The 139,566-nt window shown below is 32.5% G+C and overlaps 7 protein-coding genes across 18 annotated transcripts in view; 3 read left to right on the plus strand and 4 right to left on the minus strand.

The window, feature by feature from the left end:
* The window catches only part of LOC137820912 (protein IMPAIRED IN BABA-INDUCED STERILITY 1), an 8,046-nt gene extending 3,574 nt beyond the window's left edge, over positions 1-4,472 (plus strand). The window contains exons 6-10 of the mRNA XM_090295918.1: positions 739-833; positions 1,875-1,962; positions 2,074-2,607; positions 3,565-3,697; positions 3,922-4,472. Of these exons, the coding sequence (XP_090152044.1) occupies positions 739-833; positions 1,875-1,962; positions 2,074-2,607; positions 3,565-3,697; positions 3,922-3,941 (870 nt within the window). The 3' untranslated portion in view covers positions 3,942-4,472. The remainder of the gene's footprint in view (positions 1-738; positions 834-1,874; positions 1,963-2,073; positions 2,608-3,564; positions 3,698-3,921) is intronic.
* A 24,579-nt stretch (positions 4,473-29,051) lies between these two features.
* LOC137821129 (formin-like protein 20) lies at positions 29,052-47,429 on the plus strand. Of its 3 annotated transcripts, none has more exons than XR_016515543.1 (17): positions 29,052-29,391; positions 30,128-30,831; positions 30,948-31,169; positions 31,245-33,040; positions 33,191-33,297; positions 33,805-33,876; positions 34,705-34,803; positions 34,957-34,998; positions 39,759-39,839; positions 39,915-39,965; positions 40,045-40,126; positions 40,331-40,425; positions 40,503-40,574; positions 44,060-44,176; positions 45,954-46,022; positions 46,109-46,170; positions 46,380-47,429. XR_016515543.1 is itself a non-coding variant. In XM_068625574.2 (17 exons), exons 1-17 carry the CDS (start codon positions 29,319-29,321, stop codon positions 46,547-46,549), a joined length of 3,942 nt encoding a protein of 1,313 aa, XP_068481675.2. In that variant the 5' UTR covers positions 29,052-29,318; the 3' UTR covers positions 46,550-47,429. The 3 variants fall into 3 exon arrangements, 2 of the variants coding, with proteins under 2 accessions (XP_068481675.2, XP_068481676.2); XM_068625574.2 differs by having other exon boundaries at positions 33,168-33,297; positions 46,104-46,170; XM_068625575.2 differs by having other exon boundaries at positions 33,168-33,297.
* A 1,074-nt stretch (positions 47,430-48,503) lies between these two features.
* On the minus strand, positions 48,504-50,274 carry LOC137822619 (uncharacterized). The gene has a single exon (XM_068627532.2). It carries the CDS (start codon positions 49,847-49,849, stop codon positions 48,863-48,865), a length of 987 nt encoding a protein of 328 aa, XP_068483633.1. The 5' UTR covers positions 49,850-50,274; the 3' UTR covers positions 48,504-48,862.
* Positions 50,275-56,690: 6,416 nt separating this feature from the next.
* Positions 56,691-65,742, minus strand: LOC137820586 (zinc finger (C3HC4-type RING finger) family protein). 8 transcript variants are annotated; one of them, XR_016515473.1, is made up of 18 exons: positions 65,296-65,742; positions 64,412-64,510; positions 63,895-63,977; positions 63,676-63,760; positions 63,492-63,578; positions 63,166-63,227; positions 62,785-62,978; positions 62,641-62,694; positions 62,080-62,257; positions 60,278-60,316; positions 60,122-60,183; positions 59,952-59,988; positions 58,451-58,500; positions 58,281-58,350; positions 57,659-57,709; positions 57,283-57,362; positions 57,133-57,201; positions 56,691-56,958 (listed from the first exon to the last, which is right to left on the minus strand). XR_016515473.1 is itself a non-coding variant. In XM_068624733.2 (18 exons), exons 1-18 carry the CDS (start codon positions 65,365-65,367, stop codon positions 56,899-56,901), a joined length of 1,464 nt encoding a protein of 487 aa, XP_068480834.2. In that variant the 5' UTR covers positions 65,368-65,742; the 3' UTR covers positions 56,691-56,898. The 8 variants fall into 8 exon arrangements, 2 of the variants coding, with proteins under 2 accessions (XP_068480834.2, XP_090151185.1); XR_016515471.1 differs by having other exon boundaries at positions 57,659-57,734; XR_011082652.2 differs by having other exon boundaries at positions 62,641-62,701.
* Positions 65,743-71,744: 6,002 nt separating this feature from the next.
* Positions 71,745-72,554, minus strand: LOC137822359 (uncharacterized). Its single transcript, XM_068627242.1, has one exon. It carries the CDS (start codon positions 72,552-72,554, stop codon positions 71,745-71,747), a length of 810 nt encoding a protein of 269 aa, XP_068483343.1.
* Positions 72,555-82,235: 9,681 nt separating this feature from the next.
* On the minus strand, positions 82,236-84,812 carry LOC137822361 (uncharacterized). Its single transcript, XM_068627244.2, has one exon. It carries the CDS (start codon positions 84,810-84,812, stop codon positions 82,236-82,238), a length of 2,577 nt encoding a protein of 858 aa, XP_068483345.2.
* Positions 84,813-109,337: 24,525 nt separating this feature from the next.
* On the plus strand, positions 109,338-120,424 carry LOC137820683 (putative phospholipid-transporting ATPase 9). 3 transcript variants are annotated; one of them, XM_090294719.1, is made up of 11 exons: positions 109,338-110,345; positions 111,563-112,926; positions 116,198-116,308; positions 116,403-116,679; positions 116,764-116,852; positions 116,940-117,048; positions 118,084-118,296; positions 118,420-118,545; positions 118,648-118,746; positions 118,854-119,045; positions 119,621-120,424. In XM_090294719.1, the coding sequence occupies exons 1-11, from the start codon at positions 109,944-109,946 to the stop codon at positions 120,143-120,145; spliced, it is 3,507 nt and encodes a 1,168-aa protein (XP_090150845.1). In that variant the 5' UTR covers positions 109,338-109,943; the 3' UTR covers positions 120,146-120,424. The 3 variants fall into 3 exon arrangements, 1 of the variants encoding a protein (XP_090150845.1); XR_016515301.1 differs by having other exon boundaries at positions 109,352-110,345; positions 116,403-116,695; XR_016515302.1 differs by lacking the exons at positions 118,648-118,746; positions 118,854-119,045; positions 119,621-120,424 and having other exon boundaries at positions 109,352-110,345; positions 116,198-116,298.
* Positions 120,425-139,566: the final 19,142 nt, after the last annotated feature.

Raw genomic sequence — 139,566 nt, forward strand, 5'->3', positions numbered from 1 at the left:
AATTAGGAAGTGTTTCCTATTTCATTTCCTTTTAGCTTAGATAATGAAATTCAATACATTTTTGTGGTTAATTGGAAATACTAAGCCTATTTGGTTAGACATGTTTTTTCATATTTCATTTCCTTTTTCCTTTGATATGGGCCAGTTTGTTTGCATTGTTTTAAAAGGTGCTTATTTAATAAAATAGACAAATTTATTCTTTTTTTAATGAGTTTGTTTAATTTGTTTTTTTAAATGAGCAGTTTTCTGCTTATTTTAATAAGCAAATTCTATCTGCATATTAAGTAAGTGATTATTTTAAAAATCACTTGTTTAAAAAAAATATTTAAAGTGCAAACTGACCCAATTACAAAATATCATTTTTTTTTCATTTTTCTTGTCATTTTCAGATATTTGTACACAAGGATTTTGTTTACATTCTTTCCTGTATAAATCTTTGAAATCAAGAAACAAGGTGAAAATAATCCGACATTCTTTTGAATGATTTATGAAAACAGAAAATAAAAATAGATTTTGTTTTTTAAACCAAACAAACCCTGATTCATGTCTAGCATTAATCTTTCTTTGATTGTCTGTTGATTTCTCTTGGCTATATTTTTGGGGGATATCCATCATATGAATTATTTTCTTTTTGACAAACGTCCAAGATACAAAAATTTATGATGATGTGAATCGTTGAAATATGATATGGACTCTTTCTAAAATTCTACTCTGATACAACGGCCTTAACACTTTCAGTATTTCAAAACAAAACCTTATGCGTGTGACCCATCAAGCTTGCCGATATACCCACCTAGCAAGGAAATCGATGCAAAACACAGGGAAGAGTCAAGGTGAGACTGATATTCACTGCACATTTTATGCAGAATTATTCGAAAATAATGCTTTAGTTGTTACATATTCAACTGATGTCTCTGGATTACCTCCTATTTGGCTGGTGAAAATAAGAGAATGCCTGCATGTGCATTTAACCTGGTTGAGTCTAGTGCCATATTTGGATTTCGTTAACCAATCTGCGAGAGAACATTTGTTTTAGTTTGAAAACTTGATCAGGGTCTAGTTTTGGCCTCGGAGAGATTAGGAATGGTTGTTTACTAATACTCCACTGATCATTTGAATGCACATACTTGTGCAGTAAATTTACATTATGCTATCAGAGAACGAAGTAAAAGAAATAGTGATTTTGTTGTCAGAATTACATGAACTCATGAGAGGACTAATGCCTTTTCCAACTTCCAAATGGGAAGGGAATAATCTTTACTGTTTTATAACCTCCATCTTTCTTCTCTTCAACTTCTAGATTTTTCCATGGGTTATTTTATTGAGATATATTTTTGAGGAAGACCTTGGCACCAGAGTAACGGAGCTAGAACATATTTCTTGTGATATCCAAACTTAATTTATGAAAATACAAAAAAAATGAAAACGTAACAATGTTATAGAAGTTCAATTTGTCAATATTGAGCATTCACAAAAAAGAAATTGAAGTCAATAAAATTCCGGGTAGCCAATAAATTTTGTCTTAGGTTGTCAACTATCTTTATCTTAATTAGGCTCAAATGTTTTCTAGAAACGTCATAATTTAGCTCTCTCAGCTGCTTTGTAACTTGGAGAGTTAGAGGTCACGGTTTCAAAAGTTGTCTCTCTGCATGGACGGGGGAAAAGTTACTACTTCTACCATCCCCAAGAGTCCACTAGCTAGGAGCCTAATGCACTAGGTTGCATTTTTTATGTATCTTAAGGATATTTCAGTGAATCAACAGTCTTCGACAAATTAAAACGAACAAAACCTATTTTTCACAAATTCCATTTTCATAAGCATTATTTGTATATTGTTCTTGATTTTTTTTCATGAAATCATAATGGACTTTTAGGAAAAAGGTTAGTGGACGAGTTCGTGGAACTGAAACAAGAAAACCATCCAGAAAGCCACTGGGATTCAGTAAACTAGCCCCAGCAGAGGTCTGTCTTTACTTTCAATTCTGCTTCTTAGCATTTCTTCTTATGTATGCACATTGATTTACAGGATTGGGCTAATTATCGTAAACCAATTATCACTTGTTGCTCTTACAGGATTTGGCAAGTCAAACTCAGACTTCCCAGAAGGTCAATGGTAGATCTTTCCGCAACCATGAAGAAGAGAAGATTAAAATAGGTGACAAAGCACAGAAGTCATCCAGTGGTAAAGCTGAAGATGCTTCCCATATGAAGAATGCTTCTCAAGGAGATATTCCCCTTTCTGGACCATTACAAGTTTCATCATCAAGTGGATTTGCATGGGCAAAAAGCCGAAAAGATGACGCCTCATTTCGATCCCATTGTCGAACTATTTCAAGAGGACATATTTTCAATCCATCAGAACAACCTTCTACATTAAATTCAAGGAATAATTTGGATACCGCAAACCAGGAAAATAAAGAGTTTTGTGGGGGATGCGTCAATTCTAGGGGCCAGCAGCTGCTTGAAATTTCTACGCTTTCAATGCAGAATCAGTGGAGTAAGTTTGATCGCCCAGATTCATTTGATGCTTCGGATGAGTACCATTCACAAGAACTGTCTATGACCCGTTATCACAGAGAAGATTCAGCATCCAAGAGAAATAACCTGGTAAGTTGGCCAGATTTTTTATGTGTTAAACGTGAGATGTCATCTGCTGTGAGATGAAATGTAACTTACTATGAGAAAGTCGGAATTAGGAATTTATATGATGTAGAGAATTAGTTGGAACATTAAAATATGGAAAGAATGACAAATTTTGTTGAAATCTATTCAAAGTTTAATGGATAATTAAAATAAAAAAAATATTAAAAATATATAATATCATATGATAAAAACTAAAACAAAATATAAATTTATAGGTTCTTATCTTTTAAAATATATATAACAGTTTAAATAATATTTTTACATAAATTAAAGATTTAAAAGTTTAAATATATATATATATATATATATATATCAATATTAATTAATAATAACAAATTTATATATAGAATAGAAAAGAAAATTATTATTATTTTTGTTGATTTATACTTTTTAAAGAGAAAAAAAGTTAAATTGTGATTTATTCATTTTAATTGAGCTGTTTTACTGGTTTTGTCCGGTTTTATCGCTTTGATACTGGTTTTAGGCATCATCAATTTTGCACCACCACAATCAAACCAGATAGGGGACCGATTGCTGGTCGAAACGGCCAGTTCGGTCCTGTTTTTAGAACCATGGTTGAAATAATGACACTGTTTAAACTTTTAAGATTTCTGACTTTTTTTCAATTAAGTAATTTTTATTTGTCATTAATTTGGGCCAAAAGCATATAGGCTTGGGACCAATTTCAATCTTGGAAAGCAATATATGTTTTAATATAAAACTGTCTTGTGTATTTGCTATCATATGATCATAAATAGATCAATACATGATAATAGTTCATACTGTTCAGTTTTGTTAAGAAATTTATTTACCTTACTGTGCTTTGCCCTACCTGTATCAAATACTTGGACCAAATGTCAACTATGCAGTAGCCTGTGAGTCCTTGCATTGACATGAGTGTTATTCATTACTATCCTGCAGAGTTTTCAAGATCAAGGAGAAAGGGTTGAATTTTCTGGGCCCCTGCTATCTCAGATGCACACTGTTGATGAGCTCTTGGAAAGGCATGAACGTCACATCCGGCGAACTGTCCGGAGATCATGGTTTCAGAGAGGTATGACGGGCATATCAAGTCAAGCTCATAAGCAATTTGTTGCATTACTGTTATCTCTTTTCTCCCTGACTTTTGTGCCTTAGGCTTGAAATCATTGAAAGAATGTTAAACTTACACCATTCTAAAGTTAATCATAGATTAGCCATTGAGGAATCCCCTCCCCTGTCTCTCGATATGAATGTTGACATGGCATTTCTTGTTAACATGTGATCTTGGGATTGCAGGTAAGAAGTCGAGGAAGTAAATAAAAAAATTGCATGGAGATCATATCAAAATGATACAAGTCCTACGGAGAAAACTCCTTTGACCAAAGAATGAACATCAGACTTATACAATGACACTGTCTAGCGGCTTCATCTGGCACATTGAAGCTGGGAACTCACTCAACAATTTGAGACGAACACCACTCGTCTTTCAATTTACAGAAATCTGTTGACCAATGCAAAGAAAAGAATAAAGGTTTGAGTTCCCCGTTTGGGGCAATTATAGATAATAATTCGTTTTTGTATGATCTAAATTCCTCCCTCTGTTAGCCTTTGCTAATTGTTATCTACATTCAAGTCTCTTCCGGCAATTGTATATATTTCATATGCCGTGACAGACTTCAGAATAGTCTAGTCACCATTATTCAATCATTTTTTAGGTTTTTAATGAATCAGCGTTCGCAATTTATATATCTAACAAGCAATTTTCTGGTAAGGAAAACTGCTTACCATAGAAAGTGTCATTATACAACTTCTGAAGACAATATATATATTTCACTTCTGAATTCTCACTTTTCATTCATATTCATCACTCAATTCAAGGATACAAATCCAATAAAAATGTCGGAGCACTCGTGTGTGTAGGTTTTTATATATAAACTGGGTTAAGTTTTGTACTTAAATTCTAGAACGTTGTTAGATTAGTTCTATTGATTGAAAAGAAATAAAAGTATTTTGAAAGTGTAAATTGATAATCGTATTTATCCAAAATTAAAAGAATATTTAAAAATAAATAAATATTAATGTACATTTAAGAAATAAAATAGTTAATACAAACTTGTATAATTTTATAGAAACTTATGCGACTATTTTTTAGTTACAAGAATTAATGACAATGTTGTTCACTTTCAGATTAAAGTAGTTGTTTTCTCAACAAAAATATGTTGAACTGCCTTTTTCTACTTTCGGGTTATAAGACAAAAAGTACAAATACTTATAAATTACTTTTTATTAATAATATCTTAAAATTGTAATAAAAAATTCACAGTGAAGGGAGTGATGTAATAAAATGAAAAAAAAAAGTTAAAATATAGTAAAGAAAAAAGAAAACAAAAAATGAATGGTGGAAAGAGACTCGCGTAAAATTGTTTTTTCTTTTAAATTTTCTCCTGCTTAATCTCCTTCTAAATAAATCTCAAAATTATTATCTTTCACTCATATTCCATTCGTTTTTTCATAACTTATAAGTTTTTATCGTCACAAAGTTCATTTGTTTCTTTAATAGAAGACTTCAAATTTATATAGTCTTGAATAATATTAAATTTAAACAAAATAACATAAAAATAAATAAATATAAAAAATATTTCCAACAATTAAGTTTTAATTTAATAAAATAAAATAATACAATAAAGATGTGGACACATATGTGCTAATGCATCTATGTTCTCTCACTAGTGATAATAAAAGTGTTCAAATTGTTAGGGAAAACATCAATGGCATTAAATTTGCTGGTATTTCTTCATGCATTCACTGATTTCTTCTACAAGCTTGATTCATTAATAGATTTTTTTAGAAGGTAAAAAGTGCATTCTTCAGAAGTAGATGCCAAAAGTAAATAGAAGGTGAGAGAAGAAAGTAATGAGATGTAAAATGTAGAATCTTAAATTTTGTATGGACCTTCATCAGAGATATTTAGAGAGCAATAAAAGTTTTTATCAAAATAAAATGATATTTTCAAGATACTAAACTTGTTTTTAGTAATATTGAGTTTACTAAATATAAGTATATATTTATCATTTTCATCCTACGTATTAAGAGTATTCAAGTATGATCGAAGTTAAGACTGGTGATAAATACAAGTTAAAGATACAAATACAAATCAAAATATAATGAATTTAATTTCCCAAAGTGAAAAGTTGGAGTTTAAAGGATAGAAGTAATTACAACATTTGAAGAGAAATAAACTATTATGGTTGAGAATGGGTAAACAGAATAAAGTTAAGAGTATTTGTATTTATCTTTTTCACTTCACACCTTGCTTGTATTTCTATATATCAAAATCCAAAAAAGTACCCTTCCATAAACCGAAATTTTGGAAATAATATATTACAAAAATAATAACCACAAAGAAAATAATTTTTTGTTTAAATGGAAAGATATTTTTAGTGTGTTCAATTTGTCCAAAAATAATTTAATCAGATGAGTATTGTATTTGACTAGTTGGAACTAATTAAACCGGTAAATTATTGATTAAACTAATGCCTAACTGATTAAATCTTGTGAGCTATATTATATATTTAACTCAGTTTTATAAAAAATAAAATATCTGTTTTGGTAGGGTGGTTGCAATGCTTTTATTTTAACTTTCAAAAGGAAACATTATTAAAATCACCAAACTTTTTAAAAATTACGTGTATGCAGGTAGATAGCTTTGCTTGACTGTGACTTGTCTACTAATAAAAATTCAAGGTTGACCTAAATTTCTTTTACAAGTTTGAGTTGTCATAATATTTTTAATAATTATTTTGTAATAAAATCTATTAAATAAAACATGTCTCTAACTACTTCAGTTCTAAAACTATAGTAATTTTAAGAAAATAATTTTTTTGAAAAATAATTTTTTTTATAAATTCAATATAATATTTGAAATATTATTCTAATCATATTCATACATTTGGAGAGATGATTAAATATTGATATTTTAGTTTAGAAATGAAATAATTAATGTTTTCATAATAGATGTGGAATATCTAAAACGAGTATAGTTTTGGAAGGGATGGAGTAATAAGTTTATACCAGTATATTAAGCTAATTAGATTAAGCATTTATATAGTATTTTCACAGAAGAGTGTTTAAATAATCTAAAAATTATATGGCTTAAAAATATTAAATTTAAATTTAATACAATAAAAATAACAAAATTGCTACTGATAGTTAAAATATTTCTATAAATCCTACATTTTTTAGGAGTAGCATGAAAGATAAATTTATTTTCAAACATATATTACCTTACTAGTAGGCTTATTTCTGGGTAAACTTCTAGGTAATAATTGAAATTGCATATTCTTTTTAAGTATTTTAAGAAGACATGTTCGTCATATACTCAAAGAAATTATTGATAAACCAGAAATAATGAAATAAATAATTAATTATTTTACTCATTAGCCTAAGTTCAAGACTGTTACCTAATAACGAGATGAGGTTACTATAGTTGTATGATGTATAATTTTGATCTTATAAATTTTTATTTATAAACATGATCATCTAACTTTTCAAATTTAAGTAATTTTGATTCACCATTAAAATATTATCTAATAGAAAATGTTACATAAATGATAATAGGACCGGTTAATAGTAAATTTGAAAATTAACTACATATTATTCTAAATAGCACATACATATATTAACTTCCTTTTCTTATTAACAATATAAAAAAAATAGAGGACTAAATTTATAATAAAAAATTTAAACGAACTAAAGCTATATATTTACGAAACTAGTATTTTAAACCATTTAAAAAAACTAAATTCATTATAATGATCTCTTACTATTCAAAAAGAAATAATATCTACCTATTGATTGGAAGTGAAAAATAAAAGTTATAATATAAAATTACTTTTTTTTCTTAAATAAATTATTATATTCTTTAAATATGGTTAGATTTTTTTTAATCATGATTTTTCTTTTAAAAATTAATTAAATAAACATTTCAGAAATTGTATAAATTTTTAAGTTTAAAAAAATTATCACATATTCACATTTACATAAGTAACCTATCACAACTTAATAATATATGCATAATGAACACATTTTGTTAAATAAACTATTATATAAACAAATATTTGGTTATATTTAAGAGAATTATAAGTGTAAAGGCAGGAACATAAAAGGAAATGCAATAAGATAAAAAAACCTTCACAAAGGAAAAAGATAAATTGAACGTTGATGGAAAACATACACAATGCATTCAATATTTTCAATATTTTGGATAATCATTCTATCCGGGTGTTCTAAAAAATGAGTTTGCAAATATATTTTTGTTAGGAAAATTATACTTTTTCAATATACAATGTTACCCACACTTATTTGAAATTTTAAAAATGGTAGGTTATGTGAATTATTTCTCACTTCTAAGAAAATGTAAAACTCTCATACTTGTGTGATATGTCTTGATTGGAGTCACATAACTCATGTGGTTCAACTTTTACTAATTGTTTCATCAAACATTTTGAATCTCAACTAAATTATCAATCTTGACTTTATCTTATCGAGAAATTTCTATTAAATATTTTGTCATCAATTGAGTCTTCTTTCTCAAGATACACACTATCTCAATATCTATCATTCAATTTTTTTTCTATAACTATATTTTTGAGCTCATCAATATGTAACATTTCTCCTAAGACGTATCGGTGATTTCCTTGATGGAGGAAGACAATCCAATTGGTGGATAAGTTGCTCGGAGTGGTGGAACTTTGAAGGTTTCAAAGTTATAAGAGGAAGAGTGGCAGATTGAAGGCTTCAAATGAAGAAGCTAAGGGAAGTTAGGTTGGCAAGGTAGGTGGCTTGTGGGAAGCTTTCAAGTAGGAGTCTATCCTAGAGTGACTCTTGAACAAGTTGAAAACACATGTTATTACTCATTCAAAGGTGAATTTACAAGAGATAAATGCTCCTATTTATAGAAGTCTTGGCCAAACATTCAAGGAGCAAAAGGGAGGGAAATTCAACCCAAGTGCTCTCTTAAGATCAAACACCTTCTATGGATCTAGCACATAGGTGTAAAATATGCATATATGGCCTACGTGGCATATATGTAGTTTAAAAAGAAAATAAAAGATAATATTAGTTGGTTATGAAATTTGAGAAGGTAATTTCTATATTTTAGGCACATTGATGGGATATGTTGATTATGTGTAGAAAGAAATTTGGTCCTCTTTCAATCCAAGAGTAGAGATCCATTCTTCTCCATTAAAAAGTCTTGTGAAAGTGAGAAAAGGGTCAAGAAGGAGAAAACTAATTTTTTGATTCATCATCCATAATCAATCTATTGAAGAACACATGTCCATGGATCAAGGTATGCTAATTTCAACTTACTATTGAAGAACAAATCTAAGGTATACTCATTTCAACTTATGAGATTGTGAAAATCATATAGTTATAAGATCTTGGCTTAATGTTTATGTAAAATCAGGATTAGACTTGCATAATTAAGAAATTTAAACAATATGGTCACAATTTGCATGCTTTAAAACATTTAACACATGTAAAATGTGAAGCAAGCTCCATGTGTGCCCTAGGGTTTCCATGATTGGCTTATGGTTTCAATTGAGCTTGGATGAGCTCAATGTAAACCCTATCAAGAGTCTTTTAACTATTTATGAATATACCTACACCTCAAATTCCTAAAACCTTAATATACTTTGACCAAATACAAGCCCAGTATCCTAGACTATTTTGCCCAATTTACAACCCTTCTTTTTCCTATTTTATACATTTTATAACATGCTAGGGATGGTCCCTTTTAAGAGTATCTTGGCCTACTAAGGTCAGTAGAGGCCATATCTTGTATGCGTCTAGTCATAGTCCTAGTTGTTGGTCCCTTGGCTTGGGGTCTTCCATCATCCCCTTCATTTTGAGAAGGATTTGACCTCAAATTGGAAGGTTTTTCCTCGTCATCTAGCCCACCTGTAAAAGGTATAAGATCATAAACATTAAAAGTGAGATTTACTTTGTAATCTTTAGGCAAGTCTAACCTGAAAAATTATCATTGATTCTTTTGAGGAATTTGAAGGGACCATCGCCTTAGGGATTTGAGTTTGGACTTATTGTGGTTAGGAAATATATCCTTATGTAGGTGAAGTCAAACCCAATCTCCTTCTTTAAAGTGAGAAAAATAGGAAAATCATAAGAAGGGAGGGTTCAATTGTGATTTGATTACTTCTATTTTTTTTTCACAAATATCATTTGATTTACGATGCAAAGAAAATGTTTTAGTTTGTAAAGCAATCAGACTAAAAATCTTTCATCTAATGTCATATCAAAAACGCACTTTGTCATCCTCTTTGGATTCTGTTTTCTTGTTTAATCTAATTAATGATCAAACTATGATTCTTTCTTCTGACAGACGATACTTCATGCATTTTTGGCCTAAAAAGGTTCATTAAGAAAAATGGACTTAAAGAGATATCTTTTTACAAACACTTTTCTATAGGTTGTGACTAATGAGGCATAAAAAGTTTTTCTTAAAGAAAGCTTATAAAAAATATGACCTGACAAACATGTTCAAAAGCTTATTGTATACATAGCTTCTTTAGTTCAGAAAGGTCATGTCAGATGTAGATTTAACAACTCAACTAAATCACTTGATTAACATATTCTCGTGTTTTCTTTAACAAGTGACTAGTTCATAATTTTAACATCTAACTAACAAATACAAATTTAAAACAAGTAGTTGGCTTGAAAATAATTTTAGTAAAGAATATTTAGTATAAACTCATACATTAGTTCTCCTTCTTGGGTTAGCATAGACAATGACAACAAGCAATATGAATGAGGTAAGGGAGGAAGAAACCACATATAGTAATTTATATCGGTTCATCAGTTGCAACATTCTACATCTAATTCTTGACCAACCAGTCAAGTTCAACTAAGCAGACTCATGTTGCGAAGTACACTTTGAGTATTCTTTGGGCTCAAAGCCACTTTTGGATAATTCCTTGAGTATTATTTCCCTAAGTCACTCTTGGCCAACATTCAGTATTCATTACTCAAGTCACTCCTGGTTGACCCTGAGTATTCTTTGCACCTAGCCTCTCATGGCTAACCGAGTATTCTTTCGGATCACAATCACTCTTGGCTAACCCCTTCAAGTAGTATTCTTGAATCAAGTAACTTCTGATTGAACCTGAGTTTTATTTTCTCTTTAGCCACTCTTGGCTAACATTGGAAAGGTAGAAGGTTAGAATGATTATTTGATCATCTGGCCTGACAAACGAAGAGTGTTTGCATCTTTCGACGAATAAAATGTTTGGGTTTTCTCTCCTAGTTCGGAACATTTTTCATTCTAAGGAGGGGTTAGATCTTTTGATGAATATAGGATGAAGGTTCACTCTCCTAGGGGATTAAAGAGTTTATCCTTTACTCTTGTATTCTTTTTCTTTACAATATTTTAACACAATGTATCATTTACTCTTGTATTCTTCTTCTTGATGGTAGGATTTATATAGATGCTTGAAAAAGTAGCCATTAAGAGGACCTTTATAGTCATTGAACAACTTTAATTCTTCTTTCATGCCTTATTTGATTTTTGACGAGCTTCAACTGTTGCATTTGATGCACCTTATGTAGCTGTAAATGCTCTTCTTTTTTACGCAACATCCTGGATGACTGGTAGTATACATTTGCCTTTGTACCAGACCCTTCACACTGTACAAGGCACCTAACTAGGCCAAAATTTGAAAGTAGCTATATCAAAAGTTGGTGGTCCTTGAAGTTTTAACTCATGTCCCAAGATATATTTGAACATTGATGTTAGCACAAGTCTTCTTGAGGACAAATGTAGGAGAAATATCTATAAAATAAACTCAAGCTTCAGAAATATTTTTTGATCTTGTGTTAGCTTGGAGTTTACATTGAACTTATCATTTTATACTCATTCACTTCTTTATCATATGTTCTGATTGATCTTTGTGATGCTCTTTTCGTGTGACATTCATCCATGCTTATGAGATGAAGTGACATGTCTATTTAATGTTCTTTCTTTCTTATGACAACTTAGATTTTGTGTTGAGCTTATCATCTAATCCTCATTGATTTTTCATCAAACGAACTACTTGATCTTGTATGAGTTTCTTGTCTAGTATTCATCGAAACCCATTAGACATAGTACAAGTCTAACATAGTTCGACTCTTTGTTGGACGAAACTATATCTTTTGTTTGATATGTTCTTCAACATCTATTAGATGTAACTTCATGTTTTATTGTTTTTAAGCTCTTAATCAAAACCCCCTTGTTGAAATTTCACCTTAACAAAAGATAACAACTTTCTTTCCTTTAGTATTGTCTTTGGTGTATCTCTTTGTTTGATGTAGGATCTCAATTTGAACCTTCTCATGTAATTTCTCGAAAAAGTCTGCCTTGGATACCCTTTTCTTATGAAGAAATTCATTAACATCAGGGAGAGGTACTTATTTTAAAGGTAGGAGAGAGTTAAAACCGTATACAACCTCAAAATGAGATATCTTATTAGTCTTATGAACTACTCTATTTTAAACAAACTCAATATACTCATCCAAGATTTGTGATTTCCCTTGAGGATTGCCTTTAACAAGGAGAAAGACCTATTCATTACCTTTATCTATCCATTAGTTTATGGATGATGAGTGGTAGAGAAGGTAAGCTAATTTCCTTGCCTTTCCTAGAGAATTCTCCAAAAATGGCTTATGAACTTAGTATCTCTATCAAACACTATAGTTTTGGATAGCCCATGAAGTCTAACCGCATATCTAAAGAAGAGTTTAGCTATGTTGCTTACATCATCCACTTTGTGACATGGTATAAAATGTGTCATTTTGCTGCAATGGTCCACTACCACAAAGATGGGATCATATTCCTAATGGATTATGAGTAATTGAAGGACACAGTCCATACTAATATCCATCCAGGCTGAAGAAGCAACAGGTAAAGTAATGTAAGTTCCATGAGACATTTCTTTACACTTAGCTTATAAACATGAGATGCATCGATGTCAATGCCTTTGGACATCCTTCCTCACGTGGGGCCAAAAGATTCTTTGTTTAAGAAAACATAGAGTTATCTCAACTCTCAAATGCCCCATAAGATCTCCTTTAGGAGTCCCCTTGGCAAAGAGCTTTCTATGCAAACCTTGAGTAATACAAGTTTTTTCTTCTTTAGAAAAATACTCCTCGGACACATAAAATCCTCATCGTGCCTTTGTTTAACAACTAGCAAAAGTGGAGGAGAAATCATAATCATTAGCATATAGTTCGTGTATGTGATCAAATTCAAGAATTTGGGCACCAAGTGTTGTCAGGCATACCTTATAGACAAGTCATCAACCGCAATGTTTGTTTTTCCCATTTTGCATTTAATCACATATGAAAATTGTTCTAAGAACTTCACCCACTTTGCATGTCACTTATTCAATTTTCCCTGACCCTTAAAATATTTAAGCGACTCATGGTCACTATGAATGACATATTCTTTGGACTCTAGATAGTGTTCCCAAGTTTGAAGAGTCAACAGTAGTTGGGAAAGGCATTATGAATTTTTTTTTATTGAAATAAGCAATTGGGTGCCCTCCCTGCAATAAAACCACACTTATGCCAGCTCCCAATGCATTACATTCTGGCTAAAAGTTTTTAGAGAAATCAGGTAAAGCTAGAATAAATGCATTGGAGAGTGGAGTTTTTTAAGCTTTTGTGATAGAAGCATCTTTAAATAGGGAAAGAAAATTTCAACTCAAGCAAGATTCTTGTAGAAACTCGGAGTTAAGTCTCTCTTTCAAGGAAGGTTCCTTGATAAAGAACCAGGAGAAGACTACTCCCATGTTTGATTTTAAGAACAAGAAGAATTCAATTTTCATTCAATCAAGGTGAGTATTACAAAACCGAAATGGGTCTTATTTATAGATGTCCAAACCCCATGCACCTAATGACATAAAGGATGTGGGAATAAGAAGCTCAAAGTAGGATGTCCCGAGCCTTGCAATCAATGCCCAAATTTGGCCTATTTTTAGCCTCTCCCAAGTAATGTGGGACTTTCATGCTTCAAGCCTTCTTCTCCTATGTTTCTGACTAAATTCTTCTAGGGTTTTTGGCTAATTTTTCAAGTCCAAATCAACATCCAATTGAGGCCTAAAAGAAGCTCACTCATGTCTCTACAAAATCCTACAAAAATACAAAGAGAAAGTACACTTGTACAATTTATACAAGACTAAAAAAAAAAGAAAGAAAATCTTAGTGTTATACTTGAGATCCTATGAACCTTCTAAGGTCTACATTATCATCTTATCATGTTAAGTTCCTAAGTTAATATCCTCTAAAGGTCTTGGAATTCAATTTTTATATGTCCTTGTTTACCACAACTCAAATAAGTAAAGTTTGAAGAACTAGATTCAATTTTTTTGAAATTGTACCCTTTCTATGAAAAATTTTTGTATCTATTATTTTTCAGAGATTTCCCAAATTTCTTGGCCAATGGGTTCGATGTCTTTGAATCACCGCATTCTCACTAGTTTTATTTTTCTTTTAACAGTAGTCCTAACTGCAATTCTCTTAACCTTCTATCACTATTCTCTTGCTCATTTAATTGATTCATTTCCAACTCGTGTTCGCTTAACAAAGAGTGATGTAGAGGTCAAGATTGGCAAATCCTTGGATTATGAAGTTGTAGCAACTTTAGGTTGCTGGCTTTTGTCAAGTCATTTCAAAACTTTAATCTTTAGTTCCTCCTTGTCAAACACCTTCTCTAGACCCATTAGATGATTTACAATGTGTAAATTGTTTTTGCATATTTTCTATAGTCTTTCCTTGTTGCATTCTAAACAACCCGTACTCCTAAATCAATGCCTGTTTCCTAACCCTTCACATAAGAAGTTCATTCATATGTGACTTCTAAAATGTCTCACACCTCATTTGAACTTTCCTGTTCTCAACTTCAGGTCAGACAGAACAAGGATTATCATGTTTAGCACAAAAATTTCATTTATAATTGCATCTCATATCTTTCTATCAATTGATTAAACAAGGATCTTCATTCTAACATTCAGGAATTGATAGTTATCATCTCCAAACACACAATTTTATTCTATAAATTTTTTTCAAATTAACTTTTTATCCAAAATCTTCAAAAGTTGTCTCAACTAAATAATTTAAAATTTAATTCTACTCAAGCAAAACAACAAATTTATCTAAATGATTCGCTAGGATGGAGTTAATTGTAAGAGATTTGAATAGTAATTGGTCTAATTTTCCTCTCTTTAAACCCAATCTTGCATAATGTATAATTTTTCAAAGTTTCAATTTTAAATTTTGTGGAAGTTGATTTTGTTTCTCTTTCATACAAATAGTCATAAAAAAGTTCTTTAAACAGGTTTTTAGTAAGTTTTGTTATTACTTTATTAAGATGTATTTAATTCCAAGTTCTATATTTAAAAGTTTTAACATTTTTTTATGTATTTAACGTGAAATAAAAAAAATGCACTTAAAGGATGTATAACCTAAAATTCGTATTAGATGTCATATCACAAAATTATGATGTAACGTTTATGAGGAAAATAATACATAGAAGGATCGAAAGTTAGTAATAGAAAAACACAATGTGATTGATTATGTCTTCTGAATCCAAGGAGAAAAGTTAGCGAGTATTGGGTTGACAAGGCCCATTTGTCGACTTCTGATTGGATTTAAATCTTTTATCAATGCCCAATACTTCATTGTGAGCTGTAGAAATGAGTGTAGACATGTGAATTAAACCTCGTTTTAATCAAGTTGGGTTAAAAGAAATACAGGTTCTAATCTACAGATAAATCGGGTTCAAGTTAAGTTGGTGGTGACTTGATTCCTAACCCATCAATAATATATTTTTTTTAATATTTTTCAATTATAATTTTTATTACTTCTAATTATATGAATAATTCAATATTTTTTAAAGATTAAATTGATGTTAAATAATGTTTTAATAATTTTATGATTTTTGTTTACTATTTTTTAATAATATTTGGTGAAATATGTGAACACTCTCTCATGGTATTATTATTAAGTTGAGTCAATTTACTTTGATTGGATACAATAATTATATAAAATAAATTAAATAAACAAAATATAATTAAGTAAAATCATTAAATAAAAATTAATTTTAAAAATCAAAATAATTAGTTACTATTTGATTAAATTAGAAACCATTTTATAAACTAAAAAAAAATATTAGATCTAAGTTTTAATCATTAATATTTTAGATTTTAAATTAGTTTTTAAAAGATTAATAAAGACAAATTTAGAATATAAAGTAATAAATAACTAAAACTTTGGTAACTAATGGTTAAATATCAATTCAAAAATTATTTTATAATTTTTTATTAATAATAAAAACTACTTTAGATATCAATAATTTTGTATTTAATTTAGTTAATATAATGACTAATTATTTTTAGTCACTAAATTTGATTATTATTTAATGATTTTTTTTTTGAGTTAATATACCTATCTCACCAATGTATACATCAACATGATCAACATGGATTATAAAATTTTTAAATTACCGAAAAATGAATAAATTAAGTTAACTATTTTTAATTCAATTAATAATAAGTTATCTAGTGTGAGCCAGTCTGAAGACCTTCAAACCCTTGCCCCGAAGCAATTGAAAGATGAGCATTTAAATAAATAAATAAATAACCAAAACACATGAGTGAAAGATTCACAATGTTGATGCTTCCACGTTTGGAACTTGAAATTGAAGGTAACAATTAAAACATATTGAATAGGTCCAGGGAGAAAATATCCCTTTTACACTGAGTTTGAAAAATATGAGTGGTTTTCTTCATTTTACTACGCTTATTTTCTATGTAACAATTAAAACCATTGAATTTGTAATCAATAAGCATGAAACCACCAATTAGGTCATGCAGCATATGAAACCGATTAAATTGAGTTCTTGTTTTCTTTGTTGAGAAGCTTAATGAGATTGAGTTCAACTTCATATCACCACCCATGTAAGGAAGCTTTATTCAACCCTAGTCACATGCTTTGAAGATAAACTAGAGTGCAAGTCACATGCTTGCTTTGAACCTAATTGAATATTTAAATTAAATTGGATCAATAATAGTTTTTACCCTATTTTTTAATTCTTCAATAAAGCTGCTTTGATCTCCTTTTAGAGACAAAAGGAGAGAGGAATACAAAGTTCTTTTCTTTACTTTTGTCCTGCCATCACTTTATCCTAACCTACTAGATCATGTACAAATCTTGTTCAGAGATGAATTTTCACATACAAGATTTCCCAGAGATGTGTGATAAAAAAATTATTTTAAAAAAAGAAGCTGTAAGAGACATATATTATTTTGATGATACCAATTTAAAAAAAATAGAGGACTTTATTAAATTAAATTTCAGATAATAGTAGTAAACTTTAAGAAATATTTACTTCATCTTAAAGAAATACGTGAAGGTGAAGTTGATATATTTAGAGAAGCAGGATATTATAATTATATTATATTATATTGAAAATTATAAACTGATGTTTTTCAATATAATTGTGAAAATAATATTTGTCATGTTAATTTCTGCGGAATTGTTAGAATGAGAAAAACATTACCTCAGTATAATATTGTAGAATCCTTATTATATACATGTGGTTGTGTTTTGAAAATTGAGTTGTTGGTGACAGCAGCATGCCTTTGTTTTAGGGTTGTCTTGAACACTTGGTGATCCAAACAGATGATGCCTGTAGAATGAGTTGCAGGTTCATGATTGTGAATAAAAATGGGGTAGTTAACGAGGCATTGTCAATGGAAGAGGACATTGATTTTGGACAAGTATGCAGTTTGGGATTTGCATGAGATTGTTCGTATGTCGAATACAAAGACAATTGGGTAGTAGCAAAAATTATGAATGATTGTGTTTTCTTTGTGGATGACTTCTAAGATGGGGTATGTGAGCATGATGATGAAAGTGTGGAAGGGACCACTACCACAGGAATTGGAAAACCTAATTAAGAAATTATTATAGCCTCTTCGAGCTCCTATATTTTCTAGGATTCTAGACTTTTGGTGAAAGAGAATTAGTGAACACATTTTAAGTACCAGAGAAACACAGAACATGATCAATAAAGCCATCAAGGTACAAAAATCTGAGGAGCCAACAAGAACAGACACTTATAAATGATCAGATTTAAGACAAATAAAGGACACTGAATACAAGAGAAAGTAAAAGGGGATAATATTTTGATTTTCGATTTTTGATTGCAACATTTGAAAAATAGTGTATTAAAGTTTTCTTATTTTCTTTTTTATAATTTTTTTGTTTTGCCTCTGCATATGAAAGACTGAACTTATTTGGATTGATTAAAGATTATGTGCAATTAATATTTTGTTTAAAAAAAGGAAAAAAATGAAATATAAAAGACATCAAAGAGTTGTTTAATAGTTTCACTTTTAGAATTTAGAATTTTTTTGGAAGAATATTTTTTTCAAAGTTATAAAAAAACTCTATTCAGATATATTAATTTTTCTTAAGAAATTAAGCTCTCTATATATGTGTGTTTTTTCTTCTTATTTGTAAAAGGTTGAGATTCTTATGTTATCATGACAATAACTTTCACTTTTAACTTATTTTTTAATTAAAAATAAATTAGAAGTATTTTAAAGAACTAGACATATTTATAAAAAAAATTATGAGAATAAGATTTTCAGTAATAATAATTCCAAAATTATTATTATTATAGAAATATAATTAAATCCGTAAAATAAACACTTTTAAAAATTTTATAGATCTATTGAACTGTAAAAAAAATTAGAAACTTGCTTTTCTATAAGTATGTTATTGAAGTTATTTTCTTGGATCACTGTAATAATATTTAAAAATTCATTTGGCCAGAACTTTGAAAAAGTGCTAAGTTGTTAAAGAATTTGTCTAAGGTATATAATCAATTTAGAAAAAGCTTTTTAAATAAATTATTTGACAACTAACGTAGAATTGTCGTCTTAATATTACAAAAATGCTATTTTCTCATTTTCTAGATAATTATCTTGAAATAGATCTAACTTGTGGATTTTTATATACAAGTAAACCGCGTAATTTGTTAGGGCTTCGCCTAATTATTACAATTAAAATTTAAAATGTTTTTATCACATCTATTTAATGAAATTTAATAAGTAAAAGTTTCGAAGGTGTATAAGTTTTAGTTAATTATGTGGTTAAGATTAAGATGTTTTTCAAACACTTCACTCTTGTATTGTTGAGCATGAAGATTTAGAGGTTTGGTACAATGAACCTGTTCTTTTGCAACCTTATCATTTATCTTCTAAAAATAATGAGTTATAAATAGTTAATAAATTTGAAAAGGAAAAGTTTGAAATTAGTTTTGTTTTACATTGTTGGACAAAGGAAATGATAGATAGTTGAAGGGAGAATGCACCCTCTCCAAATTCATTTAATTTTCTACCTTCACACAGTTATACTTCTTATCAACTATAAGTCAAAGTTACTATTGCCGATAAAAAAAAAAAAAAAGTCAAAGTTACACATTGTATTATATATATAAGATGAATTTATACTAGTATAATTTTTATTAAATATTATATTATTTAATATCTTTGAAATGAATTGTGTTTTTTTAATGATTGATCGATGTTTACATTTACATACATACACGTAAAGAAAATACTTGCATAGTCACTCTGGCTACACTGGATAAATTAGTATTTAACATAGTAAAAATATCATAATAAAAATATTTGTACCAAGTTACAGTGGATAAATTTATAACTTTGTAACTAATTTGAATCATAATTCTCATCACTGTTCACTAAAATATATTTATGGTGTAAGATTGTATTATAAAATTAATATATTATAAATAATTATTGAAACTGTGATATATTTAAAAAATTATAGTATGAACATTAATAGAAAAATGATATTTTATGACGGTTAAAACATACCTTTTTATGACGATTTTAGACTCGTTATAGATGCAAATAACATAGAAAGTCTTTATTTTCTATGTCATATTTAAAAGAGCTATCATAGAAAATTCACTTTCTATGACTAATTTATTTTTAACCATAGAAAATAACACATTTTATGACGGTTAAAATTACACCTATCATAAAAAATATTACTTTTTATGACACATTGTTTTACCCATCATAAAATATGTTATTTTTTATGATTGATAATATTTTAACCGTCATAAAATATCTTTTTTTAATTATTTTGTGATATATTCATTTTCTTACATGCATAATGTACCCTGTATAATAACCACAATTCCCAAGTAAATATTTTCAAAGATAGTAATATTATTATTAAAAAAATCTTGTGTGTGGGCAAAGAAATAATTAAATAAAAAATATGTATTTCTTATTTATATAAACTCATTTTAAATTCTAGAAACTTTTCAAATGCTCAAAATCTCATCATTTAGGTTGTTTAAGTTATTACTACTGATACATTAAAAAAAAATTGTGAAAAATTATTTTATCTCAAAGTTGTTTGGAATACACAAAAGCAAAAAGTGAAAAAAGTGAAAAAGTGTAAAAAGTGAAAAAGTAGAAAAGTAAATCCGTGAATCCCTACATCTTTGAAAAAATAATCATCTCCGCGCACCATGCCTATTGCACCTTCGCGCTCCTCTATTCTCATCTTTGCGCACTCATGCTACTGCACACTCCTCCCAACACTGCTCCCATTCACTCCTTCTCCTAATTCTTCCATTCCATTATCCTTTTCCCCAACTTCAAATTTATTACATACTAAAAGTTTCTACTAGTATAATATTTTTCAACTAAAAATACCCGTTGAGCACAATGGAAGACACAAGAAGAAGAAATGGAACGAGATTTGCAGTGAAGAAATGAAAAGATACATGTTGAACGCAATGGAAGCATAAACAGAAAAATTTTGACGACACAAACTCGTAAATTTCAAAAAGATGTGTAGACCTTTAATGTCTCTAACACTTTGGAAATCTATTTGAGACATCCACAAACAAAGCACACACGAGAAATTATGAAAAATTGGGTGAAATTGAAATTAAGAAAAGAGAGAGATTCTAGAACCTGAACTTACGTAGAAAGGCAAAGAGAGTAGGAAGATGTGAGAAAAAAAGCATAAGCATGAATATTTGCTGAATAAGGAAACAATGTTAGTGGAGGAATGTAGAAATGAGCTAGTAAAAAGGTAAAACTCTAAAAAATTTACTATGACAGGTGTCATAGTAAAAGATATAAAATATATTTATTATGATGGTTTTTTTGATAAATGATATAATAAGTTCTTTTATAATTACCATTGTGCCACCGCTTCACTTATTATGACAGGTAAAATATAACCGTCATAATAAGCCGTCATTAAATGTATCTTTTGTATTAGTGGGAATTTAAACGTTTTTATAATTTTGTTCCTTTCATTTGTTTTGAATTTTTTACTTCAACACTAAAATATATTTAAAGTGTAATATTGTATTTTTTTTCTATAGTTTTATAAATAAAATCAATTTATTAAGAAAATATTTGTGATGGAAGAAAGATAAAATTACAACAAGAGTGGTGGTTGTGATTTGATTTTGAAAAAATTACTTGTAAATAAAAATTGATTTTAAAAACATTACTTGTAAATAAAAAAAATCTTGAAAGTTTTGACTTTTTAAAAACTTTTATCCTCTTTACCCCACTTTTTATGGCAACTAAAATGTTTGAGATCTTAAACGGTCTATGTTGAAAATAGAAAAAAGAGGTTGAATTGATTTTTAATATCATTTTAATTTTTTTTGTAAGTATAGTTTAATGTTGTGTAGTCAAGCGATAATTTATAAGACAAGTCATCTAAACTTTTCAATAAGGATTGCATTTGATGAAAATACATCAAACACAACTTTAAGTTTAATAAATTCACTTGTTTAGAAACATTTTCAGATATTCTTTTTAGAGAGGTTCTTCTTCTTAAATTAGTGCATAATCCATAATATGCAAAAAAAACATAAGGAGAAATAAAAATACATAAGATATTTTTATACTGGTTTGTCTGACAAAGTAGACTATGTACAATTCTTAATCAATAGATTGAGTTACACCAAGTTGACTAATATTGCAAAGTACAAACGAGTATTTTTTGGATTCGTAATCTTTTCTGGCTAATCCCTTTAAGTATTCTTTGGGAACGAAGCCACAATTGGCGAAACATTTACAATTAAAGATGAAGATTACAAAGATAATTTTGTGTAAAATCATGCCTTGCTATTTAGGGCCTCAATGGTCTTATCCATGAAGCTACATAAAGTGCTCAAAGACAAAGAAGAATACACATCTTACAACAAGCTTTACAATCTACATTACTACAAAAAAGATACAAGTCTCACGAGTGTTAAAGCCCTATTAACTTTTGAGTGTCTATCTTTTAAGTTGTGTGATAAACCTTTGTAAACTCTTCACTTTATGAGGTTATACCCTTTTGAGCTTAAACTTATTCTCTTTGACATTGTTCTTTTTTTCTTTGAGAGTTCCTAGTCTTAGAAGGATATTGAGAAGGATAACCTATAGAGGTTTGTGTACTTGGATAATCTGAATAGGTTTTTGTACTCTTTGTAATCAAGTTTGTTAATTAGTGAAACCTTTTAAGTAGTTTGTTTAAGGGAGATTAGATGTACCAAAATTTTGGGTGAACTAGTATAAAATCTTATGTTTTTTCCTCTACTCTTACTACATGATCTTGCTTGCTTGTCTAAACGATCTATTAGAATGTATGTTGTTTTTCTACTACAAATAGAGTCTTAAGGCTTCATTCAGCCCATATTCTAGAGCCAGTTGTCTCTATAGTGACTATCTGAAGGTGCCATCGCCAATTCTAATGGGGACAAATGATATTGGATTGTCAGGCAACAACCAGTACTCTGTCATCCACAAAGATTGTACATAATCAGGATTCTCAAACTTGGGAAACCACTCTTTTTAAAAGGAAAATGCATAACAGGGCACCTTATTTACACAAAACTTCACCATCATCAAAAGCAGACTCTATGAACACAAAATCCTTTTTTTTTTTGCATTGTCATTGAAGCTTGAAACTTGTTCTGTCGCAGATAAAATAATTATCATCTAAGGATCAATCATCTATATGTCCATGTCACTATAGGACACTATGGATAATGGCTTTGTATAAGTGGCCATGTCTTGTAAGGTCACATCATTTGTCTGAGCTAACATTATGTTCTCTATTAGTTGATGAAGTGGTAATTGCTTATGTTGTGGGAGTGCAAAAGTTGAAGGTTGGGCAGATGGAGGTTGGTCAAATAATCATTAAAAGGGTTTTGTCCTTTTTCTAAATAACTGTACTTGAGGTGGGTAGGGAGAGACTTCAGTTCTAGTGATGGTGGTTGAATGATAGACGATAACAATCTAGTATTGAGAGAGACTTCAGGAACCCACAAAATTGTTGGATTAGATTCATCCATTGTTGAGCTTGTGTATTTTGTTTAAAAAAAAATTGCTTTAATATCAGAACCTGCATCACAATATTTATTGTAGTATATACCATTAAACAATATAAACTCGTCTATCTCTACAGTTAGTTAGATTAGAAAGTTTTCAAAATATCATGCAAAATGTCAAGATGATACACAAAATGATCCTCAACATGATGCTTCATAGTGCCTAGGATGTTGAATTTACTAAAATGTCTCCAAACTCCATAGTAAATGTGTCTACATGCACATCAATCTTCGTCCTAATTATTTTGAGGAAGGGTTTGCCCAAAATAATGGTGGCTACTACTTCAATGGGCATATCTCCTCCTTCCATATTTAGTATATAAAATCTGTAGGAAAAACAAGGTCATTAACTTTAACCAACACATCTTCTTCTAGTCCTACAGAGTGGCCAATGTTCCTATTGGTCAAATGGATTACAAAACTTGTGGTTTTCAAAGGTCTAAGAGACAAAGAAATGAAGATAGTTTAAGGCTTAATATTTATAAATTCTCTTAGATCAAGCATGGCAATATAAAATTGTTATTGCCTAGGATATAGGGAATATTGAAGGTTTCTAGGTCCTTGCATTTTTAGGTATAGTAGCCATAGAGTGTAGGGACATTCCTTCCCATCTTTACCCTCTCATTACCCTTCAGATGCTTCCTAGAGCACATGTCCTTCAAGAATCTAGCATATTTAAAAATCTATTTAACAACTTCTAATGAGGGTATGTTTTCCCATCAAATGAACGAGATTTTGCTTTAGTTAGCCCCTACCATTCCTAATTAACCACCCAAACCGCCTTAGCAATGATGATTTATTTCGATGATGTAAAAAAGGGGGACAAATAAAAGTTTGATGTTTTGGGGAGGATAGGTTTTAGGATAATATGTTGCTTTGGGGAGGAGAAGTTTTAGGATAATATTCCCTTCGTTTATATTTTTTAGTCTATTTTTGGAGCTTTATCTCAATTTGTATTCTCTTTTAACTTCAAGAACATTAATAAAATAAAATAAGTGTTTGATTCATTCTACTTTTGTTTTACAAATATTTTGATATACATTCTCATATATATATATTGATATACTCTAATGAAATATCTAATAAACTCTACAATTTTAACATGATAGACAATCTTATAATGATTAACATGTTAGAAGATCTAACCGTGCAAAATGTGCTCGACGATCTCGCTGTGGTAAACAAGCTAGACAATCTCTTCATGTTAGACTTTCTAGACGGTCTTAGTGGATTTCCTCTTACAAGAGGATCTCTAAACGCAAAAACATTTTAGACGATCTAGTCTTCGTTTTCATGTTAGATGATTTAGTTTTCGTTTTTGAGATAAACATACTATCGTGTCAGAGAGTCTATAATCTCAGTATCCAAGTTTTTAAATTGATTTGTAATGATCCTTGAATATTTTCAAAACTTGTTTGGATATTAACTCATTCGATACAATTTTTTTTTTTTTATCAATGTATTAATTGAATCATTCTAGAAAGTTTTAAAATTCGAATATGAAACAAAGGCTTTCAAAACTTGAAGATATTCTTCTTCTTTATTATGTCTTAATAAAATATATCTTATTTAAGACACTATATGGTTCAATGTTATGAAATTTTACAAAGATAGAAGAATTTCAAAAAATGAAAACGCAATAAAATAGTTTTGAAAACAGAAGAACTTGCTTAATATAGAGATTATTTGATTTTGAGATTATGTTTTGTAAAAAGTAAATCTCAATTCTTAAACATTGACGTACTTCAACGTTCTAAATTTACACAAAGAAGGAAAGTTTTTCAAATATGTTACTAGTAAGTGACTGATATAGAAGGTGTATAAGTGATTCTTATTAGACCAAATTGTTTTAATGTTGATTATTATTATTGTGAATCACATTCAAATTATTTTCATAAATAATCACAACACTTAACACACATAAAATATGTCAAAGCTAAAGTTTTCTTGTAGAGTGTCTAATGGAAAAACAAAGGTGTTACAGTGCAAAATTTTGCAAAGTTTGAGTATAACATATTCAAGCTTCAACGTTCAAATATATACAAGTATGGAAAGTTTTCAAAGTCCAACGTCATCATATAACTGTTCAAAGCGCGAAAGAAATCTTGATAACAGAAGTTTCCTTTTGGAGAATCTAATGCCAAAATGATGAAGTGCAATTTACAAGCTTTAATGGTCATTGTTTATGAGGCTATATAAAGAGCTCGTAGTTGAAGAACAAAATAGCAGAACAACAACAATTCAAATAAAATCATTTTGTACAAAACACAAGATTCACATTGTATATCCTTCACTTTGTGAAGTATACCAATGAACTTTCGTTGTTCTCTCTTTGAGAGTGTTTTTCTTATATCTTGAGAGGTCATAATCTTCGAGGCTCAAGTGATAGGGTGAACCAATATGAATTTATGTATACTTTTCTCTTCTCTTTTGCTTGTTAGACGATTTTTTTGTATTTTCTTCCAATTTGCAATTTGAATTATAGGCTCGATTCAACCCCCTCTCTTCTAGAGCCAATTGTTCTTATAGTTAAGGCTATTGAGTTGCTTCTGGTGCTAAATTGTTGATTGTTGAAAGCCATATTATCAGTTAGTTACCTTGTTGCAGCTGAAGTGTTGTCCACCAAAGCTCCTCCATTGGTTGCGTCCATCATTTGCCTATCCATAGACATCAAACCTTCATAGAAATATTGGATGAGTGTTGCTCATGAACCTAGTGATATGGGCATCTCACACATAGTCTTTTGAATCTCTTCCAGTATTCATACAAAGTTCATTTTATCAATGTTAGAATCAAAATTAAAATCAATAGATGGTGAGAAATATTCAAATTCTAACAATATCAGATGGTGTATTAGTAAACAATTCGTCAATAGAATTATTTAGGATTTTTTATTGTCTAACAAGCCTACTATATGCATTATTAATTTCTAGATTAAAAGGATATAAATCACCGGTATTTGCTCTAGTCAAACATTACATGCACTAGATAAAAGATTTGTGTAAAAAGATAAAAGATTGGTTGAATCTCAAGTTCATTCAGTAGTAAATTCTTCAACATCGAATTAATCAAATATGCATCAATCAATTAAATGGAATCTCATTAATGAAACATGAATCCACTAATTTATTCAGTACCTTACTAGTCTTCATCCATCTACTCATAAAAAAATTGGTTTTTTACCCCTTGAATTACGCAAACAAGAGATTGTTCAGAAAAATACAAACTAAACAAGAATTCCAATTAAAGAATAGAATTGAATCATCAACTAAAAAAAAATTCCAATAACAGAAATTAACTCAAAAAGACTAAATCGTCTAGTGCATCCTGTTACAGACATTAAAGAATAAAACTTTAATTGCACTTAACCTCATAATTCAATATGAAATCCCAAGAGAATCAATCCAAAAGAACTTAGCATTCCATGTGGAGACAGAAAAAAAAAGAATTACAAAAGAAGATAATAAGAAAACTATGATGCTCTCTTTATGAACGTGTTCCCATAAGGAGCTTGATTTTTTTTTCTTTGAAACTTGTATCTTTTTATATGTTTCTTTGCTCCAAGGATCTCATAATTAGATTATGGTTTAGGTATTGTTCACATATTCTTAGTTTCCAACTTTTTATAATATTTGGATTTTGTTTTTGTTGCAAACCTTTTCTTCTTATATTTTCATATTATTTTTCTTTCAAAATTGGTTGAGATATTGTAGATTTTATTCTCAAATTCTTTTACTCAAATTTCATTTCTCATTTTGATTTAGAGAATCAACTTGGACTTTGATTGATCAGACCTACTTGCATTAGTAGACACTTTAGATTTGTGTATCAGTAATAGACACTTTTATTAGACGGGATAGTCTAGGACTTTCACATCCTACTCTTTTTACACCTTCATCTTCATTAAACTTTATGTTGCTAAGGTTCTCTCTTCAGTCACGTCTTACTAGATGAGTTGTTGGACCCTCTACTCCATGTACCACTAGATTGTTTGTTGTAAGACGAATTAGACTGTCTACTATGACTAAAAATTCAAAATTTAACTGTAATAACCGTTAAGGTTCAAATAAATTTAATTAGATCCCATTTAAAATAGTGGATTTATTCATAATTATAATATAAGAAAGCTATGATTAAATGTTCTAAAGATCATTTTTTAAGTTTATATTTTTTAATTTTTTGGATATATTTTAAATTCAGTATATTCAACATTAATGACTTTGAATGAGTAAATTTTAAATATTAAAACAAAGAATTCATTTTGCAGATATAAATATAACTATATATAATGTCAGAGGTGCAAATTCAATATGAAAATAAGATATGTATTAGTGAGCCATGTATAATATGGGTATCATTAATTTATTTATATTAATGAGAATAAGATAATATTAATTTATTTAATATATTTATGTTAAATATATTATGAGTTTATCTTAGTACGAATTTATGTAAAAAAAATTTAAAAAAATCAAAGTATATAAGAAGTAAATATAGAATCATAATAAACAATGGCTTAATTACGCATTGTAAGAGAAAAAAAGTATGATACAATTTTGTTTCCTTTGTCAATAATGTGAAAAAAAGGAGATAGGATTCCTGAAATTTAGAAGGAAACTATAAAAGAAATTACTTGAATAAAAATATATTATTTTTATGTTTTTTAATTTGATATGATTAAGGATAATAATCTATAGAGTTTGAGTAGGATAGTGTAGTGTGTGTCTTTATATATGTATTAAAAAAATTCCGTACTTTGGATTCGTATTCATGTAAAGTTCAATTACAGCTTTATAAAGAAGTTACACCTGACGGAGTCTCACAAGAGTCCACACTTAGAAACGACAAGGAAAATTTATTATAGATATAACTTTTTATAATTCTATATTTATGTGTATAATTCTATACCATTAATTATAGTTGTATATTTATGTGTATAATTCTAAGTAGTAAAAAAGTTAAATAATATATAAGAAAGAAAGATTCATTGTTGAGATTTTTTTTTATGATAGAACAGACTAGAGATAGCTATTATATATCAATATGAATTTTTCGTATAAGATAACATTAATACAATGTTAAACCCAAAGTTGCAAGGTTTTGTATAACACTTAATGGTTTTTATTCACTGAAAACTTTTAACTCATAAGATAAAAAAAATTGAATTAGTTTTTTGAGTTTAATCACTTGCATATAATTCCATTTAATATTACTATTACAAGAAATTTTGCTGCTGTTAAATTTTTATTAAAGTCAAACTATTATTTCCTGTGAAAAATACGTGCAGTTAAAGTTATGACTTTCTAAGAAAGAGAGTACTTACATTTACATTTTTTTATTAAAACGGTACAATTTTTTATTTATTAACAAAATGTGTAAGTTTTTAGAAAATTATGAACATGGTAAGTCATCTAGAATATTCGTTTAGAAAATTCAGAAATCAAAAACCAAGATTCAAAGCTCGATTTTACTTTACTATTATTATTTTATTTTTTTTTAAAAAAACACTTGCTAAAAAACTGTCACAAATTGCTCATAAACTGTGATAAATTTTCTTCATAAGTAAACACAGAGGAAATTCTCCCATGTGGTTAAAGATGTAATTTATGAGAATTGTTTAGCAGTATAAATATTTTAAATTAATCTGTAGAATTTTCGAAATAGTTTCTGTTCAGGGGATTTCTCCATTTCCATATTTTTTTTTACTACTTTATGTGAAAAACATTACACCAGTTTGATAATAATAATAAAAAAAAAGTCTTCGTTGTATCAAATAAATATTTCATGCAAAGAAAAAGTACGTAGATATTATTTGAAAAAAAGAAAGCATTTTTAGCTTAATGAGCTTGTGACATAAAGAGAAGAAGTAGGAACGTATGATGCAGTAGAATTATTATATATATATATATATACAAGCGTGTGTGTGTGCATGGACATAAGCGAAATGGATGAAGATGGTTTTCCGTGAGAAAGACTCAAAGAAGTGATTTGACGTTGATGAATGATACTGTAATGGTGTTGTTGTTGATGATGATGATGATGGATGAGTTTACTTACTATAAAAAAATCCTTCCTTTAATTTAACTATAACTTACCAAAACCAAAAGCAAAGGCGCATGCATGGCCCAGTTCCAACCCAACCAAGTCGAAAGTAACACTTTTTTCATACTCAGAAGTACATTCCATTCCCATGGCTCTCTTCCGAAGGTTCTTTTACCGGAAACCACCAGATCACCTCCTCGAGATCTCCGACAGACTCTATGGTCTCTCTCTCACATTCATTTCCTTTTTCCTTACTTTATCTACTTACTTACACCTTTTTCTTTAACTATGTCTATTTCTATATTTGTTCTTTCTTTTTTGTAATTTGAGTTCTTGGGAATTGAAGCATATCTTTTCTCACTCGTGGCTGAATTTTGACCACGGTTACTGATTTTTTTTTCAAGTGGGTTTATGGTAATGCAGTGACAATGTGGGCTTTCTCTGTTTCTGTTTCTGGGTTTTGTGTTCCATTGAGTTTGGTCTATTCCAGTTGGTCCGTGTTTTTTCAGGGTTGGGTGGGTGTTTGGGTTAGGGGTTATTCAAGGTGTAACAAAAATGCGGAACGAGAGGGTTGGATTTGGAGTAACTGGAATAAAATAGTAATCTTGGTAGTGATTCGTCACTTGAGGATTGTTGGCTGGAAAACCCAGAAAGGAAGGTTGGTTTTGTGTGGAAGATGTGTTTTGAGTGAGACTCTTGTACTCGTCCTCAAGGTTTTATACTGTAGTTGCAGTCACTGTTTAGTCAGAATTCTCGAAAATGTGAAACAGACAAATGTTGTCACCATTGCAGTTGCGTATCGTAAATTGGGTTTGGAGACCCTTTTTTATGACCTTGGTTCTTGTTACTGAGACTATAGTTGTAGTTGTGCCTTGCAATAACAGTTGTTTCTGTTTAGTGTCAGAATGACTTTGTGTGGTGTTTTGGTATTTGTGTAATACTTGACTGTTTATGCAGTTTTTGATTGTTGCTTCTCCAAGAATGTGTTGGAGGAAGAGGAGTACAAGGTTTATATTGGGGGGGTTGTGGCTCAGCTTCAGGATCACTATCCGGATGCTTCTTTCATGGTGTTCAATTTCAGAGAAGGGGATAGGCGCAGTCGAATTTCAGACATAATGTCTCAGTATGAGATGACAGTTATGGAGTACCCTCGGCAATATGAGGGTTGTCCCCTTTTGCCATTGGAGATGATTCACCACTTCCTTCGGTCAAGTGAGAGCTGGTTGTCTTTGGAGGGAAAACAAAACGTGCTTTTGATGCACTGTGAAAGGGGTGGTTGGCCTGTGCTTGCGTTTATGCTAGCTGCTCTTCTGTTGTACAGGAAACAGTACAATGGGGAACACAAGACTCTTGAAATGGTGTACAAGCAAGCACCTAGAGAACTTCTCCACCTTCTATCCCCTTTGAATCCACAACCTTCTCATTTGAGATATCTTCAGTACATTTCCAGGAGGCATTTGGGTTCTCAGTGGCCTCCATCAGAAACACCCTTATATTTGGATTGCATTATTGTGAGGGTCCTTCCACTGTTTGACGGTGGAAAAGGATGCAGACCGCTTGTGCGTGTCTATGGTCCAGACCCTTCAAAACCTTCCAACAGAAGTTCTAAGCTTCTTTCCTCAACTTCAATGGGCCAAAATCAAGTTCGCCACTACTTGCAGGTGACTTAGATTTAAAGTTGTTATTCAGTGAGTTAATTAGACGCAATATCTGTGCTATTTATAATTAATTCCGAATTGATTAGAGAGAATGTCTTCTTAAGAAGTTTTAACCACAGGCAGAATGTAGGCTCGTGAAAATTGACATCCGTTGTCATGTTCAAGGGGATGTGGTTCTTGAGTGCATACATTTAAGTGATGACTTTGTTCGTGAGGAGGTGATGTTCAGAGTCATGTTTCATACTGCGTTTGTAAGGTCAAATATATTGACGCTGAGCCGTGATGAAATTGATATTCAGTGGGATGCAAAGGATCAGTTCCCCAAGGACTTCAAATTTGAGGTGAGTTGTTGTTTTCCTTATGTCAGTTGTTTTCTGAAACAATAGGAGTTGAACAAATAGTTGTATCTGTATCAGGTGCTTTTTTTGGACGCTGATGCTGTTATACCTAATCTAAACACAGAAGATGCAAGTGACACAGAATGTGCTTCACCTGAGGCTGAGGAATTCTATGAAGCAGAAGAGATCTTCAGCAATGTAATTGATGCTATGGAAGGTAAGGGAGATTACGATTTTCCAATGGTTTATGACAGTGTAGTAGATGAGGGAAGTCATAAAGAGGTCTGGAAAGAGTATTCAGATCCTCGTACTTTTCTGGATTCCCTGTTAGATGATGGGATTCACCAACAGGTTGATGATGCGAGGTACAAGCTTGACAAGAGGGTGGTTTTAGATACTCATGCTGTCAAAGATATTGGAGTGGATTATGGGATAACTTTTATGACAAAGGGAGTCACTGTGAATGCTCATGATAAATTGGCAGTTATGCAAAACAAATATGATGAAGATAACAATGAAACAGAAGAAGGGTTGCAGCTGCTTCATATTTCTAGACCAAAATCGGATAAATTACTTCCTACAAACTCAAAGCCCATGGGCGATTCAGTTGTAGCAAACCAAAAGACTAAACACCAAGAACCACATGGTTTTCAGGCAAATCATGCAAAACTCAATGCAACAACTAGGTCGGTTCCTTCTAGTAAGGATTCTTTTCAAGATTCCATGCATGTCTCATATCCACCATCAAGGAACAATAGTTCACCACTTACATTGTCACATGTTACCTCTGAAAAGGACGAAACCATTGATGGCAAAGGAAAATCTACTTCTAGTTCTCATGTCTCTGAAGCAATTGTTTTTATGGACACGATAAATGATTTGAAAAGCTGTGATGGTGATAACTCAAAATCTTCAGACACTGTAACAGAAATAGGCTCAAACTCTCCACTATCATCATTGCTGTCAGTCAAAGAGACATATCTTCAGTTAGCTAATCAAGCACCACAACAGAGCTATGATCAAATGTTACAACTTCCTCCACCTCCACCTCCTCCTCCTCCTCCAATTTTTGGGCAAAATAGAGGGAGCTTTATGACTCCTGCCCATTGGAAATCTGTTGGACAAAATAATGGGGCTTTACCTCCTTCTCCCCCTACTCCTCCCACTGCAAATGGTGTAATTACATCTAAAGTTTCACTACCACCACCACCACCACCTCCTCCTCCTCCCCCTCCTTTGCAGTCTACAAATGGAGCTCCATTCCCTTCTCCCTCAATGTCTCCAACAAAGTTTAAAGCTCCTCCTCCTGCACCACCACCACCACATTATCCTCCACCTCCTTTAAGTAAATCTACACCACTTCCTCCTCCTCCTTCCAGTAATGCTCCACCAGCACCACCACCTCCTCCTCCTTTAAGTACTGCTCCACCACCACCACCTCCTCCTCCTTCTCTATCCAGAGCTTCACCTCCACCACCACTTCTTCCACCATCAAGTGGAGCACCACCTCCACCACCATCTTCTTCACTGTCCAGAGCTCCACCTCCCCCACCTCCACCAAATCGTGGACCACCACCAACAACAATGCCTGGAGGCACAACTCCTCCACCACCTCCAGGTGGTCGAGGCCCACCTCCTACTGGAATGCGGGCTCCTCTTTCTCATTCTCCTCATGGACCTCTAGGTGGTGCTCATTTTCCTTCACCAATTGGAACTGATACAAGAGGGAGAGGCCGAGGACTTGGACGTCCTACAGGGGCTGGTGCCATGGCAACTCGGAAATCCTCCTTAAAGCCTCTGCATTGGAGTAAGGTAACAAGGGCATTGCAAGGAAGTTTATGGGATGAACTACAAAGACGTGGAGAACTTCAAATGTAATTTAACTTGCTTATTAACGAAAGATTTTTTTTGATTCATTTCAATTCTCTAAAATTATACACTTAATTACTGCCTGCTTTCAATCCTTCATGTTTTAATGATTGCTTTTACATTCTATCTTAGAACACAAGAGTTTGACGTTTCAGAGATAGAGAAGCTTTTTTCTGCAAATGTTGCAAAACCTGCTGATTCAGATGGTAAATCTGGTGGGCGGCGCAAATCCGTTGGATCCAAAACTGACAAAATCCAATTGGTATTCTTCTATATGAATGTTCTTGATTTTTTTTTTTTGAAATAAACCTTGTCTAAGTTAGTCTTTCCTTTGTACTTCACAACAAAGGTTGCTGATGTTCATGGATTCATTAAATTAAATTTGGAATTTAGTTCCATTGTTTTGTATGCTCAGTAATTTGTTCACAAAGAAGTCGTTTTCATTCTGGTCTGACTTTGAGTCATTAGGTAATTGCTCCTTACCTGTGAAGGAAACAAATACATACTTTACTATAGTTTTGTTATGTCAGGAAAAATATCAAACATACCTTGGTGCATAAAGTATTATGAATGGATGACTATCTTCGCAATATTACTGTAATGTTGTTATCATTGTCTATCCATTTTCTGGAAATTCAAATTCAAAATACTGCACAAGTGCAGTGTGCATTCTTTGGCTGTTAAATGATTTATTCAAAATCATTGGTATAATGTTCATTTAGTATTTTCCTAGTATCTTACTAATAAGTTATTCTGTGATTAATTGTAGATTGACCTAAGGAGGGCCAATAATACTGAAATTATGCTCACAAAGGTTAAGATGCCTCTTCCTGATATGATGGTAAGTTGATAGTCTGAAATTTCTAAATTCATGCGAGCAATTTTAAAGTGTAATTATGGAAGCTAAGATTTTACATTAAAGCATATCATAGTGAACATTGGTATTCTTTTTTCATGAAACATAAAATATAATTTTTTGAATGCAAGTTCAGCAAGACACGTGGCAGCTTTGTGCATGAAATTGATAAATGCTTCTAGTGTTATTGATGATTATAAAAGCTCTTTCTCAAACTCAAGAAAATATTACTATATCTATCCTAAAGACTGACCATGTCTTGTGGTACAGAATGTTGGACAATAAAGTGTCAAAAAAATTGTAAGCCAACTCTTGTAGAGATGAGAATCTTGTAGTGGATGAGAGAAGAGGACAAACAAGAAAAGATAAGATGATGACTGAATTTGCTAGAGATAAAGTAGAGCAGCACTTGATCATAAGGAAAAGATTATAGAATCTCACATAATTGGAGCCCTAAGAAGAGTGATTAAATGGAGGATAACCCAATAAATAAAGGTAAAGACAGAGAAAATCTTAAGAGAAGTCATTAAAAAAGACTTAGATGTTTGATGTCTTTTGATCCATGGAGGAGACCTCACCTAGTGGGAAATTTCTTTTGTTGTAGTTGTTATAGTTGCATTTGAATTAAGATAATTCTTAAAGTATTTTTTGATGTTTGTGTAGTTATTGGTTAAGACTAACAGCTTTTGATAATAAATGTTCTTTGGAACAGTTTCCTGCCTTATCATATATCTGCAAAAAAGTATCAAACTAAATCTCTTGACTGTAACTTATTCAATTTACTGTGTGTAACATGACGAAATTCATACCCAGGCTGCAGTACTGGCTATGGATGATTCAGTGCTAGATGTTGATCAGGTGGAAAATCTCATTAAATTTTGTCCAACCAAAGAGGAGATAGAGCTTTTAAAGGTGAAGCTTAAAAAATTTATACGTGGTTCTTGAATCCTGATTGACAATTAAGAGGTTTTCATTTCTAGAAAATTCTCTTACTATGAGTTGCTACCTTTTATTATAATGTTCTTGCTTTTCTAATTTTCATTCATCTTGGTTATGACTAAATAGGGATACACCGGTGATAAGGAGAATTTGGGGAAGTGTGAAAAGGTTTGTGAATGATTTATTTTAGCCATAATATTATATAGTACTTGAGAAAAGTATAATGTGAGCTCGGAAAATCATGCGGGATTTCTATTTTGGCATATCCATACCTGATATTTGTGTTGGTGTCTTCAAGTTTGCTTGACGCAGATAGACTGGTTTTATCTTAAGCAAAGGTTGCTGTAAAAATAGCCAATATTATTGATGATGTTCTCCAGGGAAACGTTCCCACAGAGATGAAAGAACAAGAGTCAGAAGTACAAAGAAAGAAAAAAGAGTACAATATCAATAGGATTTCGAGATCCTAGTCTCTCCCAACCAATATCTCCACTGATCCCATCCCATTGCCCCCACTTTCCTTCTATTTCTCTATGTATTAATTACATAGGTTCTTAGCTATAGGTTCCAGCCTAATTGTACTATTGGGCTTCCTCCTACTATAGGTCCACTTAATGGGAGGTCTATGACTAACAATGCCTCCCCCCTTCCAACAGTTTCACCTTGTCCTCGAGGTGAAAATTGAAAACTGCTCTTCAATTACATCTGCTCATTACCACGTGGCTTCAAAGTTTGGAAGATCTTGCAATGAATCAATTCTTCTGCTGTTCCAGAGGCACTGTTTATGGCTTCCACCACTGATGCTGGTTGAACTTGTAGCTCCAGGTCTACTGCTAACTTGCTAGGCAGTGGTTGTGGAGTAACTGAATGAACTAATGCTTTCTTCAAGAGAGATACATGAAAGACTGGATGGATCTTGCTATCCGGGGTTAGTTTTAACTGGTATGCCACTGGCCCCAATATCTTCACCACCTGATAAGGACCATAAAACGTTGGATTCAATTCATTCTTCTTTTTAGCTAATGATTCAACTTGTTGGCTGTAATTTAAGATAAACCCAATCACCAGCTGTATAGTTCATGTCTCTTGTTGGAGATCTCACATCAAATAGAGATAAGGACATGTCATAGTATATAAGTAAATGCAAACCTCACCTTAGGAGTTGGTTTTATAAGGTTTAGTTAGGCTTAAAGTCCACTTCTTAGTATCTTTTCTCTTCTTATTAGCACAGCTCAATAACTTAGGCCACTGTCTTGGCTTAGACCCAGTCAAACATCGCAAATATGTCTTGAGGCACCTATTAACAACCTCAGTTTGGTCATCAGACTGTGGGTGATAGGTAGAACTAAGTTTGAGTTTCATACCGGCCACACTGAATAATTCTGTCGCTGTGAAAAGATGACTAATGGAAATGAAGTGAGCATATTTAGTAAGTGTCACTACAACCATTAGTGGTTGGAGAAGACCTGCTGGGGGGATAATGTTTTTTTTTTTTGATCAGCAAAGAATGAAATTAAATTAAGAGGGATACAAAAGGGGTATCCCAACCCTTTTACATAAACCAAATCACATTAAGAATCTCCAAGAATAAAGAGATGAACAAACACCCCAAAGCAATAGATAGATAATATTTGCTGCATAAGCTAGACATCCTATTCCAGCTAGCACCGTGCTCGTATTGGAATGTTATAAACACTGCAAACTGCAGCTACAAAACCATCAAAATACACCAAAATATTGGTTATCTCCACCACCTCATTGACATTCCTTCTACCCAGCTTGCATTGGCACGATTGTAGCACTTGTCACAGAATTAATCACTTCAATGCAGCAACTTCCATACACTCCTTTTTGGACTTTGGCTTCCCCCTGTTTGCTCCTTTTAAGCTCACTTTTATCAGAAACCAACTTCCTACTTGCCAAGGTCCATCTCGCACTTAGATTGGTTGGAGTTTACAACTTCGACTTACATCCGCCAACATGTCTAAATCCCCACCCCAACCTCTACTGCTACCATCCACATGTGAGACCACTAGTTGAACAACAAACACACTTAGGGATTTCCACAACAACCAAAATACCACATAAAAAACATAGTTTTTGTTTCCTGCAAAAAGAACCCTGAACCAGCATACACCCTGCTTCTATTGGTCTGTTATAAGACACATCAAAACAGAATCCTCCATCATGTCCTTAACATTCCTTTTGACTATAATGTTTGATACTTATTTTGTTGACAGACTTCATGAGTAGCTACAAACTGTTGAATGTCTTTCCTCATGCCTTCCCAATACACTAAGGCGGATGTCCTTTTATAGGGTTCTGAAATACCAGAGTGACTTTCTATTGCAGAATTTTAAAATTTCTTTAATAATAGAAGAATTTTCTTAGATCTTCTTGGTAATACTAATATTGCTTAGTTAGTACATCAATTCTGTTTTGAAAGAGAACCCCAGGTGGGTAGTGGAATCTTATCAAATATTGGATAGTAGTCTTCAATTTACTATGTGATTGTGCTTCTTCCCATTCTTCTAACTCTGAAAATTGAACTACTGATAAGGCTACATAAGCCATTCGCCTTGATATCGCATCTGCAGTCATATTTTCGCGCTCAGATTTATACCTGATTTCTATGTCCAGACCCATTGGCTTAGAAGTCCATTTAAATTGGTCTTCACCCAGTACCCTTTGATCAGTAAAAAATATGAGGCTTCTTCGGTCTGTATGAATGATGAAATGCCTTCTCATCAATTAACATATCCACTTCTGTACTACCATGACAATGGCCATAAGTTCTCTCTCATAAACTGACTTCCTGCTAGCTCTTTCCGATAATGCTTGGCTGAGAAAAGCTACCAATCTTCAATCTTGTAACAGGACTGCACCCAAATCTTTACTAGAAGCATTTGTTTCATCAATGAATGTTTGAAAAGTCTGGAACTGTTAAGATGAGTAACTCTGCCATTGTTTTCTTGAGTGAATCAAATGCAACTTGAGCTTGTTGCTGCCAATAAATACTGTCCTTCTTCAGCAACTGAGAGGGTTTGCAATTTTCCCATAATCTTTTACATAGCTTCTAGAATTCCCCGTGAGGCCTAGAAATCCTCTCAAAGCTTTAATGTCCTTAGGCACCGGCCAAATAATCATGATTTTTAACTTTCTCGGGTCTGCTGCTACCCCTTGACCAGATATGACATGCCCAAGATATTCTATTCGCTCCTGCCTGAAAGTGCACTTCTTTTTATTGACAAACAATTGATGAATAGTTTGCAAATGGATATTATGTTCCTCTGTGATCTTACTAGAAACTAGTATATCATCAAAGAAAGCTAAGTCCATTTCCTTAAATATGGCCTTAACTTAACACCTCATTCATTAATGGTTGGAAAGTAGAAGGTGCATTTGTGAGACATTACCACAAGCTCATAATGTCCCTCATGAGTCCTAAAAGCAGTTTTAGGAGTGTTATTTCCCTTCATCCTGTTTTGGTGGTACCCAAATTTCATATCTAACTTAGAAAATATAGCAGCACCCCAAGTCATCCAACAACTCATCAATAACAATGTAGGGAATTTATCCGGTATAGTTATTTTATTCAATGACCTGTAATCAACACCAAACCGCCACCCTCCATCTTTTTTCTTAACCAAAATAATTCGGCTTGAATAGGAACTCAGACTTAATAACTCTAGATCTCAACATTATCACCAAATACACTATATTTTTTATTTTTTTGGCAGTGGAGGGGGATACCTCTAGGCTCTAATATTTGGTACTTCAGCCTCTTCTTTCAATACAGTGGCATCATCATGTATTCTAAATGGGGGTAAGTCTGAAGGTTCTTGAAAAACTACTGAAAATTCATTCAATATCCCTGCAGCCCACTCAAATACAATTGTTGAAGGGTCTATCTCACCCAACAATGCTTGATTACTGACTTAAAGGAGACAGATGTTTTAGACATGGCTGTTAGTTATGACTGAAGTACAAAAGGAGAATCCAAATAAAATAAAAAGACTAGTCCATTAGGTGGGAAAGCCTCAAGGCTTAAGCACTACATCAAGTAGCTCATCCTACTCAATGTTGAAATCCTAACATGCCACCCGTTTTAAGGCCAAGGTTCATGACGACTTCACTCTATCCATACTGACCCAGTGATAGCCCTCTTCTCATTGAGATGACTTCATTCATCTATCATCTTACTTAGTGGTAGTCATTTTCTCCTTAAGACGACTTCATTTATCAATATTCCGTCTGTAGCCCTTTCCTTAACTCAATTCTCAATGATAACACCAATTGTTAGGACTTAAGCACAAGGGAGAGTCAAACCTAAAAGACTACTCCATTAGGTGGGAGGGAGAGCCTTAAAGCTTAAGTATCACATCATGTAGCTCATCCTACTAAATGTGAGATTCCTAATAGAAGCATGATTGGGAAGTCTTGAAAGTACAGCTTTCCTAGTGTAGTAATATAATGACAGGATAAGCTACTTATATTCCGATTTGATTGGAGGAAAATTAAAAGTAATAAAGATGAAACTATCTGGTGCTGTTTGTAATTTGTTTGGAAGTTCTTATATTAAAATTTAGAAGTAAGGTGAAAAGTGAAGAAACTGAGTACCCAAACTATCATAACAAGAGAAGCAGGTTTATTTTAAGGAAACAATTGATGGAATGCGAATTTATGAAAATAAATAATGGCAGAACACTGCTCATAAATAGTCACCCCTACTCTGAGGTTTGTGACATTCTTTGGGTTATGGGTGCAAACCCTGTATTTTATCTTCTTAAGTCTGTGGCACCACATAGTGGGCACATTCCTCTACTGTTGAGACATGGATTATAAACAAATACTTTTGTCTTTGTTAATTCAACAACCTGTGTATGTGTAATTATATTCTCTTATACATTGGTTATGTTATATTTCAGTATTTCTTGGAGCTGATGAAAGTGCCAAGAGTGGAGTCAAAACTTAGAGTATTCTCTTTCAAAATTCAGTTTGGGACTCAGGTTTGCTGTTCTCTGCAATGATTTTCTGGTTTTGTTGTGGATTTGGTTTCTTGAGTATCTCATTTCAATCTGCAGATTACAGAGTTTAAGAAGAGCTTACACACAGTAAACTCTGCTTGTGAAGAGGTAATTTGCTTATGAATCTAATTGACGAAAGTGGCTTGTATTTTTTAAAACCATGTGCTTTTTTTTATCTTGGCCTTAGGTTCGAAACTCATTCAAACTAAAGGAGATCATGAAGAAAATTCTTTATTTGGGTAATACATTGAACCAAGGAACAGCAAGGGGTATGTCTTCTTTTAGTAACAGAAATGTTTTTATTATCATTCTCTTCTCTTCTGATTAGGGGAAATATATATGGCGTACTTCTCTGTATTTTTAAAATTAGATAATAATTGGTCCTTAATATAATATGTTACTAAATAATTTTTATTTGTTTTTTTATATCTGTTATCATAGAACTTGAGTGTGAGTTTTTCAACTTTGTACAGGATCTGCTGTTGGATTCAAGTTAGATAGTCTCTTAAAACTAACCGACACTCGTGCTTCAAATAGTAAAATGACACTCATGCATTTTCTTTGCAAGGTAATTGTCTCACTTGATTTAGATGAAGATATTATTTTGGTGGTTTAACTTTCTGTTTTCTTCTATTTGAATTCCAGGTCCTAGCTGAAAGGTTTCCTGGACTCCTTGATTTTCACCTTGACCTTGTTAGCTTGGAAGCAGCCACTAAGGTCACAATTTAGTTTTTGGTTATTTATTTACAGAAGAACAAAGCTTTGCCTTACCTTGTTACCCTGATTTCTTGGTCCAATTTCACTAAAAAAACACATTCCTTCCTTTTTCAATTACTTTTTGCAATGCACCCTCTTGAAATATGGGTGTAAATACTGCAGATTGACTGTACGGTAAATATAGAATGATTGGATGATAAATCTATATTTGTTTGTAAGAAATACTAAAATTAGGGAATTGGGATGAAGAATTTATTTGGTAGATTTGCTCCAGATTTAAAGTCTTTATATCTGGAGATTTATTTCCTTTATTTAAGGAGATTTATTACACATTTTTTTCACTTGGTATTAGATTTCTAGCCCTTGTCTCTGTTTTTACCACTTATGACCTTCATTGTCATTTTATCTTCAAGAGGGTGCAACCTTAATTGTTGCACTTATTGTAACAGCCTTTATTGTTGTTTTCTTTTCTTTGTAAATCACCTATTAGACAGCCAGTTGCTGATTTGCATTGGAAATGTCTGATCCAAAATCAATAGAGGTAGGATTCAATATTGAGGAGATAAAAAGACTGAAAAACCTAATGGGAACACTTGAGAATCCTAAAAAATATTTCCCTCACTTCAAGATCCCAAATGGCCTCATTCCTAGAATATTTGGGTGCGACACTTTTGTACATATCCACAATCCAAATAAAGACAAACTTGATCCCAGGTTGCTAGATTTATTGGTTATTCAGCAACTCAAAAAGGTTACTAGTGTTATAGGCTTATAGCCCTTCATCTAAAAATTGGTATATCTCCATTGATGTCACCTTTGAAATTAAATCTTTTTTTCTCCAAGGCTGGCGGCTCCTAAGTTCTTTTATAAAATTGCGATGACCACCTTGAACCCTTTCTTTTGTCGTATGCTCCAACTAAAGCCTCCAAGAATGAACTTACAGTTAAGATAATTAATTTTGGGGCAGAATTAGAAACTGAAACTAATAATATCATCGAGGCTACTAAACTACAATCAGAAAACACTGGAATAGTTAGAGATTCAGCCCCAAGAGTTAGTACCTATGATTTTCCAAGATTCAGCAATGTCTTAAGAAGGAAGCGTACTCCAGAAATTTGGCAAGTCCATGAATCCAATCCAAGTTCTGAACATAAAACTACTGACAAGGTTGAACCAGAAACTGAAACACTCTCAACTCTCCAAATGACCTTGATCTTACCAATAACCATAAGAAAAGGTACTAGAAACTGCACAGAACAACCTCTCTATCCTTTATCAAATTATGTTTCTCTGGATAGATTATCGACTAACCATAAAAGTTTCATTGTTAGTTTGAATTCTGTTGTTGTTCCTAACTTTGTTACTAAAGTTTTGACAAAGAAAAAATGGAAAGATGCCATGAAAGTGAAGATGGATTCATTGGAAAAGAACAATACTTGGGAATTTGTTGACAAAACCCAAAGAAAAGAATATTGTTGAGTGCAAATGGATATTAACAATAAAATATAAGGTTGACGGGTATATTGGAAGGTACAAAGCGAGGTTGGTTGCAAAGGATATACTCAAGCTTACGAAATAGACTACCAAGAAACTTTTGCACCAGTTGTTAAGATGAATACTGTAAGGATTCTTTTGTCCTTAGTTGCCCACTTTGTTTGGAAATTTCTACAATATGATGTTAAAAATTCCTTTCTCTATTGAGACCTAGAAGAATAAAACTACATGAATATTCCACCCAGGTTTGAAGGAGAAAAAAAATTTGCAAATTGCGAAAGGCTCTTTATGGACTGAAACAATCCCCTAGAACTTGGTTTGGAAGATGCACAAAAGTTATGGAGGGATTTGGATACAAACAAAGTCAAGGGGATCACACTTTGTTTACTAAACATTCATGTGGAAATAGGCGGTAACAATACTTCCAGTTTATGTTGATGATATTATAGTGAATGGAAATAATGAAAAAGAGAAGGAAGAATTGAAACAGAGACTAGTCCCGGAATTTGAACTAAAAGAGATGAGAGTAAAGTATTTTTTAGGGATTGAAGTAGCCTACTCTAACCAGAGAATTTTTATATCTCAGCAAAAATGTATAACTAATTTGCTGGCAGAAAGTGGGAAAATTGGGTGCAAACCAATATCAACTCCAATGGATCCTAATCACAAGTTGTGTAAGGTTGAAGAGGGATCAACGGTAGACAAAAAGATGTATCAGACGCTGGTTGGAAAATTAATATATTTGGCTCACACACGGCCAGACATTGCTCATTCAGTGAGTGTCATCAATCAATTTATGCATGAACCAAAGGAATCTCATCTTCAAGCTGTTTATAGAATTCTACATTACTTGAAGGACAACCCTAGAAAAAGAAATACTGTTCAAAAGAAATGGAAAACTAACTCTTGAAGACCCTACACTGATGCAGATTATGCAGGTTCCCTTGTTGATAGAAGATCAACAATTGGATATTGTACTTTCCTAGGTGGGGGACTTGGTGACATGGAGAGGCAAAAAATCAGAATGTGGTGGCAAGATCATCCGCTGAATCATAATTTAGGCCCATTATCTTAGATGACACTTCATTAAGAAAAAATTAGAAGAAAGTTTAGTATGCATGTCATACATTCCGTCCAAGTAAGAGGTGGCTGACAAAAGGACTCACCTTAGACTTCCATAATATCGTAACTAAGTTGGGAATGGAGAACATTTATTCATCAGCTTGAGAGGGGGTGTTGAAATATAGGTGTAAATATTGCACATCTACGGTACAATAAATATAGATTGATTGCATATTGTTAGTAAGAAATCCCTAAAATTAAGAGATTGACAGTAGGAGTTTATTTGATAGATTTGCTCCAGACTTAGAATCTTTATGTCTGGAGATTTATTTCCTTTCATTAGGATTTTTTTCCTTTAAACACCAATGTATTGCTTCTTTTATATATCAAAACTATACATTTTTCACTCACCTACATAATTTTAAATGCACGAGCATACCATGTGTGTACTACATGGGAAATGAGTCAATCCATTACGTAACTTGTTTAAAGTTTCAATCATGGTCAAAGCAACTCTACGACTAGGAGACAAAAACCACCACCTTTGGCGGTCATTTTTTCTTCTCTTTTTTTTCAAACATTCACATTGGACTTTGCAAAAGCCATGTTAAATCCAAAGTGCTTTACTTCCGACAGGAAATTATGGGAGAAATGCAATTGGACTCAAAAATTCGGCTGGAAAATACTTACCTAAATGTAAAAGTCCTAAATTACCATCCTTCAAATTTGGACCTTTGATAAATATCCACTGTAATTTCAATTTGGAAATTAATCCCTTTAAACTTTGTGAAGAAAATAGCCCCTCAGGCAAAAGTATGCAAATTTAGAAACCATGGATGAAATTGCATAAAGATATTTGTACAGGCTAACTGTTTGTATTAGTTAACGTGATTTCAATGAATAGTGATCATAAATTCATGATCTTGCAGATACAATTGAAGTCTTTAGCAGAAGAAATGCAAGCAATCATCAGGGGATTAGAAAAGGTTAAACAGGAGCTTGCTGCATCTGAAAACGATGGCCCCGTGACTGAAGTTTTTCGTAAGGTGCTTAGTATTCTTGATTCTTCATTAAATCATTTAAAGATCACAATTCAATGCCAAGAAAGTTATGTGTCTAAACTTAAATTATGATACTGGTTTCCTGCATCATGAAGGTAGTTGAGATTGTAAATTTACTATTTTTTTAATCTTCAGTTAATTCAATTTTACAGTCAATCCCAAGGAATTCTACTTGTAGTGTGTGGATTAAGGCTCCAGCAATTTTTTCCATAAATTTTGTTTGTTCATTGTATTTATTTGGGTGCAGTTTTGGTCTCAGTCTTTGCTTAATACAATTTGATATATAGTGGCCAACACAATTCTTATTTTAGAACACATAGAAGTAAGGTCTAATCTAAAATATAACGTATGTTATCAACTCTTGAGTATAAACGCTGATAATTATGGTTCCAAGAACCACTCCACAATTGGCAAGTAAACCTAGAGAAGTAGATATTTTATTATAAGAAAGAGAGGAGTAAGGATCAAATTCTGCACTACTTGGACCTCAACTCTTTGAAACCATGTCATGAGCCAGTATTGTTCTATGCCACTGCTGACTTACACAAGTAAACAAAGCATTTCTAGGCTATTTGCTAATCTTACGAGATTAAGCACGAGTACACACCGTCTCTCCAAACTAAGTACACAAGGTCTCTTTAGACTATACAATAGTAAACTTGTTCTTACAAGGAAGATTCTCACTAGACAGGATAATACAAATATACATTCCTTGCTTCTAGAGTCTTAACTTCATAAAGTGAAGGATTCACAAATATGCACAAGTGGTCTTTATAAGATGCACTATAAAAACTAAGCACTTAGAAGTTATGATTTTTTTTTTCTTTGCATTCAGAGTCACGTAAGACGTGAATACTTGTTTTTCATCATCTGTTCTGCATGGCGTTGCTTCTTTTTATAGACGTTCTAAAAGGACCTTTATGACTTGCGTTTTTTTGCTTGTATGTGTTTGACTTTATACTAATAACTCCCACTGTTACGCTTGATGTGCATGGCCAAAGACAATCTTTTTCTCTATAGCTACATCTACTCTTTTGATAGCACCAAAATGAGCATACAGAATATTCTTAGTCAAGAGTGCGTCAAATTTCTTTTAGATTAGACAATCTTGAATTTTAACAAAAGCGTCCAATGAAGTCCACATATGTATGTCATTTATTGAATTCAAAGGTGTCTTGATCCAATAACTTCCGTCCAATGCTTCTTTAGACGCTTGTCCAACACTTTTTAGAGACTTTGTTTGATTTTCTAATGTTGAGTCCAGAGCTTTAGTATGACTTGTTTCTATCTTCCTTGCATCTGATGTTCCTTTAAACTTGGTTTATCATGTTGATCTATCATCTTGTGATATTTGATTTTGATCTTTTGTATGAGACTAACTCTTCTTCAGAGTTTATCTAAGACCTACGTCTAGCCATACAGTTTTATGAATTTGAGTTATGTCCAACACACCAAGTAACTTTGTTAGACAACCAAAACATGATATTATTTATTATTATTGGGTGTCTTAAGATTTAGACTTGTGTTTGATCTTTAGTAATACAACTATGCGTTAACAACAGGCAGTAAAGTGTTCTCTTGTATTCTGCTGTTTCTTTCAGATCAGTTAGTTAGATTGCTTAATATACTTCTTGTGCTCGGTTACTCTTCAACAATTACGAAATTCATGTTCACATAAATTCTAAGATGTCTTTCTCTTCTCTCTCAATCTTTAATATCTAATGTGTATTTTCAATTCATTTGACTCACTTTTTTAATTCAGACATCGAAGGAATTCATTGCTGTTGCAGGGTCAGAGGTGGCATCTGTAACAAACCTATATTCTGTGGTGGTAATATACTTAGCCACCTTTTTGGTTGATTATATATATATGTATAAGGGATCATACAGATTGTGCGATTTTTGTGGACAGGGTAGAAATGCAGATGCACTTGCCCTATATTTCGGTGAGGATCCTGCACGTTGTCCTTTCGAGCAAGGTTGGTTTAGCATTAATACTTTATTCTTGTTGATGGTAGGACAAAAAAGCAGAGGATGAGAGAGGAGAGTAGACAAGGAAATGAGGATAGACTGTAGTTTCATCATTATTGCATGTTAATGGTTTGTTTGGCAAAAAGAAGTGACATGTTTTGTCATCTATTTTATAATGCCGAAGCCAACTTGTTATTGTTGTTTTTTTTGTTTGCAGTTACTGCAACTCTCTTGAATTTCACAAGGTTGTTTCTGAAGGCACATGAAGAGAATTGCAAACAAACAGTGTTAGAGAAAAAGAAAGCTGATAAAGAGGCTGAAATGGAGAAGGCTAAAGGCATTAACTTCATAAGGAAGAGTGGAAAAGATGAAGAAGAAGAATGTTGAGAAGGAGATTGAAGTGTAGAAGGCTAAGGGTATTAACTTGAGGAGAAAGAGGGCAAAGATAGTTGAAGACTGGGTTGTCTGCTCCTTTGCACCAACGTCATTCTCAAGCCAAAGGGCAGTGATCTATCTGTGGGTACTAAGGGGACTGCTTCCGATATCTCGAGTTAAGTAGCCCACTTGTGAGATCTTGGTATGACAATTAGCCTTTCAAGGTGATCTAATGAAGTGAAATGGCACATTCTTTCCATCTATGAACATACAAAAAGTCTTGGGACTGGATTCATTGATGACATGTTGAATCAAATTTTTGTTGATCTTTCACAGAAGAATACTTGGGAAAGGCCAATCTAGACCCAGCATGAATGCTTCTCATGATCACTCGAGAATCATCGGCATCCAGTGATTGCTGGATGCCGTGCTTCTATTACAGTAGAGCTGGCTTTTATCACTCATTTGGCATTTGTCCATCACCAAAGCCTATGTTGTACCATGAAACCTTGTACAAAGTTTGAAGCCTCTTCTCTAAGATTCCATTCTTCTCATGTAAAATAGAAAGTAGTTTCCCTTATTCCTTTTAATAGAGATTTTAGTGCGACACCCGAAGAGCATGTTGTAAGTTGTCAGGTTAAGAAAAGAATAAGAAATCAGGTCTCTCTACTGTAATTGTATTACAAGGCTGAGATAGAAATCCTAGTTTCAGTCATCTTATGTAATGCAATACATATGAGTGAAAAAACTTCTTATGTAATGCACACATTTGATAGTAGAAAGATACTTTTCAAATGCACTGATAGGATAGCTATTTAATGGTCTTGCCTAGGAAAGTACCTCATTGATACTATCAATATTTGCATCTGCTAGAGACATTTTCTATTTGTAACGCCATTTTGTCATACACTAAGATTTCATTTGGTGTGAACATCCAGAATCTTTTACTTCAGATATAGCAAAATAAAATTTGCTAAAAAAACTTGATTGTTGGTCAAAATCCCCTTGCAAATTAAATCTAACATTTTAATAACTAATCCAGAAAAAAAAACTTTAGTTATAACTTTTTAATTCTCACTTTCCAATATATGCAAACCAAAACATGAAACAAGTTCTGCTTCCACCCTCTAGAATGACCAATCCAAGGTTGTTTCTTCCTCCACTTCCATACTTCCATATTTTTGTCCTGCACCATCGTAAATATACAAATTCTCACTTTGTCTTTCGTGAATTGCACAATCTAGAAGTTATTTATAACTTTCAGATGTCAAAAATACTTCCGGATTGTATAATCTAAAAAGGGTAAAATAGAATTTTCATATTTATGATGGTATAGGATGAAATATATGGAGGTGGAGGAACTAATGCCCCTAATTCAAATAAAATTAGAATCACGTTCCCATGCCTCTCAAGGTTTGGCCCATTAGATGAATTGACGGTTCCTGATTTTGGTATAGAAAATTACCCCAGCATTTGCATTTCCTCTGTTTCTCAACATTGTTGCCACGAACAACTGTTGAACAAGTTGGAAATATCTACAAGTTTGGTTTTAAAGCACTAAATTCCAGTTGAACTTTATAGAAGCAATTCAGTTTTTTTCTGTAATTAAATGTAGGTTCTGTGGTTTGGTGTCCACATATCATGATTGGTCGGGACCTGTTTCCATTCAATGATCATATGATTCATATGTAGTGGGATCACAATATACTAATATCAACACCCTATCATTCATTGGTTGACATTTAGATGCTCTCATGCATACATTTTGAAAAATAATTTAGATGTTTGAGCTGATGTAAAATGAACATATTCTTCATGGGATCCACAACTCAGGCAAATCCTAAAAGTTATAACATAATTTGTCTTTCATGGGATTCTAAACGTAATTATGCTGGAAACATCAACAATAAGAAAGTGCGTGACCCTTTAAGATGTGAGTATTCATATCCACCTATCAAACACGTTATAAAACGCAAGCAAACAAACAGCAGCCTTTGTATTATTCACAAGTAAAATATTACCAATAAATATACAAGGTAGAGAGATGGAATAAAAGACATATTTTAACAACATAAAAGAAAGACATCAAAATAAAATGGTGAATCAATCTTCAGCTTCTAGCTTTTGCATTTAGCTGAGCTGAGGTTCCTCTGATGAAAAACCTTTATGCCTTCCGAAGTTGCTCGACTTGGTTCGAGTAACATGAATGAATTTTTGAAAAGCATGCAAGATGGTTTAATTAACTTGTTGTTCCTTCCCTTTTGTGAAGCATAAGAAGAAAAGCCTTGGCCAAATTTATTACAACGATATGCTACCTTATGTTACTCAAGGTAGTTCTTCAAAATTCTTGAATACCAAATAACCACAATTGTCCTCCTCTTCCGGGAATTCAATCCTCAGCAAAATCTTGTCTTCATGATCACCCCTTAACCCCATCTTGCAGCATTTGTAAAACATGCAGCTCACAATTGTGTCAATTATGATGAAAAGTGAGTACAAGTAAGCAATGAAAATGCCCTCTAAAGCCATAAAAGGCCATGATGACATTCCACAATTGTGATAGGCTCTTACAACCCTGAACTGGAACAAGGCCTCAATGGCTGCAAGGCCTACATTAGCAGGCAGTGCCAGGAACAAAGCCATTGATGTCTTTCCCCTTAGCATAACACAGGCCTTCAGAATTGCCATGAACCCCCTATGTTTCTCCATGCCAGATACAGTGAGTGCCATGTTGCAAATCACTAGTGCATTGGCAAGGATCACAGAAAATAGAACTGCAGCTGCAGCTGACATCAATCGTGTGCTACTTGGAGATGAGTATCCAAATCCTTCAGCAACGGTGAAGGCCAAAAACAGGAGGCAAAAGCAAGATGCATTTGCGGAGAGAATAAAGAAAGAATTGTAGATATAGGTGAGGAGGAGAGGCTTGTAATGGAATAGGGTGGAAGTGAAGGAAGATGGAAAAGTTGGTTTGTGTTGATTTAGAGCTTGAATTATGGATGCTTTTGCAATGAGGAGAAATGTGAGAGTGAAAGGAAGGGTGAAGATTGAAGAAGTGATTGTTTGAGAAACCTTAAGGTTGAGAATGGTAAACAACTTTGATGAGGAAGGAAAGCCAGCAGCATCAAAGAGAGACCTTAGGTGACTGTGTATTTGAGGCAAGAGGGATGAAGAGACTGGAACTAAAGCCTGAGATAGGAGTATTGATGCTGAGAAAGGAAGGGCTAGAAAAGCCACAGTTGAGGTGAAATAATGATAGTTTTGAAGAAAACTGTGAATTGATCTTCTCAAAATTTTGCATGAAACCTCCATTGAAATTGATCTTTTCCTTGCTCCTAGTAGAGAAAGACAGAGAAGGTAACAAATTGAGTAGCTTCTCAATTCTCACTAAAAGGAGACCCTATGACACAGGTGTATGAGATGGTGGTGTTTGTTTCTTTTCTTCCAAGTTTTTTCTTTTGATTTTGCTCTTGAATTTTGGAAGGGTTGGTTAGAGAGTTTAAAGAGTTGGTGTTTTGAAGGAACAGATAGGCCAACAAAAATAAACTAACTCCTACCAAGGTGGAGTTGTTCAGAAATCTCAGACTTTGTTTTTGGTTTCTCCTGGAGAATTATATTTCTGACTCTTCTTTGTGTAGTGCAAAAGCCCCACCTATAGGTTCTTAAGAGGGCAAAGGAAGAGCAGCATCTCCATGGCGTCACTGAGTTGATATATTAGCATTTTGCAATTAGTGATTTGGTATGACAGCCTTGAAGTCTTTGTCTTGATTATGAAATGTCTCCTTACTTAAATTTCACATAATTCACTCACTACCTTATTATTGATGGCTACAATACTTTTTGCAAGTCTAAGTAATATATTTAAATCATGCCAAATTGAATCATTCAATTTTTCTCCCTTATCTTGTAATTCAAGTGTAGACTTAAATATTTTTAGTACAACCCAACACTTGATTGCAAACAAAACAAAAATAATGGTTATCCAAACTTAACACTTATTTGAAGGTTATGCAATGACACTTTACACTACTATTATTAATAATTAATTTAAAAGTTGATTCATTTCTATAATAATTTATAACTGCTTGATATTATAAAACCATTTTACATTCTGGGTGTATGAGGTATTTTCTTTAAAAAAAATTGTTAAGAAAGAAAATGAGATATTATTTTACTTTTCATTATACATAATGAACATTGTTATGAACTATAAAGTACTAATTTTGCAACCCACTTGAACACTTTTCTTTCACGTGATATAAGAAGTGAACGTGAATTGCAAGATAAAATAGCAACTATGAAAGTAGGAAATACGACAGAAGAAAGAAAAGGTAAACAAAAATGGTGTAACTTCTACTCCCATCAACAATTATGATTAGAATATAAAAAAAAGAAATAAAAAGATCTTTCTAATAACAGATGAAATCGTGACCATAAGATAAGATGCAGATGTAGCATTATGGATGGATGTGATGTGAGTTGTGGAAGAAGTTGAAGTCTAAGATTACGTGGAGGCATTGGTGACCAATAAGGAAAAGGCTTATGGTGATTAATTCTTGATTTCTGGTGGAAGTATCTTTCAGTTGGTGAACTTTCTACTAATGTACTTTGACTTGGTTAGTTAGAGGCTTTTCCATTTAGGATAAGACCTTGTCATAACATGATTTTAATTGATTTAGTATGCTACAATAATAATAATAATAATAATAATAATGTGTAACTAAACAAGTTTTATTAGTATTTTAATTTTGGTGTTATACCTGCTTATTCCCTTGCTGAGGTGGCAACACATTTGGTGACATTCTAACTGAAATTTAATTGTAATTAGGTGAGTGAAGACAATGACCATTATGGAAGGTTTAGTTATCAAGGATTCTCTTTTCTTTCTCTCCTTCTTTAGCATGCCATACAAAAGAGAAAAAGTAGGAAGACAAAAAAATAATAATGGTATATATATATACATATATATATATATATACATATATATATACATATATATATATACATATATATATATATATACATACATATATATATATATATGTATGTGTATATGAAGTGTCGATTCCTTTTTTTTAATTATAATATGATTAACATTAATATTAAATCATAATTTAAATATAATGAGTTTTCATAGTGGTTACATGTCTTGTAGCTATATGTAGGGCACATAATTGACGTAGACAAAAAAAATTGTGTTTAATCTCTCACTTAGGTTTTTTAAAAGGCGAGAGTTATATTGTAGGGTTTTACTTTATTCTAATGAAAGTTTCATTATGCTATATTATTTTTTAAAAGATAATAATTTTATTTTATAAGATTTACAAGTTAATTGATGATTTTTTATTTATACGTAATTTTTTTAAGATTTGAGGTTTTAAATTTTATATCACTTCAACATTCTTTAACAAGTATTTTATAAGATTCTGATGTTAGGACTATGACCATGACTTCTGAATTAAAGATGTAATTCTGAGTAAATAAATTTTGAGAAATATGTCATAGAGAAAAAAAAATCTAGTTTAAATTAATATTTATTGTGTATATGCATGTATTACATAACCTTCAACGTCATTTTTGTTGTAAATTTTAATCAAAGAAAATTTTAATCTCAATCCTAACTTCCTTAGATTCTAACGGAATTTGATGTTGTTGTAGAAATAATAAAATGACTTATGGACAAATAAAGCGGGATTACCTAACATAAAGATGTCTCTTTCGATATTACAAAATAAAACGTGGATAACTTTCCTCTTGTTTTATCTCATTTTGGCATTCATTTTAATAAAGTTAGTATTATCTCTTTTTTATTCACCCTCTCCTTGTTCTTACTGTGTAAGGTGAAGAAAAATGATTTGTCTTATAAGCTCAGTTTATGCTCCAAGGTACAATTAATGAGGTGGACAAAAACAATCGGAGGAAATTCATCTCTAGAAGATTTTTTCGATGTTTAAATCAATAAAAGTATTTAAGTGGGTATGAAAATTGAGTGAGTATTTCTTATAGTATTTTTTTATTTATTTATAGGCCTTTTTGGGTCTAAACTGTGGTGTTGAAAATATACATAAAATAAATTAAATATATTTTTGAAATATATTATTGAATCAATTATTACTATATAGATATTCGAGTTATATGGTTTGATTAATTATTACTATATAAGCATTTGAGTTATTAGGTCGCATGAGATTTGATTGGAGGTGATGTTTGATTTTACTGAACTACACTTGATTTGATTGTATTTTTATATTATTTTGTATATTACACATACATGTAGGTACAGAAACCCGTCGAGCTCGGATTTTGAATAGAGGTGTAGGTGGACAGATTTGAAGGATGAACAAGTTTGTAGTTTTGACTCGTTTAGGTTTTTCATAGATACTCATAGAGGTTGGTGTTTACACGACTCTCGTATGGTTGAGTTGGCTCTTTTAATTAGTATGATGTGGCTCAAAATGGGTTTTTGAATGTTTTTCAATATACATTAATGGGAGGGTTTTATTTGTAATGATGAGTTTTATTTTTACAAAGTGTTTCTATCTTTTGACGGTTAATGTTCTACCTTCTTGTGACACATAATGTTAGGTTTTCGTATAATACGTTGCTCTAAGTATCAACGTTTCAAGTGTTACCGCTTTAGGTTCAAAGATTTTTGCTTTGTTTTATATTAGGCTTTCCTTTTCTTTTGTTACTTTTCCCCCTCTATCTTTTTCTTTTTTGTGTTTTGAAGTTTTTACAAGTTCTCCATTGTCCTCTATTATCATTTTCTACCATCTCCACCTAGGTACATTTTCAATGGCTTTTTCCTCCTTGCTTTTTTATTCTTTTGTTGCGAATAGACCTTTAGCGAGTATGAAAGTTGTTGGTATTGGGGAGGATTCTTTCACGAGTCATATTGGGTCTTTTCATGAGGGAAATTCCATTAAGGAAGTTTCTTTTCCTTCGTCTCTTGTCGTTTCTCTGATGAGGATGGTGTTGATCACCCTGTCTAAGGCTATTAAATGGAAGATTTCCTCTCGTGAGGAATCAGAAGTTGTTGGATCTTCCCTTGTCAAAAGAAAGATCTGATCCTAGACTCCGAGTACTTTTGGATTTTAGGGGAGGTTGTTGCTTACCCTTCTGACTTCACTTCTAAGGAAACTATAAAAGAGTTTATTTCCTCTTTCAACATTTATTTTGATAGTATGAGTGAATTTATCATTGCCAAGGATTGTGACCCTAGTGATAGTGTTTATCTGAAACTGAGTACCAATAGAAAGGATTTTACTTTTGTATATGAGTCTTCTTCAAGGAGCTTGACATATTATTTCCTTTTTCTTCTTTTGAGTATTGGATGTTGACGACCATGAATGTGGCATTTAGTCAACTACATCCTAACAGTTGGATCTTCTTAAATACATTTCAAATACTTTGTCATTACCTCCAAATTTCTCCTACCATAAAAATGTTCATGTACTTTAACTAGTTAAAACATGACTCTGAAGTCGGTCAAATGTCTTTGAATGGTGTTTAGCATGGTTCACTATTCTCCATACATACATATTCCTTAAAAGTCATTTTTTGAAACATAAGATTTCCCGGGACCTTAGAAAAAGACCATTTTTCTACCATGACCACACTCCTTAGTTCACACTGTATTGGCAAAGACTTAATAAGTTCAATTCAAAGGTTGAATACATTTTTAATGTCAAGGATAGGATAGATATTGATATCTTAAAGAACCTCCCAAGGCCCCTAAGCAACAAAGGTCTCTTAGTGTGCCTCTTGCTGAAGATCATATTTGTCTCTTCTTGAGTAAGATTCTTATTCTGAATTTTTCTTTACTTAATATTTTTGTTGTTTGTATGCAGACCTCATGGAAAAAGACTTCGACTACAAAAAAAAACTCTCTAAGTTAAAGTAGGTGTCCCTATCCACATTAAGAAAATTTAGCTTACAAATTTATAACAAAATGAAGATATGAGTTAATTTAAAATACATCACAAAAGAAGTTAAGCCCAATTAGCTAGATATTCCCATCTAACCTTTATAATTCATAAAAATAAAAGTGGATAAATCTCATTGAGTATTTTCCTTACCTCTAAAACTTTAGTGTAACATCTCAAAGTTTACAACATAATTATTCAAATAAATTTGTAACTAAATTAAACAATTTCTCAAAATTTCAAATTATGTTATATTCATGAATCATAATCAATATACATTTTTTCTAGTTTAAATTTTGACACTTACCATTATCATTCATTTATTAATTATTTTTGTAGATTTAGTATATTTTGAGTTCAGACTTATCACATAACTATAGTTTAAGTGCTCTGAGTCCCTTAAACGTTACGTTGGTATGGATAGTTGATAGTAGGTCATAATATGCCTCCATGAGTACAATGTGTGCACTACAAACCCCTTTGACATAAAGTGTAATCAACAAATATGTTGAGAGAGGAATGAATAAAGGCTAATAAGTTGACTATCATATTGACTATCATAAAACTTAAAAAAACAAACAAAAACACAATCATCGTCAGTAAAAATATCACAAAATTTATCTCAACCACTATCAACTATTACAAACAACTACCACCACTTAATAATGAAAAAAAAATACCATATTTTTTTATCATACTCAAAAGTATTATTGGAATTAAAAAAATGTATGAATATACAAGGAAAAAGTGTAGAGTCGCATTGAGAATTTTCCTATAAAAATAATTCTTATAAAGAAGTCTTTTCACAAATGAGTCTTGAAATAATGTTTTTTTTTATATAGAAAGATGAAAAAGAGAAATTTATATAAAGAAGTCTTATGCACAATAAGTTTCAAAGTAATATTTTCATTTTATAGAAAGTTAAAAAAAAAAAAAAAAGTCTCAATAGAGAAGTTATCAATAAAAATATATTGAAAAAATATTTATGCAAATATTAATCGATGAAGTCGTTAAATAAAAATGTGGAACATCAACAGTTACAACTTGAACGTGTTAATCCCAGAAAAGTGACAGGTAACTTGCAATCATAACATAATATAGATTCATATAAAAATTGTAACTAGTGACAACTGCTCAAGCAAATTGTCGATATAAATGGCAAACAAAATATTGAGAATGGTATCATTAATCACTAAAATTTAATGGGTTTCTTTGCTGTCTTTTTTTTTTCTTTGGTAATTTCTTGTCATTTATTTTTGTTTCTTGTCATTTATCTTCCTCGAACATTTCATTTTCTACTCATTTTGTTTATCATGTATTTTTAATTTCTTGTAATTACTATTTTCCTCTTGCGTTTATTGTTTAGTGTTCTCCACTTTCAAATTATTTACTTATTTGCTTACTTTTAACTTTTTAAAAGTTTTACCATTTATTCGATTTGTCAAGTTTTAAGTAGTTGTTCTTTTGTGAATTTCTTCTTATAAAATTTTATTTAGAAAGGCATTTAAAATTCTATTTTAATTATATTAAAATATCTTAAACACAAAATTAATTTTAAATGTGACCAATTATTTCAAGGTTTCTTTACTTATGAATTAAATTTATGTTTTTATAATTGTAGAAAATTAATCAAGTATGCTTAATTTAGTTTTAGAAATTGATTATGTCAAGAGAATGTACTTTGTTAATATATAAGAAATTTAACAAATTGAAATTTATAATTATAATACTCCTAGCTTAAACAAAAATAACCATAATATTTAATTATTGAATTTCGAAAATTTGCATCGATAAAACAAGTTCTCATCGAAACAAAATCTTAAACACGTCAGTGGACGTACGTTCTTTTCGGATGCACAATAAAACTTTTGTTCGATAATATCCGAATTATATATGGTACAAAAGACTTTTGCATTATAACTTGTATTTCTTCTGAAAAAGGTTATATGAACATGGGTGAAAATTTAATAAACAAATAAATAAAATAGAAAATCATACATTAGAAATACATGGTATTTTGTGATTTTTAAAAAACACTAGCTAAGATTTTAGCCTAAATTATATAGGTTTGAAAATTTTTAAAAGACAGTAAAAAACCCCATTAAAGTACATGGTATTGTGTGATTTAGGGATGAACTGGTAAATCATGATTGCTAATTCAAAATATGATTTAGTTTCTAGGTCTGTATTCCGCCAACATAATAACTCAACCATTAGCAAGAACTAGATGGCCAATAAAAAATGTGTTGCAGAGGATTAATTATATACTAGAAAAACTGGGTTCAACCCTATGTTACAACAAAAATGACCTCATTAACAGTTATTTACGAGGCCGAAGAATATTGACTTGTAAATGAATTTGCAATAAACAAATGTTCATTTACAATGAACAAATATTCAATCGCAATAATAATGGTAGCCCTTCCAAAGCTTGTCTTACTGAATTCTGCAGCCTTGTTCTTCTTGTCGGAGAAATATCAGGCCCCGTCTAATCCTCTACAAAGAAAAAGGTCAAGAAATGTTTTTTATATGGTAAGAAGCAAGCAATGTATACAAATGTAACTACATTCAGAACCATAGAATTAAGCTGCTGAATAAAATGCATTATAAGAAGATCAAATTCAACAATCCCCTTCAGATTATTCCTATTTGTTAAAAATGGCCTAATACCTCGGTGGTATCTCTAATGCGTAGGAGATCTAATCTTTCCGCAGGCCTCCTATTGGAGAGGGTAGCCAGCTGCAATCAAAGCCTAAATCAGAACAAAGCAATAAAAATAGTAAAAGGAGATGTTTTCACCGACAAAAAAAAAAAAGTTACCCAGAAACTAAAGCGTTCAGGGTCTTTTAATGAGGGCATCATTACTTCAACACTGGTGAGTCTCTCAAGTTTTCTTTGATCTGTATCATATTTCAGTAGTTTAGTATTGCAACAGTTCATTGTAATTTGTAAAGGTGAAAAGAGGAAAAATAAGGCCACTCCCACTCAGTAAAATAGGATAACAAAAACTATGGCATCACCAGAAAAACAAAAAACAAATTTCTGTGACGATGAAAGAAATAATAGTTCAGCTTCTGCCCCCACCCCAAATTTCGTCAAAAGGAAAGGCTGATGACCAGTATATCTTGGTTTTCACTATAACCAAAGTACAAAGAAGTCCTGGGTAAACATCATATACTTATGGTTTAGGAAATACCATGTCTTGCTGCTTCTTTAGCTCTTGCTATCCATGATCTAGCACTTTCAGCTGCATTACATGTCAATTCCAGTAACTGAGACCACATAACAAGTTATTACTTAGAATGATGGATCCATTTGTTGCAGTTTAATGTATTGAATATAAAGAGTCATCAGAATTATGGCTAAGCCATAACATTTAAAAATAATGCATCGAGAAATATAAATTTTGTAAGAGAATCAAAGATCTCTTAATTCAAACCACTATGGGTAGTTTGCATGATCTTAAGTTCAAACACCGTTTCCTCCATTGTACACCCAAAAAAAAAATAGACCTCATTAGATTTCACAATTTGGTCAGAACAGAAGGAAAACTACCTGTTGCAGCAAAGCCGAAGTCAAACAAATTACAAACAATTCATTAATTAAAGTAAATTTATAATACTCAAGAATAAAATTTATACATTTCATCCATAATAACTTGTTGACAGCTTCTTTAATTGAACTGTTAAATTTACCAGTCTATTAACAAGAGTATTATCCACCACTCTATCCTATGAAGCCTATTCACTTCAAGCTCTACATATATGCTGATAGTCCAATAACCTAGAACATTCATACCAAAATTTTAGAGAACTTACAGTCTCTCTTTCAGTACTCCCTTCTGGTGCCGTAATATCCTGCATCCATTCAACCTCGGCAACACGATACCTGCACAAAACATTAAGGAATAAGGCCATGTTTCCATGAAAGAGAAACAGCCATATCAACAGCTAGAATTTGTGAAACATAACACCCAGAGACAACGCACCCATCTTGATCCCACGATTGGACGATACGAAATCTCCTACGACTTTCAATCTGCACGTAGCAATACTTGCTTACACGTTTAAATATTTACAAATAAAATTAAAGAAAAAAACAAGTCTATTGTAAGAGAATCCAGATTAGATTAGAAAATTCTTAGGAGCCTCCAAAGTATCCTAGGACCACTAACCCCAGTCCAACAGTGACAAAATAAAATGAGAAACAAACACCATGACTACTGACTGTTAGAGTGAACTTGTACAACTAGCCAATTGTCTACAATATACTCAAGTCCTTCGGGCAAGCATATAAATATACAAGAAAAGTTGTAGATTTCAATAAATTGCTTTCAGCATTTATCAAAATTCTCAGAAAATTTTACAGCGTGAGAAAAGTGTAGACAGCAATAATCATGACAATATCTTTATAATCAAGAGTTACTAACTTTTACAATCAACAAAAATCATTCCAACTCTTAGAATTTGGACTGAATATCTAACCAAACCTACAAAAGACTTGTACGGTAAAGGCTACCCAAGCCTGTTCTACTTCTTTCATATATCTAGTGACTAAATGACCACCCTTGAGGCTACAATTAATACAGCCCCAAAAGAGACCACAACTACAGCAAGCAAGGAATGACAAGAATTAAGGCAGCTTTCCAGCACTCCCCACCTTATAAGCTCTATTTTAGTCAGGTATCTGTATGACTAAACCACCACTCTCAAGGCTACAATTAAGGCTGGTTACCAAAGAGGCTGCAAATAAGGCAAACTAGGGGTGACTGCAATTAAGGCAGATCCAACACAGAATAATCTCTACTTAGTTTCAGAAAATGATTGCTGGATATGGTTTGGCCTAATTCAGCTAACACCAGTACAGCAATATCTCATCATTCATGAAACTCCATTGACAAAGAAATCCTCCTAAATAAATCTACATAAGGAAAATCCAAACAAAATGTTGACATAACAATAAGATTGTATTATTGAGATTGTGATAAGATTATTGAGATTTTGAGATACAGGCTGAAATTGAGTTAAAATATTTCATTGATTTAATTTTAAGGGTAATTAGACCAAAAATCTTGCAATGTTCTTTCCCTAATTATAGGAGATATCTAGCACAAAACTTCTATGTAAATGATAGGTTTAGGAGATCCGCCTATGCAAGTTGTTCACTCAAATATTTTTCGTTTTCTTTGTTACAAGTAAGAAAATCCTATACCTTGTAGTTTTTGGGTTTGGAAAAAGAGAATTTAAAGACAGGAAAATTGTTTGATATTTTGTGAATCTCATCATATTTAGAATCAGAGTAGAGAACTATTCTTAGAAAGTAGAGAAAGAAAGAAATCCCACCAAGAAAGATAAAAGAGAGTAGTTTCTTGTTATTGAAAGTTGAGAGAAAGACACAAATACTTCCAAATTTCATATTCATTAATAAAGTATTATAACTAGAGCAAACAAGTAGATATAAATACATAGAGAAATCGGTTAAATTTTCACCTCTATATAAAAACGACCATCTGGAAGTGGTTCACACCTACAGCATCATAAAAAATATTATTTCAACCAAGTGACATACATCTGAATGGATTTCATGATAGGAAGGGCATATGCTTTTGAGATTTTTTTTTTTATTTTGACATTAAAACTATGCCAAGCCAAGCACCTACTCGGTGATTTCTACTTCACAGGCAAACTCAGCTAAGGAACCTGACGAAGAATCAAGTATAGCCTACAAGATCAAAAGACAAGTCACACAGTAACAGATAAAAATGGCCAGTACTATATAGCAAAAGAGGGAGAAAAGGGATAAGTGAATAATCTACCATTCCCATCCGATGATTGCCTTCCATTATTCTTCTTACCTGTTTTATTTAAAAAATATATAATAAATAAATCAGAGATATGATGATGACATTCAGAGTTTCATACTATTTGATATCAGTAGTTTAGTACCATTTATAATTAAGTTAATGAATTAAATAAGCCAAATAAATCCCAGATTAGTGCAAATTTGAAAACCATAAATATAGATCAGACAACACATAACCAGTTACCAGTCCATTCACTGCCCTCCAAGTGTTGCAATGTTGCACTGATGTTCGTACAAGAGTAGAAAAGTAATATATTAAGAACACAATTTGTCCTCTACTGTATTTAAAGGGTAAATTACACTTTATCCCCCAATAGTTTTACAGCTTGAACTCACCCTCCAATACTTTTTGCACAACTGAACTCCTCAAAGGTTTGGGTTAAATTGAAAATTGTTATATTCACAATTAAAACCATGGTTAACAAGCCTAAACCAATAGGTAAATTAAGCAAAGATAAGAGAATTTAGATTTTCATTTTAAACAAAACTTCAGGAGGGTTCAGTGATACAGAAAAAAAAAAGGTATATGAAGTAGCGAAAGTGTGAAATTACAAAGCATTAGTGTAGTTTACCGTTATTTTAACTAGAGAAGAAAGAACTAAGTTCCAACTTTCTAATTTAAGTGCTTCACAGTAGTCAATCCTAGAACAATATTTGTAATTCAAAACAAAATAGTATTATTTCATGAAAAATTATTGTATACGAATAAGAATATTTTCAGTATTTTCACAAAATTTATTGTTAATTTTTTTCATACATTTTGAAAATAGAAACATTTTTTGAAAATTTGATATGTAACAATAAAAAAAAAACGTCCAATTAAAAATATCCACAAGCATCCACCTCGCATAGTTAAACACAATTAATCATTTCAATAAACTCATAACACTACTAAACACTTGGGAGGCATATTTACTACTACTGCCCCAAATACAAATTGGCAAATTGCATACAATCAGGTTGGGTATGAATGAACTATTTCTAGCCCATACCCATTTTAAGTGAAACAAATCTACTAATTCTTTGATTCAGCAAGTAAGATAAGAGTTGAACTAAAAAATAGATTCTAGAGTTATGGTGAACAATTTCAATGATAGGCCATTGACATTCCTAGTACACAAAATGCTATCATGCATACAATCATACTGAATTCGATGAGGTATTTCCTGGTTTTGTCTTGCATTCATTTACTTGTAACCACTTCTGAGGCAAAGTTAGCCACCATTAGACATTTTAATAACTTCATTACACTATTCCACAAGTACAGTTTGATAATTGTATACCCATATTCATTTACTCTTAACCACTTGTAAGACAGAGTTAACTACAATTAGACATTTCAATAACCTCATGACACTATTAACCACTTTTGAGACTTTTAACAATTAGTTCCATTAGTAGTCATGCACATTCCGATAATTGTCTACAATAACAAAGTAACCATTTTAAGGCAAAGTAGTTACTACCATGCTAACACTTGAGGTTAAAACCAAGCGCGATAGGTGGACGCAGGTAGGAGAATTCCAAAGAGTGATTTGACCACTGAAGAAAAATAACTAGTATATGTTTTTAAAATATTTATAATAAATCAAATAGTTTAATTGGTATATCTTCCCTCCCAACTCCCAACTACTCTCCAACATTAGGCATATGCGCCTGAAAAGACCCTACTGTTTCTTAACTACAAACCACAAGAAAACTAATCACCAACTAGCACATTCAAGATAAATTATATTTCATTTTTTACCAACTCACCATTAGTCTATACCGAGGTTCAAATATATTGAGCGGAAACCTTTGACATGGTATGACAACATCCATGACAAAAAGAGGGAGTAAATCAACACCAGCGTTGATTAAACCATCCTGCTCTTCCTTCCTTTCAGCATATTCCTCAGGAAAGTTCTTTTGTATGATGTTCTTCAACGTCACACTAGAAACAATTGACAAGATATATTAGAAAAGTAAGAAAATGAAATCTGTTAGAATTTTGACCAAAATATCTGAAGATTAAACTGAACAACACATACTGCCCAGAAGAATTGCATGTTATAGGTACCAAAGAGCTTCACCAATAACCAGAATGGTGTTTGAATCATGCAATTTTTTGTCCTATTAATTTGGGGGCAAACGTTGTCTCAATTTCATTAAGTAACTTCCTACCTACTGCCATGTGTTTGGCTGGCTTTCAACCTATTATAGTTATAACAGTGACTAACTATCCCACAATATACTACAAGAAAAATAAAGTAACCCAAAGCTTTCATGCAGTTTCCATATAACATTAGAGCATTGTAGAGATTATAAACAACTCACCTGATGGAACATGTTCTGGGACTAATAAACAGAACTGTCCTGCACAATGGGCATCTGTTTCCTAACACATGAGGACAAGAATCAACACAGCATAGAATACATAGATCACTGTAGAAAATTTAATCAACAGAAGATATCGCTAACCACGATCCATTGACTGAAATAGACATGAGCGACAAAAAGAATGTCCACAAGGGGTTGTGACAGGTTCGTACAGTAACTTCAGGCAGAGAGTGCAATCAAAATCATCATTACGCTCGGGTTGTCCATGTGTACTCGTCCCTGTTGAACTAGATGAAACTCTTTCTATATTTTGAAGAGAAGCCCGAAGAGAATTACTACATGATATTGAGAGAAATGGAAAAAAAAAAACTAGTGACTTGTGATATAGTACGATAAATGACTATTGCAAAAACTCTATATTCAGATATTCCATCTAAATTTAGAAAACAGGTATACATAACAGAAATACACATACATGCACATGTATTATAAAAGAAGGCAAGACTTGCAAATGTGTAATACCTAAAAGGATCAACTTGAAGGCCTGAAAGAATAACATCCCGGGCTTTTTCATATTTCTCTAACTGTGAATTTAATACAATACCATATCAAGTTACATTCAAAAAGAACATCATAACATAATACAACAAAAGTAGGGAAGAGAGGCATATGTTAGGTACAGACAAAAGGTGGGAGAATACTCCCGAACACTAACATGAGCTAAAACACCAATGCATAGGAAGGAAGTAACACTTATAGGATAATATACTTCATTAAAAAAACATCAGGAGCTACCCCTACAAATTAAAAAAGCGAGATTAAATGGTAACACAGCATGAGAGCCTTACCAGGAGAAGAGCATTGGCCTTTAAAAGATATGATTTTGCTACATTACTTTGGAGTTCAACAAGCTTTTCAGCATCCTTCAAAGCCAACTGGAAATGGTTGTCACGAATCAACTTAATATGAGCACATTAATTTGGAAATACTATTATATATCCACTCGATAAATATTATGCAAAGTGAACATACTTCAGCAAGTGTTGTGGGTTCAAGCCCACTCAATGGCCTACATTCTGAAGATGATGGTGTTCTGCTAATGAAATATTGGCTAATCCTGATGGGAAAATATCATGATTGCTGTTAGACCACTGAACTATACGAAACTGAAGCAAAATTATTTGGAAGATGATCAAGCAATTATGTTTGTAAATGAGTAATTCAAAAGAAAATTGTTACACTATGCTTAACCTAATATAAGCTGCACTTCGATTGCTGAGGATGATTGGATCACCTGATTTGATGTTATTGGCTCTGGAGTAAAAATTGATTGCCTGAAATAATGACGAAGGCAAACATTGGAAAGACATCGTATAAGCATTAAATTTCATTGAGTGTGAAATAATTCCACAACAACCCTTTATTATGTTCTGCAATAAGGCTAGTAATGAATGAGAAATTGCATCTTTGTCCAAATTTGAGTAGTGTTTTTCAGGAATAAAGCATGTAAGAAGTGGGAAAACATAAAGAACGCAGGAACAGACTTAAGCATGACACTTAATGTTTCCCAAGCAAAGCATGATGTAAAAGTCGTGAATTGACTAATGGACTATTTATAGTATATTATTCAGGGTTTGTTGCCAACACCAATTCAATTAACTTCCATCTAACCGGCCAGCAGGCATGAGAATCAAACTCTAGAAGAGAGAACGTCAACGGAACCCCACCCAACTTCCCCTAAAAAAAGTGTATATATTAGCAAACGAACCTCTTCCATTCTGTTCTCTCGAAACGCAACATTGCCGTTCTGCACAAGCTCGTAAACGTAGTGTATTGTATCCCATGACAAATCTTCTGCCTTATTTTCCTGCAACCCAACCAAAGTTCAGAGTTCACAATCAAACTTACATAAAAAGAGTAGCTACCGAATGCTCAAATGAGCCGATGGCCCTAGTTAGATGAATTCTCCGCAAGACTTCACAGAAGAGATAAAACAATTAAAATGAATCAAGTTTCTCTTACGAGTTAAAATAAACTTGTGCACTAGGAATTGTCTCATTTAACTTCTTCAAAAAGTAACTGAAATTATAGGTTGATTTCCTCTTAATTCATTTTACCTTCTTATTTTCTACACTGTCATTGCCACACACCAAGAGTGCGAGGAAGGAACCAATGTTTTTGAAAACATAAAATTAAGTATGTTAATTAAAAGAAATAAAAACCTAATCACATTTCGAGTGTCTTTTCCTGTCCTCGGATTCACCACCTGAGAATTAGGAGTTAAAGGGAAAAAAGTAAATTGAGGAAACAAGAGGAGTTGTCTTTTGGCATGTTATTCGCAGAAAGTGGACGTGAAAAGAAGAAAGAGGCAAACGAAAGAAACAAGTCGGAAGAAAAAAGCTGTCCACAGCTACACGGTGAAGTAAAAAAAAGCAAACGAAACGAAAAAAAAAACACAAATCACCAATCACCAATCCTCCACTCGAGTGAAATCGAATTCCTAAAATCACGAACACCAAAAATAAAAGGCACGCACGCACGCAGCAGGCATTGATGGAAAGACATTCGTAAAACGTGACCTAAAAGTGAAAACAGCGAAAAGGAGAAGTGATCGTAGAGAAGCAATGCGCGTGGGAGAGAATAGGGACTGACCAAAACGTAGTCGTCGACGTCGCGAAGGGTTTGGTCGAGAGAAGCGGGAGAAGGGGAAAGAGACGAAGCCATGGAGAGAGCGTTAGAGAAGAAGAGAGAAGAGAAGAGAGTGAGAAATGAAAAGGAGATGTTATGCTTTTGTGTTATGTAATGATGTGATGATGAGGATTAGGGTGGTTAGGGGCATCGTGTTCGAGCGTGGCTCCTTCGTTGCATACACGGACCAAAATCCACTACGTGTGAAGGGAAGGTGAATTCAAAGTTGAAAATGAGAGAAGAGAAGCAATGGGATGGGATAGGGTGGTTTGGTTGTGTTTTCTGGAGACGAAATTGTGTTATACGTGGAAATATATATACCCCGTGTGTTGTGTGGAGATTGTGGGTGTGTTTGGAAGTGAATAGAAGCAGTGGAGCTCCAAAGCCACTCAATTTTTATGCATAGTTTCTATCACTTTCACCCACCTCTCTATCTACTCTAATGTTCCCCTCTTGCCCAATAAATACCTTTAATATTATATTTTTTTCACTCTTAAAATGTAAGTTCAAAAATAATTAAAAATAATATAAAGATGGTTAGAAAATATGCTTGAAATAATACGAAAAGTATTAAATAATATAAACAGAGAATTAGAAGAAGAAAAAATCTTACTTAGCATTTAGTGGATGAGAAGGATACAGCGCAAGCCGTCTTTTATACTTTTTGACTTTGGTTTCGAAATTGGAACGGCAACCGTCGAAGATGAGAGAAGCATTGCGTGACAAACACTATCCAACAACGTTTACCAAAGCCACAACAAACCTTATTCCCCAACTAAAAAGAAAAACAAAACTTCATTTATAACTTTTATCTCTATGCACATTCTGGATAAACAGAAATCTTAAAAAGTTGTTATAAATATTTTTAAAATAATAATATATTGAAATAAAATATTTTAAATTTTTTATTATTTTAAATTTTTTACTTTAATTATTTATCTAGATAATGTAATTATAAATAAAATATTAACGGTATATAATCAATTATGATTTACATAGATTATATATACTAAACTATCTTTCTAAATTGTGGTATATGACATTGAATAAAGTTTAAGGTCATTATATTTTGTTTGTCTTTTGTAATTATTTCTTTTTGTTTGTTTTCTGTGTCTTTCATTCATTCCTACATAAGTAAAACTATGAACAAGAGATAAAGGCTTAAAATGGTGTTAAGAAGATGAACTTGTTGACTTTGTAAATTTTTCCACATCATTAAAAGTAAAATAAAATAATTTCTCTCTCTTAAATTTCAACTCCTTTTTTGTTTCCATTTAGTAGACTGAAAAGAAGGATTGAATAGGAGAAGGAAAAGAAATATATATTTTCTATTTTAAACGATTGTGTAAAATTTTAATTCCATGGATCTGAAGATGATGTGTTAACTAGTGTTGTGTTTATCCAACCCTTTTTTTCTTAAGAACTTAAATAGATAGAATCATTGTATTTAAATTATTTTTTATTTATTTTATTACAATTCTATCATAGTTTATTATAAGAAAATGATAAAAGGGTAATTGAATTTAGTGATAAATACGTAGTCACTATTTTTGTTTTAAATAAATGAGACTGTTTTGGTGTTAATGACTAAATTATTATTAGAAAAATTATACATAATGACTGAATTTAGTGGAAAAAATGTAATTACTTAATGGAAATTTTCTTTTATATTTCTGACCTGATATGATATAAACTTGAATGAGCCAAACTCTAGAGAGTAGAAAAATGATGCATGGAAGGGACCACTTTGTGGATCAAATGTGTGCATATATTAACCATTTATTTTTGTGTTAATTGGACCATTCATTTGATACTGTCCACAAATATTCCCTTTAAGTTTGGCTTTTATGGTGGATAGGATTGAAAATTCTCTTGAAAAAAGGAAACAGATTAATTACTACTGTTATCATTACCAACAACCTGATAAGATCATCATCATGATGATGAAAGAGTGCATTGAGCCAATTGTGGAAATCACATGCAATAATAAATCTCTAATACCTCTTTTCCAATTTTTTTGAGGTTTTAATCTTATTAGTTCTAACTTTAAAATTATTAGTTTTAGAATTTAAAATCCTTTTTTCTCAAATATACTCCTATTTAATATTGTACCATCTTCATATCTTTATAAATTTTAGTCTTTTTATTTCTAAACAGTTATTCAGAATTTAAAAGTTTAATTATTACATTTAATTATACTCTTATTTTATAGTTGCTATAGTTGAGATAAGTAGAAATTTATAATATGATTTATTACTTCTAATAAGATATTATATAAAAGGAATTTAGTTCAAAAGTAGGGTACTACATTTTGACCGACTCGTTACTAGTATGTCAAAAAATAGGATGCGACGGGTTGATTCGTCAAGATTATATGGATAGAATTAGTAATTCGTTCTGTCAGAGGATGAGTTGTGAGATGGTGGACTACTTTCTTTTAAAAAAAAATTATCTATTTACTTAATTATGATAATTGATATCATTATTTAAACAATAAAAGTATAATCAAACTTTAATATTTTAATAAAAAAAATTTAATGTCTAATAAAATAAAACAAATATCAACAATACTTCAATAAAATGATGTATAAAGAAATTAATGCAAATAGATGTCTATATCAAACATTGACCATCACCAATTTTAATTCTAAAAGCATGAGATTCCTCTTTAAAAGTTCTAAAAATAAAGAAGGGTTGGTTGGCAGACTAACCCACCCCACCCCACCTGTGACTCACCGTATTGACAGGTTAGACAAATTGAATCAATACGAGTTGATGAATTCAAAAAATTAACTCACGTTGTCTAAATTTTGTCATCCCTATTCAAAAGTAGATTCATTAAATATTTTCCAATATATATGTTAACTTTAAACGTCTTAAGATATAGGAAGATATCAGAAAGATAATAGTTATTATAGTTGAAAGTAACACGATTAACCAGCATGGCGAAGAAGTAACAATCACCCAAGGCACCAATTAATAGAGGATGAAACCCTAAACAAGGTAAAGGAGAAAGAACAGAGAGAAGCAAAAGGGAAGTCTAAATCGTAAACTAAATGGAACTGGAAGACTGAATATTATTGGATTCATAAGAGTATATATATGTACATGTCAAACAACAAAGCATAGATGACAAAAAGAAAAAACAAAAGCCTAATAAGGTGGCCCAAAATAAAATGTACATTGATTTTATCAGCCCCTCTCAAGCTGGGAATATATGTTTCTTCCCAGCTTGGACTGGAGCTCTTTGTATATTGCTGAAGCAAGAGGTTTGGTAAGGATGTCCGTAATCTGCATAGAGGAAGAGATGGGAAGCAACTTGAGAAGCCCAACAGTGATCTTGTGTCAGACGATGTGACAGTCAATTTCAATGTACTTGGTACGCTCATGAAATACTTGATTTGAAGCAATGTGTATTGCATATTGGTTGTCACAGTAGATGGTTGCTGGTTGAATATAGGGAAGTCCAAGGTCTTGAAGGATGTAAGGTAGCCATTGAATCTCGCAAGTGGTTGTGGCTAAGGCTCTATATTATGCTCCAGAAGAACTCTGGGAAATGGTTTGTTATTTCCTGGATTTCCATGAGACAAGAGAATCACCTAAGAAGATGAAGTAACCTGTTACAGATTTTCGGGTTTCAGGACAAGTAGCCCAATCTGAGTCACTGAAACCGCGAAGGAGAGTGTTGTTGCTGTGAAAGAAGATGCCATTCCCAGGGTTGCCTTTCAAGTACCGAAGAAGGCGAAAAGCAGCTTGTTGATGGAGATTGGTAGGAGAGGAAATAAACTGGCTTAGGTTGTTGACAACAAAGGCAATGTCAGGCTGTGTGTTGGTGAGGTATATGAGCTTGCCAATGAGTCTTCTATATGCAGAGGTTTCAATGTCAGTGAGTTGTGTGCCATCGAAGGAGGAAAGTCGAGATGAGTGAACCATGGGTGTAGGCATAGGAGCAGAGTTGATCATGCCAGTGTCATGAAAAAGGTCCAACATGTATTTTCGTCGACAGATGTGGAACCCTTGGCTGTTTCTGGCCACCTCCAGGCCCAAAAAATAGGTGAGGTCTCCTAGATTCTTGATCTTGAATTGAGTGTCCATCAGAGAAGTGATGTTGGTAATTTCCTCATGATTATTTCCAGTAAGCACCAGATCATCAACATACACACGAATAATGGTTATGTTAGGTCTGTTATGGTTTAAAAAGAGAGAGTGATTAGCAGAGGATAAAGTGTAGTTATTTGAAAGTAAAAATTGAGACAGTTTTGCATACCATTGGCGGACGACTTGGCGAAGGCCATCGAGTGATATTTGTAATTTGCAGACATGTTGAGGAGATAGAAGTTTGAGGCCTAGTGGTGGTTGCTTGTAAACTTCCTCAAGGAGGTCCCCATGGAGGAAAGCATTATTCACATCAAGTTGTTTAAGAATCCAGTTTTGAGAAGTGGCAACAACAAGTAAAAGTCTTAAAGTGGTTAGTTTTGCTACAAGAGCAAAAGTATCTAAGAAATCAAGACCTTCTAATTGTGTGTGCCTTTTGCTACCAACCGTGCTTTGTGGTGATAAATGGTGCCATCAAATTTGTGTTTTACCTTAAAAACCCATTTGCAGCCAATGATTTTCTTTCCCGGAGGAAGAGTAGTGATCTGCCATGTATTGTCAGCATTAAGAGCATTAAGCTCTTCTAGCATTGTTTGTTTCCAGCAAGAATGCTTAGAAGCCTCGGTGTAGGAGTTGGGTTCATTGTTAGAAGATATAGAAAAAATAGTCTTTTTGAAAGATGGTGAGAGAGCATTGTAGGAAAGAAATTTATGAATGGGATACCGATTACTTATAGTGTTGGCAGCAGGAAAACATGTATGGAAGTCCTCTAAATAGGCAGGGAGTCGTCTTTGTCTGTTGGAGCGTCTAGGTGGAATGATGTTGTCTTCATTGTGAGTGATGGGAGTCTCGTGCTCATGATTTTGACAATTATAATCAAACAAGATATCATCACAGAATGTATTATAGTTAGCAAGAATGGGTAAAGATAATGTGTCGGGGCTCCGTGTGTCATCATGATTCAATTTGTATGGAAAATGATATTCATGAAAGATCACATGTCTTGAAATTTCAATGCGATGATACTTTAAATTTAAGATAATGTAACCTTTGGTATTGTGTGGAAGTCCGAGAAAGATGTCATGAACAAATCTAGTATCTAATTTCTTTCTATTAGCATGAATGGTAGTAGAATAACAAGAGAAACAAAAAACACGTAAAGAAGAGATATCACAAGGTTCTCCAAAAAGTTTTTCATATGGAGCAATATCTTGTAAAAGGGGAGTAGGTGTGCAATTTATGAGGAAAACAACATGTTGGACAGCGAAGTCCTAAAAAATATGAGGTAAATTTGCTTGAAACAGTAAAGCGCGAGTGATGTTTAAAATGTGTTGGTGTTTACGTGCAGCTATACCATTTTGTTGAGGTATTTCGATGCAATTAGTTTGATGAACCATTCCTTTGGAAGCAAAAAAAGTTTTCATGGCAAATTCAACGCCATTATCAGAACGAACGAATGCATTTGATAGTAGTTTTAAATTGATTTTCAGCATAAGCAAAAAAAATTATGAGATAGGTGCGAACTTCAAATTTAGCATGCAACAATATAGTCCATGTATAACAAGAAAAATCATCCACAATGGTCAAAAATTAACGAAAACCTTGCATAGATGTAACAGAACAAGGTCCCCAAATATCAACATGAATGATGTCATAGATAGGAGTAGTGTGAGAAGTGCTTAGAGTAAAGGGAAGTTTTCTTTGTTTTGCACGATTACAAATATCACACATATGAGTTTTATCAACAAAAACAAAAGGGTATTGACTTTTCAAGACATGCAACCTTTCATCAGAGGAATGCCCCATTCTATAATGCCACAAATTATTTTCCTTAACGGTGCAGGAGACAGAAGGAATAAAATTGTGTGTGAGAGTGTGAAAAGTAGAAGAGTTAAAGATGTACAAGCCAATTTTGGCATTAGCTAAACCAATATGCTCTTTGGAGAGGTTGTCCTGTATAAGACAATGTGTGGGGGAGAAGATCAAGTTGCCCACTTGATTCACTTGAATAGGATTAGCTGGAGTGTCATTGTTGTTTTGCCTCAAAACAGCATTGAGAATTTGAAGTTGATGAGCAGTGAGATGGTAATCACGTTTTTCATGTTCTTTTTGGACAAGGCTCATAGAAAATATCATCAGTAGTAATAAGACTGTTAATCTGATTAGTCCTATTGTTGTTATAGGATTTGTACCTAGGAGGGTAGCCATTTTTCTTGTAGCAGGTATCCACAGTGTGACCATTTCTGTTACAGTGCGTGCATACTTTTCTAGTGTTGGATTTTGAGTTTCTATTGTCTTGATTAGGGAACCCAACCTTTTTAAAAATAAACATTTTCAGTATGCCCATGCTTACCACGAAAAGTGCACAGAGTAGATGAGGATGTCCTAGTGGAATTAGCACTGTTAATACTAGAGATGCTAACAAAAATGTTATTTGCTAATTGTTTTTCTTGTTGGGCAACAAGAGAAAAAATCTTTGATATAGGTGGGATGGGTTCCATGAGTAGAACATGTGATCTAATGTTACTGTACTGATCATTTAACCCTCTCAAAAATTGCATAGCATGATCTTCACATTTTCTTTGACTTATGATAGAATTGACCGAGCAAGAACATTTTACAGAACATGTGCATATGGGGATAAGCGTAAAAGTATCCAACTCGTCCCAAATGATCCTTAATTTTGTAAAATACTCAGTCACAAATAAATCCCCTTGATTTAAAGAAACTACTTCTAGTTGAAGATCATAAGTTCTAGATAGGTCACCCTGAGAGTATCTGGTTTTCAAATCATTCCAGATGTCCAAGGCAATATCCATCAAAATAATGCTTTGTCGAATAGGTAGGGAGACAGAGTGTACTAACCATGAGACTACCATATTATTCCATCTGTTCCAGACTGATAAATTTTGATGATCTTTTTCTGGGCAAGGATGTGTTCCAAGAACGAACTCCACTTTGTTTTTAGCATTTAGTACCGTCAAGATCAAGCGGCTCCAGGAGAGGTAATTGGAAGCGTCCAGCACCGGTGAGACAAGCGGTGCAGCGAGGTTCTCGCTAGGATGAAGGTAGAGGTAATTGTTCGCCGAATCGGCTTGAGACGATGAAGCGATGCATTCTTCCACCATGGCTGGAAAGAAAAACTAAAGAAAGGATTCAAGAAGAAGAAAGAAGAAAAAGAAGATTTCAGAGTGCGCAGCAGAGCTCTTCAATTGAAGAGCTCTGATACCATAACACGATTAACCGGCATGGCGAAGAAGTAACAATCACCCAAGGCACCAATTAACAGAGGATGAAACTCTAAACAAGGTAAAGGAGAGAGAACAAAAAGAAGCAAAAGGGAAGTCTGAATCATAAACTAAATGGCAATGGAAGACAATATTGTTGGATTCATAAGAGTATATATATGTACATGTCAAACAACAAAACATAGATGACAAAAAGAAAAAACAAAAGCCCAATAAGGTGGCCCAAAATAAAATGTACATTGATTTGATCAGAAAGAGTAAGAATAGGAGTGTTAAAAAAAACACTCATTCCAACATTTCTTTATTGATTAAAAAATATTAACAATTATAAAACAAGAAAGAGGTTATTAAATAAGATATATGAGATCCACTAAAATTTGTGGTTTTTAATAAATTTTAATCAATAATAAAAAATTATTTAAATTTTTGTAGAGATTGTGTTATTAGTATTTCCTAAAGCGCATCTTTAGTTAAACAATGTGTTTATCCTATTTGTATATTTTACAATATAATATTTTACATTAAAAAATTACTCAAATACTAAGATAGTTAAAGTAAAAGGTTAATTTAATTCTGTTACTCATATAATTAAACATGTGACAATAATTGGTATGTTATTTCATATTTTCTTGTAGTGAATAAAATTGTTTAATTCTAGGCTAAAGAAATTAGGATCTATAAATCATTCTAAACTCTTATTTTGGTTTAAGAACCCTGACTTTTAGGAGAAAAGACCAAGGTTTGTTGCTATAAGCAAAGTTCCAAGCAAACTTAAGAAGATATGCATTATTTTCATGATGAAGACATTATTTTCATGATGAAGGCATTATTTTCATGATGAAAGTTACTAATCTTCAAACCTCCATTTTCAAGAGGTGAACAAATCGTCGCCCATTTAACGGTAGTTATGCCTTTTTTCATAATATCACCTGTCCAAATAAAATTTTGACACCACTGCTCAACTTGCTTAAGAAGTGAAACGAGTCATTTATACATATTAAAGCTATAAGCTAGAAATCCAGTAATCATCGTATTGACCAATTGAATCTGACTCATCATGCTAAGAGATTTACCTTTCCAAGATGCTAGCTTCAATTTGCCTTTATCGGCCAAAGGTTGAAGAAATCGACACTTTTGAGCACCAACAAAGATAGGCACTCCTAAATAAGTGAAAGGCAAACAACCATGACTATAAGAAAGAATACGTTGAATTTTGGTGACAAATCTTGCAAAATTATCCATGGTGGAAAAACTACTCTTTGAATTATTAACATATTGACCAAAAAAATCACCAAGAAAAATACTCAAATTTCTAAGAGGCTTATTATCCGTCCTACATAAAACAAATATGTCATCAACATATAAGATATGAGAGAGAGTGAGACGACCTTGCAGACTAGCCATATGTAGAATCTTCTGATCATTCACAAGCTTAAAGATACCTCTACTAAAAACTTCCTCTGCAAGACAAAAAAGTAAAGGAGACAAAGGATCACCTTGTCTAACACCTCTACTACAAGAAAAAAAAACTCACCAAACTGCCATTTATTCTGATAGAAAGCATAGTTGAACGGAGAATTGTACTAATCCAACCGACAAATGAGGGGTGAAAACCAAAACGTGTCAAAATTAATAATAAGAACTTCCAACTGAGAGTGTCAAAATTGGTCTACCTTGTACAAACCCATATTGATTAAGAGAAATGATTATAACAGCCACAAGTGCAAGCCTATCCGTCAGTATCTTGGAAATAATATTAAATTTGAAATTAGCAACAACAATTGACATGTAGTCTTTAATGGATTCAACACCTTGAATCTTAGGAATAAGAGATATCATATTACTGTTCATTCCAGGGAGAATCCAATTTTATTTAAAAAACTGTTGAACAACATTGCAAACATCTGTCTCAATAATTTTCCAATAAGAATGATAGAAAACACCACAAAAACCATCAAGATCGGGAGCACTATTACCATTAAGATTATATTTAAAAATTACTTATAATTAATAGATATACATGAAATGTGGATGAGCATCTTGATATCATGATGAGCCAAAATGTTGATAAATTCGTGAGTATCTCTTGTGTAAAGTTGATGATTCACAAAGTGGATGCAAGCTTTTGTCTTTGTACTTGAACTTCGGCTATACCATAAACATGCAATCAAGGAACTTAATTCAATTGCATAAAACGGCAAATTGTAGGGTACTGAAAGCCACTTGTTCTTCGTCCTCAGCATATTTCATAGCCGAATTGTATCACTAAGTTTTCTTCAAGTTACTCTTAATTTATATTTGATTAGGCCGTAGGGATCTTTATTCTTTGTCTATTGCGTTGAATCAACCTATTTTGAGATCTTAGATGAGTGCCAACATTTGCAATATTCTCTACATTATTTAATTTTGTTACCACTTTCATGCTCCTAAGTCAAACTAGTTCACAATTAAATACTCATCCACTTGTAGAAACTTGCATTGCATCCCCTTTGAATGGGAGAATCTACTATGAACTCAGACAAAGTTGGTTTTGGATTTTCAAGGAGTTGAAAAACTGTAACTCCATTGGAAATTATGCTTCGCTCATTTTTTAACTAAACTCGTTGAAAAGTTCAAGAGGTGTTTGGGTTTTATGAAACATGACATGGAAGTGAAGTTTGAATGAGACATGCCATCTAATCTAATGTATAATCTATAAGAATAAACAATTTAAAAGAATGTACGAACAATGAAAATTTTTCACAAGGGTCTAATTTGAAATCCCCTTTAAATAATGACGAGAAATACAAGATTAGACCTTATGTTATAAATATATAAATATTTACCCTAAATATTGTTATTAGGGGTAAGCATATTTCATCAAATCTATTAATCCACTAAATCCAAAATAACCCAAATACATTTTTACTATTTAAGTTAAATTAAGTTGAGTTTTTTTTTTATATATTTACAATTATAATTGAAATTATACTTGGATTGAGAACGAGTTCACGAGTTTCAAATTCACTCAATTATATAACAAAATCTTATTTGTTTAATATAGTTAGTTCTATAAATATTGTTTTATAAATATTATGAGTAAATATTTCACTTTATGCATAACATTACAAGTAAATATTTCATGACGCATACTCTCTTGAAATCACATTCACTAGGTTGAAAAACATATTTATTGTTCTTACAACAAGGACCAAGAACACTTGAAATGGGTTAATCAAGACTAATCCTTCAATCTTGGGCTGAATACTATCTTGGGCCGGGTACTTCTCTCCTTGATGGTGCTTTCGGCTTCTCCTCTCGGCTGGTGCTCTCGGCTTCTCTTCTCGGCTTCTCCTCTCGGCTGGTGCTCTCGGCTTCTCCTCACAACAGGTGGGGGGTACCTGCAAGTCGCTCCGATGCCAAAGTCAGAAAAGGTTTAATGTTCATCAGATAAAATCACTCTTACCTTTTTCTTGTGCTGACCTTCTATTTATAGGGTTTCGTTGATGGGCCTTCAACAGTACTTTTGGACTTTCTTCTCACACCTTTTTATTACTTTTACACCCCCTTGTGCAAGTTCCTTATTTAAATTGGGCTTTATTATGATTTTTATTATCTTTTTAGGTTTCGGTTTAAACCTCTCGGTTTCAACCTTTTTCCCTTGTTTACTCAATGTTGTTCTCGGCCTAAACCTCTCGGTTTTAGCCTACCAGTACACTAGCCCCCGAGACAAAAATATTTTTATTTCAAGTTTTAAAGAAATATTTGTGTCTTAATATAATATAATAATTTTTGACGTTTGATTTGATTTGATATGGAACGCTTTGATTTCTGCGCTTTATTTTGCTCAGTTTTCATGACTTGACAGGAACTTGCTATTTTGACCGTTAGATGACATATGTTTGAATGGTGCCACATTGTTTATATCGTTTGAAATTCTAGGGTTTTGCCTGGGCTATAAATAGGTTTGCCATTGGGTTTTTTATGATTGTGTGAGCTTTGCTGCTGTTTAGAAGGAAGCATATTGTCAATCTTCGTTCAATTCTTGCGGAGGTAATGTCTCTTTCAAGTTCTTCTGCTACTGATGAATTTTCAAGCGCGGGTGGTGAATCAACTGGCCGAGTGGTTCGAGAAGAAGTTCCTCCTGAGTCAAAATCTTCTTCTGCTACTCCATCTTGTATGAATGATTCAAGTGGAGCTCCTGCTGTTGATGTTCCACAAGAATTTGGATTTGTCGTACCCCAGAAAAACCTTCGTCCTGGTTATCAATGGGTCAATCCTAAAGTCCGAGAGTATTTCTCGAAGTATCGTTCTGCTAACGAACTTCGGAGTTTTCTTTCCCGTTCTCAAATTTATTATTCTGATATTGAAAATGATATCATTTCATTTCGGCGTGTTGGTGATGTTGATAATGTGTGTCATGGCCGAGAAGGTGATAGCTATGAATTTTTTTATTTTTATGCTTGCTTTTTCAGAGATCTTCATATTCGATTGCCTTTGAACAATTTTCAAATGGGCGTTCTTAATTTTCTTAATGTTGCTCCTACTCAGCTTCATCCTAATGGTTGGGCTGCGATGCAAGCATTCAGTATTTTGTGTAAATTATTGTCACTTTCTCCTAGTCCTTCTGCATTTCTATACTATTATAGTTCTCGGCCTGGTAAACGGCCAGGGTGGCTATCCCTTATTAGCAAGTCCAATGTGTGTTTTCTTAAGCCTTTTACGTCGTCGTATAAGGATTTTAAAGGAAGTTTTTTCAAAATTCTAATAGAGCCACTAGGAAGAGAATATTTCTTTAATGGAAATTCTCCAAAATTTCCTCTGTATTGGACGAAAGATCCTGTGAAGTTTAACTCAATATCCTTTCATTCGATGGGTGTGGCCGATTGTCATGTTATTGAAGTTTTTAGTCGTTTCTCGTATCAAGTTCCCACTCGTGCTTTGCTTCAGTTGTATACTTCATCACATCCTCGAGAAGATCTTACTGGTACGTGGTTATTCCATATTTTCTTGCTTTTTAGGATAAGTTTTTTAACTTTGCTAAATTTTTTATTGATTTTCAGCTCTGATGGCAAGTACTAATCCGAAAGCTCGATCTTACTTTTCGAAATTGCTTAACAAAGTGGGTGATGTTACTCCCCGACGCGAGAATGTGGTAAATCCTGTTGTGGAAGTAGAAAACGTGGAGCCAGTTGCTAATGTTGACGTGGTGGAACCGACAAGTAATGTTGATGTTGCTGGTCCTTCGAAGAAATCAAAGAAACGGGATAGGAGCAGCAAGAAGTCACATTCATCTTCTCGGCGCCATCGCCATAGTGTAAATGTTTCATGTGAACCTCTTCCCGAAACGATTTTTAGTGCTACGAATAAATATGCAAAATTCGTTCAAACATCTTTTAGTGAATCAACTTACAATATGCTAAAAAATATGGATGCTGCTTCATTAGCGGATTCTGTTATTGAATTATCAAGAAGAAATCTTTTGATTGGAAAAATGATGAAAGAGAAGAATGGAAACTGCGTGTCGTTGTCCAAATTTGAGAAGCTGAAGAATGATCTTGCTGAGTATAAGGATAGAATGAACTCTTTATCATTACAGTTAGAGAAGGTGGTAAAACAGAAAGAACAACAAGAAACCGAAAATGAAGGTCTTGGAAAAGAAATTTCTGATTTGAAGAATGAAAACCTGAAATGTATTACGGAGAATGCTCAATTGTGCAAGGAGAATCAACTTTTGACCGAGAAGGTATCGGCGCTATCTTCTGCTAATGAATCTGACAAGAACACCATCAAACTTATGGATGAGGAGATTAATCAGCTAAAGACCAATGTTTTTGAAGCCGAAAGTTTTATATTTGAACAACACAAACTTGGCTTTGAGAAGGCTCTTCAACAAGCAAAATACTTTTATAAAATTCCTATTAATGAAGGTAATTTTGATGTTAAGAAGGACTTTTATAATGGTGAGCTAGTTCCTGCTAATGAGATTCCAGATAATGATGCTGAAGATATTAATATTGAAAATTAGGTATAGGGTTTTAAGGTTTAGTTTGTCGGATACTTCTCGGTTACTTGTGGAGAAGTATAATTGTTTTGGAATGCTAAGCTTTGTTGGATATTTGCATTCGTGATGTAATTCCTTTTTTTTTTTTTTTTTTTTTTTGGAACTTTTGTTAATATAAATGTTTAAGCTTTTGTGGTTATCATCGTAATTTTATCCTGTTATGTTATGATAATTCTGTTATAATTGTTGAGGCTTGCTAATTTTCAGTTCTTTTGTTGAAAGCGTTAGAAATGTTAGAATTATTTGAGTTTCCCTCTCGGTTTCTATTATTAGTTTAAAGACGACATTTTGTTGGAGCATGAAGATATTAACTGTTGACTTGGACCTTTCGGTTGATTCGTAATTGATATATTATTGACTGGAATATGCAACTGTCGGTTTAGTAATGTAAATTGTACGAGTAACTTTCGGTTTTTGGAATTGTGTTTTAGCTCTGATCTTTCGGTAGATAAAATGTTTAAGATTGACAAATTTTAAAGGAAGATTCTGATAGCAGGGATTTTCAAAAAACGAAAGCTAATTCTGATCTTTCGGTTTTCGTGTGTTTTGAAGATTTTCAAGAATGAGCATTATTTGTTTGTTCGGGAGGGATTTCACCTGAAATGAAAGCATCCAAGCCCGAAAAAGCTATGTAAATCGATTCTCGGGTGGGATTTCACCTGGAATGAAAGCATCCAAACCCAAAAAAAAAAACTGTAAATCTATTCTCGGGTGGGATTTCACCTGAAGTGAAAGCATCCAAGGTCGAGAGATGAAGTGTATATGTACATAATGGAAGATAACAAAACGGATTGTTTCTTGAGAATTCCTCTTCATTATATGATAAGTAATTTACATCTATTCTAACTGAAATAAAATTTTAGATGACTTGCATTCCAGGTTCTCGGTATCATTTTTTCTTCCAAAGTTTCTAACCTATAAGCTCCATTTTGTAAGTTTTCTAGCACTCTAAAAGGTCCTTCCCAATTGGATGCCAATTTTCCATGTCGTGGATCCTTTCTAGCATCAGTTCGCATTCTCCACACCAGATCCCCTTCTTTAAAAGCCCTAAATCTGACTTTTGCATTAAATCTCTTCATTGCTCTTCGTTTGACTGCCGTCTCTTTTATTTTTGCTTTTTCTCTAAGTTCTTCAATAAGATCAAGATCGGTTCTCAAACACTCATTGTTGATATTCCAGTCTTCCATTTGTCTTCTTAATGTGGGTTCATTAACTTCTACTGGTAACATTGCGTTTGTTCCATAAGTGAGATTGAACGGTGTTTCTCCAGTTGATGTTTGCGGTGTGCAACGATATGCCCATAAAATCTCCAGTAATTTCTCTGCCCATAATCCTTTAGCAGTCCCCAACCTCTTTTTTAATTGTCCAAGAATAACCTTGTTTGCGGCTTCAGCTTGTCCATTCGTTTGTGGATGTTCGACCGAAGTGGTTGTGGGCTTGATTCCCAAATCTGCATAAAATTCCATAAGTTTTTTGTCAATGAATTGTCGGCCATTGTCACTTACAATAGTATGTGGGATTCCGAATCGACATATTATATTTTTCCATATAAACGTTTGGACTTGCTGTGCCGTTATCTTTGTCAATGCTTCTGCTTCTATCCATTTTGTAAAGTAGTCTACAACTACTATCATGAATTTTGTTTGGCCTCGTCCAAGTGGGAATGGGCCGAGTATATCAATTCCCCATTTTGCAAATGGCCATGGAGATATGATTTCTTGCAACTCCTGCGCTGGGATATGATTTAAGCTCCCAAACTCTTGGCATTTTCTACATGTTTTGACATAAACTTCACAGTCATCTCGGATTGTTGGCCAATAATAACCAGCTCTACAAACCTTTGTTGCCATTGTTCGAGCTCCACAATGCAGTCCACAAATTCCTTCATGAAGTTCTTTGACCACATATTCTGCTTGTTCTTTGGTCAAACATTTTAACAAGGGCATAGAGTATCCCCTTTTATATAGCTCATCACCGATTAGAATGAAATTAGCGACTTTTTTTGCTATATTGGTATCCGGCTGAACACCTTGCTCCTGGGTCTTTATGATTTCGATGTATGTGTTTATCCAGTCATCTTTGGCTGTTACAATATTGAAGCATTCGTCGAGACTAACTGTCGGATGACTGAGGGTTTGTTGTATGATGGAATTGTGTTGCACTGGTCTTTGTTGGCTTGCTAACTTAGACAATGAATCTGCTTTCATATTTAATTCTCTTGGAATGTATTTCATCTCGGCCTTGTTAAAACATTGCATAATATTTAAGACTTTATGATAATATTTCATTAACAAAGGGTCTTTTACCTGATACTCCCCGTGCACTTGTCCCACCGACAGCTGTGAATCCGTTTTGCAAAGGACATTTTCCACTCCCATGTCTCTGGCTAATAACAATCCTGCAACAAGAGCTTCATATTCGGCCTGATTGTTGGATGTTTTGAACTCGAATTTGAGCGCCATTTCGACTTGGAAGTTATCGGGTCCTTCAAGTACTATTCCTGCTCCGCTTCCTCTTTTGCTTGACGCGCCATCTACATACAAAGTCCACTGGTCCTGTTGTGCTGATGTTGGCATCTGAATGATAAAATCTGCAAGAGATTGGGCTTTGATTGGTCCTCTTGGTTCGTATTTGATTCCATATTCCGAAAGCTCCATTGACCATGTCACCATTCGACCTGCAAGCTCTGGTTTTTTTAAAATTTTAGATATTGGAAAATCTGTTCTCACTATTACCTGATGATTCTGAAAGTATGGTCGAAGGCGTCTTGCAGCATACACTAATGTTAGGGCAACTCTCTCAACTTTGGGATATCTGGTTTCGGCATTTTGTAGGGTTCTACTCACAAAATATATCGGTTTCTGCTCTGGGTTTTCTTGGATTAAAGCGACTCCTATTGCTTCATTTGAAGTAGCTAAGTAGACTATGATGGGTTGATTGGGTACAGGTTTTACTAAAATTGGAGGTTCAGCCACCATGCTCTTTATTTGAGATAAAGCTTACTCACATTGTTCACTCCACACAAAATTTTCAGATTTTTTCAACAAGTTTATAATCGGTTTAGTTTTCTCAGCCAATATTGGCAGAAATCTTGATAGTGAATTCAACTTCCCTACTAGCCTTTGCACTTCTTTTAGGTTTTTTGGTCTTCCCATCTGCATGATTGCCTCACATTTGTCAGGATTAGCTTCAATTCCTCTGTTTGTCAACATAAATCCCAAAAATTTTCCTCCTCTGACGCAGAAAACGCATTTTTCTGGATTAAGTCGAATATTGTATTTCCTTATTTGAGCAAACACTTCTTCAAGGTCTTCCAGGTGTTTCTGTATCTCATTTGATTTAACAACCATGTCATCAACATACACTTCTAGGTTCTTTCCAATCTGTTCTTTAAACACTTTGTCCATCAATCTTTGGTATGTTGCCCCAGCATTCTTCAAGCCGAAAGGCATGACTTTATAACAATAATTTGCAACATCAGTGGTGAAAGCTGTTTTCGGGATATCAGGTGCATACATCTATATTTGATTATACCCCGAATAAGCATCAAGGAAACTCATCATCTCTTGGCCAGATGCCCCATCAACTAGTCGGTCTATGTTAGGTAATGGATATGTGTCTTTCGGACAAGCTTTGTTCAAATCGGTGTAATCTGTACACATTCTCCATTGTCCACTTGGTTTTTTGACAAGTACCACATTAGACAACCACGTGGTATACTTAGCTTCTCGGATAAAACCAGCTTGTATTAACTTTTGAGTTTCTTCAATTGCTGCTTGTCGTCGTTCTTCTCCTAACTTTCTTCGTTTTTGAGATACTGGCTTTGCTTCCCGGCAAACAGATAATTTGTGACACATTACCTCTGGATCAATTCCAGGGATATCAGACGGCCGCCAGGCAAATAAATCCTTATTACTACGCAACAGTGTGATAAGTTTGCTAAGCAATTCATCAGGCATACTTCCACTTACATAAGTGCATTGTCTGTCGTCTTGGCCTAACAGTACTGCTGTCGTTTCTTCTTTTGGTTCCAGTCTTTCCTCATTCAATCTGGGATCCAAGTCCACCATGGCTACTATTTTTTCAGCCTCTTTATCCACCTTCAAATTCATTTTTAAACCTGCTGCATAACATTCTCGAGCATCTCTTTGATTGACATAAACTGTAGCTATCTCTCCTTTTTCTGTTGGGAATTTCATGGCCAAATGTGGTGTTGATACGATTGCTCCTAACTTATTTAAGGAAGATCGTCCTAGCAACACATTGTATGAGGTGGATGCGTCCACTACCAGATATCGGATTTTAATTTTTCTAACTTTGCTACCTCTTCCAAATGTTGTCACCAAATCAACATATCCCTTTGTGTTAACTCTTTCGCCTGAAAAGCCAATGATTTGCTCTCGAAAAGGAACTATGTCTTCTTCTCTCAAATGTAACCTTTTGAACGTATCCCAGAACAAGATATCGACCGAACTCCCTTGATCAACCAGGGTCTTCATGACAGCATATTCGGCTATTTCAACCGTGATTACCATAGGATCATCATGATCTGGATCAATTTCTTGGAAGTCTTCGTCTGTGAAAAGCATTGGTGGTAAAGTTCTTCTTTTGAAAACATGATTAACAGACCTGATATTTCTCCAATGTTGCTTTCGTGCAGATGAGGATTCCTTCCCAGAAAAACCTCCCGAGATCGTATTTATAAACCCCCTAACCGGTCTTCCCAAACTTCGCTCTCTGCTTCGTCTTACTGATTGAGTATTTTGATAGATTCTATCTCTTCTTTCGTCTGGCCTTCCAACCCTTCTTTCGTCTCTTTTTTCCACTTGTTTTTCTCTCCTTTCCAACCTTTCAACCCTTCTTTCACCCAGCTCTCGCCCCCTCGTATCTCTCTCTGGACTCAACCATACTCTTGGATTTCCCCTTTGAACAAAACGTTTTAACTGTCCGGCATGAATCAACTCTTCTATTTTATCTTTCAACCCAATACATTCTTCTGTATGATGACCATGATTTTTATGATATTCACAATGTTTGGTGCGGTCTGCCCTTTCTGGTGTTCTTGCTTTTCTTGGTGATGGTATTATTTCGGCTGCCATGGCTTCCTGTAAAATTCTTGCTCTGTTCGTATTTAGAGGTGTGTATTGCTGGAACTTTCGAGCTCTGAATTCTTCTCGGGCTCTTCTTGCAACAGGCGGGTGTTCTCTTTCTGTCACCCTCTTCTCGCCTCCATCAACCCTTACTTGGTTTCGAAACTCCCTTAATTCTTCCATTTGCATAAATTTTGATGCCCGTTGCCTTAGTTCATCCAGATTGATCGCAGGTTTCTTGCAAAGACTATCGGCAAATGGTCCCGGTTTTAATGCCGTTATCATATGATGCATGGTGACCTCTGGACTAAGATTTCGGATTCCCAAAGCAACCTTTCCAAAACGTTCCATGAACATTCTTAAAGACTCTCCTTTCTCTTGTCTTATGTTCACTAAGGCGATTGACGTTAAATGATGGGGACGACTAGTTGCAAATTGAGCACCGAACTTTTCTATCAACGTATCAAAACAATCTATACTCCAAGGTGGGAGGCGTGTAAACCAGCTCAATGCTGCCCCTTTCAGAGTTGTAGGAAATACTCTGCACATAACAGCATCATTCCATGTATACAAGCTGATTTGAGTAGTATATATTGCAATATGCTCATCAGGATCCGTACTTCCATCATATTTGTCAATGGTTAAGTTCTTCCAATTGTCAGGCAACGGAGTATCGACTATAACATCATAAAACGGATGTTTTCTGGAAGATGTTCCTGCACAAACCCCAGAGTTTTCAAGCCATCTTCTTCTGGTTTGAGAATTTTCATTATACATCCTCTCGTTCACTTGTATCCCCGGTTGGACAGTTTCGAAAGATGAATTCAAAACCGTTTCCTCTTGTAACTTTCTCCTCATATGTGCGTTTTCGGCTCTTAACATACTCAATTCTTCTTCATTATTCTTTTTTAACATCTCGAATTCTTTTTGTAATTGGACCAACATTGCCATTGGCATGTTAACATTGTCTTCCCGATCTCCACCTTGTTCTCCTCCTTGACTCATCTTGTCTTTAACCCTTCTCAATTGACCCTCGGCCCCACGATGGGCGCCAAAATGTTCTTACAACAAGGACCAAGAACACTTGAAATGGGTTAATCAAGACTAATCCTTCAATCTTGGGCTGAATACTATCTTGGGTCGGGTACTTCTCTCCTTGATGGTGCTTTCGGCTTCTCCTCTCGGCTGGTGCTCTCGGCTTCTCTTCTCGGCTGGTGCTCTCGGCTTCTCCTCTCGGCTGGTGCTCTCGGCTTCTCCTCTCGGCTGGTGCTCTCGGCTTCTCCTCACAACAGGTGGGGGGTACCTGCAAGTCGCTCCGATGCCAAAGTCAGAAAAGGTTTAATGTTCATCAGATAAAATCACTCTTACCTTTTTCTTGTGCTGACCTCCTATTTATAGGGTTTCGTTGATGGGCCTTCAACAGTACTTTTGGACTTTCTTCTCACACCTTTTTATTACTTTTACACCCCCTTGTGCAAGTTCCTTATTTAAATTGGGCTTTATTATGATTTTTATTATCTTTTCAGGTTTCGGTTTAAACCTCTCGGTTTCAACCTTTTTCCCTTGTTTACTCAATGTTGTTCTCGGCCTAAACCTCTCGGTTTTAGCCTACCAGTACATTTATGATTTCTATTTTGAGTAATTTAATAATTATTGTTTATGCTAAATACTTCTATAATAAGAATTAAGAAATATGAAAAAAATATTAATTTAATTTTTTTTGTTAAAAGTTAACAGACTAACAGTATTTTATTTTAATTAGTCTATTCAATTATCCAACTCCTTCCTTAAATCAAGACCATCAATCTGTAAAAAAATATTTTGTAATAAAATAATAAAATATTTTGGATATTTCTTCCTGCACCTCTACATTTTTCTTCCTGCACCCCTACATTCTTCAAAAATATCGAAATTACCCTTTATAAAAAAATCATTCCAGAACATTTTTTCAGGTCTTCTTTTAATTTTCGAATTTATAAATCCAGAATTCATAAAACATGTTATAGAAATATTTCGAAAAGAACAATTTAGACATTTTTTAAAGAGGGCAAAACAGTCTTTTAAAAAGGTGAAGGAGTGCAGGAAGAAATTTGTAGAGCTGCAGGAAGAGTTACCAAATATTTTTTTGTGTGTTTTAGGAAAAAACACAGTATTCCTTACTTTATTTAAAAAGTAAATATAAAAAAGTCGGTCCATAAACAATCGAAAACTATTTTTTACGAATATATGTTTTTAAGAATAAATAATTAAATAAAGTAATAACTATTTTTTTAATAATATAAATAAATTATATTGATATTATAAATGTAATTTATATTACCAATCTATATTAAATTATTAAATCGTCAAAAAATGTTAATTTTCATTTTAATTATTTCTAAAATTATACTAAAGTTAGTATTCAATCACTAATAATAATTGCGTAAAAATATTATAGTATTATATCCGAATTAACCCCTCATTACACCAGCAAACCCATAGGAAACAAAGTAATTCTATTATCTTTCTATTAAGTGGTAAATAGTTTATATAAATTTAGACTATAATCACATTTGTAGACACATCTCACAAATACATTTCATATATTTATTTCGATTTGATATCAAAGTTCCTGAGCTGGGAGACTCTGTTTCTGTAATTTTAATTTTTTTTGCAACATTCATTGTTGTAATTTTTTTTCTAGACAACCTTCATTGCTGCAACTATTTTTTTTCAACGTTGACCACCACTTTGTACCGTTGACCGACATTGCCATTGTTGATTGTTAGTCGCCGACCGCCTTTGGAAATTTTTTTCAACATATTTTTTCTCGGACAGGACCGCCACCAGATTTTTTTTTATCTGCAAATCCCAATCTATTCTCATTGCTGCCAACTCTTACCGATGTTGGATGAAAAGACAACCCCTCTTAGTCTCAATGATCTGTAGGCGTTGCAAAGTAACTATTGTCTTGATGGATGCAACTACCTGCAGTGGGCATAGTTCATTCGTGCTACCCTTAAGGAAGGAAGAAATTGAATCATCTAAAATATGAAGATTAGGACGATGAAGACTCTCTTATCATGACTTGGTTATGGCATTCTATGACACCAAAGAGAAATCAACCGAAATTATATGTTCATCTCCTCAACTAAGGAGATTTGCGAAAACCTTTGTCAGATGTACCCTATGAATAAAAATATTGTAGCATGTTATGAGATAGAAAACAATATATTCAATAACAACCAAAGGATCCTTTGAGTAACAAACTACTATGATATGTTGAATGGTTTATGGATGGAATTAGATTAGTATCAAAATTTGAAAATGAAGTGCACAGATGACTCTATCACACTAGCACAGTTCCTTGAAAGGATATGAATATTTAAATTTCTTTATGGACTGAACTTTGAATTTGATCCAATTCGGATTCAGATTTTGGGTAATAAAATACTCCCTTCTCTCTCAGAAGTTTTTCATATTGTACGAGGGGAAGAAACTCAGATGTCAGTAATGTTGGACGGGGGCAACTCTGTTGATAGTTCAGCTCTGCCTATTGGCACAGGTTCTATAAGAGGTTCATTCCTTTCATTTGGAAAGCCTCCCACAAAGGCTAATTGTGATGATCATTGGTGCAAATATTGTAAGAAGACAGGCCATACGAAGGAAATGTGCTTTAAACTTCATGGAAAGGAGAAGGTCTTGGAACAGATCAGAGGATTCAAAGGTACCGCACAAAGGCATGCTAATCAAGCATCGTCTGACTCTGAAAGTGTGGCATCCCTACCTTTCCCTCAAGTAGCAGAGAAGGTCCCAACTCTCAGCAAAGAAGAGTTGGAACATTTATGATCTTATTGTTGCTAATGGTTTCAATACCCCCATTACCGGTTGTGGAAATATCCACCTTCAACCTTCATTTCCTTTAAAAAATGTGTTTCACGTTCCCAAACTGTCTAATAACCTCTTTTCTATTCATAAGATTACCTAAGATTTAATTGTGCAATGACATTTTTTTCATTCCCATTGCGTTTTCCAAGATCTTTCCACGAGAAGGACGATTGGAATTCCTAAAGAGCAAGACAGATTATATTACTTATAACAGGAAGAAAATAAAAAGTGAGCTAGACTACAGACACACACTTCTAATCCTTAGCAAGACCCTAAATCTTGGTCATCCTCTCAGATATGGATTCAACACAAATGTCTTGGTCATCCCCCATTTAGTACCCTAAAGTCCTTATTTCCCGATTTATTTACAAAATTATTGGTTGAGTCTTTTCATTGTGATGTTTGTTAGTTTGCTAAACACCATATAACAACTTTTCTTCTGAATAGTAATAGAAGTTCTAAACCTTTTTATCTTATTCATTCAAATATATGGGGACCTTCAACTATTCGTAATATCTTGGGTGCAAAATGGTTTCTTTCATTTATTTATGATTGTGCTTGGGTTACCTGGATATTCCTCGGGAAAGATAAGTCAAAAGTTTTTCATTAGTTTCTAATTTTTTACAGAAAGGTTCAAACACAATTTGAAAGACCAATTAAGATATTGCGCTCTGATAATGGATGAGAGTATGTGAACCAAAACCTTTTCAAGTTCCTTAAGGAGAATGAAGTTGTTCATGAATTAACTTGTGTGGATACTCCTAAAAAAAATAGGGTTGTGTAAAGGAAAAATCATTATCTTCTTGAGGTTACTAGAGTTTTACTCTTCCAAACTTCTATTCCTAGATCTTACAAGGGGAAGCATTACTGACTGTCACTTATTTGATCAATAGATTACCCTCTCATGTTCTAGAGGGTATTAGCCATGTTTAGCTTATAACCATATTCTATCATTATATTCCCATTATGACTAGTCTTCAGAGTCGTCTCTTTGGTTATCCTGTTTTTGTCCATGTTCATAGTCTTTATCGTGGTAAGTTAGACCCTCGAGCCATCAAATGTGTCTTTATCAGTTATGCCTCCAACAAAAGAGGTAGAAATGTTATTACCCTCAAAGTCGTAAATCTATGTTTCCAAAGATGTCACCTTTCATGAAATAGACTCCTTCTTTCCTAGTTCTCAACTTTAAGGGGAGAGTATTCAAGAAGTTGAGGCCTTTGAGTTGTCACCTTTTCCTTTGTTGCAGGATTTCACTCTTAGGGAGAATGACAAAGACCATGTGCCAACATCATTACCAGACAAGAATAACGAGGACAAATATTTTGGGAAACAATATTAGTGAAGGCAACAAGAACCCGTCCTGGTCGAACAAAAACTTCAATTGTCCGAACTGGAGGTAAGAACTCATACTCGTGAGACTCTTGAGGACCCCTTAAATACTTTTTTGAACCTAACCTAGATGATTTACCTATTGTCTTGAGAAAATAATAAAGATCTTGTGCCGAATATCCTATATCCCAATTTGTGTCTACATAAAAACTTTCTATGCAACACCAGATTTTTCTTTCAACTATTGATTCTATCAGAATCCCTACATCAGTACCAGAAACCTTAAAAGATGAGAACTGGGTTCGAGCCTTGAATGAAAAAAATGGGCATTAGAAAGGAATGAGACTTGGGAGATTATAGAGAGACCAAAGGATAAGAACGCAGTGGGTTGTAGGTGGGATATACACAGTTAAGTATCAGTCTGATGGCACACTGGATCAGTATAAGGCAAGGTTGGTTGTAAAAGGGTACATTCAAACCTTTGGGATCAATTATGAAAAGACTTTTGCTTCAGTGGCGAAAATGAATACAGTCAGGATTATTCTCTCCCTTGCTGACTTTGGTTGGGAGATGCATCAATTTGATGTTTGATAAGTGTCTAATTTCAGTAATATTTCATATTAAAATATAGGCACTTATGAGGATTTATTGCTAATTTACATATAAAATAATCCCTAATTTATGAATTTATACCTTTTTACATTTTTTATGATCTTTATTTGAATAAGAGTATTTTATTCCCAAATTTGGTGTTAATTGCAGATTTCTAAGGAAGATTGGAGATTTGGATTAAAGATGAATGATTTGAGCCAAAAAGATAAAGATAGAAGGTCCCAGAATGAAAGAAAAAAAGAAAGAAAGAAAGATTGGGCCTTTTTATGTTTTATCATTTAGCCCATTAGCGCGACACAATAAACAACCTAACTCTAGAAAACTAGGATAAATAGAGGGCTAGAGGCTCAACCTTAGAGGGCCAGATTGAGAGGAAAACACCATAGAGTGAATTGTAACCCAATTGGGAGAATGGAAGGTGATAGAAGTATGCGTGGCTAATTCTACCCTTTGGGATTGGGAGTAATCTGCTCAAACTCTTATGTATTGAGGTGATATTTTATATATTAATATTCAGTTCTTGATTGATTATTGGTATTGTTGTTTTACTTTTAATTCTCCGTGACAAATTGAGAATCTTAAATCTGACCGGGAGGTATTTTTAGGGTTCGGACCTAAACAACAATACTTAACATATTTGAGTGCTAGGAATAGACTTGAAATGTTAATTGCTATTAAACGTCTGAGCTTCCTTCTAAGTTGTTCTTATAAGTATGCGAGGGATCGATAGTTAGGGAACATTCTTAAGGATTTTATATGCGAGGAATCGATATAAATGATTTTTATACGGGCATCAATTTCAATTAAAGAACTTAATATTAACATGCTAATCAAAATACATGAGAGTGAGAGAGATGAAACTTAATCCCAATTTTTCCAATTGAAGCAACTAATTCTTTGTTTGTTTTCTTATTGATCAGTGCCAACATAATCACTTCAAACTCTTTTTTTTTATTGTTCTGTTGTTATATTTAGCGAATATTGTACTCGATAATTCACTGTTCTTTGTGGGATCGATATCCGTCCTTAGGGACAATTATTACTTCTGACAAACGCGGTGCACTTGCCGTAAAAAGTCATCAAGTTTTTGGCGCCGTTGCCGGGGACAGGTTTGATTTGTTGAGTATAATTTCCTAAATATTGTGAATATACTAACTATTTTATTTTTTTTATGTGAATAATTTTTTTTTAGTTTTTATTTTTTTTTAATTTGAATATTTTTGTAAATATTTTGTTTTTCTTTTTAGATGTGAATAATTTTGTTTTTTTGTTTTCTAGATTTTTTTATTATTTTGTAAAGATTTTGTTTTTTTTCTCTAGTTTTGAATACGTACAAAGTTTTTCTTTTAGATGTGAATATGTTTATTTTTATTTTTGTAAAACTGTTTTTTATGTTAATTTTTTTTAAGTTTTTTTTATTTGTTTACTTTATTTATTTTATTTTGATTTTGTTTTGTTATATTTTTTTTTTTTACTTCTTTTGTTTTTATATTGTTTACGTAGTTTTTTTACTGTAATTATTTTATTTTGTTTTGATTTTGTTTTGTTTTTGTTATATTTTATTTTATTCTTTACTTTTTTTTGTTTTTATATTGTTTACGTAGTTTTTTTTTTTACTGTAATTATTTTATTTTATTTTTTATTTATTATATTTTTATTTTATTTTGATTTGGATTTTGTTTTATCATATTTTATTTTTACGTTTAGCTTAAGTTGTTTTAGCTTAAGTTGTTTATTTAGAGTTTACGTAGTTTTTATTTATTTATTATTTATTACTATTAGTTTCTGTTTTATTTTTGTTTATTTTTTTTTATAGTTATTTATTTTATTTTATTTTTATTTTTATTTTTATTTTTAGTTTTATTATTTTCTTTGATTTCATTCTTAGTTTTTATTTTACGCAAGTTTTTTTCTATCTATATATTCTGTTTTAGTTTTCTTAGTTAGTTAGTTATTTTATTTTATTTTATTTTATTTTATTTTATTTTGTATATTTTTAGTTTTTATTTAAGTAAGTTTTTGTTTCTTTTATTTTTTTAATTTTTTTTGTTCTGTTTTTCGTTTACTATTTATTTCTCTTTCGTTTACTATTTATTTCTCTTTCGTTTACCATTTAAACCAAGTGAGTGTGTGAACCTGAAACAGTTTTTGAGAATTTTACTGATGAATTGACAGTTGTCTCAAAAACTGTTTCAGATTCACACACTCATTTGGTTTAAATGGTCTCATTCCTTTTTGTCTTGTCATTATCTGTCATAATCAATCATTCTGTTAACTTTTCATGTATCATATTTTAACTACATTTGAATAGGGATTCAATCATATTTTCTTTTCTAACCTGTGTCTAATTCATCTCACTATTTAATATTTAAACACAAATTCTTTTTTCCACAATTCAAAATTAATATTCTAGTTCTTTTTTATTTGAAAAAAAAAATAAACTAGAAAACAAACAAATTAAAACTGAAATTTAGTCAAGAAAGATAATTCAAGACTTAAAATTACCAAACTAATAAGAAATTTATTCAAAATAAGCAATATAAACAAACTAAACAAATAAGTAAATAAACAGAAAACAAAATAACCGAAAAATAAAATAGATAAAATAAGACAAAATTCAAATAACTAAAAAGAAAAGAGAATTAGAAAGATAAAACCATATTTTTGCTCAATCCTCTCTTCTTAAGAAGTCATCCAGCTTTTTGTTAAAATCTTTATCTACAGTCTTTGCTTCATTTGCTGGATCTGCCCCCTAAATAATAAAACCTGTCCCCAGGTCAAAATACATAACATAGGTTGGGTTTCCCTTGAAATTCTCCATGGTTTACCAGTTGGGCTTATTTGATAGGAGTGATTGGCTAGACAGAATTTCCTAGCGACTTCATTATTAAAACCATATGTTTTCTCTCAACTGGTGATAGGTACCGTCATCATCATCTCTCAGTCTTTTCTAACTTCTCTCCTTGCTTCTTTTTTCTTTATTTTTAACTTCTATTCTTCCGGGTTGTCTTCTCACTTGCTCAATCTATAAAAACTTGTTTTCTTAATATCATAAGACAATTCAAGCAAAGATTAGTATAACAAGTAAATAGTTTTTTTTTGTTTTTTTTATTTTTTTTAAAAAATGACATAAAGAAAAAAAAATTAAAATAATAAAAGAAAGAGAAATAAATAGTAAACGAAAAACAGAACAAAAAAAATTAAAAAAATAAAAGAAACAAAAACTTACTTCAATAAAAACTAAAAATATACAAAATAAAATAAAATAAAATAAAATAAAATAACTAACTAACTAAGAAAACTAAAACAGAATATATAGATAGAAAAAAACTTGCGTAAAATAAAAACTAAGAATGAAATCAAAGAAAATAATAAAACTAAAAATAAAAATAAAAATAAAAATAAAATAAAATAAATAACTATAAAAAAAAATGAAACAAAAATAAAACAGAAACTAATAGTAATAAATAATAAATAAATAAAAACTACGTAAACTCTAAATAAACAACTTAAGCTAAACGTAAAAATAAAATATGATAAAACAAAATCCAAATCAAAATAAAATAAAAATATAATAAATACAAAAATAAAATAAAATAATTACAGTAAAAAAAAACTACGTAAACAATATAAAAACAAAAAAAAGTAAAGAATAAAATAAAATAAAATATAACAAAACAAAATCAAAACAAAATAAAATAATTACAGTAAAAAAACTACGTAAACAATATAAAAACAAAAGAAGTAAAAAAAAATAAAATATAACAAAACAAAATCAAAATAAAAGAAATAAAGTAAACAAATAAAAAAAACTTAAAAAAAAATTAACATAAAAAACAGTTTTACAAAAATAAAAATAAACATATTCACATCTAAAAGAAAAACTTTGTACTTATTCAAAACTAGAGAAAAAAAACAAAATCTTTACAAAATAATAAAAAAATCTAGAAAACAAAAAAACAAAATTATTCACATCTAAAAAGAAAAACAAAATATTTACAAAAATATTCAAAATAAAAAAAAATAAAAACTAAAAAAAAATTATTCACATAAAAAAAATAAAATAGTTAGTATATTCACAATATTTAGGAAATTATACTCAACAAATCAAACCTGTCCCTGGCAACGGCGCCAAAAACTTGATGACTTTTTACGGCAAGTGCACCGCGTTTGTCAGAAGTAATAATTGTCCCTAAGGACGGATATCGATCCCACAAAGAACAGTGAATTATCGAGTACAATATTCGATAATTCACTGTTCTTTGTGGGATCGATATCCGTCCTTAGGGACAATTATTACTTCTGACAAACGCGGTGCACTTGCCGTAAAAAGTCATCAATGTTAAAAATGTCTTTTTGCATGGAAGCTTGGAGGAAGATGTTGAAGATGGTTGCTGCCCCTTCAAGATTGTGTTTGATGAAGACTTGTATGCTGTGTTTGATGAAGACTTTTATGTACTTTCCATGTATTTGTGCTTTGCTTTAAGAATGTCTTAGTTAGTGCTTAGAGGTTGTCTAAGAGTAGCTTTTTGCTGTGTATCTCACCTCATAACCACTGGCCATGTGTTAAGAACAAGCATGAGTTTTCTAAAACTGTTTTTCACATGTTTTACACAAAAACACGTTTTACTGCATAAAAATAAATCTGTTCTTTTCTAAATAAACAGATTCATTTTCTTCACTGATGCCTTGGCTAAAGTCTTGTAAAAATTTGATTTTGTGCATCAGGTATTTTGACTAAGTCTTCTTCTTTTCAAAACGACTGAGTTTCAAATAGTTAAACTTCTTCTGTTTTCGTTTTGAAAAATAAATCTGTTCATCTGTAAATGAATAGATTCTTTTTTGCCTCTGGTGCCATATCATACTTAAACGTTTTTTCAGTTTTATCTCAGCACCAGAATGGTTGACTAAGTCTCCTCACTTAACAGATTCTCTAACTGCTTTTGAAAATAAATCAGTTTATTTTATTTTCAATCTGTTCATTTTATAACAGCTTTAACTGTTTTTCAAAATTCTGTTATAAGCTGACTCTCTATAAAATGCAAACTTGTTTTCTGAGTTTAACAACGATTCAAACAGTTTATACATTTGCAAAAAACAAGTTTTGACAGCAGAGAGTTAAGTGTTTTCAAGGATTAGCATTTGTTCTTCAAAGATTTCAAAAATCAAAAAGTGCTTGTTCTTGGTTTGGTTCCAAAAGCTTGGTGTGAGGTGCAGCTACTGTTCTAGCAATCTTGCCTACTGGTTTAAGGCTGATCTTTGTTACCTCAATCAGGTGTAGTCGTTTCACTTCTTATTACTTGTAAAAGTTTGGTTGAATCCTCTTCTTGATAGGTGTTCTTGGAGAGTGGATGTGTGTGTATGAGTGCTGAAATAGGTTTTTTCAGCAAGAGTACCTAAGTTCTTGTAGGTTTCAAGAACAGTGGGAAGTGTACTTGATTGTACTGTGTGTTAGTGAATTCCACCTGTTGTTGGTGAAGACTGGATGTAGCTCAGGTTGAGTGAACCAGTATAATTGTTTGTGTTCATTCTCTCCCTCACTCTGCAATTTCGTTTCTGCATAATTGATAAAACAACAAAGAAATAAATCTGTTCAATTGAAAATAAATCTGTTCTTTCTGGGCACAGTGCATACTGTTCTTGATTTCTGAAAAAGCTGTTTTAATCTGATAAGAACATATAAAATCTGCTAAAAGCCACTGGAACAGATTGACTGTGATAGGTTGCTCAAGAAACTGTCAATGCCATTAATTGAACCTTAATCACTTGCTTGAAATTGAAGCTTGCAGTTTTTGTGTTTCACTGTTTTTCAAATATGATATTTGTGTGTGTGCTGCTGGAAATTCTCACTGCATAATCTTGTGATTAATCTTGGTGAATTAAAAGCTTTTCAAACAAAAACAGTGCTGAAATAAATCTGTTCATTTTTACATAAATCGATTTATTTTCTGTAAAACTGGGTTAAACACTGTTTCTGCGAAGAAGTTTTAAAAGGTCAATTCACCCCCCCTCTTGAACTTTGGCACTGTTAAACCCAACAATTGGTATCAAGAGTTGGGACTTGTATTTTAATCAAGTTTGTTTGTAATAATGTCTGAGTTCAATGTGCTTTTTGCTGAAGGTTCTGCTGTTAATAGACCACCTATGTTTAATGGAATGAATTATGCATTTTGGAAAGTTAGAATGAGAATTTTCATGGAATCCATTGATGCATTAATTTGGGAAGCTGTGGTCAATGGACCTTATGTGCCAATGCAGGTTGTCAAGGATGAACAAGTTGAAAAGCCAAGATCAGAATGGAATGAGACCGAAAGGAGGAAGGCTCAACATGATCTTGTGGCCAAGAACATCATAACCTCTGCATTGACCATGGATGAGTTCTTCAGGATATCTCAATGTAAGTCAGCTAAGGAGATGTGGGAAGTCTTAGAAGTGACTCATGAAGGTACTGAAGATGTGAAAAGGTCAAGGAAACATGCGCTTATCCAAGAATATGAGATGTTCAGAATGCAACCCGAGGAGAGCATTGCTGATGTGCAGAAGAGATTCACCCATATTGTGAATCACCTCACAGGCTTGGGAAAAGAATTTGACAGAGAGGAGCTCAACACAAAGATATTGAAGTGCCTCGACAGAAGCTGGCAACCAAAGGTGACAGCTATCTCTGAAAGCCGTGACCTGTCAAAATTGGAAACTGCTGCATTGTTTGGAAAGCTGATGGAGCATGAGCTAGAGCTTAAAAGACTTAAAGAGCAGGAAACAACATAGAGAAAACCCAAAGGGCTTGCACTGAAAGCAACTGAATTGGATGAGATCAAGGAAGAAAAAGAAGATGCTGAAGATGATGATACAATCAGCCTTCTTACAAAAAGATTCAGCAAATTCCTGAGGAAGAAAAGCAAAAATAGGAACCAGCAGAAAAGAAGGTATCCTAAACCCAATGATTCAAATTCCTCTAAATATACTTGCTTTGGATGTGGCAAAACAGGGCATATCAAAACAGATTGTCCAGACAATCAAACAAGGGACAAATCTGCTAGCAAGAAATTTGAAAGGAACAAAGGAAGAAGAGCCTACATCTCATGGGAGGAAAATGAAGTATCCTCAACTAGCAGCTCTTCAACAGAAGATGAGGAGAATAATTTGTGTTTCATGATGAAGGATGAGGAGTCAAGCTCTGAATCAGTAAGTAATTTTTCTGCTGATTCTGATAACTATGATGATTTGCTTGCTGCCTTCAAGGAAACACATGAGGAAGCCAATAGGCTAGCTGTAATATGTAACAAGCTGCAAAAGGTAAATAATGTGCTTGCACCTAAAGTAAAAACACTTGAGGAAGAATTGCATAAGGCCAAAACAGATTTGGTAAGCCTTGAACTGACTTGCTTGCATGCCTCTATTAAAAACTGTGAAAACTGCAAAAGATTGGAAAAACAAGTGGAATATTTGCTGAAAACCCTTTCCAATTTCACCAAGGGAAGAGAAAACCTTGAGTCTCTCCTTGGATCACAGAATGCTGTTTTCAATAAGAATGGACTTGGTTATACCCCTGGAAATACAACCAATGTCAAAAAGCTTTCAAGTTTTTTTGTTCCAGCAAAATCAGTTTTTTCAGCTTTTAACAGTGGCAAAAAGGCATCTCATGTAATCTGTTTTTACTGCATGAAATCTGGTCATACATCTAGGTCTTGCATTGCTAGAAGACATCTTGTGCCTAAGAACTTAGCTAAATGGCTACCAAAGAGAAGGTGTTAATCTGTGCTGGACCCTATACTGAAAAGGGTACCATTTGTAAATTTTTTATTCTGTTTTGCAGATTGGAAGCAAGAAGAACCAGTGGTACTTGGACAGTGGCTGTTCCAAGCATAAGACTGGAGATCTTACAAAGTTCACCAGCTTAAAGCTCAAAGCAGAAGGACATGTGACCTATGGTGATAATAACCGAGGGAGGATTTTGGGCAGAGGAACTGTTGGAACAGGGAATTCAACAACCATTGAGAATGTGCTGTATGTAGAAGGACTCAAGCATAGTCTTCTCAGCATAAGTCAGCTTTGTGACAAAGGATACAAAGTGAATTTTGAGTCAAGTGGCTGCACAATCTCAAGTAATTCATCTAGTAAGGCACTGTTTACTGGTAAGAGAGTGAATAACATTTACTTGTTGAATATCATGGAAACTAACTCTTCAAATGAGTGCTTGCTGTCCAGAAGTGATGAGTCTTGGTTGTGGCACAGGAGGTTAGCTCACATACACACAAATCACTTGAATAAATTGAAATCTAAAGATTTAGTTTCTGGTTTACCTAACATTAAATTTCAGGATAACAGGCTTTGTGATGCTTGTGTGAAAGGTAAACAAATCAAATCCTCTTTCAAGTTAAAGGATATTGTCTCTACAAAAAATCCATTGGATGTGTTGCATATGGACTTATTTGGTCCATCTAGAGTTGCTAGCTTGGCTGGAAATTTGTATGCTTTGGTTGTTGTGGATGATTACTCTAGATTTACATGGACTCTATTTCTTGCACATAAACATGATGCTTATTCTGCTTTTAAGAGATTAGCAAAAATTCTGGAAAATGAAAATGGTTGCTGCATTAAATCAATTCGAAGTGATCATGGGGGAGAGTTTCAAAATGCTAAGTTTGAGAGGTTCTGTGAGAAGCATGGGATAACTCATACCTTTTCAGCCCCTAGGACACCCCAACAAAATGGTGTAGTTGAAAGGAAAAATAGATCACTAGAGGAACTTGCTAGAACTATGTTAAATGAATCTAAGCTTCCTAAGTATTTTTGGGCTGATGCTGTTTATACTGCTAGTTATGTCTTAAATAGGACCTTAATAAGACCAATTCTTAAGAAAACCCCATATGAATTGTATAAGGGCAGAAAACCTAGTGTGAGTCACCTTAGAGTATTTGGGTGTAAATGTTTTGTATTGAATAATGGCAAAGAAAATCTTGGTAAGTTTGATGCTAAATCTGATGAAGGTGTGCACATTGGTTATGCTTTGAATGGTCATGCATATAGAGTCTTCAATAAAAGGTTGCTCATAGTAGAAGAATCAATGCATGTTGTTTTTGATGAAACTGATCATAGCCTATCTAAAACTGCTGATGAACCTGACAGTAATGAATTTAAATCTGTTTTAAATCAAAATGAATCGATTCATTTTGATACTGCTGATACACATGCTATACAAGAATCTACTGCAGCTGCAGGTTTGCCAAAAGAGTGGAAAACCCCAAGAGACTTAACCCTTGATAATGTCATTGGGAACATTGAGAAAGGAGTGTCAACTAGAAAATCCTTGAACAATTTCTGTGAAGCAATGGCCTTTGTATCTCAAGTTGAACCCAAGAATTTGAAGGAAGCTCTCAAGGACAGTAACTGGATTTTAGCTATGCAAGAGGAACTGAATCAGTTTGCTCTTAATGAGGTCTGGACTTTTGTTCCTAGAATACCTGAGATGAATGTTATTGGAACAAAATGGGTATTTAGAAACAAAATGGATGAGCATGGAGTGATCACCAGAAACAAGGCTAGGCTTGTAGCTAAAGGGTACAATCAAGAAGAAGGAATAGACTATGATGAGACATATGCACCAGTGGCTCGGTTAGAAGCTGTTAGACTGCTGCTTGCCTTCTCCTGCATCAAAGGGTTCAAGCTATTTCAAATGGACGTGAAGAGTGCCTTTCTGAATGGCTATATAAATGAAGAGGTATTTGTCTCACAACCTCCAGGTTTTGAAGACCATCAACATCCAAAATATGTGTTCAAACTCCAAAAGGCTCTCTATGGACTCAAGCAAGCTCCTAGGCAATGGTATGAGAGGCTAAGTGATTTTCTAACCTCACAAGGCTATGACAGAGGCACATCAGATAAGACCTTGTTCATTAAGAAGAAAGGAGATGACTCAATTCTAGTCCAAGTATATGTGGATGACATCATTTTTGGATCAAACAATGGAGAATTGTGTGAAGCTTTCGTGAAGGTCATGAAGAGTGAGTTTGAAATGTCAATGATGGGTGAGTTGAACTATTTTCTAGGCTTGCAGGTCAAACAACTCAAGGATGGCATTTTCTTGAGTCAAGCAAAGTATTGCAAGGATTTGCTGAAGAAATTTGAAATGGACAAGTGTAAACCAATCAGCACACCCTTCTCAACAAGCTGTCATTTGGATTATGATGAAGCTGGAATTTCTGTTGATGAAACCAAATACAGAGGACTCATAGGATCACTGCTGTATCTTACTGCCAGCAGGCCAGATATAATGTTTGCAGTGTGCATGTGTGCAAGGTTTCAGTCTGCTCCTAAAGAATCACACTACAATGCTGTCAAAAGGATTTTGAAGTATTTGCAAGGAACTAAAGAAGTTGGCTTGTGGTATCCAGGTAACATTTCATTAAGCTTAACTGGGTATTCTGATTCAGATTTTGCAGGTTGCAAAATTGATAGGAAGAGCACAAGTGGAACCTGTCATTTGCTTGGATCAAGCTTGATCTCATGGCAATGCAAAAAGCAGGCTTGTGTAGCTCTTTCCACTGCTGAAGCAGAATACATTGCAGCAGGGAGTTGCTGTGCTCAAACTATATGGCTAAGACAATAATTGAATGATTTTGGTATCTTACTTAACCATATACCTCTGCTGTGTGATAATACAAGTGCAATCAACTTAACCAAAAATCCTGTCATGCATTCAAGAACCAAACACATTGAAATAAGGCATCATTTTCTAAGAGAACACATATCTAATGGAACATGTGATATTAAGTTCATTGGTACTGATTTACAACTTGCTGATTTGTTCACAAAACCATTAGCCAAAGATAGGTTTAATTTTCTGCTTAATGAATTGGGTATTTTAAATGTAAATTGTACCTAGCAGTGAAAAATTAAATCTGTTTATTCGCAATTAAATGTGTTTATTTTCTGCACTGATACGCATTGATGACTAGGAAAGAGAAATTCTGATCTTTGACTGCTTTACTGACTTAGTGGGCATTAACCTCTGTACCTTTGACGGTTTTGGTCATGGTTATGTAACCGATTTGATGGTTTGGGTGCTCAATAAGAATTTGAGTGTATGCATCGTGACTCTAAAGATTTGGTGCTTATTTTCAAAGATACTTTGCACAAAATTCAAAAGCATAATATCTTCATGCATATCCACTCATAACTGCCATATCAATCCATTTATTCTGCTATAAATCTGTGTGAATACTTGCTACCCACATTGGCCATTCTCTTTCTATTCTCACCATTTGAAATCAAGAAAAGAATTCAGGTTACCATGGCTTCGTCTTCAAGACAAAAACAGAAAGGCAAGGGAAAGCAAACCACTTCTCAAGGTGTGTTAGAAGGATGGTTCGCTGGAAATGAAGAAGGCATCAATGCCTACATTCATGAAACAAACAGGAAGCATATCAACATACCCAAGGTGCTGGATTTCAACTGGCTGAAATCTGAAAAATTGGTAGAAACAAGGGCTGTGTTGAAGCACCAGAAACTGAAAAAGATGCTGGAATTAACGGGTAATGTCTATCCTGACTTGGTTAAGGTGTTTTATACTAACCTCACATTGGATGGGAAGAATGTTGTCTCTTATGTGAAAGGGACAAAGATGAAGATCACAAGTGAGGTGTGGAATTCTGTGGCTGGAATAAAATATGCTGGACTGAAAGTTGGAAAAGGAAATACCAGTGGAATTTCAGAATTCAACAAGCTGCAATATTACAAAAGTTGCATGAGGAATCCTACAGAGAGCATAAACAGATTCCATGCAGGGCATTTGAACCTCACTCCACGTCTAGTTGCATACATCATAGCTTGGCAACTGATTCCAAGAGGAACAAACCATGCTGTCCTACATGAAGAGGATCTTATCCTCCTATATTGCATCATGAACCAGATTAAGGTAAACTGGGTGTTCATTGTCAACGAACACATGCTCAAGTCAAAAAGGTTGGCTGATTACAGGTTTCCCTATGCTATTCTTGTTTCCAAATTAATTGATTACTTTGGTATTGATGTTACAAATGAGAGAAATGACCCTATCAAAGCTGTAAGTGAGATTGATACTTCAACTCTCACCAAAATGGGTTTTCACAAAATTGAAAACAAGTGGGTGGTCCTCAAGGAGAAGGACACTCCAGCAGAACATGAAGATGAGGATGAAGCTATTCCTATGGATGATGACTCTCCTGCTGCCCAATCTGAACATGAGGAAGTTGCTGCAAATGCCATAGTTGCCTATCAAAGTCCAGAATACCGTGGAGAACCAATGTCTATGTTTGAGAGGCAAGTGCTGTACCGTCTTGATGTCATGTCTGCAGAACAAAGGGCACACTTTGAGGCTACTCATGCAAGGTTCCAACACCTTGATAATCAGATTGAAGGAGTTCAGACACAACTTGCAGAGCTTTACTACAAGGATTAGTAGTTTTCTGTTTTTAATGCTTTCTTTATCAGTTTTAAAGTTTCTGTAATGTTGAACAATTTGGTTTTCTGGTTCTGAACTATTATGGTTATAATTTCTGCTTTATACCCCTGTATTTCCCTATGCTTATATGCTGTTTGATGAATCCAAAGTGGGAGAAAAATAGCTCACCATGCTAGGTGATGCTAGCTGTAACAGGGAGTTAATTCTGCACCTTTAAATCAATTCATATGCTATGCAATACTGCTGTTTTTTTCTGGTTTAAAATCTGGTGCAGTGCAGGTGCTTTTTTAGTTTAAAATCTGGTGCAGTACAAGTGCTTAAAGCAACAAAGCTATGAGGTTTAGCTATGGGGATTTGTCTCCATCAAACAGGGGGAGATTGTTGAAGATGGTTGCTGCCCCTTCAAGATTGTGTTTGATGAAGACTTGTATGCTGTGTTTGATGAAGACTTTTATGTACTTTCCATGTATTTGTGCTTTGCTTTAAGAATGTCTTAGTTAGTGCTTAGAGGTTGTCTAAGAGTAGCTTTTTGCTGTGTATCTCACCTCATAACCACTGGCCATGTGTTAAGAACAAGCATGAGTTTTCTAAAACTGTTTTTCACATGTTTTACACAAAAACACGTTTTACTGCATAAAAATAAATCTGTTCTTTTCTAAATAAACAGATTCATTTTCTTCACTGATGCCTTGGCTAAAGTCTTGTAAAAATTTGATTTTGTGCATCAGGTATTTTGACTAAGTCTTCTTCTTTTCAAAACGACTGAGTTTCAAATAGTTAAACTTCTTCTGTTTTCGTTTTGAAAAATAAATCTGTTCATCTGTAAATGAATAGATTCTTTTTTGCCTCTGGTGCCATATCATACTTAAACGTTTTTTCAGTTTTATCTCAGCACCAGAATGGTTGACTAAGTCTCCTCACTTAACAGATTCTCTAACTGCTTTTGAAAATAAATCAGTTTATTTTATTTTCAATCTGTTCATTTTATAACAGCTTTAACTGTTTTTCAAAATTCTGTTATAAGCTGACTCTCTATAAAATGCAAACTTGTTTTCTGAGTTTAACAACGATTCAAACAGTTTATACATTTGCAAAAAACAAGTTTTGACAGCAGAGAGTTAAGTGTTTTCAAGGATTAGCATTTGTTCTTCAAAGATTTCAAAAATCAAAAAGTGTTTGTTCTTGGTTTGGTTCCAAAAGCTTGGTGTGAGGTGCAGCTACTGTTCTAGCAATCTTGCCTACTGGTTTAAGGCTGATCTTTGTTACCTCAATCAGGTGTAGTCGTTTCACTTCTTATTACTTGTAAAAGTTTGGTTGAATCCTCTTCTTGATAGGTGTTCTTGGAGAGTGGATGTGTGTGTATGAGTGCTGAAATAGGTTTTTTCAGCAAGAGTACCTAAGTTCTTGTAGGTTTCAAGAACAGTGGGAAGTGTACTTGATTGTACTGTGTGTTAGTGAATTCCACCTGTTGTTGGTGAAGACTGGATGTAGCTCAGGTTAAGTGAACCAGTATAATTGTTTGTGTTCATTCTCTCCCTCACTCTGCAATTTCGTTTCTGCATAATTGATAAAACAGCAAAGAAATAAATCTGTTCAATTGAAAATAAATCTGTTCTTTCTGGGCACAGTGCATACTGTTCTTGATTTCTGAAAAAGCTGTTTTAATCTGATAAGAACATATAAAATCTGCTAAAAGCCACTGGAACAGATTGACTGTGATAGGTTGCTCAAGAAACTGTCAATGCCATTAATTGAACCTTAATCACTTGCTTGAAATTGAAGCTTGCAGTTTTTGTGTTTCACTGTTTTTCAAATCTGATATTTGTGTGTGTGCTGCTGGAAATTCTCACTGCATAATCTTGTGATTAATCTTGCTGAATTAAAAGCTTTTCAAACAAAAACAGTGCTGAAATAAATCTGTTCATTTTTACATAAATCGATTTATTTTCTGTAAAACTGGGTTAAACACTGTTTCTGCAAAGAAGTTTTAAAAGGTCAATTCACCCCCCCTCTTGAACTTTGGCACTATTAAACCCAACAGAAGAAGTATACATGAAGATCCCACCTGGCTATGGTGCTACTAATGAAGGGAATATGGTGTGCAAACTTAAGAAGGCCATATATGGTCTTAAACAATCACCTCGTGCTTGGTTTGGAAGGTTTACTCAAGCTATGGTATCTTTGGGGTACCGACAAAGCCAAGGTGACCATATATTGTTTATAAAACATTCCCAGGATGGTAAACTCATTCTACTTTTGGTTTATATAAATGGTATGATTATTGCAGGTGATGATGAGATTGAAAAACAAACTTTGAGGGAGAAACTAGCTGCTCAATTTGATGAAGGATCTTAAGAAGCTGAAGTACTTCCTTGGAATAGAGGTTGCTTACTCTAGACAGGGCATCTTTGTTTCTCAAAGAAAATACATCCTTGATCTCCTCAAAGAGATTGGCAAGATGGGTCGTAAGACCACTGGAGTGCCAATAAAGCAAAATCATAGGATTGAGAATGATGAGGAAGACCCAAAGGTGGAGAAGACACAATATAAAAGACTTGTGGGAAAACTCATTTTTCTATCATACACTAAGCCAAAAATAACCTATGCAGTTAGTGTGGTTAGCCAATTCATGCATGATCCAAGAGAAAGACACCTACAGATAGTAAATAAAATTATACAATACTTAAAAGCCTCTCTAGGGAAATGATAGTTATTCAAAAAAGGGAAAAACTTATGCATGAAAGTATATACTAATGCTAACTATGCATGATCAATTGTTGATAGGAGATCCACCACAGACTATTGCATATTTTTGGGTGGAAATATGGTGACATGGAGGAACAAGAAACAAAATGTAGTTGCAAGATCAAGTGCAGAGGCAAAATTTAAAGCTATGACTCAAGGGGTTTGTGAAATATTATGGATGAAAATCATACTCGATGACCTCAAAATAAAATATGAAGCTCCTATGGGTTTGGCGTGTGATAATAAGTTCGCCATCAGTAATGCACACAAAGTTCAACATGACCAAACAAAGCACGTAGAGATAGACTGACATTTCACTAAAGAGAAGTTTGATAATGGTCTTATAGCCACTGAGTACTTTCCTTCAAGATTCCAATTGACGGATATGTTTACAAAGGGACTTCCCACAAAATAGTTCAAAGATCTTACTTTCAAGCTGAGAATGATAGATATGCTTTCACCAACTTGAGGGGGAGTGCTGCATAATTAGGAGATAATTATTCTGTAATTAGGTGCAAATTCCATTATCTATTTATTAGGACAAATTTGATATCTTTTAGTGATTTGATTTGATTTGTATAACTTTAATTACCTATTATTTTTTGTTTTAATTATCTATTATTTCTTTTCTTAATTAGGTTGTAAATAGTTTATAAATTTAGTCTGTAATCACATTTGTAAACACATATAAAAAATACATTCCATCTATTTCTTTCAACTACTACTATTAAAAGTGTCGATTCTTTACTTTGCAAGTGGACCGAGTCAACTATCGTACAACTGAAAAGGGGTTTTCAAATCCACATGTCTCTCAAAATAAACATTTTGAATATCTAAGTTGACGATAGTTCTATTTTGCAAAAATATTTGGAATTGTGTAAATAAAGTGCTTAAATTAGATAAAGTGACAATAAATTTTGGCACTTATCAAAAAGAAAATTTTATTTGAGATCATTTGGGTTATTTTTAATTTTCAAAGATTTCTTTCAAGTTTACAAATAAAAAAGGTTGTGATGTGTTCTTGAGTCAATCTTGTTTTTTTCTTCTGCTATGAATTTTGATACATTCTTTTATTTCTTGAGTTACTATAGTGTGTCTAATGTATATCTTCTTGTGTAATCAAGAGTTGATTTTCATTTATATCCTCTTGGAGTGTAACAAGAGTAAATCTTATATTTGTAAGTGTGTTCAAGAGTTGATCCTATAGTTATTTATTGTATTGTATTTGTAATTGCTTGTGTGAATGCTTACCAACATTTGAAGATATTATATTCAAATTATTCTAACATTGAATAATAAAGATTGATTGTATGATCATTTATGATTTGAACCAATATAAATTTCTTGTACAATCTTTATCTTCCTCTGTATTCTTTATATTATTGTTAACCAATCTTTTCTCATTCTTGATTCCCAAGTTAACTACATTCAAAATTTTAAATTGAAACAATTGTAAAGAACTTGAAGAAAGGGTAAATATTTTTTTTAAAAATTTCACAACCAATTCAACTCTTTCTAAGCCTCATTCTCTTTTCTATCAGAGGTTGGGCTTGGCTGATACACTTTGAAGTATGACTCTTTGTTGGCATATACATCAAGAACATGCACTATTGAAGAGGGTTCTTCTTTGAACTAAAGTTTAATATCCTTTATTCTTAGTTGAATGAGTTGTACAAGTGAAGAATGACATAGTAAGTAATCTAGTTCAATATTAACTAGATTTGTATAATGGTTTGTGGGATGTTTGGCCAATCACATGTTATGGTGTTTTAGTTTGAATCTTCCGTGGTCACTTATGGAAGAGACAATGATTTGGATGAATCAATGATCTTCTGGAAGCACAGTCATCTTTTCATTTGATTTGGGTTCTCAGAAGAATCTGAGCTCCCTTTCATTTGTGTTGAAGGCAGATAACAAACTTTGCTTCTTTAATGTGATGGGTGCTTTTGTGATAAAACTTAGTGAGAGTAGAGAGAGCAAATAAAGCAAAAACTTAGGATGCAATTAGGGCATAGAAGATAACTTGAAAAAGATTTCTTAATATAAAAAGTTCTAAAAAATTAAAAGTTGGTTGTGCTCCATCTCTTATTCATGGTATGATGTCACATTAAATGTGCATGAGAGTTGTAACTCACTAGAACACCCGATAGAATGTGAAATAATTATTTTTGTTTCATATTAAGTATAAGAATTCAATCAAATTCAAATTCGACTCAATAATATCAAAACATTTTATAAAGAGTATTTTGGTCAAGATATCAGTCCGTGGATTATCTAGGTTAACAAGCTTAAGTTCAAAAATATTTTCTTAACATAATCATAAATAAAGTGATATTTTACCTTTTCTTTTTACACTTAACCTTAATATTAGATATGGTTTATATATAAATTGACTGCAATAGTGTTGTTAATATATATATATATATATATATATATATATTATTTTTATTTTTTTTATGTGTGTAAATAAATTTAATTTCGACATGATTTTATTTTTAACTTAATTTAACAAAATTAATTGATATTAAATTTTATTTAAAATTTAGATAAAAAGTATAATTTTTAAATTTAGTAATTTATTTGGTGGCATTATTATTTTTAAGTTCATTTTAATACTGCTTCATTATTTTTAATATATAACAATTTAGTCTCTTTGGATCAATGTGTTAGTGATGCCTAAAATAATATAAAATATTGATCATATATCAATAACACATTTATCATATTACACTTTTTCTAATAATACTTTTGTAAACATGATAAAAAAAGTTAACATACTATATTTAAGAAATAGAATATTTATTAATTTTTTTAACAAAATAATAAAATGATATTGAAATCAACTTAGTGAGATAGAAATATACTAACTTAAATTTTTTCTGATTGCGATTTTGATTCTCTCTGAATTCAATTAGTGTCACTCTGTTGTTTATTTTGAAACTTTGATCTATCTTTTTCAGTGAAGATCATGGTTGGAGATTTAACAAGTAACATCTACAGATTTAGCAAGTAGGAAAATATTTCTTTAACACATGTACTTTACATCATAATAATATCATAATATTTTAAATTAAAAGAAGTAAATTAAATATAATTAAAATATAATTTTATTGATTTTTAAAATAAATATTTTTTACTATTTATTTGTGGCGTTAACATCTCACCACTCTATTAAGTATTATAAAGTATTTTGTTAATACTGAACGGTAAACACTGTTGTTATGGTGGTATTTAAAGATTATTAAATTCGTGAGGAAACAACTCTGAAATATAATTTGTGGCGATCTTGGACTTATGTCATGTGTTGGTTTCAAATATGTTTTGAAATATTTATTATATATTTACTTTTATAGGTACTAGCAGTTCAAGATAATTTGAAATTTAGATTATTCTAATAAAAAATAATGTAATTTATCAAATTTTAATTTTAACACATACAATAATTTTATATAAGGTTTAGGGTATAGGGTTTAATTTAGTTTTACATATTTAGTTTAAATTTTAATATCAAATTGAAATTGCAAATAAGGAGTGATTATAAAAAAAATACTATGGTGTCATTTTAGAATTTTAAAAATTAATAATTTTATGATTATAAAATTAAAAGATCAAATTTAAACTGAATTTTAAATTATTATTTAATTTTATAAAATTTTATATTTAATTAAAATAAAACTAAATTGAATAATCAATTTTTACATGTAATTCAGATTTTTTTTTTAAATCAAATTGATTTGTATTCTCTTTAAAAAAAATGTGTGAAATAAAAATTTGATTAAACAAATTTAATGAATCCTTTCAAATCCACAAAACACTTGTTCAATTGAGTTCTATAAAATGTTTAAAAATGATAAAATACTTTATGATAAAATAAAAATAAAAAATACTGATATACAATATACGGATAATACTTATGTACGGCCCGATATATAGGCGCTTCATACATGTGTTTCCGCTTATATATTAAGATAAATAAGAAAACTATAAAAATTTACAATAGGTGAAACAAAGTGCTCATGGAGTTTTAAGACATACCTATAAGATTATAACATAATGTTATATTTCAAATAATAATATTTGAATAGTTTTGATAATTATTGCGCATGCTTTATTATATATTATTCTAATGACAAACTATCTCGAAATACGTACTTCCAAAAGAATAGGATCATAGATATGAAATATCGCTGTCGCATACATTTTTTGTGCATATCCTAGGTATCAATCATCAATTATTCCATTACATTTAATGAGTTTAGATTTATCCAATTGTATAAAATTAGTTCCGAGAAATACGTATATAGATAAAGTTGTCACACGGAATCATTTGATATAAAAATATTGAATATGTTTCAAATTTTAAAAATATGACAAATTTAGTTTAATTTCTGTGAAACCCTTAATTTATTTTAATTCCTATATGTAATTAATAACACAGTTTAAGTTGTTGATTTGAAATTGAAAATAGAAATAAGGAGAAACTAAAATCAAATTAATTTAGAAGCTATTAAAATTAATAACAAAAAGCAGCCCGTGTGTATCAAAATCCGAAGAAAATTTGTTACTACTTTCTCCCTCGGTGGTTGCTTCTGTGCCGACAAAACAACGATATTACCTCAATTTTCTCTTGGCCCGGTGGTGCTGGATAAAGGTAGAAAGTAGCACCATTTGACATGAAATGCACCTTCCTAACATGCCAAATGCCAAATTTTTTCCTTCTTTTTCGTGACTCAGTTACGTAAACCAACCCACACTTGTCGAAGGACACTTCACATTGCTTGAACAGAAGATAGGTTTTGTCCTTTAAACTTCATCTTTTGTTTCTCTTCCTTTCTCCACTTCCCGTTGCTTCGTGGCCAAGATTGCGTAATTTTGTGACAAAAGGCCAAAAGGGGTTCCGAATTTTGTGTGGTTGTGATGGTTTTGTTTGTTGACTAGTTGTGCTCAGTTCCTTTTCAAGCATAGTGGTTAGGGAAGTTGCTTTTTAAGTCTAGGTAAGTTACCGATTTGTCTACTAGTGTTGGACTTTGCTTCAGGGATTGGGCAGAGTAATTAGTCCACCTTTTTGGTCCTTTCTGCCTTTATTATTGCTATCATTTTGGAATTTGGATCAATCGGTTATACTATTTGGATAGAAGAAGATGAGGGGTGGGAGAAAGAGGAGTATGATTAAGCTGAAGTTTAGCAAGATCTACTCATTTGCTTGTGGTAAAACAACCTTGAAGAGAGAACATTCGCGGATTGGGGGACATGGTCATTCCAGGGTGGTTTTCTGCAATGATCCTGATAGGTGTGAGGGAGGGGTTTTCAATTATGCTGATAATTCTGTTAGGTCCACAAAATACACTGTTGCCACTTTCTTGCCAAAATCACTTTTTGAGCAGTTTAGGAGGGTGGCTAATTTCTATTTCTTGGTGGCTGGCATTTTGGCCTTCACAAAACTTACTCCTTATACTGCTGTCAGTGCTATCCTTCCACTCTCTATCATCGTTGGGGCAACTATGGTGAAAGAGGGTATTGAAGACTGGCGCAGGAAAAAGCAGGTAATTTTGTTTTATAATGTAAATTTCTTCAACTATGTTGCATGAGTATGTAGAGTCAAATTGAATTATACTGGTCTTCTCTTCTTAACATTAGTCGGTGGTTTCCTCTTGTGTTTGAATTTACTTACAATTATTTTGCAACTCACTGTCTATGAAATCAGGGGTTTTTAATAGAGAGCTATAGTGCCACTATAGCTGCATTGTGGTGCAAAGAGGCCCTTGCTTGCTACAGCCTTAGCAAAGTGGTCTTAGCAGCCTGAATAGCAATGCTATATAGCTGTGTTGTAGCCCTCTGAAATACATTAATGCTTTTTTGGGAGCTATTTTTAGGATTTTAATTGTTTGTCAGAAATGAAATCGACCGCCGTAATAGTAGTGAAAATGATAAAGAAGACTTGAATTTGAAAGATCACGATTGGTAATTGATGATTCCTTTCTAGGAAACTTATATTTTGTTATTTGAAACACCTAGTGTATTTTGTTGTTATTTATGAATCTCATTATTTTTTTAGTACTTTTTTAATGAATTAAAATCAGTACCTATCTATGCTGCTATAGCATTTCTGGTGCAAGCCACTGTGCACAGGTGTAGCTGTCCAGGATTCAAAACTACGTATGAAGTCTATGGGACATATAGTGTTTAATAGCTTACATGATGTCAATATTACCAAGCTTATGTAAGTGTTTTAGAAAATTTAAGGAAGATTCTATTTCACCGTAGCTTTATTAAAATTGAGGAAAGAATGAATGTCAATTTTCATTACCTGCAACAGACAGTTCCTGAAATAGTCTAGTTATGTGTTTAAATCAATGGAATGAGTTGTTGGAAAAAAGGATGAAGTGTCAGTATTTGCTGAAAGAATCTCTCAGACTCCTAAATATATCAATTTCTAGCTGGACTTGAAGACTATTTAATAGTTTTCTAAAATGACAGTATAGTCAGATATGTAAAATTCCAAAACATTGTTTATTTATTCTGAATTCTACTACAACATTTCCCATATTTTAAGTTCTGTGCGCTTTTGGTTACCTTTTCAAAATTTCCATATGTAATGAAATGCCTTTATGGAATTGAAATAATGGATCAACTTCTATGTTTAAAAAAGAAATAAAAGCCAATTGGTGGGGGGAAGGGAGGGGCCTCTAGGAAAGGATAGATATCTATGACAAGCTATCAATTCAGGGTATATATTTTAGCTAATGGAATACCTCTACAGGATATTGAGGTGAACAATAGAAGAGTTATATTACATAAAGGTGATGGCATTTTTGAATATACTGAATGGAAGAATCTGAGAGTAGGGCATATAGTGAAGATAATGAAGGATGAATTCTTCCCTGCTGACCTCCTACTGCTTTCCTCCAGTTACGAGGATGCAGTCTGCTATGTCGAGACCATGAACTTGGATGGTGAAACAAATTTGAAGTTAAAACAAGGGTTGGATGTAACTTCTTCCTTACAGGAGGACTTCAAAATCCGTGATTTTAGAGCTCTCATCAAATGTGAAGACCCAAATGCAAATTTGTATTCATTTGTTGGGAGCATGGAGTTTGAAGGGCAGAAGTATCCTCTTTCTGCTCAGCAACTTCTTCTGAGAGACTCCAAACTTCGCAATACAGACTATGTGTTTGGAGCAGTCATCTTTACGGGTCATGACACAAAGGTTATTCAAAACTCCACTGATCCTCCTTCTAAAAGAAGCAAAATTGAGAAGAAGATGGATAAGATTATCTACTTCTTGTTTTGTGTTTTATTTCTAATTGCATTTGTTGGATCTATTCTCTTTGGCATCATAACCAAAGGTGACCTGAACAATGGGTTAATGAAAAGATGGTATCTAAGACCAGATAGTTCCACAATTTTCTTTGATCCAGAAAGAGCAGCTGCAGCTGCTATATTTCATTCTTTAACAGCCTTAATGTTATACAACTTCTTTATTCCTATCTCACTGTATTTCTCAATAGAGATTGTCAAAGTCATTCAGAGCATCTTCATCAATCAAGATATCCACATGTACTATGAAGAAGCAGACAAACCAGCTCGTGCCCGTACTTCAAACTTGAATGAGGAACTAGGCCAAATTGACACAATACTTTCTGATAAAACTGGAACTCTGACCTGCAACTCAATGGAGTTCATCAAATGTTCTGTTGCTGGGGTAGCTTATGGTCGTGGTGTAACAGAGGTTGAGCAAGCCATGGGAAGAAGTAATGGTTCACCTATTCTTCATGAGCATATTAATGGTCTAAAATCAAAATCTAATGAACTCAGGGACTCTCCTGATAGAAAAGAGCCTATCAAAGGTTTTAACTTTACAGATGAAAGGATAATGAATGGAAACTGGGTTAATGAGCCTTATGCAGATGTTATACAGAATTTTTTTCGCTTATTGGCAATTTGTCATACTGCCATACCTGAAGTGGATGAAGAAACAGGAAATGTCTCATATGAGGCTGAATCTCCAGATGAAGCAGCATTTGTGATTGCCGCAAGGGAAGTTGGTTTTAAATTCTACAAAAGAACCCAGACTTGCTTGTCAATGTATGAATTGGATCCTGTTTCTGGCAATGAAGTTGAAAGGTCAGTTATTTTCAATTGCATTGTCTGTTTGTGATCTTGATATTTTGACTGCTGCATTTTTCCTTTGCTAATCTACTTAAAGTATTTTAGGATTGTTTTTCATAAAAAATGATACTTTGACATCCAAAAGAGTTGTATACAACTCTTGATTTGACTATTTTAACAATTAAAAAATATAATAAAGGATATGTTTGTACTTAATGTTATAAAAATTAAAATAATAATAATAAGAGTTGTAATGTAGGGGTAAAATGGAGAAAGGATGTCAAAATTTAATCATCCAATTTTCAATGGGAAAGGTATATACACCTAGTAACTTGTCATGTGATGCTAATGGTTAATTTTCAATACAAAAATTTGAAAGTAGCAATTCTACATTCTCTTTCTTGTGTAATCATTAGCTATCCAGGAATGTAGAGTCTGATATTGATACTTTCAGTTCATGGATTGGTCAACCTATTATGAGAAATGTTAGTAGTATTACGGTGACACAATCTTTCTAATTGGTTGAAATTCACTTGGATCTCATAAAATGTGGGTGGCTTCTCTCATCGTGACAATGTCTGTTGTGACCAAATTCAGTGGGAGATGACAGTGGTTTTCATTAAACTACTGGGATGCACATGAATTTCATCCAATATGAAAAAAGGTGTTTGAAGGAAAGTGTTAGTGTGCGTTGCTATTTACTATTCACCTACTATTCTAAAGTTGGTTATAGCAAAGGTGATTTGTAACCTTGGCTTACAGTTATGTATCTGGATCCTAAAGTCTTACTTTCCTCATATGGTACTGAGAGTCTAATTTACTTTGATATTGGTTAAAATATATAAACGGTGGAAAAAAATTGGTGAAACTGTGGTGAAAGCAATTTTTTCCTTTCTGCATGTTTATTTACTACTGATTATGGGTGTTTGAAATTAAGGATTTTGTTGCGAATTCAAGTGAGTTCGATGTGGGTGTGGGTGTGGGTGTTAGTGAAGAAGCTATGAAACGTGGAAAGTCTTCCTACTTGAGTTTTCAGAGTTTCAGACACTTTTTGGACATTGACACTTCACTTACAAATATCCAACTGGTCTTAGATACTTCTCTCTCACTAATTGTCCAGTAAAAAAAATTCTTGGCTTAAACACTTGACCTGAGTCTGTTGTATGCTTTGACACTTAAACTTAAAACTGACACATCAAGGAAACTAGTATTGTAAAAGAAATATTCTTTTTGTAATGTTTAGGCAGTTTGCTTAAAATATGGTATATTAAAAATAATGCCTCTCAATGTCTTGTTACTATTTTGAGGGCTGCTAAAATTGTATCATATAAAAATTGTAAAACTTAGCAACTTTTCTGAGGCTTTGAATATTTCACTTTGTACACTCTTACTATTACAACTAAATTAATTACCATGTATATATCTTAATTAACTGAAAATGAGTGGGTATTTTTGTTGACCAAAAATAATGTAACGCTTATCTTCTGGTCCCAAGTCCAAATTTTAAGATGGTATTAGAATTATCCTAGATCTATGGTTGGTGGGCCATCTTCATTGCAACACTCTAGGCTGGTAGCCTTGGGCGTGAGGGGATTGTTGGAAAATTGTCTTAATTGCAGTCACTCCTAGCCTGCTTTAATTGTGGTCATTTGGGCGCTGTCTTAATTCTAGCTTCAAGGGAGATGTTTAGTTTACAAAGTCGGGGCCAGTGCATTTAGGAAGATGCCTTAGCCAGTGCATTTGGGGCCAGTGTGTCCAGGAAAAGCTAAGGCCCATGCATCTGAGAAAAGTGGTGAGCATAAGGTCTCAATGGAAAAGGCAAATGGTGAGCGACACCTACGAATTATAGGGACAAACTAAATTAGGACATAGTGAACAAGTGATAGCCCTGTTTGAAAATGAGACACAATAGACGAGGTGAATAATTGGAGTTTCATTATTTTTTGTTTCATGAACTCGACAACAAAATGGTGACAAAGCAATTTATGAAGGATAGTACCACTTTGATAGCATGGTGAAAGAGAGAAAAATAGAAGGATTATATTTCTAACAGTGGTCACTCCTATGTGCCTTACTACAGCTTCTTTGGAGCTTGCCGTAATTGCAGTCTCAAGGGTTATAGTCCCACATCAAGTAGAGATATAACTTAATAAGACTTAAAAAATCTGGGTATTCCTCTTTTTACAATTTTTTTTGGTGAGGTTTAGTCAATCTTTCAGCCAAAATTCCAAGATTCCTTATCAAATTTCTTGAATGATTATCTACCCTTAAATTAGAAAAAATGTCACTAGTTAAGGAATCAATATCAGGAACTTTGTTTTGAAAATCACTGTTGGGAGTGCACCGATAGCAATTTTTAATAAAAAATTTCCAGCTATCTGAAGAGCAAAATGAGAAGAGGCTAAGATAAATAATTTGTACCATGAAGGTAATATTCACGAGTCCATGTTCTATTTGATGAGTCACATACTATAAAGGCTACATAGTAGGCTACGAGCCATAAGACAAGGAAGTGTCCTTACACATTGCTATTAGAGGGTACAAATGTAGTCCCCATATCTATACAAAATTGTGTGCTCCTATAAGGGCACTTTACAAAATCCAACAATGGTATTCCTCAACATGAATAAATTGAATGCATTTAAACTTAGAAACTCATAGTATGGCATCTTCTCCTATCTTTACTTCCAAGTATCACGTCTTATTCCATTTTCTAAGATTCCAATGCATATAACTCTGCCTATGGTTTTGGAGCTTGTCTCAAGCCCGGGTAAAGGAGGAAGGTTGCCTTACTGAACATGGGTGAAAGAGGGGAAACAAAAATATTATATTTAGTGATAGAGGTAGTAGTATAGGATAAATCAGTGGGATGATGGTATATGACCAAGTGACTTAAATTTCTAATAGATTCAGATGAGATTGGTTATAGAATTAGGATAAAGATAGTTGAACGAAGGATGAACCAAATTCCAAATTCCAGCAATAATATGGGATTCATAAAACCACAATTAGTAAAATTTAACTTACCTGTTACTTAGCTCCAATTAGACGATATACTTTTAATTATCTTAGCATTTATTAATATGTTTTAATCACTACCACTATTACTAATAAAGTAGTCTTTATAAGCTACAGAAGTGAGGATGTGAGAACTAACAGTTGCATGATTACTTAAAAACAGATATTCCTAATTCAATTATTATTTATAATTATTTGTGTTTTTGAATTTACTTTCGTCTTGTGAAGTAATTAATTTTGACCAGGCCAGATTAATTTCAATTAACAGGACATACAAGCTTCTCAATGTTTTAGAGTTTAGTAGTTCGAGGAAGCGAATGTCAGTGATAGTGAAAGATGAAGAACGGAGAATTTTTCTACTCTCTAAAGGTGCTGACAGGTCTGTGATTAAATTATTTATAGCCTTCAATACTTTGGAGTTCTTATCTGAACCTTCAACCTATTAACTTGCCTTAACTCATATTTTCATGCAGTGTCATGTTTGAAAGGCTTGCTAACAATGGGAAGACGTTTGAAAAGAAAACAATGGAACATGTGAATGAATATGCTGATGCAGGTCTAAGGACCCTAATACTTTCTTATCGTGAACTTGATGAAGAAGAATACAAGGAGTTTGATAGTAAATTTTCTGAAGTAAAAAATTCAGTCTCAGAAGACCGGGAAACACTTATTGAAGAATTATTGGATACGGTTGAGAGGAATCTAATCCTTCTTGGTGCCACTGCTGTAGAGGACAAGCTCCAAAATGGGGTAGTTTAGAAAAAAAGTTAGCATATGAAGATATATCCATTGAACATGATTCCGATAATAAGCCTAACAATATTGTTTTGCTAGGTTCCTGAGTGTATCGACAAGCTTGCCCAAGCTAAGATTAAGATTTGGGTTTTGACTGGAGATAAAATGGAGACTGCCATCAATATTGGGTATGATATTGTGATTATGCTTTTTTTTTATATTGGATTTTATGTAAGAATAATTTCTCACGATGTTTGACAAATTTACAAATGCAGTTTCTCCTGTCGCTTGCTTAGGCAAGGAATGAAGCAAATTATAATTCACTTGGAGATTCCAGAAATTCAAGCATTAGAAAAGGTTGGAGACAAGATGGCTATTGCCAAGGTAAAATAAATGTAGTGTTTCTATATAGATGTAGTTTGCATATTGAAGACTCCATGTAATTACATTGGACATATAACAAGATGGTTCTATTCAAATATTCTAAATCCTCATAAGATCTTCTTTCATTGAGTTTATTTTGGGTGAATGTGCTTTAGAATGCTGACAATTAAATTTACATTTCATGGATTAGTCCATTCAAGTTTTATGAATAAAGTGGCTTTAAGGTGTGATATTGTAATTGCAATAACTGCATTTATATGGAGTTTTTCATTTTTCCTTTCAGAAGATTGAAAAAGACAATGCATGCTTGTATTCTGTTGCTTAGTTTATTTAACCCTTAATCGAGATTATAGCTTTTGTTATTCTGTTTCTTTCCTTTTGTTCTTTCTTTTCCTCTCAAAGTTTTCTTTATCTCTGTTGGAAAGGATTTGTTGCTTGGTGTCAGTTTCTGTTAGATACTGGTTAGAGATTAGAGAAAGAATGAACACAGGTGTTATTTTCTAGGATTTTTTGAGTGCTTGAGATCTCTACCAAAACCAACCTCCACTAAACTAAAAACTTGCAGTATTCTCTCCCCGTCCATACTTAATTTTTAACGGCTCTAGTGCTCCCCTTTAGAAATTTTTGCATGCTGCCTTAGGATTACTATCCTCCCACGACTGTTAGGCACATGCTTCCATGTTTCCATGATCAGCTGCAAGTTGCTCTATGTCATTTGCTTTTTGGTGAAGTGCTACTCGGTAGGAATCAGCTTCCTGTACATGTTATTTCTTTCAAATATTGGAATTCCCATATGTTTCTCCTTGAATTCTTTCCTTTAGGTCACAAGTCACAACATGAACAACTCCTAGGGTCTTGGAGATACTGGTTTAGAGATTAAGAAACAGGATTTCTAGAGCATGCAACGTGTTCCTCAAAATCAATCTTTCATACTTGAGGCTCCTATGACTAGTAAAAAAAATCAACACATTGGGATTTAGCTTAAAGCATCTTAGAGAACCTGTGTAATTGAAATTTGAGTGCTGATATTTTTAGGTGTCAAGGGAAAGTGTGCATCATCAGCTATCTGAAGGTGCTCAACTGCTTTTTTCTTCCAGAGGGACCTGCCAGCAGACATTTGCTCTGATAATTGATGGAAAATCACTTACTTATGCTCTAGAGGATAATATGAAAAACATGTTTCTAGAGCTTGCTAGTCATTGTGCATCTGTTATCTGCTGCCGCTCATCGCCTAAGCAGAAAGCTCTGGTATTTTTAAGCCTGTTCTGCATCCTTCTATTTGGCATGTTGTATTTATTTTTTTTTGTTAATACTGATGATTATTCTAGTTAGCTCTTAAAAAGTATTTTATTGTTATTGGTTCCTCTCAAGGTTACTAGACTGGTCAAATCTGGAACTGGTAAAACAACATTAGCTATTGGTGATGGAGCTAATGATGTCGGAATGCTTCAAGAAGCAGATGTAGGGATTGGAATCAGTGGTGTCGAAGGAATGCAGGTACCCAAAAAATTGACATACTATTCAAATTTTTAAAATTGATTTTTCACCTTCATATTCTGTTTTAGTAAAAGTTTTTCATTTGTATCCTTTCTACCCTAGGCCGTCATGTCTAGTGATATTGCAATTGCACAGTTCCAGTATTTGGAAAGATTACTTCTTGTACATGGACATTGGTGTTACCGGAGGATGTCATCAATGGTATTTCCACTCAAACTGGATCTCAGCATTCTATAGATTTAGGCTCTGAAGGATGTTCTGATCTGAAAGCTTTAATAGTTATATTAACTTGTTTATTCTTCTGGCAGATATGCTATTTTTTCTATAAGAATATCACATTTGGATTCACCCTATTCTTGTATGAGGTGTATGCATCATTCTCTGGACAGCCTGCATACAATGACTGGTTTTTGTCTCTCTATAGTGTCTTCTTTTCGTCACTTCCTGTAATTGCCCTTGGGGTCCTTGACCAGGATGTATCTGCCAGGTACTGCCTGAAGGTAAGTTGTGTTTATCATCTAAGGATATGTTTGCTTCAAATTCTCAAGCCCTTCAAATGGCCTTTTTCAAACAGGAGAACATTTCTCCTTCCTCTTTTCTGGGCTCAAACACTGTGATTGTCACTTTTATGGTGACAAAAATGTAATCCAAACGCGGCATTAATATGCTGTCATGTTTGTATCAATAAATGAGAAACGAAAAATTTCATTGTTGTAGTGTTAAAAAATAGTTTTTCGATTTAAATAAGAAACAATAAAACTCACCAAATAAAAGGAAAGGAAAGATAGCAAAACTCTTGCATAAATTTATACAATTGGTATACCTTGATTTCTGCTAGACCAACTTAGCTTTTCACCTTCTTGTTGCAATTTTGTCCTGACATTAACAACACCTAGGAATCCCATTTTAAAGGTTAGTTAGTTTAGTAATGCTGTTTAAACACAGTAGTCTCTTGTATATTGCATAATAGATAAATTTCCCTTGGTTATTATATCTGAAGTAAAATAAACTAGCTTCAACATGTTTCTCTGCTGAGTGATTGATCATTCATGGTTATATCTGTTTAATTTTGCAGTTTCCTATCTTATACCAAGAAGGTGTGCAAAATGTCCTCTTTAGCTGGCGTATGGTACTTAGTTGGATGCTTAATGGATTTATTAATGCCACAATGATATTCTTCTTCTGCACCAAAGCAATTGAGCCTCAGGCCTTTGATGAGGAGGGAAGAACCGCGGGAAGGGATATGCTGGGCGTGACAATGTATACTTGCATTGTTTGGGTTGTGAACTTGCAGATGGCACTTGCTATACGTTACTTCACCTTGGTACAACATATTTTTATCTGGGGTTCCATTGCTTTCTGGTATCTTTTCCTCCTGGCATATGGAGCAATGCCTCCAAAAGTTTCTACAAATGTTTACAAAGTCTTCATTGAAACTCTCGCCCTGTCTCCTTCCTTTTGGGCTGTGACTTTCTTTGTGGCGATCTCAACACTTATACCATACTTCACATTCTCAGTAATTCAGATGTGGTTCTTCCCCATGTATCACCAAATGGTACAATGGATGAGGTATGGGAGGAAGACAAATGGCCCTGAATAAAATACTGTGATGTAGTGAGCAAATATCATCGTGGTCAACCACAACGAGTAGCACATTTTGGTGCTGAGACTAACCATAGACAGAAGTACTAACCAAAGATAATATATGTATAGACATCCCAATGGGTGTGTTTATAGAGTTATAACTGTTTGACTGAAAAGTTATTATAGTATATATGGCACTGATTGAAGTTGAAACTGTTGAGAATGACACGAAGTGGGTCCTGTCTAGTGTAATATACTGAGATTTTGGTTGAGAAATGTGATCTGTTCTATACCATCAGTTGTGTTTTATTTTAGGAAAATGTTATCTGTTAACTTATTAAGATAATGGTTCTTGTCAAAGATTGATGAGACTTCAGTGATGGAAGATCCTTGAAAATGGTTTTTACAGATGATTGGTAGATTAGACTTTTTTGGTAGATGTAATAAATGTATTAAAAAATTTCACGCACAGTCAAAATGTTTTTGAAAGACAGATATAGTTAATATCAAATCGAAACAAAATTCTTTCTATTAGTTTCAGAATTTATTTGTTTTATACAAACTAACTAGTTCTAGAAATAAAATTGTTTTCGAATATAGAATTGGAAAGTAAGATATAAAACAATGCGAAAATGTAATGAAGGATAAATTGAATCCTTAAATGAAAGAAAATAAAAATGACGCTAAATCTGAAAGAAGCAAATAAAAGTGTAAAATGTGGGCAGTTTCTTCATGTACCTCCATGTTTTCTTCATGCACTTTCATAGAACATGTGAAATGACAATTTTACCATTTTTTTACCTTTTCTATTGGCATCCTCTTCCTCTATTTTAGAGTGTATTTCAAATTTTATAGTTTGCAAGATATTTTTTGAGTTTGAAAATGTATTCTGAACTTTAGAATTCGAAAAGTCTACAAATTATTACGATTCAAAAGTGAAAACAAAACGAATTTCACATCTCTTGTTCAAGGATAATTTTAGAATTGAAAAATTTATGGAGGTGCAGGAAGAAACTATGGAGGTGGAGGAAGAAATTGCCTTAAAATGTGAAGTACAATCAAATAAGATAAAAAATTTTAGAGAAAAAAAATGGGAAGTTTTACTTTCCTCAATGTACAAATGAGGATGACAAAAATAAGGCAAAGAAAGAGTTTCGAACAAACAACTAAAATATTGAATGTTTTTATTATTTTCATTTTCAATTTGCTTTCACTAAGATGCAATCTATAGTTTGGTTATCAACAACTTTTTTTTTTTTTTTTTATCTTTTTAGTAGAAACCTGGGTAATTCTATATTATTTTTATATTTGATCTATAAACCATCCTATTTTAGTAAAATATAACTATTTGACCCCTTTTTTTTCATTTTTTCATTTTGTCTTTTTGTCTTATTTTGTTTTTGGTAAACTTGAAATACCTAAATACCTTTTTCCTTTATATCCCTATGCTAAGTGAAGAACTTGGCTTTATTGTGAATTCTCCAATTCCAATTATCCCTAACACTTTGATTTCCTCGTATGTTTCTTTTCATTGTTCACCTTTGTCCAGTGCTTGATTGGTAAGTTTTGCATTATTTTTTTATCGTTAGTAGATAAAATCCTAGATTTTTGGAATGCACCTAACACTCCTTTTAAATGGTGTGTCTGTGTCGGACACGACACTCGTATGATACTTATCAGTTAAGTGTTAAATTCAAAAATATTTGTTGGATTTATGACCATTCTAACATGGGTCTAACACAATTTTTAAAATGAGAAATATATTAATTTTCTAAAAACTCAAACTTATTGTATAAATTTTTGTTATGATTATAAAAATAAGAAACAAATCATTTCTAACCAACCATGAAAAACATATTTCTGCTAAAAAAAAAAACTGAAACATACTAAATGCACACAAATCTTTATTGTCAATTTATATAATTCATAATTATATAATATATATATCTGTGTTTTCGTATCCTATATTTTAGAGATTATACGTATTTCCGGGTCCGTATCCATGTTGTGTTAGTGTCCATGTACTACATATACATAAACGTTACAAAATCTAGCTTTAAAAACACATCATGAACATGTTTCGCTAGTTTGGAAACACTTAGAAACTAATTTCTTAAACATGGAAGATATCTAAAGAGACTTTTATGTTTTAAAAATTCAAAAAACAATATATTATGTTCTTCCGGCTTGATCACGCATTTCCCATTCCATCTCTAGTTATTTTAATGTATGTTTCACACTCTCACAACTTTGTGCTCCTTTTCGTCACTTTTCTTTTCGTTGTATTGATTAATAAGTTTCACTTATATTTTTTTTAGCACAGTTTATTAGTTTTTTTGGAATACAACATATTGTATTTTGAAAGCTACTTTTTGGAGCATAAATGATAACAGAACTTGTGATTTTTAATGTGTGTTTCCCACTCTGACGACTCATTGTGTTCCTTTGCATTCATCTCTAATTTTCAATGTACTTACTAATAAGTTTTACCTATATCTTTTTTTTTTCTCACCATTATATACTAGATAAACATTATGAAATACAGTTTTTTGGAGAACTAGCTTTTGGAATAAAATATATTTTATTTTGTAAGATAAATTTTTAAACATAAATGACAAATAAAGTAAATCTATGTTTCATAAAGTAGTTTTCAAATACAATATAATTTACTTTGGAGAGTGGTTTATTGAATTATGACCTATTTTAAACACGAATTTTCGTAATGTATCAATATAAATTCAAATTTTAAAAATTGTTTATTGAAGTAACTATAGAACATTTATGGAGTTTAGTATTTGCAACTTGTCGTTTTATCATGGACTTGGATACAAAATTTATTGCAAAGTGATCATGCTAAAATGTTATGTAAATTCAATATAAGTAAGTTATAAGTTCTCTATTATCAAAACAATGCGTGTTCAATAAAAAAAAGTTAAAGTGATCTTTAACTTAATTTTGATTTGAAAACTCACAAAGAACTTTTTAATTTAAAAAATATTTCTTTATTTGTTGAATCATCACTCATAATGTCTTGTACCATGTAAGTATTTGCTTCTTCTTCACAAAGACTCTCATCACTCACAAATCTTTCTATCTAAGTCGGTGTTATGCTTCTTTTTTTATGAATTGCATTTGCGTGTTGATTTCTAAAATTGTTATCCCTCACATTATTTTTATTTCTAGTATCACTAACTCTCACATTACTCTCACTATCATTATTGAACTCCACGTCTTCCTCTAAACGATCTCACATTATTCTCATTATAATTTTTTTTCCAATCCCAATTTTTTTCTTACTCAAACGTTACATCTTTACTAACTATGATCATTTTTTGTCTTAGGATAAAAAAGGTGATAACCCTTTGACTCTACACTTACACCCAACATGATAAAAGAAATTTTTTATCATTAAGTTTATCCTATTTTATCTGTGGTATGTGCACGTGTTATGCAATCCTAAACTCGAAGGGGTTCTATTGAAGATTTGACTTCACTCTAAACTTCTTGAGGAGTGATGTTCTTCACAACAAGTGTCAGACACCAATTCAATAAGAAGAATGTCCAATTTACAATTTCGACTAAAAAAGATTTGGAAAACTTTTTGGCAAAAAAGCATGCAACATACCACATTCATCATATTCTATTTTTGCGTTTTGCCACCCCATTTTCGCATGGTGTATATATGTTGCGATAATTTGTCTCTTTATTTCCTCTTTTTCACAAAATGATTTGAAATTGAGAAAGTTAAATTCTCTTCCTTTATCCATCAACAAACACTTGATAAATGTATGTGTTTCCTTTTCAACTAGTTTCTTGTAAGTCTTGGAACACTCCAAGGATTTTTTTTTTCAAAAAGCAAATAGATCCAACCTTATAACTATTTATTAGTGAAGCACAAAAGATGCCTTTTTCCATGATGTGATATAGGTTCTATTGGTTCACAAATATATGCATGTATGAATTTCAATATCTTACTAGCATGCTATTCACTCTTCTTAGGAATAGGATTATAGTGTTGCTCAATGAGAAATTTTTCTTTTACAAGAAACGTTTGAAACTTTCAATTGAGGTAGTCCATGCACCATTTTCTTTGTTACTACTGTCTTCAATCCTTTGTAGCTTAAGTGTCCATACCTTTGATGCCAAATGTAAGTTATATCTAAGAAAGTATACAAACATTCTTCAATAAGGGCATTTATGTTAAAGCTTACATTGATGAGAATAAACATATGATTGGTACTCATTTTTCTATCTGCAATCAATCCTTCACTTGGATGATAAATATTGCATATCCATGTTTTATAAGAGTGGAGGATATTTTTCCTGCAACTGCCCCATACCTAACAAGTTGTTTTGAAGATTAAGCATATAATATACATCTTAAATAAGAAAAGTAATGTCATTAATCACCAATCTTACACTACCTTTTTCAACCACAAACATATGAGTGTTGTTTCCATACTTAATAGAATGCTTATGTTCTTCTAATATGTTAGAGACGATTTCTTTATCTCCACACATATGATTAGAACATCCTAAGTTCGAGAACTATGCATAATTCCTTTTTCCTTTATTTTCTCTCTACAAAAGCCATAAAAAGAAGTTCTTCTTTATCCATTTCTACGTAATTTAAATCTTTGTTCCATTTGGGATATTGATATTGAAAATGTCCCAAATTATAGTACTTAAAACCTTCCATTGTGGTCTTTGAGAAAGATTGTCTCCCTCGTCCACGTCCTCGACCTCAATATGCCACCCTCTACTATTTTCCACTATTTTTTTTCACCATCTTTGCTACTTCTTTTAAAATTTTGTTCACCTCCTCATTTTGTTGGTGACTCTACCATAACTCTAACAAAATATGCATGCAGTACTTGTTTCATATTCTTTCATTTCAAGTACCCCAAACTCCCATCTCAAAGAATTAAGAAGTGACTTCTTCACATAATCTTTGCCCCCAAACTTTCGTTTAGGGAATTCCAAATAAGCTTGGATATGTCACTACAAAAAAAAAAAAAAAAACATGTATGTGATGACGATTATTTTTGTATAAAGTGGCGTTTATAACCATCACAATATACACATGTAGTGGTTTTAGGTATCACCACAACATGCATTGTATAATACCTTTTGTATAAAGTGGTGTTTTGAAGCTAGTAATTTTTTAGTTATAAATGTAATTTTCTAACTGGGTTAAATAATTTCAGCACACCTAACAACACTTTCAAACACCACTTTATACGTTATATTAAGACATTTGTAACCACCACTATTATATTAAATTGTGAATTATTCTTCATTAATTATAATTTTCGTAATTCGAGTATTAAATATTTTAATTTTTAATATTACAACTTTTAAAAGTTATTAAACTTGTTTTTATAATTTAATTGAACCTGTTTTTATGATATAATTAAACAAGTTTTCATATAATTAACCCTGTTTTCATAAATTAATTTCATAATATAATTAAACTTCATAAATACTAATAATTGAATAAAATACACACAAATTTATAATAAAAGAAAACTTCATTCATTCTTTTATAGACCAATGTTCATGTTCTTTTAAAGTTTCAAAGTATACCAAATTACAAGTACATGAAAATGATAATTTCAAATTTTCAAAATAACAATTGTTCCACATTTGACACTGTACAAGACCCATCATAATCTATCTTGCTCTCTTCGCTTAATCCTACAATGTTTTGATTTGATGATGGAGCACCACTTCTAACATTCGGTTCCTAAAAATAAAAATATGTTTAAAATTAATTTTTAATTTTTAAAAAATAAATGAAAACAATATTATAATAAAATTTTAAGTATACTAATTCATACCAAATGGGAAATGAGGAAAGTAAAGGTGAGAATCAAGCCTACCCTATTTCTTATTTTTTTCTATTTGGTTCCTAAATCTGCAATTGTGTTGAAATTGCTATTTGGTTCCTAAATTTGCAACTGTGTTGAAATTGTTATTTGGTTCTTATTTGTAAGTTGAAATTGCTTAATTATTTTGGGTACAATTGTTGTTGTTTACACATTGTTTTGGCTTTAGAATATTTATCATTGTTTTTCAATTTTATCTAGGAAAAAATTAATGAGATAATGTTGAAAAATCCATAAAGTACATCAAATATATCTCCAAATGATCCAGTTGGTGTCCTTTTTGGAAAGGAGCATCCAGGCTGGGCCAGAGGACTGTCATATGGAGTTTGTCCTAGCCTTGCTTTTAAGAAATCCACAACAAGGTTAAGCGATATAAATCATGCTTCCTCTAGTGGGTCTTCGCCAAATGTTGTAGAGAAGGTTAAATAGATGGGAATTGAGCTTGCAACATTAAAGAGACAAATGCATACTCTCCTACCCTACATTACTTCTAAACCATACGTGCCGAAACATTTTGTTGCAATGACAACAAATTTGGTATAAACATCTATTAATGAGGTATAAATTAGTATACTTAAATTTGTATTATAATATTGTGTTAATTTATTTTTAAAAATTGAAAATAAATTTAAACATATTTTTATTTATTTGAGGCACCGAATGTTAGAAGTAGTGCTCCATCACCAAACCAAAATATTATAAGATCAAGTGAAGCCAACAAGACAAATTACGATGTGTCTTGTAATGTGCCAAATATGGAACAATTGATATTTAAAAAAAAAAATTATCATTTTGATGCAGTTGTAGTTTTGTATACTTTGACATAATATATCAACTTTGATCTATCAATAAATGAATGAAGTCATCTTTTGATTATAATTTTGTGTTTATGTTATTCAATTATTATGAAGTTATCTTTTGATTATAAATCTGTGTTAATATTATTCAATTGATATTTATGAAGTTTAATTATTATTAAATTAACTTGTGTTATGAAGTTTAATTATATTATGGTTTTTTTAAAATTCAATAAAATCTCAAAAGTTATAAAATTAAATTAAAATATTTAATACTCGAATTTTGACAATTGTAATTAATGTAAAACAATTCATAATTTAATATAATAATGACGATTACAAACCTTGTCCTATAACATATAGGATGGCTTTTAAAATCGTTGTTATTTATGTTGAAATTGTTTTACGCAGTTAGAAAATTACGATATTTATAACTAACATAAATTACACGTTTAAAACTGTCATTTTATATAAGTTATTACATGGTGCGTGCTCTGGCAATTTGCAATAGACCATCATTATACTTTGTGGCGATTAGGTCTATGGCGGTACGTAGAACTGTCACACACATATATTGTGACGATTTTAAACATCACTTTATGTAAAAATAATCGTCACCACTTACACATTTTTTGTAATGTCATTGTTTTGGTTCTTTTTCTTTAGTAACAATGATAATTATCTTCTACTTTATACGATGCTCAGTTTGATGGGGATGATTCGTTTGTTGTTGAGGTTGAATGTTTGTTTAAGAATTTGTATGATCTCGTTGAAATTGAGATTTATGTTGGGAGTGACGACGATCACAACTAAGTTATAACTTATACACTTTTGATTGAGAAAATATCAACGAACCTAATTTTACCTTTATTAGTATTGATTAAGTGTTTTGCATCAAAGTATTAAAAAAACATAAAAATATCTTTTAAGTATTTTGTGAGATGCCAGTATTTTGTTTGATGTCAACTTGATAACATCTTCCAATCCTATCTTTGTTTGATAAGTTATCATTTAAGATAGATGATAAGATATTGAGTTCAATATTTCATAGTACATTTCTATCTTGTAGATGCTTAATATTATTTTAGAAATATGTTCTTTCATTTGACTACCAACCGGAACTCACAATAAAAGTTATAGAAAATCTCTTTGATCAAAAACTACTTTATGCCAATAATTTCTTTGAAAGAGAAATATGTTACCTTTACGCTTCTGATAATAACGAATTTGTTGCATATCAAGAAGGGGCCAGACAACATCAAACTCTCCAACAAATCTAAAAGTGTCTTCAAGGAAACTTTTTTGCCTATTGCTCCATCCATTGGGAGTTTCACTTCGAAAACTAAATTCTTTTATAACTTATATATGCTTCAAAACCCAGAAAAACTCTACAGTTTTGCATGTACTTAAATATCAAGCTGTGACTTTCAATTTGGATAATTCATCAAAGAACATGAATAATTCGTTACTATTATTTTTTCTATAATTAATAATTCAAGTGGAATGTAAGTAAGAGTAAAAAACAATTTGGATTTTCCAACACTTTTAACGATATATATTTTAGAAAAATATTATAAATACAATCAAATTTATTATTATTATTGTTATTATTAACTAAAGTAATTAAACTTTTAAATATACACAAATGAGTTAAATAATTTGGAGCTTGAATATTTTGCACTTTCCCCATATCCGAAGACTAGAATTTTTTTCACAAGTTAAAATTAACAAGGAGTATTGGTTAACAAATTCTAACCATTTATTACATTTAGTAGTATATCTATTGTGTTAAAGTAAAAATAAACTAAAATAATGATAAAAAATAGAATATGAATGTCTATTTAAGTGAAATAATGCACTGATTGTTTTTATTCTAATACTATATATTAAGCAATAAATGCAATAAATAGATAAATTTATTAAATATGATATTTCTCGTGTTAACTGTGCTGTGAACTGAAGAGTATTTATTTATTTATAGGCAGTAGTATGCCTTGGAGCAACAAACATAAAACTCTTCAAACTTGGAAAAACACAAAACATAGCAAAACAAAATATCAAAATTTCCCCAGAAACACAGATTCAATGCTAACCTGCATGTTAGTCGCATATCTCAGTCTTGCACAGGAGGTCGGAAATTTGGGTGGTGAGTTGTTTGACGGATGAGTTGATTGATATGGTTGTAGTTGAAGCAGAATGAGGCGACAAGTAAAAGAAGGAGGTTGATGATATACCACCAGAAAAACTCAGGAACAATGAGAATCCACAGTAGTGCTTCACATCCAACTACACCAGAGACGTGGAATATGAAAATAGTTGGCCAGCTGGTTTCAGCTGTGGAAGCAAGTACGTGGCAGCATGTTGCTGTGAGGAAAAGCAGCACAATTGGAGTTGAATGTTGGAAGGGATTGGTGTTTGAACCTTCGTACTTAATCCCTATTGAACTCAACTCCAAGGCCATCAGAATAGTATAAGTTTTGTTCTTCATCGTGTTCATCAAAATACAGTGGAAGGCAGAGAAACCAAAGAGACCAGAGGAGGATATATGGAAATTTTTCTTTTTAACACTTATATTTATCGCAACTGCAGTCGAAATGTTATTTGCGGAACTAGAGACACATACATATATATATAACGTTACTTTGAAACTAAAAAACTGACTACATTACTTAAGAACCTATTATAACTACTTTTATATATATAAATTACTTTTCACAATCTTATTTTTCTCTTACTTTTATTTTATAACTCCATTTAATAATAAAATATTATAGTAATTAACTAATAAAAATAAATATGAAATTTTTTTTAAAATAAAACAATAATATATTTAATCATTAAAGGAAAGTCAAAAAAATAATATATATATATATATATGGGTAAGGGTGGGAGGAAATTGTTGGAAACATCGTAGTTGACCTGAGCAAGTTGACTGTCAAGTTATAAGAATATGCGGATATTTTAACTATTTTAATTTTAATTTTTAATTTAAAATATTATAATATTTTTATAAAGAGTTGCTAAATAGTGTTATTTACCGTCTACAGTGCCAACACAACTTTTTCCTTTCTTTTATAAGTCAGATATATGTGAGAAATGTGGAATACTTCTATTCTTTGTAATAAAATATTTTCTTTATCATATTTGTAATGTTTCTAGAGGTTTTGAATAAAGCTCTTATTACAATTTAAGATTTATTAATGGAAATTATTAATTGAAATTAATCTTAATTACATAATTATTATAAAAATAATAATAGTATATTACTCTGCCACTACAGACAAATTCTACAGGGAATAGATTTCGTGCGCTTTATTATTTCCAATAGAATATGTTGGCGTGCCAATACAGCCTGATATTTGCCCTTTCATATCATAAAATAACTCTTTAGAATATGGTGTTGGGTGATGATATCACACTCATTACATTAAACACACACGCTTAATAATTTATTAAATTAACATTTTAATTTTCTTTATTTATTTTTTAATGTAAAATATTATTATATTATTTTTAGGATTGTCAAATGAAAGTATTTCACTGAGAGTCTAAAAGAAACTTTTCCCATGATGTTGGGTATAAACAAGGGTCTTTGATTTGTTCTCACTCTAAAAAATTCCACTCCCATTTTACAACCCAGTTTATTATTAATTTAATTTATATTTAGTTTAATAACTTAATTTAATATATCATTATTATTTGTTATAAAAATGTCAAATAAGAACAGTAATAGCAAAAACATATTTTTTAAGTGTCAACAAATCCGGATCCATAACATGTAATGCTCCCACAGTGTACACACACTCATGTTGCTTCATGTACCCACAAAATTTAAACAGCTGCTTCTTCCTTACCTTCATATGTTTTTGCGTTACTTTCATATTTTTTAAATTCTACGAATGCCCTTTTGTAAAAAGTTAAAAGGTTAAAAATAGAGTAGTGATAATTTGACACCCAATGCTTCAAATTACATCCACTTTATGTCTATTATTTTACAAAAATACCCCTATCACATAAGTAATTCAAAGGTGTAATTTGGAGCAAAGGAAAAATGGAGTGTCAAAAAATTATTTTTCTTAAAAATATTGGTTGTGGAGGCGTGGAACCGTTGGTGCGCGAAAAGAGTGCTGTTGAGTTGCATGGGTGGTGGTTTGTGGTTTTCGTTTTTGTATTTGTTGGTGTGTTTGTGTCTATATTCCATATTGTGTAATAGGTTGAATTTCTGGATTAAATTCGTAAGTAATGTTATTATTTTTGTGCCTTTCAAATTAGCTAATCCGGTAGGCTCGGTTGAGTTTGATAAAATTTTGGATTAGGTAATTCGTAATTTAATGTTATATTTTGGATTATAATCCATATTTTGTTTGTGGATTTGACAGAGAGTACTAGATTAGTTATTCCGAAAGGTAAAAAAATATTAATTTTATTTATAGATTATGTAATTCAAATTGATCTAGAATTCTGTAAGGAGAGTAAGTGGTAGAGTTGAATTGTGGATTGTCTCATCCGGAAGGTTAATAAGATATTATATTCTATATTGAAGCTTGTTCTATAAGGCTTCTAAATTAGCTAAGTCATAATGTATTTTTGGATTGCAAAATATCTTTCGGCTTAGCCAATCTGAAATTCATGTGGTACAAACTTCAATTCGGATATAAGATAATTATGTGGATTTTAAGCACATTCTTGAAATTATAATAAAATGTTCATGTATGATAATATAGAACAAAGATTATTGAAGTATGGACATGGAGGTTGAATTGTTTAAAAAAAAATTGATGAAGTAGATATGATGTCTGGTATTGAAGACTTAGTGAATTATGTACTTGAACACGAATTGGTTGAAGGGGACTATGATAGTCATTTTACAACATATGTAAAAACGACATATGTATTGTTAGGTTGTGAAAGGGGTGGTACGTATAAAAAATACAAGAATGATTTGGAGGTCACTGTAACGGGTAATCGAAAATGGAACTATCTCTTTAAATTGCAAGGTAAACTGGTTGGAAAAGGGTGAAGGTTGGGTACTGAAGGCAATATGTGGTACTCGTAATCATAATTTGTATATTAGTTGATCATTCCTATGTCGGGAGATTAAAAGCGATTGAACATTTTGTCCTTGTTGGCATGACTAAAAGCATGGTTAAGCCGATGAATATACTACGTACTTTGAAAGAGAATATCGAGAAAAATATGACAAAATAAAACAAGTATACAATTCAAGATACACATACAAGAGATCAGTTAGAGGACCAAAAACTTAATTACAACAATTAATAAAGTTGTTAGAATGTTATAATTATATTCACTGGAGTATATGTCATGAGTCTTCGCAGGTTGTTAATTTTTTTTTTTAGACTCATCTTGATGCTATGAAATTCTCAAATGCATTTAACATTATATTCTTGATGTATACCACTTACAAAACCAACAAATATAGATTGTCTTTGCTTCAGATTGTTGGTGTGACTTCTACAGGTTTGTCCTTCTGTGTTGATTTTCCTTTCTTATCAAGCGAAAAAGAAAAGAATTTCACATGAGCACTAAACAAAATTAGAGGGTCATTGTTGACATCTATAAAAATAGTTATACACAAATTAATATGACATTATGGAGTGTAACACATTATTAATATTTCTTTTTATGGTTTCATACCTGAATCAATGTTGCATAACTTCTTAGCTGCTTCGTCTTGAAATGACAGACATCCCCAACTACTCATACAAATGAGTAAGTGTTGTTGCTCCCCGGGAGTAACCATCACACATACGTAGATTACTGAACAACAACAAGTACGGAATAGATATGGAAGTGACACTCTTATATGTCAATATGGTGCATCAAACCAGATGCAACAAGTATTCCCTAGCAGCACACTCCCAAGACTAATGGACACTTCACTCATCATATACCTCTCTCAACCAACTCAATCGTACATGGGCATTGCGACATTGCCTCATCTCAGCCTTTACACGACCCTCCTCAACCAAGATAGTCGCAACTCCATTGTACTCTAAAGGGATGTATTTAGCGAATTTTCTCAAAATGGACATGTGTAAAAGAGATGATACATTATCAAGTGTGACTGTCATTTCACCTATGGGAAGGTGACACATCATCAATATAGTGAATTATGAATTTAAATTATTAATATTTTATTAAATACATTTATTAATTAATTAATTATATAATGTGAATTAAATTAGTTAAGAAATATTATTACTTGATGTGATTACCCTTTTTTTAGTGTTATACTATTTTTTAAAAAAAAAATACGAATTGTGATATATTGAAAGTTTGTAATTTAAAAATAATTAATATTTTGAGTTATTTTATGTAAACTACTAAAATAATTTAGGACATCTTAATTAAACGATAAAAAGATACTTTTAATGTTAGTAAATTAATGAATTTTAAAATTTATTCACTATTAATACTTGTAAAAAATAGAAAAACAGGATTGAATTATGTTTTAATTAATTTTAAAATATTTTTTAAAAATGTCATCTTATAATGATTAGTTAGACTATGTTTTTAGTATATATGAAGTGATAAAACTGAGAATTTTGAGTCTGATGGAGTATAACAGATATACACTGCATAGATTAACTAGTTTTCTTGGCTAAAGCATGTATTATCATAATATTTATCCTTTTCCAGGTTAGTATAGACTATAATAAAATAAAATGTAAAGTAGATGAGGAATGAGAAGAAATACATTGAGTAATTTTATATTAGTTCATCTTTTCCAATAAATTACATCCAATTCTCAATCAACAAATTGAGTTTTACTAAGTAAAATACTAATGCAAAGTACAATACGAATATTCTTCTTGATCCCTTCTTAGACAAAATCAAAGCCTTAATGACTATTTGACCTTCTTTGTCTAATTTATTTTCATTTGATTTGCACCTACTCTTTCTCTTGGTGAATTTGTTCTTGTAACTATCATGTTTCTATGGAAGGGTTGTGACTTGGATAAAGTTTCCAAATTTATCTTGTAATGGATGTTACAAGGAGGTGAATAAAGTATTGTAGGGTTTAATACTTTGTTTCTCGATTATTTTTCTCTCATTAGTTTTGTTGTGTGATTGTAAAACTTGAAAGTTATGGTGGTATGATTTGGTTGATATGGTTGAGTAACTAGATGTAACTCTATGAACCAATATATTTTTTTGTATTGAATTCTCTCTCTCTCTTTCTCTCCCCTCTCTCTCAAAATTGGTTTATTAATATTTATTTAGAATTTTTTTGCACTAAATTGGTTTGCTTGTTATTGTTTGCAATACTAGTTCCTTGCTCAAAGATTGAATAACACTTTTCATTCACAAATTTGAAAAACTTCAAAAGTTCAATTCATCCCCTCTTGAACTTAACTTCTTTATTCTAATAGAAACTTTGATGTAACAAAAATATAGAGTAGACGAAATGGATAAATGATGGATTACTTGTTGGAGAAGAAGAATCCAATAAGTGGAAATTGTTTGGAGTGGTAGAAGCTTAGAGGCTTTAGAGTGTTTGAAGGAGGAAGGGTAGTGAAGAGTGTATGCTTAAGAGGAAAATCGACCAAACTCACAAGGAAGATGCCTTGTTAGTGGGATAAAATAGGAAAAGATTCTTAAGGTGACTCAAGAACAAGTGAGATGCAATTTTATCATAATAATTGTACTTATTCATAAATGAATTTACAATAGATGAAGATCCCTATTTATATGAGTTCTTGGCCAAACCTTGAAGAGCAAAAGAGAAAGGGAAATAAAAATTGTAAGCACCACACATCGTAGATCAAATATCACTTGTGCACTCATGCTTTACGCATGTGAACATGTGAAAAATGTGAAGCATGTGCCCTAGGGTTTCTATTGGGCTTGGATGAGCTCAATTTAAACTTTAGCAAGACTCATCTAGCTATTTACAACCCTACACTATCATATTACATTTCAAGGTTCAATTACAAGCCCAAACATTGTATTTGGTCCAAATACAAGCCCAAATATCTTAGACTGTTTGGTCCATTTGCAAGCCTTCTTATTCATATTCTATACATTTTATTATACATTAGGGATTGTCTATGATGAGAGTAGTTTGGGCCAAGTAGGTCAACAAAAGCTCAATCTTCTTGTATTCTTCGGACCAAGCCATATGTCTTTTGTCTTCTTATTATTTGGTAATGTGTGGCTATATGGTTATTCACCATGTCATCCCTCTTAAGAAGGATCTATCATTATATATGCATTGGTCTTGATGATAATCTCCTTTTAATGGTCACGTCTCTTTCCTCCCTCTAAGGTCGAATATCATTCTGTAATAAACACCAAACAACAACAAAACGAGTTGTATATTTGCTAGCTTCCTAAGAAGGACAATTTCCTCAAAGGTATAATTAAAATAGAATTGACTCTTAATGTCCATGCACATTTTATAAAATGAAATACATAGACAATGTTATTAAAAATATTTTTATTGATTTTTAACTTTTTTTTTATTTCTCCCTCTTGTTACTATCATGTTTCTTTTATTTGTATTTGTTCTTTGGCCAACTCTACAAAAGGTTTCAAATAAGAAGAAGATTTTGAAGAAGAAGAGTTCATATTATTGTAACATTCCTTGAAGGATTTGAACTTTTCATCTTATTCTTTTAGAAATGATTTTTCTTCTTTTGCTCTAGCATTCCTCTTTCTTCTCTCTACAATTTTTTTATTTATTTTTCTTGTCCTTACTCTAACATCCTAAGCTATTTTTCTAAGATAGCAAGATTGTTTTCTCTCTCTATCCTTCTCTTTTCTTTTTCTATTTTCAACTTGGTTTTCACTTTATCCTTCATCACGGTGATAGAGAATAAAGTACAAACATATTTTCTCGATGAGTGAACGTGATTTTATTAGTAAGATCATCATGAATAACTTTATTATCAAATTGTCATGGTCAACCTAACAAAATAGGACATGTTTCCATGTAACTAGATCATATAAAATATTGTCCTCATAGTGGCCTATGGAAAGCTTCACTTTCACTTTTTGATTCACAATCATATCCCCATCTTCATTAATCCAATAAGGTTTATAAGGTTTTAGATGGAAAATTGGAGTGAGGTTTAACATTTGAACCAACCTAGTACTACATTAGTGTTATCATGATCCATTATCCACAATGAGAGAATAAGATATGTTCAAAATATTGCATCTTATTTGGAAAATGTTCTCTCTTTATGATGTACTAGGTTTATTGGGGATGAATCTCCTAATCAAAAGGAGTTCTCCATTACAAGGATAAGCAACCTCTCCCCAAGACTCGCATTTGCTTTGCTTTTCTCCTTTCTCATTGGAAGAGGAAGAAGGAAAATTAGTTTCATCTTAAATGTAGTACAAGTCTTCGCCCCTTAAGATCATAGTCTGTTTGTTGGGACATTCATAAAACTTATGGCCTCTACTTAAGCACTTCAAACATTTGATATCACTAGTGTGAGTGTAAGAAGAAGACTTTTCATTTTCTCTCTCTTAGTTCTTGCGTGGTTTTGTTATTGGGTTTTCTCTAGAGTAGGGTTTCTCCCTTTAATAATATTTCCTTAAATAAGGTGAAAGCTCAAATCTCTAGATTAAGCCCACTTAGGAACCTAAAGATGGAGCTATTTTCTTCCTTCCTTATCCCTGCCCATATCATATATAACTTCATTTGTTGTCGATATTCCTCTACACTTATGTTCTTCTGATGAAGCCTATCAAGCTTGTCTATAAGCTCCCTTTTGTAACAAGATGACAAATGCTTCTTTCTCATGGAACTTCTTAGATCATTCCAATACTGGATTGGAGGATCATTGTGGAGGCGTTTCTCTCTCTCTAAAGAGGTCCACTAGTACATCGCATATCCTTGAAAACTCAAAGTAGGTAAGGATACTTTCCTCTCTTCACTAACTTGATGATAAGTGAATAGTTGTTCTACTTGTATTTCTCAATCTAGGTAAACTTTAACATCATCTTTACCATGAAAGTGTGGAAGGTCTACCCTAAAATCATTAGGTCGGGTTTACCTTCTATGTTTTTTAGGATGTGGTTGGTAGAATTCTTTGATGCAAAAATTATCCACATTTTAATTTCCCCCTAACTAAGATCCTTAAATAGAATTACTTTTACCCTTGCTTAACTTTAATTTTGTTTTTTAATTTTTTCTTCCTTTTGTTTCAATATTCTAGTTTCTTCCTTTAAAATAACAAGATTAACCTATCTTTCAATTTCTATTTTATTTTATAATGGTCTCTTGCTTTCTCCATAGTTTTAATGGTTTGAATTTTTGAGCTAAGTGTGTTAAAGTCTTTGGAAAAGAACTTAATCACTATCACTATGTTGGGAAAGATGACTAAACATATTGAATAAAAATGTTTTCTAACTCTCAACTAAGAAAACAATTAAGAACTCCAACCTAATTCAGACACTAAGTAACAATGCTAGCCTTTGGAACTTGCCAAGTTACTATATCTAAACACATGAAATACAAAAGATCAAGCTAGTAGACTCTTAATGGCGAAAGCTTCTTAAAACTTGTGAGCTTTTAAGACACTTTCACTGTCTACACGTGTTGGCTATTACAAGAAAGTCACCACTTTGAATATGGAAGAACACCAAGATCCTCCCAAGACACCCAAGGAAAACAAGCACTATACAAAGTGAAAGAACTTATAAATTGTAATGGAAAACAAACGAAAGGAAATAGAAAGAAAGTTACTGACAAATTCTTCTTTACTACGGATTCAAATTGGTTGATAAAGCTTTTCCGTCACAAAACTTAGTTGCAAATTCAATTTCTATCAATTTGTACAATTTTAAAAACTTTAAGTCTTCAATCTTGCTCTCAAATATCCCAAGTTTTTGTCTCTCCTTTGAAATGGATCTCCCACTTGTAGAAATGACCAAAGGAATGGTTCCTATTTCGCCTTCACAACATGTAAGAGACTACCTTGTGAGTTTGGTTATCCTCTAAAGAAACACCCAAACCAAAGAAAATTTCACTCAGTTGGTGAAGAAATAAACCAGATAAAAGAACAACTTAGAAAAGCTCAAATAAAAGGGAATTGTATATGAAACAAGACTTCAATGAATGTCAAGAGGTGAAGGTCCATACTTATAGAAGTACTTGGTCGGCCCTTGAAGAACAAAATAGAGGGAAATTCAAATTGAGTTCCCCATGTGCTCCTCGTATATGTACCACAACAAAGTGAATCAAATGTCACTTGTGCATTCATGCTTTACACATGTGAAAAATGTAAAGCATGCACACTAGATTTTCCCCATTATCGGCCTAGGATTTTTATTGGACTTGGATAAATCTAATTTAAACCTTAACAAGAATCTTTTAGCTATTTACAACCCTACCCTACCATCCTACACTACAAGGCCCAATGACAAGCCTAACTACCATAGTATATTTGGACAAAATATAAGTCCAAATATCTTAAACTACTTGGCCCATTTACTAACCTTCTTATTTTTATTTTATACATTAGGGATGGTCCATGATGAAAGTAGCTTGGGCCTACTAAGATCATCAGAAGCCCAATCTTCTCATATCCTTATGGCCATGACTTTCTATCTTCTTATTCTTTTTGTGTGTGATTAGATGGTTTTCCGTGAATAAAAAAAAGAAAAAAAATCAATCATGGTGAGATATCATATAGTGACAAAAAATTTCTTTGATTCATCATAGTAGCAAGAGTTATTCAAGTCACAATGTGTCTTAATTCTCTGGTGTGCATGTATCTCATTTAGTATTGTTTTTTAGTGTTGACCGTTTGGTTGGATGTTGGTGGTTGTGCTCTCTGTAGTTGTTAGGTGTGTTTGGTCTTTTGTTATGTTCTCAGATGATGGATTGTTGTTCTGTATAAGGATTAGACCACCCCTGAAATAATTCTTATTTATTTATTTTTTATTGTTAATGAAAAAATTTTCTTTCACTGTAGCACTACATAAATCCTTGATATAGACTAATAATTCAATCTTACATGCTTTTTACAGAAGAATATTTCTTGAAAATTTTGTGGCCTAACCCAAAACTGAAACATGTGGTCTACATTGAAATCAATTCTAATGTTTAATTAATTCATGGACGACCATGCCATTGTAAAATCATAGCAGGAATCAATATTTCATTTTTGTGACTTCTTTCCAGTCTCCATAATATAGCACTTGTGTGACCTTCCGAAAGAGGTAATCTAAGGTACATGTAAGTTGAAGCACCATTTTTTCTTGACTAAAAATAAGTGTATTTGAAATCATACCCTTAGAACTCTCACTAATGTCACACATTGGACATACTCATCATCAAAGTAAATAATTTTTTTTGATTGAAGTGACGAGGTTATGGTTTTAGAAAGAACTTGACATATTAAAGGATAAGTAGACAGTTGCATAATTATACCTAACATGAAAATTTTTATTAAAAAAAAGATAACGAGACCGTGTGATAAGAATCTAGTAATGAATTAGCTTGAAATATTACAAAAACTTGATTTGTTTTATCTTTTTAAGAAACACGGTGAAACTCAAATATAATCATTTCTATACATGAATTTAATTCATAATGTTACATAAGTTTGAAGGGTAATATAACATAAGTTTGAAGGTAGCATCTATGAGTAGCAAGGTCTGTCACTTGTAGAAGAGGAAAATAACTAAGGTTGTGTTTGGATTGAGGAGACAATTTGATATAATGGATTTGGAGTGATTTCAGAAGAAAGTGTAAAGTGAGGTTGTTTGGA

This window comes from Phaseolus vulgaris, chromosome 9 (genome assembly GCF_051622355.1).
Source record: "Phaseolus vulgaris cultivar YP4 chromosome 9, ASM5162235v1, whole genome shotgun sequence".
Lineage (NCBI taxonomy): Eukaryota > Viridiplantae > Streptophyta > Magnoliopsida > Fabales > Fabaceae > Phaseolus > Phaseolus vulgaris.

Bases quoted from the DNA above. Each gene is read 5' to 3' on its own strand.
- LOC137820683 (XM_090294719.1), top strand. From the start codon at position 109,944: ATGAGGGGTGGGAGAAAGAGGAGTATGATTAAGCTGAAGTTTAGCAAG. The intron at 118,297-118,419 runs GTATTTTTAAGC...GTTCCTCTCAAG, and splicing joins CGCCTAAGCAGAAAGCTCTG to GTTACTAGACTGGTCAAATC. The intron at 118,747-118,853 runs GTATTTCCACTC...TTCTTCTGGCAG, and splicing joins ACCGGAGGATGTCATCAATG to ATATGCTATTTTTTCTATAA.
- LOC137821129 (XM_068625574.2), top strand. From the start codon at position 29,319: ATGGCTCTCTTCCGAAGGTTCTTTTACCGGAAACCACCAGATCACCTC. The intron at 33,298-33,804 runs GTATTCTTCTAT...GATTAATTGTAG, and splicing joins AAACTGACAAAATCCAATTG to ATTGACCTAAGGAGGGCCAA. The intron at 40,426-40,502 runs GTAATTGTCTCA...TTTGAATTCCAG, and splicing joins TCATGCATTTTCTTTGCAAG to GTCCTAGCTGAAAGGTTTCC.
- LOC137822361 (XM_068627244.2), bottom strand. From the start codon at position 84,812: ATGAGTCAAGGAGGAGAACAAGGTGGAGATCGGGAAGACAATGTTAAC.
- LOC137822359 (XM_068627242.1), bottom strand. From the start codon at position 72,554: ATGGTGGAAGAATGCATCGCTTCATCGTCTCAAGCCGATTCGGCGAAC.
- LOC137820586 (XM_068624733.2), bottom strand. From the start codon at position 65,367: ATGGCTTCGTCTCTTTCCCCTTCTCCCGCTTCTCTCGACCAAACCCTT. The intron at 60,317-62,079 runs GTGAGTTGGTAA...TAAATAAAACAG, and splicing joins AACCTCGGTATAGACTAATG to GTAAGAAGAATAATGGAAGG. The intron at 59,989-60,121 runs GTAGGTGCTTGG...ATGATGCTGTAG, and splicing joins TGTGAAGTAGAAATCACCGA to GTGTGAACCACTTCCAGATG.
- LOC137822619 (XM_068627532.2), bottom strand. From the start codon at position 49,849: ATGGAGGTTTCATGCAAAATTTTGAGAAGATCAATTCACAGTTTTCTT.